General features: G+C 43.2%; 6 protein-coding genes, 1 long non-coding RNA gene and 4 other non-coding genes across 21 annotated transcripts; 6 read left to right on the top strand and 5 right to left on the bottom strand.

Moving 5' to 3' along the window:
• Positions 1-344: 344 nt before the first annotated feature.
• Positions 345-39,445, top strand: LOC143183725 (uncharacterized). The gene is made up of 3 exons (XM_076385407.1): positions 345-539; positions 35,668-35,870; positions 37,905-39,445. The coding sequence occupies exons 1-3, from the start codon at positions 437-439 to the stop codon at positions 39,438-39,440; spliced, it is 1,842 nt and encodes a 613-aa protein (XP_076241522.1). The 5' UTR covers positions 345-436; the 3' UTR covers positions 39,441-39,445.
• Positions 30,701-31,290, top strand: LOC143184143 (uncharacterized). The gene is made up of 4 exons (XM_076386177.1): positions 30,701-30,746; positions 30,827-30,952; positions 31,027-31,163; positions 31,271-31,290. The coding sequence occupies exons 1-4, from the start codon at positions 30,701-30,703 to the stop codon at positions 31,274-31,276; spliced, it is 315 nt and encodes a 104-aa protein (XP_076242292.1). The 3' UTR covers positions 31,277-31,290.
• Positions 39,446-46,609: 7,164 nt separating the features above from the next.
• On the top strand, positions 46,610-68,848 carry LOC143183991 (NAD kinase). 7 transcript variants are annotated; one of them, XM_076385898.1, is made up of 10 exons: positions 46,610-46,650; positions 46,815-47,072; positions 48,871-48,924; positions 61,809-61,892; positions 64,342-64,471; positions 64,796-64,921; positions 64,996-65,167; positions 65,976-66,328; positions 66,994-67,076; positions 67,597-68,848. In XM_076385898.1, the coding sequence occupies exons 2-10, from the start codon at positions 46,960-46,962 to the stop codon at positions 67,787-67,789; spliced, it is 1,308 nt and encodes a 435-aa protein (XP_076242013.1). In that variant the 5' UTR covers positions 46,610-46,650; positions 46,815-46,959; the 3' UTR covers positions 67,790-68,848. The 7 variants fall into 7 exon arrangements, with proteins under 7 accessions (XP_076242013.1, XP_076242014.1, XP_076242012.1 ...); XM_076385899.1 differs by lacking the exon at positions 48,871-48,924; XM_076385897.1 differs by lacking the exons at positions 46,610-46,650; positions 46,815-47,072; positions 48,871-48,924; positions 66,994-67,076 and adding exons at positions 56,502-56,847; positions 67,134-67,216.
• Trnag-ucc (transfer RNA glycine (anticodon UCC)) lies at positions 47,603-47,674 on the top strand. The gene has a single exon. It is a non-coding gene; the product is annotated as a tRNA-Gly (tRNA).
• Positions 51,342-51,412, bottom strand: Trnag-ccc (transfer RNA glycine (anticodon CCC)). Its single transcript has one exon. It is a non-coding gene; the product is annotated as a tRNA-Gly (tRNA).
• Positions 51,825-51,896, bottom strand: Trnag-ucc (transfer RNA glycine (anticodon UCC)). The gene has a single exon. It is a non-coding gene; the product is annotated as a tRNA-Gly (tRNA).
• Trnae-cuc (transfer RNA glutamic acid (anticodon CUC)) lies at positions 57,191-57,262 on the top strand. Its single transcript has one exon. It is a non-coding gene; the product is annotated as a tRNA-Glu (tRNA).
• LOC143183697 (uncharacterized) lies at positions 58,773-59,643 on the bottom strand. The gene is made up of 2 exons (XR_013002641.1): positions 59,468-59,643; positions 58,773-59,293 (listed from the first exon to the last, which is right to left on the bottom strand). It is a non-coding gene; the product is annotated as an uncharacterized LOC143183697 (long non-coding RNA).
• Positions 68,849-70,450: 1,602 nt separating the features above from the next.
• On the bottom strand, positions 70,451-77,167 carry LOC143183986 (uncharacterized). 3 transcript variants are annotated; one of them, XM_076385883.1, is made up of 6 exons: positions 75,474-77,167; positions 75,170-75,196; positions 72,011-72,132; positions 71,699-71,938; positions 71,235-71,471; positions 70,451-70,590 (listed from the first exon to the last, which is right to left on the bottom strand). In XM_076385883.1, the coding sequence occupies exons 1-6, from the start codon at positions 76,973-76,975 to the stop codon at positions 70,496-70,498; spliced, it is 2,223 nt and encodes a 740-aa protein (XP_076241998.1). In that variant the 5' UTR covers positions 76,976-77,167; the 3' UTR covers positions 70,451-70,495. The 3 variants fall into 3 exon arrangements, with proteins under 3 accessions (XP_076241998.1, XP_076241999.1, XP_076242000.1); XM_076385885.1 differs by having other exon boundaries at positions 70,452-70,590; positions 71,239-71,471; XM_076385884.1 differs by lacking the exon at positions 75,170-75,196.
• Positions 77,168-86,337: 9,170 nt separating this feature from the next.
• Positions 86,338-90,624, top strand: Cnt2 (Concentrative nucleoside transporter 2). Of its 3 annotated transcripts, XM_076385889.1 has the most exons (13): positions 86,914-87,157; positions 87,382-87,441; positions 87,764-87,807; positions 87,891-87,932; positions 88,008-88,182; positions 88,263-88,428; positions 88,721-88,915; positions 88,996-89,157; positions 89,231-89,324; positions 89,402-89,561; positions 89,627-89,795; positions 89,995-90,334; positions 90,406-90,624. In XM_076385889.1, exons 3-13 carry the CDS (start codon positions 87,765-87,767, stop codon positions 90,501-90,503), a joined length of 1,644 nt encoding a protein of 547 aa, XP_076242004.1. In that variant the 5' UTR covers positions 86,914-87,157; positions 87,382-87,441; position 87,764; the 3' UTR covers positions 90,504-90,624. The 3 variants fall into 3 exon arrangements, with proteins under 3 accessions (XP_076242003.1, XP_076242004.1, XP_076242002.1); XM_076385888.1 differs by lacking the exon at positions 86,914-87,157 and adding an exon at positions 86,338-86,433 and having other exon boundaries at positions 87,764-87,932; XM_076385887.1 differs by having other exon boundaries at positions 87,764-87,932.
• LOC143183993 (ceramide-1-phosphate transfer protein) lies at positions 90,620-92,295 on the bottom strand. The gene is made up of 5 exons (XM_076385902.1): positions 92,225-92,295; positions 91,974-92,111; positions 91,458-91,666; positions 91,207-91,382; positions 90,620-91,134 (listed from the first exon to the last, which is right to left on the bottom strand). The coding sequence occupies exons 2-5, from the start codon at positions 92,099-92,101 to the stop codon at positions 91,012-91,014; spliced, it is 636 nt and encodes a 211-aa protein (XP_076242017.1). The 5' UTR covers positions 92,102-92,111; positions 92,225-92,295; the 3' UTR covers positions 90,620-91,011.
• Positions 92,296-105,778: the final 13,483 nt, after the last annotated feature.

Here is a 105,778-nt window from a genome sequence, read left to right as displayed (position 1 = left end):
AGCGTTATCAAGGGTGCTGCTGGATGAGGGGCAGCTCCGCTGAATGAAAGGGAAGAGGAAGAGCCCCAGAGAGCTGGTGTCGGACGTTTCGACGCCGTGATAAGGTCAGGCTCGCGTGTGCCGCGCGCCAGCGACGCGATAACGCCCAAACAGTGAGCTAGAAACGGGCCTGGCGCCTTGTTCCTCGTCGCAGCGACGCCTTGGTCAATAAAACGACTGTCGGACGAGGCGAGATCGGCAGCTGCCTTGTTCGCGTTCATCGTTGGGCCCCTTTGATTTTCGAGCAAGTGGGCGGAGGAGAAAACAGTGAGTCGAGAAGAATCGTTTCTGGGAGCAAAAGGGAGAGAGAGAGTTTCGATGTGGGATCGGTGAAAAGGGTCGATCGAGGACGATGACTCGGATGTACTGATCGACGGCTGGAGGATTCGTCGAGGGGATGATGATGGCACCGCAGATCGTGGGTGTTCTGCTGAAGAAACCAGGACAGCAGAGCCACCCACGTTTCCCACCGCTGGACCCGCAAGAAACGAAAATACGAGGTGAGTGTTGATTCTCTTTCATCGAGGCTGTTTGGCCTTTGTACGCTGGCGTCTATCTTATCGTGCCGAGACTCGTTTGTCTCGCGGTTAATTGGTAGCCGAGGATGTCCTGTGAGATAAATCGGGGAATTTCGCGAATTTAATGAAGATTTGGCGAGGGGTTTCGATAAATTGAAAGAAGCAAGGAGTAAATTGCAGAAGTAGGGGTACTTGATATTGATAGGTATGTTTACTGCAATGCCAGTTCTGGAACTGCTGATTGCTCTACTAATTATATCCTTTGCTGTGTACTATACTTTCTATTTCGATCAAATGGAATTACTGATATACTATACTATACTACTATAGTATATTACTATAGATAGAAATATAGTATTTACTAACTTCAATTCTTATAATTACGTTTAAAGTAATGGAACTTCAAATGTTTGCACTTGGAAGCATTTTAAATAAATCCATAGATACTTGTTTGTCTTAATTCTGTAAAAATAATTAATGAGTTGTAACGCTGAAACAGGTACTTTAATAATCATATACTACAACATTCTATTATAATTTATACTAGAGACTTCCTCTTAAATTTCAAACATTTCTGCACTTGAAACTTATCGTAGTCGAAGTACTGATAGTAAACAGTTTCAAAACAGCAAACTGGCGCAATTCTTGTCACGTAAGACCGTGGATTGGAAACTCGTCTCAGAGAGAAATTTCTACTGGGAAATCAGTTGCTTCCCGGATGGCAGAATCACGAGAAGTCTCTGTAAACGTAAACGAACCATTCACCGGTCTCCTGGCAGACCTGGCCCGCTCCTAGTTAACATTATCGATGTTATGATTCATTAGGTCATGTTATTACAACATCCATCTTATCAGGTCGTAACGCGAGGCGGTCGTTTGCAACGAAAGTGAGTGTTGGAGCGGCTTCTATGAAACGAGAGTATCGTTCCCTCTATCAGACGAATCGATTGTCTGAATAATTCTGCGCCAAAAGTGTTACGTTCCATTGATTAACGGCTTATCAGTTCGTGATTTACTCGTACTTGCCGAGGAAAGTAGATATCGATACTCGTGGAGATATCGTATAATTTGCTAATATAACACGGAATAGGCGCTTAATCGTCGACAATGACGTAGGTCGTGACTTAAATGCCAATTCTCTATTTAAGGGTTGCGAAAACGTGGGCGAAGGGTGGCAGAAGGGTGGCAGAAGGGTAACGCGAAGGTATCTGCTTTAACATGGGTGAATTGTTGTTCTGTTTTATTGACTCGTAAAGTGATACGCAAATAAAGGTATTTCTGGCGTTTTGGAGTGTGTTTCCATGGAAAATTTTAATAAAAAATTCTCATTCTGTGTATGGAGAAATGCTAACCTTGTAATGCTGAAATATTACTCTGTTTAAAAAAAAATATTGTCATTCGCACTGATTGCAAGTCTGGTTTAATGCTCGGTTATTATTTTAATAGAAAATTTCTAAATAACTTGTTAGCATTTACATACTCATTTCACTATCTATTGAAAATTTCAAAAATACATTCCATGCAAAGTAGCGTCCTTTAACTATGAGTCAGACTGGTCTCACAAACTACAGTTTTAAATATTTAACAGAAAGGTTGAACAGCCTTGTAAAAATTACCAATTCATTGACTTCTTTAAATATATTTAATGCCATACGTAGGTACCTACTAATCTTAATAAACGCTAAACTTTCTATTTATTAGCCCGATTGATATTTCTCTCATTAACGAAGATTGCTCATCTTGAATCTCCATCTCACATAATTATCTTCAGCCCTCGTAAACGCTACGAAATAATTTCACTATAATTTAGAAGACCCTGACGTGCACCGTTCTCTGCGCACGTGATCCTAATACAAATCCACTCGCATTCAGAAACAGCACGTCAGTAACCATGTCAATAACCATCTATTAATACCGAGCTGACCCACGAAACACCACAAAACAAGAGTCCAAGTATCGAACCCAGTAACCAAAGTATTTCGACCGAAATAGCGCAAAGGTGTCGCAGGGCTAGAGAAAAGATAATCCATCGTCTGCGTTCGACTGAAAAAGGTCTGTCACGAAATTCCTGCGGTTCCCTGGGCGACTGGTGTGTGGTCTGCTTTTTCCGCGACGCTCGGCGCACGGAAACTCGCTACCTCTCCGTTTCGATCGGCAATTCGTGCTCCGTAATCCGGTATCTGGGCTACCGTGGTAACGGGATACTTTTACGCGGTTATCCACGCTGGGGAACATGAAAACGGGGCTGTCTAGCGCGGCCTACGAACCAGCTCGTTCCTTTTTCCAACGCCTTCGAAGGTCCGCGATCGTAATGTCAGGGTTGACGACATCGTGGGGAAGTTTCACCACGAAAACTCTTGTCTTAACCGCCTTCGAAAATCGACTTTACGACTGTCCCCCGCATTCCACGCTCTGAATCATCGCTGCCGCACGAATTTCTGAAAACCTGATATTGAATTCCTGCAGTGCAGTGGTTCTTAATTAGCTTTCTTTCGAGGATCCCTGTGACACGTTCCAGGCACCATGGGGTGACGGTAATACACAGTGTTTATTACGAGCGAAACTTTCATCGAAGAAGGTGGAATAAAATTGAAATTAAGGATTTATTATCGTTTTAATCCCTTATCCGTTTTTCTCTGATCAGCTTTTAAGTGATTTTTGGAAGAGAATTGAAGTACTGAAGTGTAGAAGAGCAGCAGGTGTTTGAATTCTGTACAATTTCAAATTAGATAAAATGAGAGTTCCACTTGTGGTAGATACTGTAGAATCATTAATAGATTCTAGATACTTGTTCCAAAGTATAGATAAAGTGCTTGGGCTACTTTTAATAAAAATCTAATTATGCTTTGCAGATACAATTTCTCTGGTTATTACTTAATAACTTCCTCAACTCAATTTTAATGAATAATACAACCTTGCGAATGTAGCTTCCCATATCTCTCAAATAACTTAATTTTAACAATCTTATTCGTATGATGATTAAAGCTGAAGATAAACTAAATTTAACTCGATTATTCGCTTCAACATATTTCACATTTTTTGCCCCTAAGAACTGAAATTTATCTTGAAGGGGATCTAGTCACCCCGCCTTAAGAACCACTGTCCTGAAACCTTCCACTGCAACAGGGAAATAAACAGTGAAACTCTGCGAAGTTTCCTTCAACGTTTATCGTAGTTATTTCTCGCGAAACTGCGCCTCAGTTCATTCCCATTTCTTCCAACTAGAATTATTATTTGCACAGCGATGACAAATGACGGTGTTTGCGACGTTTTATCTAATCTATAACTCGGTACTTCTGCTCTGAGACGAATTATACCGAAAAATGTTGAATAATTATTTTCGGGAACTGAGATAGAGGATTCTGTCGGCGCATCAAAGGTTGAAGGTCCAGATTGGCCAGTCTGAATCGACTCTAAGGCGAGGAAAGTATCTTAGACGGTTAATTGTCACTGACAAGTGGAGTAACTGAATTCCAGCGTTTACGGCAGGTCAAGAAACAGTAAAAGGAAAGCAGGTGAGCCTATTAGCTGTGCTGCTTTTGATGCCTCTGCTGAATTTCTACCTGCGTGCACGATTATCGACCCTTTCTCTTCTAACGGAGATCTCATCGAACCTGCTCGATTTTCCAATTTTCCATTCGACATTCCACGAAAGTTTCTTCTGAACAAGAAATTCCTTCTCCTGCTCGGGAACCTTTAAGCGCTTTTCTTCGTCAATGTTCACGCACTGTGAACCCTACAATGCTGTTAGAAAGAATTCTATATCCCAAAACGATAAGATTGCGCGTCGTGTTCTATCCTCGTCCCAGCTCTTATTATCGAACCGTATCTCCAAGAAATTTCCATCGCAAGGTCAGTATTTCCACAATGTGCAACTAGAAACCATTCACGTGTATTGCAAGTGCATTGAAAGCGTTACGCTTTATAACACCAAGAAAAGCGTTGAAATTAAAATCTTCTGACTTTCACAGCGCAACAGCTTCCCAGGTAGTTTCCACGAGAGCTTGACGCTGCTCCGATTTTTCCCTTGACGCAGTAAATTCGACAGTTAATCGTGCAGAAACAGTTAATCGAAGGGAAAGTCTTCTTATACGAGATCGTTTCGCTAATTTTCCGTGATTCCTTTGAATATCGTTTCATTTCGAGGTGAGCCTGGTTCCAGGGGGACCTCGAAGAGAGGAAGGGGACCCGCTGTGTTTCACCTCTGAAACAGTTTCTTTCTTTTTCTCGAGAACTCCCCTCTCTAGTCGGAATTTTTCGCGAAACGCGAGTCGAGCTCGGAGGAGTATAAAGGAGCTTTTTGTGCACGTAGGGGCGCGCCGTCCCTAAGTAGCCAATGGGGCCCCCTTAAAGGACCCCAAAGCAACACGCACGAGCGTCCGCAAATGGTGACACACGTTTCACACTTGAACATCCACATGCAGGGAACTGGATCTCTCGAGGTGTTGGCTACGTTGACTCGGTCTGTTTCTGCCTGAAACGCTCCTGTAAATAAATTCTCGCGCGAAATATCCTCGACGAGGCGGTCGAGGCGAAATAAATTTGCGACCGAACGCCGCAGCCTTGAACGATAACAGATCGACTGAACAGAGACACAGTCAGTGTTGCCATGTGATTCGAGGTTTCATGAATATTGAATTTTAGGGGCGTGTACGCTGGTAGGTTAGATCTGAATTTGAATTAATGGTACTGAAAAGTAATGGAAGCAAATAATACGACAAATATAAAAAAGAATAAGTCTGAAGAGAAGAAAAATTGAAAACTTTAATTTTCTTCAAAGCAGAGGATAAATGCATAGCTTGGAATGAAATTCCAATTTGAAAGTTCAATATTCAAGAGCATAATACATATTCTGAGATGAAAAACCCGCTGATTACTCCGTGTGACACTCTGAAGGCTATTGAATTTTCATTTCAGGATAAATAAAAGAAGTCTATTCGAAGAAGGACGATTGATGTATCGTTCCTCTTTCTCCCTGAACCAAATGGAAATTCGTAGGTCTTGGAGTCGACCGTTTTGCATCGTGATGCCCGTTGTGTCGCGAGGACGGCAACGAGCCATTGAAATTTAGGTCACAGCGTCGAATTAAGCACGGTTCACAAGTGCTATTGACGAAAACCCGCCGCGACCGGGGATTAAGATGTATACACGAAGATATAATGTTGTATTCCCCCCGCTCTATTCGGTCGAGTTTCTTCGACTGTCCGCGGAATCCTTTCACAATTGAGAATCCTCATGAGAAGTTTGCCCTCTCGTGGCAGTAAGTAATCCTGTAAGCGGTGCTCGACGAAGAAAAGGTAGAATCTGCCAACTTGTTGATATTCGAAAGCGATACTTGGACCTAAAGTCTATTTCATACAACGGGTTCTAGCCTGGTGATCGCCAAATGGGATGCTTTGCTTCTTGAAATATCAAGATAACATAGTGGTAATGCTATTAGGAATATTTTAGAAAAATTATGACACGTATTAAACCTTTACATTTGAGAATATTTTAGAGAATCAATATTGTATTGAGCTTGTTTAAAACACATCAACAAACATGTAAAATGTGTACACTTTTGCGAGTGGGTGACTGTAAGTTTATATTGACAGTAGCGTGCAACGAGAACTAGCCAAATATTGCCAACACCTACACCTGTAGTGAATGTTAAATATTTGCAGACAAGGGTTCTCTAGTCGGCTCTTGAACAAGCAGCATCGATTAAGTCAATCCACGTTGATCGGAAGCGATTCCCAAAAACGGCACGATCGCCAGAAATGGTCTCATCGTCCCTAAATGACATAATGATCTCTGATTAAGATGCCATTCGTGTCTGCGTCGCGTCTGTCAAAAAAGACACGTTTGGAAGGGAGTTTAACTAGTCATAAAGAAATAGAGAACGAAAGTTAGAATATTTTGTAGCGAAGAAGAATGAAAAATGGAAATAGGCTTATTAGGGAACTATTGTGGAGAGGGGACTGTTTTGAAGGAAAAATAAGAGACTGACGAGGTGTTAGGCGAGAGAAGATCGAATGCAAGTGGTGAGGAACGACATCGTGACTTGAGGCTCGTCGATCGAATCGAATCTCGGCCACGGAAGACGCGCGGCCGTTCTGCCTTTCACTAAATGCTCGACCGTCTTCTTTTACACGTATTCGGGATTCAAATGGTCGACCCAGTCGTGCCATTTACCATTCTAGGCTCTCTGTATCAACGAGCCAACTCGCTGTTCGTCGTACATACATACGTGGGTAGCCAAGCACGAGGAAGCTACGGAATTAAGCCTTCTTCACGCGCGACAACTCGATACCAATGGTGTCATTAACGTGTTTGTTGACACTAGTTGTGCTCGATACCTATTTGCCCATTAATACATTGTGGACTACTGTTCGACACCATTCCAGTTCTGCTTCCTGAGAAGTGTCTCTCAACCATTTGAATTTTTCAATTCTAAAACTTCCCAATTTTCAATTTTTCAAATTAAAATTTAAAAATATTCAAACTCTTAAATTTTCAAATTTAAAAATTTCCCTATTCAAAATTTTTAAATCTTCAAACTTTCAAATTTTTAAATTTTCAAATTTCCAGGTAAAAATGTTTAAATATTCAAATTCTCCAATTTTCAAATTTTTCAGGAAGTATTCAAATAATAAAATTTTCAGGCCTAATTTTTAAATTTTTGTTGAGAAACATTGTACTCTATATTGAAACCAATAAGAAAACCTTCTAACATAAAAGTTTCAAAGTTAGTGAGTGTTTCACTATCAGTTTCTTCACTCATATGTTAAATATTTGATTTTCTTCGCTCACTTACAAAATAATGTATTTGAAGAGGAACTGAGTTTAGTGTAAAGGTGGTTTAACACTTGCACAGATTGAAGACGCATGTTTAAGGAAATGGGGCCAGACGGAATGGAACGATTCCTCTTCTGGCTTCCTTCGTAGGTGAACAGGTGCTGCAGAAGGACGTAGGCGCCGTTACAGTGGGCGATTTCAATAATTCACTTTCATTGGTTGAAGCCTACGTAAAGGAACTCGAAGTGTAACCACTTTTGGAGGTGAACTGGATTAACAGAGTGATCTTGAGAGTGAATCATTGAAAAATTCAGACTGAAGAAGGAGGGACTGGAGATAGTCTCTCACAGAGACCTTCCCTATGCATCTACATACATAACCCTTTGACGCCATATGCCTAACACTCTGCAGTAGTTGAACGCCCTAGCATCTTCCAAAATGGACCACGAGTCTCAAAGCAATGGTGTCAGCCTTAAGGCTCGCACAAAAGCTCAATGTGCCACTCGATGACACTGCTTATCTTTTACCATCAAACAGGGCAAACTAGGCCGAGGAAGATAAAGAAGAAGCTTTGCAATCACAGGAAAATAATTAAAACACCAGGTGTGGCAAGGTTATCGCTTGATCTCCTTCGAACGCTCTGCCCCACGGTCCTCTTAGTCACCAAGTAATTATTTTCGATAAGTAACGATCTACCGATAAAGTTTGAACAATTAATCAGGAAGTGGATGTCGCTTTCAAAGCAGGAAGTCACGACTTCTTGAATTTCCCACGTAAAGGACACAGTAACAGGAAGAAAATTATTTATTTGATGAAATGCCACTGGCCGAGCAGCGATCCAGGAACCTATCGATCGCTCGTGCATTACTTCGGTGAAATCCTGATGATGAAAGCTCTCCACGTTCCCCTTTTTTACTTCTTTATCGATCTCTCGCTGCATCGATATCACAATTAACTCGATGAGAGAATTTAACAATATTCACTTTCTAATTCCAGAAGAGGCGAGGCTCAAGTTGCCTCGTCATCGACGGGAATTGGCCATTGAAATCCATCAAGATATTACAGATTCGTTCACGTTTTTAATTAATGAAATTCACAAAATTAGACACCGAAAGTCGACGAAATTTTAGATAGAGTCAACATTAAATTTGAAACGCATAAAGATAGATCGAACCTGCAACCGCGGCAAAGGCTATCGACGCCGACTCAGCGAGTCGTTCGTCGAGCGGCTATTAGTTATTTGCGACGTGGCGTTATCTAAATGGATTTTGCATAAAGTTCATTTACGCGCCGCGGTCGAACACGAGTGTGCACGCGAACAGAAATAATAGCACAATGAAACGCAGAACCGAGTACTATCTCGTTGTTCCGTGCTCCTTATCAGCGCCTTGAATGATAAAGCATCCGGAATTATTTGGCGTTCAACGAACCGTTGGACCAAGTTTTATCCAGCGACTCTATGGGAAGGAAGTCAGAATGATTTCGAAAGAAATCGTAGAGGAATTAACACTTTAGCTGCTATTTACGAGTGAGTAGTAATTTTTTGACGCGAGGAAAAATAATATTAAGTTATTAATAGATTCTCTGGAAAACGATACTGACTTTTTAAACAGGAATTCAATTCCCTCAGATTAGAACTACCACCCTAATTTATTTCGTAATGTTTTACAATATGATTCCTTTTTTCCTCATCTGACTCAGAGCTTAATCTTCTGTCTGATAAGAAACAGTGATTAATTATTTTTATCTACAAATTTAGCTGTACTTTCCGACGAGCCTGAGTGATGATGCACAATGTTACTTAACTCTCTGTAATAGCATGTAACCTCAAGAGTTACATACCTGTAGGCATATGTATTTACGAAATCTTAACTTCCACACTCATTAAAAATTCGTTACACACAAGTATGTACACGAACCTTACATAGTATTATTTCTCCTGACTGTATAGAGAAATCTTCCTTTATATCTAGATATAACAAAGTATAAGTATCTAGAAACTAGAGTTTCTGTTGCTAATTTTATGTAATCTGTTGCATAATTGTACACCTATAAATAAAGAAAAAAATCTCGTTATCAAGGGCTGAAAACAGGGTTACTGTGCAAAGTGCAGTCGCTGCGTGCTAGCGAAAATACTGTGCCTTTTCATTTCGAAATGAAAGCACTCTGAAGAATTACGCTCTGGTTGGCTCGGAAACGTGGATCTTCCTTTTCATTCTATCACCAGGACATTTTCTCCGATAGCATCGACGAGCCGACCCCTTTAAGCCGGATTTCTACGAGAGTGTCGCACGTAGAACCGGGTTCTGGCCGCCTGGATTCGCAACCAGTCCTCGCGAGAGAAAAGCGCGGTCGTGAAAATGTCGTGAGCGCCGATCCACGCGATCCAGGATCCACGATCGTGCTCGTTCGCCTCTGGCCTACCTCCTCTACCATCGAATCGCGTTTCTTTTGCTGAAATACGCGATCGAACGCGTTCCTTCGACCGATCGAGTTATACTTTCACTATTAATGCTGTTTCGTGACGCCAGTTTTCTCTATCCCTCTTGTATTGTTATGTAATTTTGGAATTATGCCGCGACCACTGTTATATGCGGGCATGTGGAGCGAAATTGTGGGGCAAAAAGGAAACAGTAATTTCAGAGGCTTTGTAGTAATTAAATGCTACCTTCTAAAGGATAGTCTTTGTGAATTCACTTTATATAATCGAGAAATTTATTATAGATAAGAGTATACACTAAGAGATGACTTAATAGATTTTTTTTTTAATATCTCGTCCTATTTTCTTGCACCTAAATTTATTTACTTATTAATCCACACATCTATTGTAAGAGTAGGTATATTTTGGACCCTGTCAGGTTTTTCACCTTTTCAATTCTGGCATATCGAAGTACTCCCTTTTAACTACCAAGTGACAGCTAAAAGAGAGAATTGAAAAAATAGACTTATTTATATTAATTCTAAATTCCTGCTGCATGATTTGAAATATCTTGAAAAGCCACATGTCTAACATTTCTCGCTGCATTGCGCCCAATTATTCTCCAGCGTCAAGAAAGGAATTCTTCGGGGAACGAAAACTTAACGACGTCGAATGGTCTCTTTCTCCCCTTTTCGTAGTTACGTAACCGCCTAGCTATGCTCCTATCAGGGCGATTTCGTAGTGTCCGAGTCGAGTTGCATTAGCAAAGTGGGTTCCCCCCTGAACAGTTGGAAGGAAGGAATTCTTCGAGCGAGAAGCTTGTTATTTAAGTTTTATCGAAATCGGCCGAATGTAGGATAACGACTGAATTTCACCAGCCCCGATTCTTTATTCCAACCGGCTGGGATATCATATTTTACTGTAATCAGTTTTGCCTGGAACAGGGAGAAGAGGGAAAAGGACGACCGCGAAGAACTTTCTAAAAATGATTTGCATGAGGCAAAAATATCTCACGAGACTCGCTACACCGCCGAGAGGAATGTAGGAGTAGATTCGTGGAACTCTGATTCAGAGGTAGCAAAAATGAAGAGAGATTCATCGTTCTGCTAGCGAAAGATATAAACGAGTTTCTGGTATCCATCGACGTAGAGCAGTGATCAGGAAGTAAGGAAGTCGTTTCAGGTCGAAGCCAGAAAAATTGATCGCATCGTTGAGCGCTGGTGGAGGAGTATACAATTAGTGAAGTTAATTTAACAATAGGAAATAGCCAGGAGGGAACAAACTGATTGTTAAGAGTGATTGTGTAATTATTTTACAAAACATTCAGGATATTATCTCTAGTCAAGTAAAATCGTACTTGTTCCTTTTCTACTCCCTGTTTACTTCTTGTTAGTCACGAAGCGTGTAATAAAGTAATTAAATTTAGGTAGAAATATTGATCAGAAGTGCATACTTATTTAGTTCTAAAACTGAATGAAATGTGATCCATAAAGGCGATTTAACGCGACATTAAAATTCAAACGAATCTAATTAATGAAGATATCAGCTGCCACATTACGATTATAATAACATTACAAAGATAGCTAATGGAAACTTCTGAAGATCGAAAAGCGCTGTAAAAGCATAAAAAGAAAAACTAAAGGTAGCCTTATTTCAAAGTAAAATTTCGATCGAACACAGCGTGAAGGCCAGTATTAAAGAATACATAATACCCCGCATACACTTAAGCCCAAGTATTCATCGAGCCCCAAGTGCTCAGTTCCATAAGCCTCGAACCACAAAAACCGAATTTCTGAAAGCAAAAATGAGCTGAGAGGAACCTTAGCAGCCACTCGGTGGTACTTTCAAGATCATTCTTCAAGATCACGAATCGCCGAAAGGATTTCTTCGCCGAAGTGACCAAATGGCCACTTCTGTCTGCGAAACGTCACGCCGAAGTATCAAAGTCTGGCTGTGTTTTCTTCAGGGCGTTGAAGGCACTCCAGCCCTCGTTTCGCGCGTTTTTCCCGCGGCCGAGGCATCCGTAGAATTTTTTGCCCGCGCACGTGTTTCGCCGCGGCTCTCTCGTCCACAAATTAATTAGCGACAGCCGTCGAGAGGATTCGACGGAGAGGGGGAGGAGACAGTCGGTCTCAAGTGGGTGTAATTAGACGCCCTCGCGGCTGTGTCGCGCGGCGAGAAGACGAAGAGGAGAAAAGAAAGCTCGTCGCGATGAACGATGGCCACGGCTGAAAGAGAAAGCAACGCGTTTGAATAGAAAACCGCGGTATCTCGTTAAAATCCGACTGGTTTCGCGTTTTCTGGTAAATCCAAGATAGGATAATCGTATAATAAAAAAACGAAAGCAGGGAGTGGTGTTCCTGGCAGACTTGAACTCGTGACAGGGTGGCAGTCGTCTTGAATAATATAAACGTTTGCATTTATGGTCAAAAGGTTAGAATTATTTTATGAGCGATCCAAAGAATTAAAGTTCAGTTAAAGGAATTAAAGAAAATTTACGATATCCTAAAATGTATAATCATGGTAAGTGGTTTCAAAGTTTGGATCAGTGGTGTGTAGATACATGTAATAGTAATTGGGGATATAATTGTAGAGCTATTAATCTATTACTGAGTCATTTGTTCAGTAGAAGTGCCTTCACTGTACATAAAATTGTTCAGGGTGGGGCACGTAATTGGAACAGCTCTAATGACTCTGTAAATAATGATTTCAGCGAAAATTGGTTCAAGCGAAACATAGATGGAAGAGATTTGTGAAAGCTCATCTCACAATGAATTTCCAGACTAAAAAAACCTATTTCCTCTATTACGTGTTTATGATCAAATAATTCTTCTGTTTTTAATTCAATCAAAAACCATAGCTAGCAAAGAGAATTAAGTGTACTCCAATTATATGCACGAATATGAACCTGTCTGTCCCCCCACAGCGTCCCATAAACTAATTTCCAAGCAGTTCCTAAATCCCCAAGTAATTTCCTGCATCACGAAATTGGGATCAGCCAAAGAAGCACAGGTCTCGTCCACTATCGAAGCTACTTTCTCAATCCCGCCTCGCGTAGCTTCCCAACCGGACTGTACTCCATCAAGCCTGGACAGTAGCGCAGCTAACATCCATTAATTCCTTTCTCTGCTTTCGTTTGAAGAAGCTCCTAGTCTAGACTTTCTCGCCTAGCGACGGATGCCTCATTGAGCCAGAGTCGCAACAGGAGGACGACGCTTTCTTTATCAATACAGAAAGAACGCAAGTGGCGAGTAATCCCTCTCTGACTGTACTCGAGGCCGGGGACGTGATAGCGCAGACAGTGTCCATTAATTTCCCGCTGTAGTCTCCGGGGCTTTCTCGTCGAGCAGCCAATAACTCATCGAACCCGAGCGAAGCTCGCAGCCGAGAAATGCGTCGCGATTAATAACGTTTAACGCGCTCCTCCGGCGGATTTCTGTCCTCCTCGAGCAGGCTGTACCTCGTCAAGATTGGGTTAACTATGTAGATGGGAAACATGTTGCATACCGGGGCGTCGGTTCAATAATGATAGAGTAAACGCGATAACGGGAACAGGACGGACAGAGGCGAGTGGATGTGACCAGGGTCGCTGTGTATCGCGTAGATGGCCTCTCTCGAAACAGCTGATGGGAATAATATGCGTGCGTGGTGGACAGGAAATGGCCCTCTCCCTTCCTGTCCATGCGACTGCACGCGCTCGCCGACAGTGATAAACCAGGGCGATGGGGAACGAAGAGGATGGGTTACGAAATTCGTGCGGGCCTGGGCAGAGACGAGCATCTGGCCGAGGGGATTCGTTCAAAATTGGACGAGCAAAGTGGTGTTGACGAACGGATCCATAGAGGATAAATGTCTGCTGGAAGGAGGAAAGGGATATTGTCTTGGAATAATACTTTGACCGCTTAGCTGTTATTGTACCAAGGCAGGATCGCACAGAATTCAAATGTAGATTTTAAATAATTGTGTGAGAAGGTTTGAAAATGTGTAAATTAAAGATTTGAGGATTCGAAATTTGAAAGAGTTGAAGAATTAAAAAGGAAGTAATGAAAATAGTACTGAGATTCCCTATTGAGTCTATTTTTTAAAATAAAATGTAGAATTACTTCAAGTGAAGAAATTTTGCTTGGCTCTGACACGATGAAAGCCACTCTCACATAAATTAGTTCTAGAAATGTGACCCTCATTAAAAGCTGGTCGTAAGTCTACATAATAAGGAAATACTACTTCTTTATGGTTTCACATTGACCTCTATAAAATAAACCAAAAGAATACCACAGAAGGCTATCATCCAGAATTTAGGTTTCATCGTTCAACAACATCAAGACATCCGCTAAACCCCACAGACGACTCCAAAAATATTAACATCGAATTACTCTCCCGTTAAAGCGTAAATGACAAATAACAGCGATCCACGAATCCCTGGTAGAAGGAAACATAGAGGGAGGGTCGAGAAAAGTGAAAAATTGAAGGCGTCTTTGTCCCCTTTGGAACTTCGATGACAGTCTGTTTCCAAACGCATCGACCTATGAAGCTCAACAGGCACGCTGGAGCCGGATCAATGGAAAAATCAGCGACGAGTCAGCGAACAGCTGACTGGCGCGTTTCACGTGGCGAGGCAAGAAACAAGGACAGAACTTACGTGTCCGCTGACTGGGAGTTTAAAGCCAGAGAAAACGGTGGGTCGACGAAGAGGGAACGAGCCAGCAGCGACTCCGAAGATGAAGGAGTACGCATCGAGGGGACAGATGATGAGACAGAGACTGAAGCCTGTTTGAGAGAGACGAAGGGAGATCAATGGAAAGGGATACCGAAGATCATGAGGAGAGACGCTTGATGGATAGAGGCACGTGGTCGTTCGGATAGAGAAGGATGGAGACAGATCAGGGCGTTGCACCGCTTGCTGTGACCCAGTGTTCCTTTGCCTCGGTTGCTTCATGGTTACCGTATTGCTTTGTATAGTGAGTCCTCCCTTTGCTTATGATTAAGAATTTGGCGAAGGATAGTCAAAGATTTCGCCTTCACGCGGAGACTTTTCTGAGGACAGATCATTTCGTTGGTACTGCAATCTCTCGACTAGGGAAACTAAACTTAGAAACTTTCAAATTTTCAAGTACTCTAGTAGTTCAGAGTTAACGTAGTCAGCTTGACAAACTTTTCTAAGTGGAATAGACTGAATAAAAAGTCAGTGTTACAGTTGAGTAGTCTTCTTCATTATATATCAATCTAGGAGTGTCTCTACGTCCCTAGGACTTTATAAAACACTTCCATTTCTTCATTGAACTACCCCTATTCCGCTCTATCCAATATACATAATAGCAGAAAGAACGTACACGTTCAATATCACTCAATACCCAAACAAAAAGAAAAGCAAGCAAACTAAAGGATGCAATCTCTTCGAGCACAGAGGATCGGAAGAAACAATAACGACAGGCAATCGGCTGGAAGAACCCGTGCAAGTGATTTGTATTCATAGGTTTGTGGTTACCGTGGCGACAGATCGCGATACAGGTAGCTCGGGTATCATTTTCTTTCGTTTGGTCGATAACGTTCTGAAGGACGTCACGACTAGCTGAATGCTCGAGGGCTCGAGGGATCCATTTGAAACGAAATATCAATTAATTAGTTAGACTTGGAGCACTCGCTGCCAGAACTGGAGCATTTCGATCGGAGGAAAAAGCAATTAATCCACTCAGGCTAGAACTGGTTGCTGCCTCGAAGTGCGTCTTCGAGGCGTTACTCGGGCGTGAAAATAAACCGTGTAGCGCTCATCGCGAGTGCATAGAGGATGAAAGAACAGCAATAGACAAGAAACGCCTGGTAACAATGCGCACGTTGATAATTGCAATTTCTATGAATAGATCTGTTCTGTATAGTACAGCCCATTCTATAGACGGACTATGATTAATGACACGTTCGCTGACCGACGAGGTGGATAATGAATTGAAACGTTTTTTCGTCTATTTCCATACAGGATCCCCCGTCTGATTCGCGGGCCGAGCGCACGTGCTTGTTATTTCAGCAAGGCTGCGCTCGAATTTGCTGCCACATTTTTTTGTGGGTTAACTAGACAGGCATTCCGCTATGTCGAAAGATAAGTAGAACGACGGGGCCCATGCAACATGGCGAAGTTGCAATTCCGAGCGTTACACGACCGTGGCACGTTCTTTCCGCCTTGTCTGCCTTATTTTTCCCTTTTGCAGATTACTCGTTAATACCGTAACCGATCATCTTCTTCCTTAATTAACGATGGAAGATTATATAGCTCCTACACGACATTGTAGAGACTAGCTTAAGCTGCAATATGATGGGAGTAGAGGATTTGAGTTCTTCAGAACTAAAGAGAAGAAGACTTAAGGATTTTATAAGACAATTACATATATTTCGAATTACCACTAGCTAAGCAAGACTAAAACAGAATATCAAGAAACAGTATTCTCTTAAACAACATACTTCATCAAAATTCCATGATTTTAATCACTAGGAGTAGTTCCAGTATTACCAAGAAACTTCTTCCTCCTTTCAATTAAAAGGAAGTTACTCTAAAGTCCATAACAACAATGTATACACTTCTCATAAATGAGTAATTAATTTCTCAGGTCATATAACAAAGGATTAAAAGTTAAATGAACTCTCCCTGAAGCCACTCTTTCCACGAATCTCGTCGACCAATTTCTCCCAGAGTGGCAGGCATTTCCTCGAAGTGCTGTTTGCACAAACTCTGGTAGTTGAAACAGAAATTGCTTGGAATCGTCGGGTCGTGTAAAACGAAAGGGAGGAGGGTGAAGGAGTGCACGTGGAAGTGACCGACGGTTACAACGATCGGGCGAGTTAGAGTTTCTAGTCGGATGGACACGCTCGAAGGGATCTAGGCGAACTTACGGGAGCCATGGCGCAGCGTAATTGTTGGCCTGGGCGCGTTGGATCGACGTGATTGCACGATTGCATGCCGCTTTCCTTTTGCACGTTACGCCCCTGGTTTTGTCGCAACGCTCCGCGGCTGTTATATCTCTGGCTACGCGCTCTATCGCGACTCGGATTTCAATTTCTTCTCGGGCGGTATTTTGGGTACAATAATCGTCTCGATCCTTTGTGCCCTTTGTCGAGAGCCGCCGTGGAAGGGTTCTGTTAACCCTCGAGCGATAATCCCTGGTGACGCGTCGGCAAAGAAATTGTTGGAGACTCGATACAGTCGAGATCATTAGGGTGAAATTACACTATCGTCTCGACGCAAAGTAGAGTCGATTCAATTCGACGCCGTTCTGATTAATATCTTGGTCAGTGGTATGCCTTGGGCCATAGTTGACGTCTGGGTCAGTTACGGAGCGAATTATTGTAAGGAACGATAGCGGTTGAGTTTTGAGTTTTAATGATCAAGAAACGCTCAAGGGGAGATCGAAAAGCGAGGGAGAAACGTTGCCCTCGACGGACACGTCGATTCTCACACATCTTCCCAGACATCCTGGTGGTGACGTCAAGTCGTCTGCAGGAACTGCACAAGTGACACGAGCTCACACGTGGACTGTGCAGCGGATTTTTCCCCGGGAAGATAGAATAGACCAGTTCTGTATGCAATTCTGGTTTCGGAAAAGAAGGATGGTAGTTACTATGGAGAGTTACATTGACAGTGGACAGGTATAAGGGCAGGCACTCTGAATGCAAGAGCTTCTTAAGCATTCCTAAAAATTGTAATAAAATTTGAAAGGGAAGCTGCTGCTTGGGTGCTTCATTCCTGTTACTTGATGCTTAGGGGACTTGTAGGCTATTAATAATGCTGGGAGTAATACAGAAGCGAACCCAGTACATGAACAGTACTCCTATTATATAACGTAAGTATAATAATAGTCCACATATTACTGATTGTACTCAGGACCCTAACGGAAAAGCAATTCATCAATCCATCACTAATCCCTTCAGGGTCTTCCATTGAGTTTAGCGAACACGGTGACGTCAGCGGAGATAGAAAATTAAATGGCCTAAAAGTTTAACTCCAAGTTAGACACTACCTGAGGCTAAACACAAATTATCAACTAAAAGTTATATCTTGAGTCTCCACTTTGCATCGGTCAAACTTTGACCTAAGACTTAAAGTGATTAAAATCAAGTAAACAGTAACTACCTTCTCCACAGAAAAATACCTTTTTAGTCATCACAATTAAAACGCTGCAGATATCACCAGCTTCTGTCACCAAGTTGCCACTACACATTGGACTGAAAGTTATCAGAAAACATGCTGCAGTTTCCCCTCTGGCAGAGCAAAAGGAAACTGAGAAGTCACCGTGGGCGTGCATAGATTTGCCCTTCAGGGGAAGGCTACAGCAAAGTTCCTATTCGCTGTGGGATCAAAGAGGACAGGAAGAAAAGGGTTGACACGACCCTGTCGAATCATCGAAACGAGGCGCCCGCTCGTTGGGCGAAATTTAAGCAACAGCTGGCGACATACCGGCTCGTCACGTGACGATTATTATAGGGGCACCGTGTAGTTTGGATTACGAAATGCACGGGGTCGATTCATACACACGTACCGCGATACGTTGGAAAAAGGTTTCTTTCACTTTTTTCTCCTCGACGAAAATATTAGACAAGATCCGGGTTATCTAGTGTTACGACAGCTGTACCTTGCTTCTTTTGGATGGCAGCCAGTGTTGATCCGAGTCAGCTGAAGATCAGGGAGATCATGCTAATGGACCTGACAGAGGGTGGTAGAGGACACTGACTAAGAACAATAACGAAAACAGTAAATTAAAGTATAGGGAAATTAGGAAACTGCAACTAATTTTGCAACATGCTATTTAAAATTACAATTCTGTTCAATTTATCTACCATAGGAAACAAAAAAAATTGAATTTTCTTCCTTATTGTAGGTCCTTAATTCTACTCCAAATTATAAGGATATGTTCTAGAAGAATATTTCTGTAGAATAATTCTCAAAAAATAATTATTTAAGACCAAAATCATTGTATAGACCCCGAACAATTTTTTTCTATATTTCTTTCAATCTTCTTCGATTAATCGAATTATACCCATCCAAACAAGAAGTGTCACAGATAAAAAGCCAGCCGGCTTTTCACGCTTTCACAGAGCGGATTAAATCCAAGTCCCATCATCCGATTGTCGCGTTCGAGGATTCCCTCGAATGGACAGCCAATTTGTAGGGGCTTATTTTCCATCGTCAGGGTGTAACGGTCGCGATAGGTTGCACCCCTCGGGGTCAATTAAGCGTCCTCGAGCTCCTGGGTATAATACCTGCATCGTGTTACACCCCACATGGAAGCCGTCGGTGAGAAACGGTGGCGGTGCAACGAAGGTCTCCGACGAATAATTGGATTTAGCGACAGGGTCCGTAAAACGACGAAATTTTCCTGGGTGAAATCTCGAAGAGAAAACGATTCCAGTTTACAGGGAAAAAAGCTTTGCTATCAACGCGGCGCTAGAATGTCTCCGTTTACCCCAACGATTAATCTTGAAAGGAAAAGAGTTACGAAGTCGTGGCAGCCTCCGCGAGGGGTTGGCCCCGTATCAGGGGTCGAAATCGACGTAATGGCAACCCTTTAACCAGATGGTCGTCACGAAAAATCCGACGACAATGTTATCTCGATCTACTCTCTTTGTGGCTTCATGCTGGAGGAATTGAGTCGTTGGGGACGCTATCTGCGAGGGGTAGATCGTGTCGATAAAAGAGGAGCTCGATTCTTTCGTTCCCTTTCTTCTAACAATTCACTTTGACAATTTAGTAGAAGTCTGTGTCCCGAGACGTACAGCAGTCAAGGAGAGCACGAAATATTTGACACGTCGACGAAAGGACAGGAAGGAAGCTTCCGTTCGGAAGGATCGAACGATCCACCACTGTGCGGTTTCTCGATCGGGCGAGGAGGGAGCGCACAATGAAAGGATAACAAATTAGTCGTCATTTCGGGTTGTCGGGTGAAGAGGATTGCGGCACAAAGCGGTGGTTTGGCTTTCAAGGAAAAGCAAACAACAGCGGGCTACCCCTCTCCCGTGACTATTCCTCGGCCACGGGAGTGGTAATAGCGAAGAATATTTCGGCCAGCGATTCTGGGGTGAAAAAGTAGGGTACGCAGGAGAAGGAGGAACCGGTCTTCCTCGACGGCGCCTTTCGCTCCTTGCGATTCTCTTCTCGTCCTTGGCTCTAATTCCATTTCCATCAGGCTTCGCGCCGATGTTTACACAGCGCCGCAGAGTCCTGCGTGTCCTCGCCCAGGAAGGGCGGCCGTTCTCGGCGAAATGACTGAGCGAAACGCAGGAGGGGGAGAGAGCGGAACGTAGAAAGGGTTGGAAAAACGAGTCGGGTTCCTGCGTCGATCAGGGTCCACGGCTTCCTTCCTAACTCCTCGCGCGCACGTAGAAGGAGACGGTCGACAGAAAATCATAATCACCGACAAAAGGCCTCGATGGCACCATGGCGTGCAACCACATGTAGACAAGGCGAGCTCTCGCACCCCTTTCTCACGCGACACCTCATCGCGCGTTGCGAGGATCCATCTTCTTCGCTGGACCCCGACAGTCTACCGAAGGGTACCCAGATTGCTCGATCAAAGATTTTGCTGATCTTGTCAGCCGAGGGCTTCTTTCTCTTACTGGAAATTTAGAAGCGAGAGAATCGTCTGCAGGATTTTTGCTTTAGTCTTTTTTATAGGGTCTTTTTGTTCAGAGGGGGGCAGAACGTGTAATATATTCGAAAGGGGGTTGATACTACAATATATGTATCATACCTAAAAATAAACTGAAAAAAAAATTGATTTTTGCGTAGGAAACTTAATTTTGGAGGAAACTGAACTTAAGGATTCGTCTATTATGTACGCATGTGGTTACTTTTCTACAGAGGAAGATCGTTACAAACTATTGCTAGGAACTTCAAATCTTTTCAACTTTTAATTACGGTGTTACGCGAAGGAAACTATGTACGCAGAAAGTAGTGTTATTCTACCAGATAATTCTGAATAAAAGAGACTATGAATACTTGATACTCTGTTAATCGAGGTTCTGCTGCATTTATCAAATGAATCTTTAAACATCTCATGAAAAAGCTTTTTTGCTTTTTATTAGTTCCTTTTTGCACGTAGAATCATCCCTACCCGGTGATATATATGCACGCCGCATCCTGCCACACCCTGCATATCGCAACGTAGCGTTAAATGTATCACATACATATAGATACATTCTTTATAGCTAGCTTTAAAAATTGCTTAGAATTTTTTCGAACTTCTTTCTTCTTTTCACTAAAAATCTTTTGGAGTACACTTAGTCCAGGTATTGTGACATTTTGAATGCTTTATTAGCCTCGTCCCAAATGTCCAGAGATTTAACTTCTCGGAAAATTCGCGTTCTCCACGTGTCGCCTCGCACTGCGCAGCAAAATGGTCCCCTACTAACGCGTGCAATTGTGATGCAAATTTCGATCACACGCATCCACGGACCGCCCCGAGCAGCGATATTTTTGCCACTTTATTACTGTAATTTCGTAACGGTACACCAGGGGCGTCCTAGTTGGCCCGTACGTGTGATTCCGAGGAATTCGACTCGAATTGCAACCCTTGAACGGGGGTTACCTCGTGATTTATGAGAGCTGGCATCGATTGTACGCAACTATGTGGCTACCCCTTTAACGCCGCTTTCGTCACTCCCTCCGGGTGTGTTCGATCTCCCCCAGAGGGGAAGAGAAAGAGGATCGAGCGTGGAACAAGCGATTCTACGGGTTACTTCCGTCTCCGGTATGCAAGTTTGTTTTAGGGAGGCGGTCGTTCCTCTTGGGAACGCTTGACGACTTACTTTGCAGAAAACGCCTGCTTTCTGCAATCTTTTGACACATTTGCATCGCGAATCGTACTGTTTTCGACAGTCATCAAATGTAGTATAGTGTAGACTTTCTGTTTCTGGGATTCTGACATGAAAAAAAATAAAATCTTGAATAGGGAAATAAATATTCTATATCTATAGCTATATTTTATAGACCATGCGAGTATTTTCAACAATTTTTAATTAAGATATCTTTAGATACTATGTTAGCTCATTCGCCTAATACTCTTTCTAACCATTCCTTTAATCCATTAATGTAAGCGTCGTGTTAGAAATGTATACTAATCTATCATGACGACCTTTATAGCGTCGTATAGTTTCTCTGGTGATGAGAAAGGGAGTGGCAAAACCCCAAAGTGCCTGCGAGTCCTCTTCTGTAGGAGGAGGACGAGGAGGAACCTATAGATAGGGCTGTTCTATGTCGTTCCTAATTTACTTAAAATAATTTACACCTCGCAAAAGTATTACATCTATAAATGTGTCTAAAACAAATTAATACCTATAATTGAAATTTAGAATTGGCCCTACATGTTACTAACTACATACAGTCGGTCAAATTGACTCCTTACACATGTGCAGTAGTACTGCAAGACATTTCTTGACCCACCATTCAGCACAATAGTATACTCACTTCATTCATAAGAGCACAATTATTCAAATTTCGCGTCAGATTAAGTCGTCCCGCTCAACATACACTTTCGAACGTCCAGCGAAAAAGTGGACCCCTAATATTCTCAAGCCTCTAGCCTGCAATTAAATCGTTTGCCCGGGAAGTTGAATCGATCCCACCGTCAGCCGCTTGCAACCGTTGCTTTAATGATCGCGGTAATAACCTCTAAACCGACGATACGTATGCAAAGAGAAAGAGGGAGGGAGCAAGAGAGAGTCGGACAGAGTCGGAGAGAGGGAGAAGCGAGACGTTGCACAGTGCGAAAGTCAGTTAATTTTAACCCCGCTGCGAGGCTGTAGCGGCCCGCTGTTTGTATGGAAATTTACCGGTCGGAAAATGACCGTGTCGAAAGGCTCGTAGAACGGGGGCTTCTTCGTTCTGTGGACGCGTTCTCGCTTTGCTTTCTTCCCAGCAATTTACTCGCGCAAATTATTAGAACAACCGATCGCGTCGATGGAGTTTAGAAAGGGTGACCGCTGAAGGGGTTGCGACAGATTTTCGAAGGAAAGCACTTTTGTTTCCCCTTGACCCGCTTAGTCGAGTTCTCATAGTATTTTTGGAGGAAGGGGTCCAGCGAGCTATTCAGAGCCTCTACTGAGCTATATACGATTTTATGTCTCCAAGGGGTGGGTAAGACGATGGCAGTAGTTTCGCTGTGTGTGGGTGGTCTCAAACACTAGAATCTATATATGGGCTTTAATTGTACCAGTCACAATTATACAATAGGTATATTAAAAATATTAAAATATGTGACAAAATAGCAAGATAATATTAGCTATATTTTTAATTTCTTTTTAATAGAATTGTGGCACAGGAAATAAGTAATAAATTCAATTCTTTAAAATTTTTTACTCGCGATTGGAGCATTTGCATAATTACTGGAACAGTTATCGTTGCTTCCTCTAATTTCGAATCCACTCAGTTTCCCACCCAAAGTTTACTGCAGAAATATTATCTGTCTCATATCGCTGCGTTTCGAGGCCAAAACGTTTCGTGTGTTCTCCGAAACATTACACAGACTGCAATTTAAGGGTAACTCCTCCATACCATCATTAACGTTCCCAACTATGAGAAGAATAACCTACTACTTCCTTAATTAGAGCCAAATAACCGCGACTTGTTGCATAACTGACGACGTTCGGCGCGCCACGTTTCAAAGCACAAGTTCATATTCTCACAGCATAAGCCATAAGGCAGCCGGAGGATCCAAGGAACGTGTAACAATGGATCCACGAGTCCTTGATCGATCGAGAAAGGTTGGCTCAAAGAACAGGCCACGTGGATCGCAAAAACGGAGACCTCGCATTCAGAAGGAAAAATCGACGGGTCGAAAAGTTTCGAATTACTTGCCCGCATGTTCCACACCCCCATAGTCGACGTGCAACCCCGCGGTGTCCCATGCCGCGTGGTTGAATGTCTTAATGACGCAGTTGGGACCGCAACAGAGGCGTGTATCGACATTGGAAAATGGATCACTCTCTTTCATCCAGACTGACAAAGGTTCTGCAACGTTGCGTCGTTGGGCAAACTGTGGTTTGGTAGCCTTTCTCGCCTTTGACGATGATTCAGCGCGAGAAAATTGGACAGATGTCAGCGGCCTGATGTCTCAGTCACGACGTTGAAGAGTGAAATCACGAAGACGACGCGCAAAATAGAAAGGGAGACCGATGGGGTCATTTTGTGAAAACGCAACTTAGCATCTATTTGCATAAAGATTGAGTGAGCTCAGTGACGTAGGTCGGATCGCAGTAGAGGCGTTGTCGGCATTGGAAAATGGATCATTCGCATTCTTCCGGACTGACAAAGGTTCCGCAACGCTGCATAGTCGGTCAGATTGCGGTTCGGAAGCGTTTTGGCCTTCGACGGTGATTCAGCGCAAGAAAATTGGGTAGACGTCAATGGTCCGATCTCTTCGTTATGACGATGCAGAGCGAAATGAAACGTTAGCGAATTGGAGATACGCTTTGTAAAGTATAATTTGACGTTTATGAAGGCTTCATTTTAAATCTACAGAGTTAGATATACCATGAATACTTCTATTGAAACATTGAACCTCAGCTAGAGTGGTATCAGTATTATAATACAATATCAAAAGATCACTGAGAATCCATTACAGAAAATGATGAATAGCCATAAATAGAAAGCTGATCAGTTTTTCACACATTAATCTCTGCTAACTTGGCCTTATTCCAATCGAAGTTAGAAAACAATTACAGAACTTGGAATTACAATCTAGCCAAAAAGAATTGTAGGATTCCATTCAAAAGACAAGTGCATGACACTTTGCCATTGCTAAATAGTTAAAGATTTTCGTCTACAATTTTTTTCGGACTCCTCTTAGACCAAAGCTACAGTCCAACCCAGTTATACTAACCTCATCCTGTAGATACACTGGCTCTATCTACAACTATTAATCAATGTTCAACGGTACTCTAAATTATGAATATATTGCCCTATCGAGCAAATGAAATACAGCAGAGTTCACAAGGGTGCCAAAATCGCGTGACACTTCAGGAAGCGGTCTCGCGACAGATGTCCACTGTTCTAACGAAAGCTTGTCCACAGATACAGTAAAAATTGCAGCAAAATTTCGCGGCAGCTGGTCGGCCGAGGTCCTGCCCCGCACGTGAGCCAGCCAGGACCTTTGTGCCATTGTTTCGTCGGCATAATGCACTTGAATTGTGCGCGAACAGCAGAGGAACGGGAAGAAAAAAGGAGCGAATCGGCTCGGTCGCACGATCGATCGGGAGGAAAAGAAAAGCCCTCTCGACTCGAGGTCGAGAGCCTCGAGGAGAGTGCTTCGCGCGTTCCTGCGACCCGGGAAACTTGAATCTGAAAGAAAAAGCGTAGGAACGACTTGACAGATGTCGTCTGCGCCGGTGTCTCGCTTTGAGGGAAACCACCGTGTGCGTCAGCCCTTGAAAAACGGCGTGCCTTATAAACAATAACAAACAGGGCGTGTACCACCCTTCTGAAACCACGTTTCCTGGTTGCTAGAAGGAGAAATATATTCAGTCCGTTATCGATCAAATAACGAACCTCTAAGTGCACCGGTGAGAGTCCTTCACGGGAAACAATGAAGTTTCCACAAGAAAGGAGCAGTCTAATGGCGATCGAATGGCGTCTGGGTGTGCCTGACGTTGAAAATCCTGCGAAATGGTTCTTTCGGGACCCTAGGGATGGTTCTTGATAATTTCTAAGGTAAACAGAAGCATTGTCCTGCCCCGTGTGTCTTTTGTCATCGATGGGGATGCTGGTCTCTTTGTGATCTGAGATCGTCGATCATCTCTACACGCGCGAGGATAAATGTCCCTCCAACCGTTGTGCCTTTCTGTCACAAATTTCACGAATCACTCGTGCACGTTCGCTAATTCGAGGATGCAGCCAGTCATCCTTGCACGATCTATTAAGATCGTGTTACTGGACTTGGATCGATTTTGAAGAAACTACACGTTCCCGTCTTGTTCGAAATTTGCTCGAAGGACAGCGCAATCGATGACCTTCCGTCTCCTATTTCTCCCCTTCTAGGGACGTTTTGTTCGCGCCACGAATCCTCCTTTCTTACCGCCACGTCATTTTCCTCGCTTTCAAACGGCGTTTCTGAATCCCCGACACGTTCCCTGACGCAGAAGGGTAAGTGAATGTTTACCGTGACTCATCTATCTATTCATGGCCCTCCTTTCTTCGGAACGCGATAAAAATTCACGGTATAAATAGATAAGGGTAATTAATCGCGTCTAAGTTGCGCCGGCTCGCCTTCGATTTCCCAGTAAATCGTCTTCGCGATTGCGGAGAATTCAGTTTTTGATTCATCTTAGGTGAACAGGGATTTCAATAGCGCTCTGTGAGCAGCGCCAGAAAATTGAGAATTAGTCTTTTGCAGACAGACCATTTTTAACCCCTTGAGGAACGCGAATTTTTAACCTCTATAAAAACGTGAAGTTACTTGATGGGACACAGAAAATTCTGTTGTGGAAATTGGAATCCAGAATTTAAAAGAAACAGTTTGAAAAATTAGACAATTAAAATATTTGAATATCTAAACATGTGAAAATTGAAAGTTTCAAATATTTGAATATTTGAAAATTTGAAGATTTAAAAATTTGAACATTTGAAAATTTAAAAATTTGAATATTTTTAAATTTTTAAATTTTTAAATTTTAAATCTTCAAATTTTCAAATTTTAAAATTTGAATATTTAAGAATACCACTATAGAGACAGTAGTCATCCTTCTAAGCAGAGTTCCAATGGAACTTCCACATAATAGAATAACACTGTAGAACAGCATTCGTTCGCAAAAACTTAATACTGTAAAGCAATCCAAAGACTGTTTCCTCAAACAGTCGTGTGAGCAACGTGTGAAAGTTTCGATTGTATGCAGGAATAGAGCAACCCGTTGGAAGGAAGAAGAATATCAACGAGCTGATACTGTTCCTGGGGAAAATGCACGTTTCCCACGATGCTAATCCCTTTGATGGGTTTCCCGGTTCGTTTGCGAGGAAATTTCGCGTTCAATTAGCCAAGTTTCGCGCAGCTCGAGGCACCAGCTCAAAAGAAGGGGGAACATGTGAGGAAACACGTGTCGCTGTTCCATGAATGCTTCCTCTGTCTTCTAGTGTCCGTTACTCACGCCTTCTTCTCCAGCTTTCTTTTTCCTTTTCCCCCCGTATCCCTCCTCGCTTGGATATCTCCGCGACGCCCACGACTGCATCGCCTCCCGGACAAAGTACGAGCAGGAAAAAATGAAGCGCGAGATCAAAGCGCGCGGACGATGCGCTCGAGAATTCGAAACGGTGTTCCGGGAGCGCGATAATTGCGTTACGTTCAGCTGCTGATAGAAAATCACGGGGCAACTGGAGAAGTCTGTGAGAAGAATGTCGAGGAATATTCTAATTTTATACTGTTACACGTGTGACACACTGGTATTAGTCTCTGGAGCGAAACGGGCGTGGGAGATGCAGGTACCTACAGCAAGTTGCATAGGATGGCATGTTATTAAGTACCACGTAACGGAATTTTGTTAAGGAAGCTCCTTTTTAGTTACTTCAAAGACTGTTAAGATCTTTGAATAAAACTAGATTAAGAAGCATAGAATTCTGTATAAAAGTAGTAAATATTGGAGGAAAAATTCATCTTCGATGCCAAACTTCCCTTAATGCATGTAAGTGTTTTCGAATGCACGAATATATTCTATAATATAAATTTGATACAGCCTACAAAAATAGAATCGAAATTGTGAAGAACTCAATACGACTCTTACTTTTCTAAAGGCAAGTTCCCAACTGGACAAGATAGATTAACTGTCAGAGCACCTTCACCATGGTTTATTTAAAACAAAACATTCGCGCTGGCTCTTGAAGCACAAAGTAGGACGATCAGATACGTCCAGAACGCACAGTTTTACGCGGAATACTTGTTTAATGTTCGATAGGTTTACTGCAACTTCTCCCTGTCGATTGTCACCGCTGATTGTTCCTCTTTGCCTTTATTGTCGAGTCCCGTCAAGCTTCCCAACAATGGCCTTTGTCATTGGACGAACAATCCTCGTGTGTTTGTCGAGCAGTTTTCCGGTTGGGAAACACTTCGCGAATCGATCGATGAAAAAAAAGTATGTAGGTAATAATAGACCCTCGAGGGAGACGAGAGAAAAGTCAAGAAAGCGAGGTTTTATCGCGAGAACATGCGCCATGGACCAGGATTGTGCAAAGTATCGCCCAAGAGCGAAGAAATGAATGAAATATGTATATACAGGGTCGCGCAGATAGGGGATGAAAAGCGGGATGATAATAAATGACTCGATGCCAGAGGACGAACGCTCGACTCGTATGCGAAGATTGATGACCGTGAAGAAGGGGATGCTCGGCCAGTTCTCGGCGCCCTTTTTTCTTTGCATACGCTTTAATCCCCCAAATCACGGCTAGAGGATTACTTTCCTCACCTGCCGATAGGGGATAAAAACTAGCGCCTCAAGTTTGTCGCGGATTGCTACGAAACGCGTCTTCGAATAATTACGCATTTTTATTAATGAATTCCCCAGCCTGTCCTCCTGGACACAATTACCATATTTATATTTTCGGAATCCAGGAACGTTGCTTCGCCAATAAACTCAGCTAACACAGCCTGCTTGGACAGCTCCTTTCACAGCCCCACGATTTATTCCTAAACACGGATTCGCTTTAGCCCACAGTAGGCTAGGTCGACGTGACCCGTGAAAATCGCAGGAAACTGGAAGAAATTGCGTCGTGGAAGCAAAAGGACCACCCCTCGGGTGGGGAAGAGGAAGAAACGATGTTTCCAGACGATCAGATTCTCTAAGAACCCCCCTCTTTTTGACTTTCTCCTCAGCCTATTGTGAAACGGGACTATGAAAAGTCGACTACCACCGTTGGCGACTGGCTGTGTGCGGTGTGGTCGAATTGACGAGCTCACAAATGGAGAGGAAAGTCCTAATAGTCCTGGCGAAAAAAAAACAGGCATTCGTTACGGGATGGGAGGCGTCGTTACGCGTCGAGAGGGTTCAGGATCGTCGAGGTGGCTGGATTTCCACGGCACGAACCGCGCTGCAAACACACAGGAAAAAAACATTCCCTCGTAAGCGTTCCTAACGGGTTCCCCGTGTAATTACTACTAACGAACCGTTTGTTTCGCCCGACGAGACGCGCTGCGAATCGCAGGTGTGCCTGGTGCCTCGAGGAACCCGGCGCCAAACCATGGGTCGGCACAATGCGTGCAAACTGTCGCTACTGTTGGCTTTGTGATACCCTGCGTCAAGGTTTCTGGGCTTTGAGTACTGCGCGTCGACGACGAGCTGGAAACGTTGGAAACTTTCCTCGAAACGCTCGACTCTTTTACGAATGGTAGCTTTAATGTGGATTTTAATGAGAAGTATATCATAATTATTTTTACCTTTTCATATATACACAACAGATATATGTATTTTATTAATACAGTAATTCCTCCATTAAGAAAAGACTCGTATAGTCTCCATTATTAGACCACAGTTCTAGTTTCACTCATAGACCTATTGTACTGTTATCATTAATACACCTGATTATTATCTCGAATAACAGAGGATGCAGACAATAATGATCCTGCTAATCAGGGTTCTATTGTAATAATATCTGCCTAAAATTGTAATGTCAATGGTAAATAGCAATTATATAAGGAAATTAATTAAAATACAAATACCACCTAACAGGACTCTCATATTTCACCAGTGCATGAAATCCAACTTTAATTAAATTTTTCGCATATTTGTGGTTTCCCCTTTACCTACACTAACACTGCCCACAGGTATTATCATCACTATCAGTGATATCAATAGTATGAACTACGTAGAAACAAAATACAGACAGAGTTGAAACGTGAGACTGGACTTCTCGTCAGATCGAAGATGTACTTCCATTGTTCTGAGGATGTTGGATAAGACGGTACTGTGACTTAGTTCTACTTAGTGCAACAGAAATGACGGTGTAACAGTGCACGCTAACGGTGACCGTTTTTCCATTAGGGTTCCTTTGTGTTTTATCTTCGGTCCGCAGGCTCGACTCGCATGACGACTGCCAATGCGCGGTCCCACCTCCGCTTCCTGGTTCCTCGTGGAGCTTCCGGTCTCGTGACAGACCGTCCTGGTCCACCGCTCGTTCCGTGTCCCGACACGTTACGAGTTTGTCACTTTCACGTCGCATTTCACCATGGGACGCGGTACTGATTTCCTTCCTAGTGCGCTGCCGCGTTCGCGCCTGACTCGAGTCGGTTGAAGAGGAAAGATTTTCCTTAATTTGGTAGCTGATTCATGAGATATTCAACAGTTGAAGTTCATTGCCTATGCATCTATGCTAGAAACGTTCAAGCAGCGAGAGGACAACACTCACAATGAGTTTTATCAGAATTCCACTTTGTTCATTTGGTTACTCTATGTTTTTGTGCTTTGAATGATAGACGCCATTGGAAAATCGTTCCCAGGGGAATCTGAGAATGAAGGAAAACGAGATAAGAAAAAGTAAGAAGCAACGATACGAGTGAGTTCAACCTCCTCTGTTGTGAATGATTCCGTTGAGAATGTTACATGAGAATAAACCTTTACTTTTACCAATTCACTACTCCGACTTATTACTCGCGTCGGTGCTCGAGCGGAAAGATCCTTTTGCCATTTAAAATCGTCTTGAGGTGAATTAATTGCTTGCATTCTAGTATCGAACTATCTTGATGAAACTAAATGAAGTTAATTAAACCTCGGGCTCGCAAACGCTAAGAAATGTAAATCGTTATCCTGTACATGGCACGTTCGAAGAAAATAACGAAGACGTCCTTTCCATCTTGAGCTCCCAATCTGGACCCCAACCCAGGACAAAGAGCGATGATGCACGAGGAAAAAACGAGGCGAGGAGGTAGATAGAGGCTGGGGCTGCGTGGAAAATCGAGGGTGTTCCCAGCTGATGATTCCAGTGAATAAATAATTCATGGTGCTCGCAAGGACACTGCGGCGAGAAAAACGGCTGACGCGGGGTCCTGTTTGACCAGGATGACGTGCTCGGGACTGACAGGAGGCAGAAGAGCGTGAAGGAACGAGGTGAAAAATGGAACAGGATTTTCGGTGTTGACCGAGGCAACGGAAAGCGGAAGCTCTTTTCCCTTCGGCCGTGATCATCGTGGGATCGATGGGGGATTTTCTCAAACACATTGCTACGATGAAGGTTGCGACCTTCTTCAAGGTCCCCATTGGATTTTTCCAATCGATACGCTTATTATAGAGCTGAATATCGTTAATGACGAGTACTTGTTGCAGACGACTGCATCAAGTCTTATCTGATGTGGAAGTATGGCACTAGTCATTTGACTGAATTTATTATTCACACTCCATATGGCTGTACCTACCTACAACACTTTACTCCAAATGTTATGAGAAGTAACTTACAGGATTTGGTAATTTGGAATATCTTATATTTCGTGCATTGAATTATTTCTTATGAGATTACAGAAACCTCGCTATGCTATTTTTGTTATAATTATTAATAGCATTGTGGTTTCAGGGTTGAAAAGTCTTCGTCTGTGAGGGAAACGTTGATTTTTTAAAAATATACGGACGAATTTAGAGTTGGCAGTGCGTTAGAATGGGAACGGGTTAACGGTATCGATTTCAGACCAGACTGAGCGAAAGAGTCACCCGGTATACGTGACAGCCGTGCGTTATCCTAGGATCTGAGGAAATAAACGGTTTCCTGAGTGAAACGTGCCACTGCTGCGTGTGGGCCAGCCACGGGGGCCAGATAAAACATGCGCCGAGGCGCATTTAAGCTTCTTCCACGCCGATGGTTGAAGCTTCTCTGCGCGTTCATAAATATTCATGAACTTCCGTAATAAAAATTCGTGAATGGATAAAGGGATTGTCCTTGGATGGATGTCTGGGAGGAAGAACGCCTGGTTACGTTCACCTTTACGTTTGTATACACGAGACTTCTTTTCGATACCTGCTTCAAAGTAGTTCGAACTCCGTTTAAACTAATTTAGAAATTAAATAGATGTATTTATTAGAACGAAAGTACACTCAATAGATACTTGCTGAAAGCCTATTAATTTTCACTATAACCTGTATTTAAATAACAAATTAACGCTTATACAATTAAATTGAACAAGACTTGTCGAGTTAATTACGATTAAGTCAATATTAACAATTATTATCTCTTAGTAACTTCTTGTAAGTTGATTTTGAATATTTTGTGATGTCAGTAAAGGAACGGTTATACAAATGAACGTTTGCTTAAATCCAATTACTGGGAAATAATTTCAGTCACTTAAACTGAAAATTATAGGCGTAGATGATTGAGGATAATAATTTCCATTTAATTCGTTGTAATATCATGACTATCGTAAATTTATTATAGTTACGACATAGGTACGTTGGTACGTACTTAAAGGACACCTAATACCTACTTACGTAATTTTATCGTGAGTTTATACAGTAAAGAGGCGTCAATAAACCATTTCGTATCGAGGACTCCGCGTTTCAGAAAATAAGGTCACATGCTTGTGTCACGTATTGCTGGTTCGAGCTCTCGAGACGAGGAACTTTCAGATCGGCAGGATGCGGGTTTAGAGAGGATCGCTTTATTTATGGGGCGTTCACACGAACGCCTCGCGTACGACTTCTCGAACTTAATGGGCTGTGAGAGAGCGATGCCTTCGGGATTCTTTAACTTCGAACACGTTTTGTGCCATCGAGATCCTAGCGTTGAATGGGAGTATGCAATCTCTTCGGGTCCACGAGCCCAAAGAAACTAGTCTCCTCGGGCAGAAAATACGATTTGCCGACTTACACCCCAAACAGATGTTTGGTCACCATAAAAGCATTATAGAAGTCTACTGTGTCTTCGATAATACCACCCTTAGACATCACTTTGTTGATGCTATGAAAGTTGAGGTTGCCATCGATGCAAATGAAGGAACAATCAGGCATTAATGTAACCACTGATAGAATCTTTAACACTTCTATGCACCCATCTCCAGAATATTTACAGAAACTTCATTTCAAATGGTCAATATGCTCTGTTTAACACGCTGACCACCGATAGGATGAAATTACGCTTTTTACAGATAATTGCTGCTCAGTCGGCAGGGGAAATTTAGGTTCTAGAAGATTAAAGTTAATGGTCAGATAAAAAGTTCCTTTCGTGGTTATTTGTGAATGTAACTGTACAGAGTACTCAGTGAAATAAGAAAACGTATATAAAGAAAATAGGACAGAACATAAACAACTCGTAAAAAACAAAATCAAACAAGTTATGCCCATTAGCATATTTTACGATGTACTTACGATGTACTTTCATAGGGGTCAACGTTTCAATCGTTAAGAATGGTTAACGAATGCCTATTGTTTAATGCAGAATTTTTTAGTACTTTCATAAAGTATACACTTTGGTGTTAAACGTTCATTAAATAATTTTTAAATAAGAAAGATTTGTGCCAAGCCATATTGCTTTGTAACGCGAAGGAAAGGAATTCATTTTAATTGCTAAACCAAGCATTAAAAATTTAGAAGCAACCTACAGAAAGCAACCTGAACATCCCAGGCAATAAAATATGTTTATCCTTGTGCCAGTACTGTAATTGCCATCGCTATTAACGCAGCCGCCAAAAAAATTGGAGTCCACGCTTGTTTCGCCATAGTGATGATTCACACGTTTCGTAATCCTTTCTGTGGAAAATCTCACGGATCGTCAATCGTAATTGCCGACGACGAATGAATCGACCTTGAAACCCATCGTGATTCACCATCGCAAAAATGCTACTTTGCCAAGTGGTTTGGAGCCACCTAATGTAAGACAGACGAAAAAATTTGCTCCACAAAGGGAGGCGTTAATTAATGAGGACAGCTTTCATTTTTCATTCGGTTTGCATGAGAGAAACACGATGAACTATTTCTCTCCTGGCGACAATTAGCGCTGAAATTCGCGACACTTTCGCGATAATGGGAGTTGGCGAGACGAAAGATAAAGACTCGAAAGGATACCGTAGAGTCTGTCGTGGGCTGTCACACGTTCATCACGATCGACTTGGTAAACTCGCGTGTCACCACGGTATTTTCACGCAGATAACTCATGCAAGCGTGTGCCAACTTCCAGAGGTCTGGGGATCGTCGAACCGAGGCGAACAAGCTCGAGAAGAATTTATATAACCATTTTTAATTCGCAGTCTCTCGAGTCTGGAGACCGGTCCTTGCATCTGGGAGCAGATACAAAACAGTAGAAGGAAAAGACCAATTGCCTATTTAATAGAAATAAATTTCTCCTGAAATTGAAGCTAAATAGATAGGTGTGGTACAGGAAGATATTGAATATATGTATAAACAGAGTAGAACACAAAGCTGGCGCCAGGTCGATAAAATATTTTGCGCATGACAGAATTACCTATAATACATTATTCATTTTTTCTATCACTTGTACTTTGCGAGATCTCAGGCTCCTCTTCTAATAAAATTATAGAGAACAAGTAGATAGCTATCCAACCTCCACAAGAACATCTATAGTTGACAGCGAACTATAGCAATTTCAGTAAAACAGCAGGATATCGGTTCTTCCATCGACGTTACCCCTTTTGCCACCTCTAGGGCTCCAAATTAACACGAACCAGGAAAAAATATGTTAGCTCGTTCCCGGGTGGCTACTGCAGCGCCAATTGTTCGAAGTCTGAAGCACCAACACCCTGCTGTTTTACTGGTATCTCTATAATCTCCCCATCCACAACCCTTTCCCAAACGCTCAATACTCCAGAAATTGATACTCATCGACTATCACATTTCTCGCCTCATTTCACCTAAGAAACCCCGACAGTACTTAAAAGGTTGCCATTGAAAGTGTCCCAGCGCTATCTTTAGGCGGCTCGATCGATGCGAGTATGGAAATGATCGCGGCTATTCGCAGGCCATCAGCTGGTTTCCACGGAAACCAGGTGGGGGCGTGTGTCGTAGGTCGTTCCTCGTCCATCTGCGTGGACGAACGCTTTGTATGAGCATGGGTGAAGGACCTCTAGGCGGTAGCTCCACGCCAATTTACTCGTATCCAAGCTAGGCACGCCAGGAATCCGGTCGATCGCGTCCTTTCGATGGCCGTGTTCCAGCTACGCGAACGTCCTTCGAGCCTTTGATAAGGAATTCCTCGAGGCTGAGGTTAATGGACGTTAACGGCGGCTGGTTCCACTCGCTTTGTACGCTCGCTGACTCCCTGGCTCGTGTTTGATATAACAGCCGAGATAGAGGTTGCGCAACAGGCCTGAGGGTGTTGACGATTGTAATCGGGTTCCAGCGAGGAAGGCATCGAAGTTTCTTTCCCTGAATGAGTTTCGCTCGTGGGGCAGCAAGATCGAAGTTGCTATCGAGAGGATCAGTGTGGGACTGAAAAACATCGACGAGAGCTATTCCTATGGGGATCTCCGCGGCTATTTCTATCATCAGAGTTAAAATAGTTACAAATGCCCGACGACCGCGTGGGCGTGTTTAGGTGACTTTTTCAGAAGTAATTACTCGGGGAAAGTGAGAGGGATTGAAGGAAGACCACGGGGACGACCATGGATAGGAGTCCATCCTACGCGGCTCGTTTGAGTGACGTCAATCCCGCGATCACCCTAGACATTATTCGCTTTCGTTCACTGAGATAGGAAATTCCCAAGGCGTATTACTAAACTTGCTATTGAATGGAGGACATTCGAACGTAACTGAGGGAAATGTCACTGGATACGGTGAATCGCGGTCGAACGATCACGCAGACGCAAATAGAATACGCATGGCTGATGGGGGTGACGTTTAATTAAATATGACGGGAGGGTAAAGGTCATTGGGCATATCCTCAATTATTGCTGGAGGAACGATCCATAATCAACGAATTGCTAGGGCTGATTGATCCTCATTAGACCCCCAATTTTTTGTTTGTTCCAGGCGAGCTGTACGTCGAGGACCTAGCTGAGAGGCGAATCGTGTCCATCAGGATGGGATGGCTCTGGGTCGAGGGTACCCCGATGAGGCTACCGCTTAGGGCGTTGAACCTGCGTCAGGCAGCACCCAGTCTCTGTCAACCTCACGCACTAGCCCTTGGGTTCACGCTGAGCAACTCACAGGACCACGCTCTCGCCACTTTCTGGGTGAGTCTCTGTTTCGAGCTCGATCATATCGGCTGGGTCCATAATCAAGCCAATTTAGTTTGTTAAGTAGGTCATTTCTAAATTGGAAGAATTATCTGGGTATAGTAATAGATATTTGAAAAGAGGTTTATTCTGATCTTGATTGAGGTTTGAGATTTAAAAAATCTGAGTAGTTTAGCATACAAGTTTTTCCTAGACTCTCAGTTTTTGCTTTTCCTGAAAAAAGTACTTTATTGAGTTGTGTCACTTTCGAAGCCTACATGTACGATATAGGATCTCTCATTTACAACACCTACGTATTGTACTCGAGAACGACTGACTTAATTTGTTTTATCCACAAGTGCTACTTGAGATTGCAACTGTGTCTACTGCTTTCGTATGAGATGTATAATAGTTACACTTTCGCGACGACTTGGCTCGTCTTCCTCAGTTAACGGTCTAACACTTTACCAACCGCTTTCACGTGTGCTCATTATTGTAACTTAGAAATTTATCTTTACCTCTCGTACCGCTTATCAGATAGAATTACAGATTGGGTTACAATCCTATCTGTAAAACAGATCATCCATTTTCTACGACGCGAATGGCTTTAAAGTCCATTACATTCTGACAATAAAGATAAAATTTATTCCACGTTGTATTGCAAACGAGGAACTCCAGCAGAGAAAAGTTCACGCAATCATATTCTGATCTACTCTCGACAGGGACATAAAGTCAATCACAATTGGAAAAGCGTAGGAAGTCGAAAATACTAGAGGGATACGGGGGAGAGAATAATTCGTTGCAACACGCGATGTAATTGCATGTAAATGGCTTTTATCTGTGGCACGATCCGTTTCCTTGCCCGCAAACACTTTCTCGCGTCTAAGAGCTCCCATTTTGCTGAACGCCACAATTTCTAATTACGGTCTGCCCGCGTCGCCATTCGATTTCTACCTCGTTATACAATCTCTCAACCATATTTAAGCTCTATAGACTATTCTCAAGCCCTGCAAGCTTCACCAAAAATCCCAGTCCCTCTGTCATCATCGTCAGCTTGCACACAAATCTACAGCAATGTATCTACTCTGTTTTTCGTCCCAACTGTTCAGACCAAAGTTCGAGACTCACTGTGAACTCGATTAGACGATAATACAACAATGTAAAGGCGAAGAGCTCGCAAGATTACGTAACCCGCGTTCGTCCGCAGCACGGAAGGTAATAAGGTCAGTAGGCAAGGTCAAAATCCGCGGTCTCGCCGATAAACGAACGCGTGGGAGATGCCAGCGCCATTCTCCCATGACCCGCCATTGTCAAGGAGTCCCACCATCCTCCTTTTCCTGGCGAACGAGTTCCTTCGGCATCGTTGGCTTAGTCACTCAAAGGACGTTCGTGCGATCGGCTCGTAGCATCTCGATCGAACGAACACTGAATCGCTTTAGCCGAGTCTCGTTCCCAGAGAGGGGACACCCAAGGACGAAAGAGTTATTTCTGTGATATCAGTGGCGCTTGTTCGTTCAGCAAAAGACTTCTCTTATCGCGGGGAATATCGGCCTTATATGGACGTTCTGAGACTCGCATCATCTCGAGACTTTGAATTTGCGTCTCGAAACCGTGAGAAAGATCTTGGAGGATGTCAATTTCACGCAAATTACAATTCCTTGTCTTGGATATAATCTTGACCTTCAGCTCTTCGCTCCTCGATTTCTTTTTATGGGGATACATAAAAGTCTGAATCCTTCCTCCCACGTCCAATGTAGGAAAGATTCAGTAGGGCAGATAAAGGATGCTTGGAAAAAATGTGGGACGAGTTCAGGACTTCTCTTCTCGTTTCTTTTGATTTTAGTTCTATGTTTCTACATTTACACTTACAGAAACTCAAAAAAGAATTGACGCATGTAGACTAACATAAATCATAAGATACATGTCGAAACATTTATTTTTATTTAATCCTATTTTATAAATTAGAAACTCAAATTATTCCCACTTGAAACTCCACGTCTGACTTTCATCAGTCACAAATCTTCTAACTTAAAAATATTTTTCTCTATCCAGGCGGACACAGAACCGATCTACTGGTCGTGGGTCAGAGCGATCGCAGCAGAGCTGGTGAGACAAACCCCCTTTCGAGCCCAACGTTGCCTGAACTTCCTAGAGATCCTGACGATCTGCCCCAGAGGGCCAGTCCCTCTGCCAGACAGTCCTACAGAGTCCAGAAGACGCTCCAGAAGCGAGTTGCGCTGCTGGCCAAGTGATTCTCCAACAGAGAAGGACCCCAGAGGTGGCACAATGTTAGAAGACTCAAGAAGAAGAGCTAGGAGCGAGTTGCGCGGTTGGTCCAGCAGTAACTCGAGCGACGAGGACCTTCTCGGCGAGTTTCGCAGCATACCAGCGATAATAACGAAGGATCAATCGGTGACCAGGACCTGGGGCTGCAGCGAAAGCAGCGAAGGCAGCGACGACAGTCTTCCCTGGGGCGGTGTATGTCGCTCTAGCGTGGATTCAGTGGACTCCACGGTATCCCTTCCCGAGCCAGAGACCAGGGAACAAAGAATCCAGAGGTATAAAGAAGCCAGAAGGCGCGAGAACGAGGCTAGAAGCAGAAGAGTCCTAGAGGAGGACGCTAGAAGACGAAAGGCAAGAGCTGAAGAAAATAACAACGATATTCTGAAAACGTACGGCTCCAGCAGGTCAAGGAGTAGGATCTACGCTGGAAACGACAACGACGACTTTCGTCTGACGAAGAAGGAGGACGTCGTTCCAGAGATACCGAAACTCTTGAACGTCGTCAGCAGGCTACCGCCAGTGAAGCCAAGTGAATCGTCTACAGTGAGGTTCGAGGACGATCATCGTAACGAGGATGATAAGAGGAACAACAACAGCCCCAAGAATGGTAACGCGAGTCCTGGAATACTCAGAACGGACATCAGCGAAAGAAGAAGCCGAGCCAGGGAGAGAAGGAGCGTTCGTGAGAAGGGGGGTCAGCTGCTCCAAGCGCAGCAGTTACCCAGCACCACAGTAGAGACGCTTCAGGAACGCAAGGAACGCTTGGCCCAGTTGTCGTCAAGGATTCCAGTACCTAGACAACTATCGCAGCCTTTGACCAAAGCTCCAGAGATCTGCAACACGACAGTCCTGCCGAGGTCGTCGACATCCCTCTCTGTGTTAACTGAGCCTCCATGCGAGGAAGACGTAGCTAGACTCCTGGAGCGTTGTCAGAGGGTGGACCATTACGTGCCAGTGCGAGAAAAGTTGACGTTGTTCGAGTCCCTGTCGAGGCTAGGTGGAAGACTAGCCAGGAGCACAGAGGACCTCGGTCGAACGTCCTCGAAACCGAGTCCCAGAGGGAAGCAGCGCGCTAGGTCTCTTCATGATCTCAACAGAGGAGCGAGAGCTGTCCCTGTGAGGGAGATGTGTCGGTTCTTCGAAGGCGACGTCGAGCAGGAACACAAGTCCACGCCCCTTGCCAAGTCGAGATTCAGCGACCCTGTGACGCCCACGAGAATCACGTGGAAGGAGTCGATAAGTTCTAAGGGCAGCGAAGCGCCCTGCGTCAGGTCGTCGACGAGAAAGAAACACTACTTCAAGTAGTCGCGATGTCTCGAGAGCTATCCTTCCCTCGTGGATCATTGTGGAGTAATTTGATCTAGGTTTAAGGCCTAGTCTCCTGAGAAATCGCCATGCACTATGAAGCAACACTTTCAGACACACGCGACGAAGTGCGACGCGCCAGGATGCCACGAGGAAGTATCAGATATTGGGACATCGACTTAGATTATCTCTCGATCTCGTAGTATCGCTAGATCACACGCTAGCTCGAGCGTCGAACGATCAACGTTTGTCGAGCAATTTAGGCTTGAATTTCCGCTCTCTTGGCCACGATGAATCGTCACACTCGTGTCGGGAGAAAGTCGCTGCCCGGAGCAGCTAATTTTTTGCTCGCCGAGATTCGAACTGTGCTCGATTCTCGTCGCGACTCGAGCCCCGATCGATCGTTGAATATTCCTCGGCGACACGAGCCCCGACGAGGCTCACGTAGCCAGGAGACCGCGGGATCGAAGGACTGAAATGCCGAGAATGGTTTTCTTCTTGAATGTTTGCATGTGAACGTCCATTATTTATTACGTTTGCCCTGGTTCTATGTAGAAAATAGCCCGGAGCTTCCCGCCTCGACGGGAGGTGAATCTGTAAACGTGATCCGACATCACGGATAAGGAGTGTGTTGGATCGAGAGACGGAGCAGAGGAGAGAGAGGGAGAAAGAGAAAAAGAGAGAAGGGGAATCGGAGAAACCGGTAATTTCCATTCACCGAGTGATCGCCTCGGCGCTGAACACCTGTCGAATGCAAGTCGACGAATGCTCGAACGTCTTGACCCTTCCATTTTCAGTTCATTGATCGCGTTTTCGGTTGTCAGTCGACGTACTAATTTCCGTTCTCTGTGTAATCGATAAAGCCCAAAGAAACGTGGAGATAAACGGAGGGCCGAAGAGTGGAGAGATGCAAGCCTGTCGAGGTAAATTTGGCAGACCTTGAAGACTCAACTGAATGAAGCGAAAATTGAGGCTCATGTCGGAGTTTATTTGTGTAATTATGTTTCCAGTTTCGTCGTGTCAAGGCTCGACGACACGAAATCGACTAGAACTTGCATCACTTCGTTGCGAAATATATCCAAATCGTCTTAATTTCGTCCAAAGAAAATGGCTAAATGGTCCTAGTTTTATTTTTTCTTCTTGCCACGATTGCAATTGTATATAGCTTAGTTGGAAAATGGTGCAACGCTACTGACAGTCGATTTTCGAACATCCGCTTCGTGTGACGCGTGGACTAGGCATCGACTTCCGGTCGTCTCCAATCGAGACGATAATTTCCGTTCGTGTTTCTCCCTAACTCTCTCGTGGTTCTTTTTCTCTTCGGGTTTGATCGGGTCACACGAGAGGTCCTTGAACCGCCTATCTCGTAACGTCTTGGTTGTTTGTAGGAATTAATCGCGAAAAATAAATTACGATGAACGAAGGTCAGTTTAACGATGAAATCTGAGGAGACGTGTGATTTTCGAAACGATCACGTGTTACGTAAACGAAAATTTTAGTTGTTGTTAACGTTTGAGAGGAATTAGTGCTCTAATCAACGAAGTGCCAAAAACGTTAAGTTTCTTGCGAGGAGAAAATGGAATGAAAGTGTATAAAAAAAAATTGATAGATTTGTACATATTTGTTTTCCTCTAGGACACATTAATCGAACGAATAATTTTCCTTTTCGTGTATCGCTTGAGATCACGGAAAAGCGATCCAGAAACGCTTTTCCGCGATCCGCCCGACGGTTATTTATTACGCGTGTTTAGAATGCGTTATCGATATAGTCACGTTCCGTTGATTCTGTAAGGATCGATTTCTTAATAGCGTAATTACCACGACCCTGTACAGAAAGTTGAATTAGTTTAGACGAAGTCGCTCTCGCCAATCAAAGATTAACCCTTTATTTTCGTATTCTCAAAGGGATCTATATATATACACATGTATACAAATATATATATATATATATATATATACACATATATATAGAAAGACATCGCGTGACAGTGTACGACTTGCGATTCAGTGTGCTTTTGTGTATACATCGTACACTAGCGGAAGTAGAATGGGAAATAACGTACGACTAACGGGAAAAGTTATTTAAACGGCGGAACGATCGAGCCTTGCCGATTGCCTCATACCGAATGAGCAAAATTTCTAGTTTTTCAACTAGCTAATTTGAAGAAAGCATATTATCCATAAAAAAAATTATTCGAGATACTCTAAATGATATAATTAAAAAAAAAAGTTTCAATTCCTCTGATACCACTTTCCTGAAATACATTTAAAAAAAAAAAAGTAATACTAAGGTAAAACAGGATATCGAGAAAAAAGGTTTCTAAAGTGGAAACAGTAAACGTGTCCCAACAGCCAAGGCTCGATCGCGACGTCGATGCAAGCCGACGACCGTACACAGGGGGGAGTTCGAAGAACAACCCCTTGCACTGGGGCCACCTTATCTCGCCGGCTTCAGCTGCCCCAGCGAAGGAGGGACGCGCTCACGGTCGCTTGTCTGTAAAAATGAGGTAATTCCGAGTGGTCCGACGGGCGAACGTGAGAAGCGTACGGCCGAGCGCAAGGAGGCTCGCGAGCGAAAAAATGGAAAAACTCGTTGTTCTGCGGAAACCCTGTAAAACCGGTCGATCGCCAAAGAGGTCCTCTAGTCCCTCGTCGGAGAAATCCGAAAAGGCTGCCCCCTGGCCCTGCGTAACCCAACCCCCTGATAATCCCTGCAATACACGTATTATATACGAGATCTATCGTTCGACGTGGACACGTCCACGTGTGCTCGTGCCGCGTATCCATTTTCTGTCCTCTGCGTAATATAGTCGAGATTTGTATTTACGTTTGTTGTAATAAAAGGGACGAATAATGGCCGTTACATAAAAGTGATTGTCGTTAGAAAGTCAGAGGCCTTGGCCACTTTGCGCTCCCCCTATTCCCGGCCTCACGGCTCTTTTATTCCTTCCACACTTACGCCCACGAGATTTTCCTTTTTTCTCCGCTAAGCCGCGATCTGATCGCGACGAGGCACGCGCTGCTCGCGCTGCTAATTAGCGCGCGTTTTCGTAAGATCGCGAGCGAAGATTACCCGGCCGCGCGATGAACTTTAGAAAAGGAGAGGCTTGTGCAACGACGCAGCACCGTGAAATTATTGTACCGGGAGTGTTATCCCCCTTTCGCGGAGTCCCTGTGAAAGTGGAATAACAGAGGGGGATCGACGGCGCTTCCCTCAACCCTGGCTGTCGTCAGCCTGTCCCGATTTCTGGAATTTATGCTCCATCGGTGTCTGGGAACCTTGACCAACGCCGAGATTGAGGGAATCCCGATGGACAGCCGTTTTTATGGTCGAGGTAAAAAGCGTCCTTTGAAAAGAATTCGTGTCCAGTCGGTGGACCTCGATGCTCTTGAACGATGCAGCTTCGCTCTCGTTTATTTGACCAGTCGCAGACTTGTTCTTGCGTTCACAGGACCGCCCACTTAACGTTTCCACTGTAATTTTCTACTCGCGAGCGTGCAGATTCTAGGTGGAATCGACGAGAAGATCAGGCGGTAATTTATACGCTGGCTTTAATGAAGTCAAACGCGTCGATAAATTAACGGGGTATCGTTAGTCGATGCCACGGATTCAATAGGATCTTGGAAAAAACTGAACAGCCAGCTGGTAAACTGTGACACCGTGAACATTAATTTCAGGAAGAGCTGAAATATTGCTGAGGTAGGTATGTAGAAACAGAAGATTTAGAGTGGAGCGAGGATGACTTAATTAGATGTGTGTGGTTTAGGTAATTTAGTGGAGTATCGTGTAGAATTATATTGTAATTATATAGGGGAAACTTTTGGAAATTTGATTGAGAAAACATTGTAACAAGTATGAGTTTGAAAATTTCCATATAGATTGAGCTTCATCTAGAGAGACAAATTTGAAATTTATTCTGGAATTTAGTTAGCTAGTATTGCATAACAACTGAGATATGTAAGGTTTCTTTAGTGCATGCGCCCGCGTATAACTTCCATGATTAGGATCATGAGGCTTATCTAAACGAGGTAGGTACTCTTAAAGACACTATCAATCTAGATAAGCGTAACTATAAAACTTTATAACGTGTAAGTTTAGTATGACAATAGTCACACGTGTTTAGATTAATTCTAGGTTGCCTATTCAGTAGCCCAAAAATGTTAAAAAAGTAACAAAAAACGCTGTATTGGATGAAATATAGACATTGTAGACTAGTGTAGACCATTGAATGCACAGTCAATCTACAGAATAATTAAGGTAGAAGGGACACAGGCGAGTAGTCAATGAGGCTTAACGCGTGCAGGATGAATGACAGAAGTATCGCGATCACCGTAGAAACAAGTATTTATTATAATTCACGTTTCTAGAATCAGATTGCAATCAGGTCTCGATGCATATGCATGTGGGCTGCGTAAGGCACACCTGTGTCTAGAATGCAATTTGTTTCCTTGGTGTGGTGGTTAGACGACCATGATATTCTGTATCAGTTTCTCTTTTTCTGAATAACAAAATTGGTGCGGTGGGACTCTCATTACGATAAGAAATTTTTGCTGAAGTTGATAGCTCTATTTCTTTGGACAAGTTAATTACATGGACATCAGGAACAAGAAATTTTTATCTCGATGTCTTGCATCTTTTCGATTACTAAGTCGTGAAAGCTTCTAAAGCAATTATAATATAAATTACTTGTTTCACCCATTTACATTGGATAGTGAAAAGAGACCGACCTGCCAATTGCAAGATACCTACCCCATTAATCATTTGAAATATCTCCCACAGAAATAAATGCTCAAACCTCAGAAAATTACGGAATAATGTTTCATTTCACATAAACATTCATGTTTTTTATTGCTTATCCGTGTATAAAACGAAATTAAATTAATTTTTACACTCTGGTTTCTTAATTACATGAATTACATGAACGAAATGGTATGAGAAGTGGAATGTACTAGTACAAGTCAAAAATCAATTAAGATGTATTTTTGTACACATATCAGTATATTTAGATCTACTTTCACTAAAACAACGCATCCGCGATACCTGCTCATTTCCTATTCCAGCAAATTGATGCAAATGGATAGATTACAATCACGACCACACCCAAAGGAATATATTTTTAACACAGACCTACAAACGCAGGTTCATTTCAAAATTCTTTTATATCACATTATGCAATAATAAAGAACGCAGCACCTCCAAGTATGCTCAAACTCAAAGAAAACGTGGGAGGAATGGAGATGCAACGATAATTCAAACAAACGAGCATTGTTATTTATAGTCATAAACCTTCATAAAGAGCCTCAAATTCACATGACTGCAACCACCATTCCAAGTAAATACATACTACGTACCTCTATCTCGCAATAAAAAGTAGTAAATTTTCAATCTCTAATTACTGATGACTTCAGACGTGAAAATCCGATGAAAAAATCAGGGTCATCGCCCTGTCCACGAGACTCCATATCAACTAACAAAATTTGTTCGTCAATGCGGCATTGCAGCAGCGTTCTCCCAACGTCGATAGAATACGGCCAGTGTAGAGTACATAGTCGTGTAAAAAGAGCCAACGCGAACCAAAGTCGACCGTCGATTACATACGTGCTGGGCTTCGTGTGTCCCGTGCACGGTTTCGCGGCGGGTGCATAAGAAACGCGAGTAATCGAGTGACTGGCCTTGATAATACCGGCCACGCTGAGCGATTCGACGCGAAACAGGTACACGTACGCGGCCAGTGGATATACACGTCGCTGATCTATCGATTGATAGCTCAGCTGGCTTTTAAAGTGCACTGCACCGAAGTCCCCTATCGCGGCGACGCTGTTTACCCGCAATTTATCTGATCTCCAGCCAGAGAACCGGTACCTTGAAAACAGTCATCGGGAGCGAGAAGTCTCTGCGGCTGAGCCGCGGCTAGATAGAAGCCTGGACGCTTTGGAAAGTTGCCCCGCGACTGAAAAATAGGGGAAACTTCCGACGGAGTTGTTTTAGCTGAAAGTAAAATGGTTCCTCGGCTCTCGTCCAACCGATCGTTAATGAGTCGCCGTAGCGACGAGTTTCCTCTTGGTTCCAGTCTCGGTGCTGGCGTGTCTCGCGTCTGTAAATCAGACAAATGGTGGATCCTCTTGATAGTAATGCCATTTATAGTTATTAGCAGTGGCTGCAGCCATTAAAGGGCTGTTCATTTTCTAAGATGGGAATGGAAACTGAAAGATCGTAGGAGCGATAGAAATCTTGAAAAGACGAGTTTTCTGCGAACTTGAGACACGTGGACACGAGGCGGGACACTTTGAATGCTTTTGAGCTGCTCTTGCTCCATCTATCGTTCACTGGCAATGTAGCAGCTTGACGTTTTACCTATGGAGTTGCTGGCAAAGTCGCAGACGAGTATGTAGGATAGACTGGACAGTTTGTGGAGTTTCGTGTCTCATTTTCTGAAGTACCGACTTCCTGAGAAACCACTGGTTCTCGAGCGGTGGATATGGGAAACAGATTGGGTTTTCGTCAGTGACTTGGTAATGCCAGTAAAGAGGAAATACACAAAAATGGTAATGGGACTCTAGGGTCGCAAAAGTGTAGACCAGAAAAAGCATTGATTGTGCAGTCTACCCTGTGTATCCATTTCTCCGTCTGTGACAAAGTGTTTAAAGAACTACATGGCAACGTCATCTGCCTCAAGACTCACGAAGGCGTTCAAAGATCGTGAAGTGAACCTTCAACTTGCGACCCAAAGTCGAAGCGTGATTATCCCCACTCGTTTACTATCGCAATACAAAACACCTATTAAATCCATCTCATGAACGCAAGTAATTGGACTTCTATCCTGCATAAAAAAAGAACTCCATAAGAAACAATCATGACTAAGTACCTTGCTAAAGTCCGATAGCATTCCCATAACAGCTTTCGACTGAACAAATAATCAAGTAACAGCTGCCTGGACCAAGGGAAACCCTCTGCTCGTTACATCGCCACAACAATATTATTCATCAGCTCCGATTGACATTAATAGAACGTATCATAAGGTGCAAACGACGCATCAGGGCAGGCACAGTGGGTGATAAGGAGCCCGTCCACGCGGCAGTCGCAGACAGCGTAACGAGCGGGAAGTGTAAAGGCCATTCAAAAGTGGAGTACCATGGCTTCAATAATATCCCGAAAGAGCACACCGCCTAGGACCTCGGCCGACGATAATAGAACAGTTCTATTCGCACGGTCAGTATTTACACGACAATATTATTCGCGGCGTGCGAGGGGCGGGCTCTGCAAAGAGGAAGAGAGAAAGCGAGAGAGTCCCATTAGAGGAGCAACACGAATATCCGTGAGGCGCGACACCGGTGTGAGGTTAAGTCGAGCCACTGCTCGCTCGGTGTTTTCAGTACGCGACGAGACATCTCTCGGTGTGGTTCTCGCAACTGCTTCTTCGCTCCTCGGCATCCCGTTGCGTCGGGCTCCGTTCAGCCTTAGAACAGTGCACGCAATAACCGTGAGACGAGCGAGGGCAAAGGGCGAGCGAGGCACAGGATGAACGAGAGGGACCTCCAATTGGCGAAGGCGATGGTGGACCTCGAGCTGGACGAGTCCACGCCGAAAAAAACGGCCGTCTCGAGGATGCAGGATAAACAGCAGACCTTCAGGTGAGGCTGCCACCGCGGTGTTTTCGTTGACTGACCTTTGACGCGGCTGATATCGGCGCCGCACGGGCTGCCAGGTCGATAACGCGGTGTCACCTTGACGAGCGGCTATCGATCGTCACGTTGCTTCCGTGCCGATCCACGATCCACGGGACGATCGATCGGATCGTGTTCGACCGCGTGTCGCTCTTTGAATCCCAAAGACCCTGCGTAGCGCGCGACGTCATCCCGACGTTACGTGCTTACGAAGCGAGCGTCGACGGTATCGAGCTCAATCGCTAATAAAGAAACGGTAATCAAATAAATAAATTGGCGTGGGACTGTGCCCGTGTCGCCAAGTCTCTCGTAAAAAATAAACGAGCATCTATCGATCGCCCGTGTCGTCGCGGTAGCTGCGGTTGGCATTACATCCGCGAATATCAAAGAAATTTCCTTGAAGTGGATTCGCGTAAAAGTCAAGGACAGTCTGGCGGTCTTATATCGATTCGACATGTGCACTAGGTTATGAGGCTCTCGTGCGGATGTTCTCAAGTGCGATGGTGGTGTAATGGTGAGCATAGTTGCCTTCCAAGCAGTTGATCCGGGTTCGATTCCCGGCCATCGCACACGTGTTTTTTTATTTCTTTTTGCCTTCTACCTAGATGTTTGATCAATTTTGTGGTAGGATAGGTATTTTTGAGCGACGAGAATTTTTTTCGGGTTTAACGGTAAAAATGAACGGGTTCAAGGATTCGTACAAAATTTGTGTACCTATACTAGAGATCGGCAGGAACAGTAAGAGGCCGATTCATTGGCCTCGTTCTGTTTATTGTATTGTAACTGTTAGATCGAATCCCTTCACCGAGATGATTTGGGGGATCTAGGCCAAGGCCAACTGCGAACCTTGCCGATCTTGTTGGTAACAATACTCTCCCTTTTAGAATAGTCAAGTAATGGATGTACAAGATGATTCAGGAGAAGGGATCGGGTGGTTTTTCTATGAACAATGGTACAGAGAAAGAAACTGTTTTGTAAGGCCTTTCGTCTTGAATTGCCATGTACATCGGTATATATGTAGAAAGAGTATTTTATATTGGCCTTCAAAAACTTGAAATGTTTCACTGCAAACGCTATTAAACGATAGAGAAGAGTTAATCGCACGTGGAGCCTTTCACTAAATTGCCACAGGGTCTTATTTTAGCTCCTAACAAGAAGTGACACGACCGAAAGGCTTCCAATAATGAAGCCAAGGATATTTTCTTTAATGACTATATGACTATAAAGCCAGTGCATCTCTGTATTGTGTTTACCAGTCGTTGCACGGCCGATTTTCTTAATAATCGTGTAAATAGTATGACTGTGCTTGTACAAAAATTGTTTTGCTTTGTTTTGATGATATACAGGGTGTTTCAGAATTCTGTGTGTCTGGTTTTAAGTGGCTAATAGTACTCACAAAACTGAATGATTCTTATTCAATAGGTCAACAAACTAATTATTTTGCGAACTAAACTTCATCGAAATTACAAATACACTTTACTGCTTGCAGAACTGAATTATTTTGAATACTGCAAATAACTTAAAATTGAGTAACTTTAGAACTAAAATAAATCTAAAACCACTAGTCTATTTTAAATGAAGTTTCATACTCAAAACTCAAATATTTCTTCAACGACTACTTGACCTATAACTCTGTTATTCCTTTGTGCAAGTTCTATTAGTCAATGAAACCTTGATCTACAGTTCTAAAACAGCCAGTAGGATCATACCATGAAATCGATGTATTATTCACTGATGTGTAACATTCTCTCTTTTTCTCTTGAAGCATCGCGCGGTGCGAGTTAACGGTCGATCACATCGAGGCGGTGGAGCCGCGAAGGTAACACAGTTTTCTACTTACTTAGCCTGTGCCCCTGCAAGTGGTGCCACCAGCATGCCCACAAGTCCCAAGTTGTGTTCGTCTTGCACCGAATGTCCTTCGTGGACATGCTTTTCGACCGAGGTGTGCTTATATCTGTGACACTTGGACTTTTCGCCCGTGACGACTGCACAGTCTCATTCTTCCTTGTCCGACAGCGACAAAGGAAGATGGGCCCCCCCTAGGCATGCACGCACACCTCGACGAAGGGACCCAATGCTTGTGTTTCGTTGATTTCTGTGTCCAGCACTGTCATTGCATGTATTTCGTTCCACACCAGCACGGCAGCCAGACACGCTTTGTAATGTCCTAGATTAGTCCAGTAGCCGACGTAGTCCCCTTTTTGGGCCAACGTTTGTGACGTCCCTCGTGAATGCATATCCAAGCGCCTGACATAGCGGGTATACCACCGATCGTTAAGTATTCTGCACTGTCACGGAGTTTTTCATAACTTCGACCAGCCCATACATGTTAAAAAAGAAACTAGCTTTCGATCGGGTGTGTTGTAAATTAACCTTGAGCCTTAGAAGGAACTTTCTCGCGCGTCGCGATGCAATTGAAACGGAGGGACAACTGCACGGCACGCGTCCAGCATACGGGCTCCCAGGTGCTGATCAATGAGTGGGTCGTTTCGGCGTTAACTAGAAAAGTTGATGCAACTCGAGTCTTTGTTGGCTAACACCTGTGACCAGGATTGCACTCTACCCAGTACTCATGGGGATAAATTTATATCGAATACTTCGGTACTTCCATTTAGTAGCTACCTGTATGGGATTTTTTGGTAAGCACTGAGTTGGAGTAACAGTTACTACCAGACAACTCATTCATAATGCAGCAGTGTAACATAAGAAGTAATATAGCGTCACATGTCACATGTCTACATTTCTAAGTGTATCATCATTGTTAAAATTACGATGTCATTGATGTCATTGATGTCATTGATGTCATTGATGCCAGTATGCAACAGCTTTCGCTCCTCTTTAGAGCCTCAAGGCGACTGAAGAAAACTGATGGTATCGAATAAGTTTGTTTGACTTCTAATAATAATCATACGATGTTAACGTCCTTAAGAGTCAGCAATTACAACAGCTCAGTTAGTCACGTGTCCAGTTCTGCAGAGTTTATCTGTAGGAACGATAGTTACGATGGTTTGTCATTTCACTATCAAACGTGTTAACTGCTAGACATCGTGTGACAGATAGCCTTAACTCCGTTTTATCAGAATATGGGTACTGCTTGTTTAGGGTCGTCGTTCTAGCGAGATCTTTGATCCTGCGAACGTGACCGTGCGCAACACGATTGAGTCCCTACTTTCCTGAAGACACAAGGCCAATGTGATATCAAGAGCAGTAGCTGGTAGATTTTGCTGAGAGCACGTGTTCACTTTATTTACTTTTCGTAGTCGGAACATTGCGTTGACACTCAAATAAATAAAAATCGTTGATCTGAAATATCTGATATCATATGTGGAATTGATATCATTTGATATAAAGCACTTATACGTGCTATCATATTTTGAACCTATTCGTTAAGATAATTGGGATTGCATTGTAAACCCTGGTGATTTCATTACACTCAATTCGGGACTGATTTCAGTAATGAAAATATTCTTGCAAGTATTGAGGACGAAAGTTCTGCGATTAATTGAAGCTTGTTTTGAATCTGTATCACGTGTTTTCGTACGAGAAATTGAGATAACCGAACAGATTAATTGGAAAGTACTAATACAAGTACAATTGTGCAAATACGAGGATTTAAAATCCAGTGATCGATCAGAAATCACGAGTAACGCACGCGAGTGATCTGTTCTTGTCTTCATAGTGGCTGGGTTATCGCTAAGGTTCTCTCTTATCATTGGATATTTCTGTTTTTCTTCCTTCCCCGACAATGCACCGAGGATAGATTCCGAGTGCACGTTGGTTGAGGCATTCCAGTATAGTGATACACGTTATATAGTGATGCAACGTGGTTTGAGTATCCTCAGTAGGGCGGTTTTGCTCCACAGAAATTCGAGCTTCAATAAAATCATCAGGTAGAGTATACGTCTATTCGGCACAATTTTATCGAAGGTTGTTGAGAGGTTCAACAAGAAAACTTTATGTAATCGACTGTCAAGTCTATCATGATAACGAAGATCGAAGTCATCGTGAGTAATCACAGATAATAATATAACATTACGAAATCGAGAAAACATGTTTCAAAGATTGAATTTGATGAAATTCTTATGCCATAAACATTGAATGATGTATTCATAATTTCGATATTCTTATTTTTCATTGAGTTAGAATCAATTTAATTTTATTTAAATATTTCGTAATCTAGAATTATCGAATATTTTTGGTAATGGAAAAATTTGTTACAATATGAAAAAAAAAGATTGCACTGCCCGGGAATCGAACCCGGGTCGCAAGAATGGGAATCCTGCATGATACCACTACACCAGCAGTGCTACTTGCGAAAAGTACGTTATGTTCGGAAAGATAAGCTCCTCGTAATTGTTAATTAATCGTTTGTATTTTACATGAAAATGATTCAATTTTCTAAAATCCTACTCATATTAATATCAAAAACTCAAATATTTATCGCATAGAAAGTGAAACTTGAATATCATAAATTAGAGTAGATAAAAGAAATTTAGTTTTTAAATTCATAGTATGTTAAATATTCGAAATAGGTATCACAAAAGAAGAAAAATAATTTATTTTTCTTGCACGTAGCACTGCTTAATATGTTGTGAAATCAATTCTTATTCAAATTTATTTTTGTTATTATTATACTTACAACAATTCAGTGTTTATACTACATTTTTTGCAACCAATTTTGGATTAAAAAATTCTAAAGAAGTGGGGAAAAAAGAAATGTGCGATGGCCGGGAATCGAACCCGGATCAACTGCTTGGAAGGCAACTATGCTGACCATTACACCACCATCGCACTTGATACCTTTCCCATTTTGCGATTCGGAGCAGTTCTAAATGGCATATTATTTCATGATTTCGATCAATTGTATTCATTACTCCAATAACATAATCTTCCCCTATCAATTATTTCGTTATCAACACAGTCTTATAAAAAAATCAGTCACTGATCCTAAATTATGATGACGTTAGCGATAGAGCTTTTTTAGTCGACTCCAGAGCACTGGTTCTGGCGTTATTTCGATTCCAAAGGTTTTACGGTTGTCAGAACAAAGGAAGACCCTGACAATGAACACGTGACTGCAAAGACTGTATTTTTAGTCATGGCTAACAATTCGGGACCTTTCGTAGTGGTAGTCGTCAAAGGGGACTTGGGAAACCCTCAGTGAGGGTTTTTAGAAGATGACCGTGAAACAGGCTAGGGTTTCTTCATGCATAAAAGCTTTGAGCTTTTATTTGTCTCAAAATCGGTTTTCGAAAAATATAGCCTCCCTCTTTGTTACATGTTTTGCTGATAAATGTGAGATAAAATTCCTAGAAAGATTACACTTATGGTGTACATTCAGTATGATAAAGCGCTACATACTTAATGACACGTAACTAGTGATAAGAAGCACAAAGGAAAATATGAAGTAACATTAATGTTTTTGTACTCATTGATTTGTACCTATTCTGGGTGCACTTCGCGTACAAAGGGCATGACTTAAGTGTCAGATGCTAATTTTGATGAAGCTTTCCAAGATTGCAGAATATTCAAAAATATTCAGTAGATACTTTTTATTCATACACGTTAAACAGAGAACGAACATTCCTAAGTAGGTTTTTTCTACGTATCTTTCCTCGAAGATTTCTACACAGCTGGACATTTGGTCATAAAAATAGGCCTTGACCAGGTCCTAACATGCAATTATGCAAAGTGTGCAGTTGCCCAAACATCTCGACTCTCGATGATACTAAACTACATTTTAACGAGTAGGAATGTTATCAGTACCTGTATAATGCTAACAAGTAGTACAACTTAACTGTAAAAATAATTATGTTTAGGCATAAGGATGAAATTAAATAACATTTAAAGATTTATTAGAGATCTATTAAGAAAAAATATTGCTAGTAGAACACTATGGGCCATACTGCCTGCAACTTTATGCACTCCCTCTTATGCATCTTCTCAAAAATCAGCAGGGGTATCCTATTACGAGAACATGTTCAGAGCGCGTGTTGCTAATCTTTCACGCTCGACTGTCTTCGCGAGAAAGTACACAAACGCCAGAATTCTTGGACGACTTGTGAAGAGAGTGAGCGTCAAAGTATGTACATACACGTATACGTAATCTAAAACCTAAACTCTCACGCGTACACAACATTACCTTATGACCCTCGTTAATCTAATCGCTCATCGGCCATCGCAACTTGTTAACCAAGAAAACACAATTACCAAGCTCATAGATATCATTTATGACTATCATGAACTCCGAGCAATGTCCATTCTCATCGAATAGACTCGCTCCTACAAGGACCTGGAATCTCGTCAGCCGCAATGTCGTCCTTAAACAAGTTTTATCTTTCTCTATGCGGAAAAGTTATTTGATTCCTCAGAATACGCCAAAGCTTGCCACTGCGCTCGCTTCCTTTTCATAGAAAGCGTACGCAGAAGAAATAATAGATAATTCGAAGTCTTGATACATCCAACCCGAGCCATATCGCCCATAGAACTCAAGGATTCGAGCAAAGGTCTCGACCCAGAATTCCCCACGCAGCTTCTGTCCCACAGTACGTTATCTACGTACATCTATCACGAGAAAAAACGTTGCGTTCATGATTGCACGGGCCTGGCGCGGCGCCTGTTTCACCGCGGGACATTTCGGTTTGCTCCTCGACCCTATCGGTTTTGCAACGCGGTGCCGGCGGCCGCAATAAATTTTGATCACTTTCATACCATAATTGCATTACGTGCAACTGGTTTACAGTTATGCCTTACGACCAGCTTGTTATATATCCTTCTCGCAGAACGTATCGCGCACTGTTCATTATGCAATCGGGGAGGCGTCGAGCGCTCGCGCGCCACTCGGATTTGCGAGGAATAATTCTGCTCCGATGGAGGAACTACAGCGGGAGGCCGCCGAAACCGTTTGACGCGCTCCGCGTGCGTGTAGGCCTCGAGAAAACTTGCGTTGGGACACGATGTCGTCAACCGGAAGTCGACCCCAGCTTCTTATCAAGATGTAGCCTCGATGAAAGGATCGAGAGAAAGAGTCAAGACGAAAAGCAGCGCCGCAGAGCATCGGACAAGAGGCTTTGCGTAAAGTGTACGACCTCCTCTGTTGCCTATTTGTTCTCATTTAAAAATGAGAGAAACGAGGAAACAGGAGTCTAATGAGAAAGCGCGAACGTTGATAATACAAAGGGATTGCCAAGAATGAGTTGAAAGCGAAGAATATTTTGTAACACAAAGAAATGAACAGTTGAAATGGGTCAAGCTCGAGTCTAGGCTCGCGCATCGGACGCGCCGCTGGCGCAGCTGTAAGGCCTCCTTGCAAATGAACCAGTTAATCGTTCATTCGCCTTTCATTGTCGCTTTCACCGATTAGAGGACAGCTCCACTCGAGCTGAGGACTTCCGGCAACCTTCCGTGGAAACAACCTTCGCTCTTAAACGACCAGTTGTAGCTGACATGAAAGATCGCGAGAAGAATGAAAGTAATGGAAGATTTTGAAGGTCACCAATCAAGTTAAATTTAAAACAATATACATATCTACATACTTATGCTAGTTATTTGGTGCAATAGTGACATATCTGATTTACAGGAAATTTAATATTATTGAGTTAACATCTTTCAGTGTAAGAACCGTTCTTTATATAAATAATATCTCAAGAACGATAATTTTATGAATGATGTCATTGTCACAAAAAATGGGCACTATGTAGTACACTTATCTATGAATTACCCTTGAAGAAAATGGATACACAAGAAAATCTTTATATCTGCACAGTTTTCTGAGATACCTATCATTAAATGATATTCGAAATATGTATGAAGACCCGACACATTCTACGTCTGTTCATGTGCTTCATTAATACGACAGCCCATCGTGATATCGTATCTACTATGTGCTAAAGGTGTTCTGATTTGCCTTCAACCCTAAGTTTTGAACATCTTATACCCAAAGAAGAATCATGTCGATGGTTTCGGTCAAACGCCTCAGCGGTAGCTTCCTCGACACTTTTTTTTATCAGCGAATATTAAGATTGCGCGGTGCAAGGTGGTGGGGAGCGGTGCGAGTTAGAAAGCCCTAAGTGCCTTTCAGAGGCTGCAGCCGGTAAAGTCGCTCCTCAGTGAACTCCGAGCGGTCGTCGATCGCGGTGCTCTCCGTCACCGTTGCGCCGTGTTCATTCACCGAACGGGGATTCCGGTTCCCGAGGCCTCGTTTCTAAACGCGTTCTCGCGTTTCTCGCGATCGATTTCTCGCCGAAACGCGCCCTGTTCGCGAACAGTGGCGATAAATCGGAGCAGAGCCCGTATCGATATCGCAGCGACCAGAAACGCCACGAGACGCTCGCATAAACGCTCTTTCTGTCGCGATAATTTACGCGGCTAACTAGAATTCCGTCCTTGTAAGTATACTTTCTCTTTTTCAAAATAGTTCAGCATAATTTCGCGGCCTGATCCACGCGCAGTTTTCTTATCGATGTAATTAAGAGTAACGACTATGTTAACTACGTCTCATGAAAAGTATCGCGAAAAAAAAATTCAGGACACGTCATTTCCATCTTAAATTGTTCTCAGAACTGGGCGATTTAAAATTCTAATTGGGTTTCTTGCGGAATTCTTGCTTGACTTTAATTTAATGGTCGATTAAAGATCGATTGTAAGGAAAATTGGTGGTAATATTCCAGCGTTTGTGAATATTTTCGTGAAAATTGAATCGTGACAGGAATGCAGCAGATCGAAGAGAACGAATGATAAAGGGAAGCGAGTGTGATAATAAATTGCCAATTACGCTGTCCATTCCGGAGAGAAATTCTTCAAGTCTGCGTGAGAAGTAGGTCACAAACACGCGTTAAAAACAAATAAAGTTAACACGAATCGGTCGCCCTGTGGGCAATTTTGTCAATTCAATTGCATTCTGTATAACTACCATATACCTGCATACCATCATTCGTGATTTTAATCAATACTAAAACCGAGTAACTACTTCGTTCCCATGGTTCCCATAGACCTGAAACGGCGCAATAACACGAATTTATGAGCGACAAGCAAGAATTACGCCAACGTTTTCTAACTACGCACTATTTCTTACAACCATGTAATTCGTGTCGAACAAAATCGTTTTCCCTTTTTCTGCCGTCCGCTATTGGAACGGAACATTCAATCAACAGGTCACCGCGAGCTAGAAATCGTCGGATCCTCCTAGCGTGAAGTAAAAACGAAAGCGCGCGTCTCGTAAGGCGTTTGAAAGTGGCGCGCAAAAATCACGTGTTACATGGGCCAGCTGATTAAGATTACGAGCAACGTGTCGGGCCATACCGACCAAGGTTCTAGAATACCGTATTCGTGTGGACCGTTAGAAAACTACACAAGCTTGAACAATATTTACTAAAGGAACATTTGAAAGTAATCGAAAATGTGCGTGTTGTTAAGAATTCGTCGCGTCGGACACGTGTTGCGCCGTGGGATCTCGTAACTGTAAAACCACGTGGAAAAGGAACACCGAAAACGCGAGGCACGATGAACGTGTCGACGCGACGCGGGTGAACAGAATTTTCTGGAAAAGAGATGATTAACGGATAATGGAAATGGTGAGAGACAAACCGAGACGAAGAAGCGTGAGCGAAATGCTCGACTGGAGGTGCATCGCCAGGGACAAAGGGAGCAACGGTGTGGAGGATGCCTGCCTGGACGTACCCTTCCTCGAGGATTACGAGAAGGACCCGGAAATGCGCCGTCGGAAACGTTCCGGTACTTGGCCGTGAGTAATGACTGCAACATTTTCTAAAGCGGAAGAAAAATATTGGTAATGCGTTCTTGAAAGCTATGGATAAAAAAGCAACTATTAATAATGATTATGGTTTATCTAACGTCTATTTATAACATACAAAGTGACAAAACTGATAGTGCTTATGTATTTAGAAATGGAGTATAATTACACAGTACTAGCATAAAATATTTAAATTCGCTCGTGTTGTTAAAGAGAAGGGAAGTAATATTGATATGCTTGACAGCTGATAATAAGCACTTAAAGGTAATTATTATTATTTTAGTAATAAGCGTTACTCCGTTTCTTGTTAGCACTACAAAACACTTGCATCAAGTCCGGTATGGTCTAGTGGCTAGGATACCTGGCTCTCACCCAGGAGGCTCGGGTTCGATTCCCGGTACCGGAATATTTTTTTCCATTCGGTTAATTAATTTTGTTTATAAATTTGCTGCCACATCTGCACAGAACACATAAAATAGCCACTATCGCTATTATTTATAAATAATACTAATAATTTACAACATTATAATCGGATGAACTCTTCAGAAGAAACGTGTAACCGAAGTAGCCACGTAATAGTGATTCATTTGCAGTGAAATGAAAAGTCGAACGGAGCAAAGCTATAGCAAATCCGCGGTCGTTCAATTTCGCAATTAAACTGGAACCGCGTAATCCGATTCCAATTCGTGCGAAACTCGAGCAAAGTTGTTTGCTTGCTCAACATTCCTACTTTATATTTCAGGACACAATTATGTCCCACAAAAAGTAATATGTAATTCGTATTCGTTTCCGATGCACTACATTGAGGGCAACGTACTCTAACGAACACGCGTCAAGGGATGTCAAAATTTCTAAGCCTTCTTGAAAGTCTGCCCAAGTACTTCATAAATATCTATACAGTTGCAAACACTGATTGCGCATGTAATTTGTTATCCAATTTGTTTCCCGTTAGTTTCTCATCATTGTCACGTCAACAGGCGAAGTTGCGTAAAGGAAGTTAAATAAAATCAGTAGAAAATAGACGTTAGTCTCGCACGCGGCTGAATTGATTGGTCGACCGTGTCGGAGCATGCGTGTAGTGCGCAGGGCGTCGGGACGCCAGCGTCGAACTGTCCATGGCAACTGCGAGATCATTTTGTGAATCTTCAGTATCATAACCCGCCTCTATCTCGATCGTTGCTCCGTCCTCCGACCACTATTTTCCCCTAGACGCTCCAATCCATCCCTCCTGGCGATCGATGCACACGGATGAAGCTGAATTAAGGTAGGCCACGTGTTGGTTCGCCGAGCTCAAGCGGTTAACCTAAATCTTCCACAACGTTTCGCTGTGATGTCGAGCCGCAACGCGTGTTCAAACAGTGCCCAGTTTTACATAACGTATTGTTGAAGTGCTAGGTGTGCAGTGATTTATTTATGAAAGCACATACAACAGGATATTCAGAAAATTTACAATGTCAGTATGCATACGCTGTCTCGAGGGGATAACCACTTGGTGTTAGAGAAGTTACATTTTGATTTACTACTGACTCACGTCGACTATGATAACATGGCAATAAGTACAGTTACGAAGGAAAATATTTGCAACATGTTTCTACAATCCCTATAAGCCGAGACATAAATTTTGAGTCGTGACCCGAGGAATCACGCATCTACCAAAAAAGTGCCATTTTTGGTTTTAGATGATGACCCAAAAAATACATAGTGACCTCGTTACGAGTAAATGACGTTTGCATCGATGGTAAACATCGTTCACCACAGTGGATATCGCGCATCAATGTTTACTTGTACGTGTGCTAAGAGCCGGTACCTGCTCGAATCACGAATCGGCTCGGTGGGAGCGTTTTTTGTTGCTTCTTTCTTCGAGAGCGAGAACGCGTTCACCTTTCGCCGTACACATTCCATTTGACTCGGCTTTTGCTCCGCAGCGACGATGCCAGATGAGCCATGGGCTCCCGTAGGCTTCGCACATGGCGCCCCATTTACTACGTCTGATGGAATTTCAGAAATTCACGTCGATGCAATCGATTACCGAACCGGACGTATGCACGCCGACCGTTTTCTCCTTTCCAGATTCAGAGGTAACCGTCGACAGGTACTGGAAATGAAAATCCACCACGGTTTTGTAAGATGCCAGTCCACTGGAATCTGGTTCACTGATTAGGGGCGTGTGACTTCTGATCGAGAATGATTTTTCACGGAAAATTGGTCGTATCTTCTCGTCGAATCTTCCCATGTCTTTTTCAGTGTTTCCCAATCAATCGAGAGAAAGTCCTCCGCCAGTGAAACCAGATGAAAAAGTTACCTAACGAATTTGGAAAGATCGTCAAAGTGTTTTGTGGCAGTCTATCATCGTCTTCGTAAATGTTTCTCTAACTTTCCTTCCTTTTCCCTCTCACTATTGATGGTACAGGAGTAGTGGCAATTTTTAACAAAGTTTCTGCAAAGAAATACACGGGGATAACAATCATGCTGGGAGATTTATTGCACGATAACATGCGATATAATCAGCTGTTATTATATAATACATATGTTGCTGTTAGTATCGACAAGAACCGTGGACTTTACGGTGTACCGACGGTTCCGTAGGAAGAATCCCATAATTGTTTGCTACCTCCGATGCGATCGTCATTCTGCGTGCAGCCACCTTGCGATTCGGTCCTTTCTAGAGGCCACTTGAGGTAAAATGCTTGCTAGGATGCCTCCTGTCTGTTGAGGAGCGTACGACGTGTTTTCGTCACGAATATCGTAAATAAAAAGTGAGGTGAAAGTTTGGTGCGTGGAAAAGTGAGTTTGTTCGGGAATCGTCGAAGAATCCAGGAGGAACAAGCGGCTAATTGTGCGCCACAGACACTGAAAGGGATCGCGTGTTGCTCCGCCGCGAGATTAACATGAATAATACATAAATGATGCTCGTTGCTCGCGCATTCTTTCGAGTGGGATTACCAACGTGGAGTTCAAGGTTAACAAATTGACGCTTTGAAATCTTCCATCGTCATTGAACGTGATCCACTTCCTGCAAGACAATTCTGAACGCACGAGGAATCCTTCGCGTGCTCTGAGATCCTCATCACTTCCACTGTAGATGTATATCGCTGTCACTCTCATTAAAAAGGATCTGATTAGAGTATATCTAACATATCCATCGACAGAAAAAGAGACAATCCTCTGAGCAAACTCTGATTGGAAGCTGTAGCTCTCGAGAAAAGGATCGTCTGCTTTTAAAACAGAATCCTAGAATTTCATAGCGACTAGGCTGGCCGAAGGACACTGATAATTTCACGTAAATTAACCTTCGGACATTTATGATTAGAGTCCCCTAGAAAAATCATTTTGCAACGACTCGAGGATCTTCGTATCTTCATCGGATAAAAGCTTGATTGCAGGGTAACATTTTTATGTAACATCAGATTGCAGAGTCGACGAGTATCGCGAGTAAATAACGTCCACGCAAAGGGAACTGTTATCATTGTATAGTCGAAGTGATTCAGTGATACCGTCACGTCGTGCAAATTGTCTGGCTTTATTTACAATTCGATTGGTAAAGTCGAGTGTGGGAACTCCGTCGGTAATAATCGATTCGAAACGAATCCTTAATCAGAATCGTTGCTCTGTTACGTAACTCTGTGTCGAAGTTGGGTGCAATTACCGTAGCTGTGCCTTGGATTCAGCGGAATCTCTAGCCAGGCGAATGGCTGTCGAGGAATTCGCTTTTTATCGGGTCGGTCAGAAAATGACGGACCAAGTGTCGCCTTTGCTGGACATTCGAGGCAACGGCCACCTCGATGTCAATTTCGATACCGTCGATCCCTTGGGGAATGGATCGATCGGCTCGTCGATGGAAAATATTCCACGGAACAGAGTGCTCAGGTAGACGTTTTTGCTTCCTTGGAATGAAAACAGAGACATTGCACACGATCCACGCGAGTATATACGCATGTGTACTGTCTACAGCGATAGCTCGTTCTCGTGCGTGGCGAAGATATGCAACAGTCTCTTCTACGTTTATTACGCAACAATCTTGGTTGCGCGTTATCAGCGGCTGATGGTCTCGTCAGTCATATAGATAGAGAAATAATCGAATGATTATAACAATTGCTCGTGAAAGAATCTCAGCGAGTGGTTTTCGACTTTGACGGCCATTCGGGTGATCGTCGATTTCCATTAAGCTATTGACACTTCGTCTCTTGTTTAACGCATCTTGCGTCACGCGTCACACTGAAAGCACATAGGCGCGCTATGCACGTGAACAGATTCGCATGCGCGCCAGTTTATCATTAAATGTAGTATATCGAATTCCACTGTTCACGTTTGTATAGTGAGCGACGAGTGACGTTTTCAAACGTATTTAATTCGTGCAAGAAGTTACACTGTTCAACGTCATCCGAATAATTTAGCGTCGTTAATATAAAAGTTGATTTATCTTTTCTCGAAAAGAGCAACTTTCACGTTGGCACTTTGGTCTACTAATTACATGTCATTTTCTTGAATATTTTTACACTTCCACTTTATCGATGTCTTTTTGGACACTAACATATAGTAGGTATGTGTTATTTTATATGTAAATACACACTTAGGTCGACCAACACTCATATCGAGAAAACAATGACTGTGTAGATTTTCATGGTCCAAAATCATTCAACTATCCTTCGATCACTTTGTGCACACAGTACGTAATTGCTTGCACAGTATATTGCAAATTAGCATGTTCGTTTGCTATTACTCGCGCCAGTACATTGTTTATCTCTGTTCGTTGACTATGGTATCGCGAATCTTTCTTCGTCACTTCCGTGTGGAAATGTAAGGAGCAGACGTAGGAAGATAGTGATAAAAAAAAAGAGCTCAAGGGTAAACCAAGATCAAGCCAAAAGCATACTCGTTTCCATACTTCCATGCTGAGAAATTTCTTGATAATTTCACGACAACAACTCTAATCGTTTTCCGTTTATTTACAGGAGAACGAGAAGTCTGAACGCGCCTAGTCCCATCCAACAATTCGGACCATGCGGGCGCATTATGAAGAATTCTGCGATGGTCATGTAAGTAGGACCTTTATTTCCCAGCTGTTTCGTAAGTGGAAACACTTTTCGCTATGGTGCGTGTATCCGTTGCACCGATATTACTAGAAAGTTACGCTTGGTCATTACGGTCTCTTACGAGTCGTACCTATCCAATTAGACGAGTGCTTAGCGTTTATGGTAGCCCGACAAAGCGAAGGAAAGTATGTTATTCTGTATAAAAGAACGCGAAAAAGTGAGTAGGTTGCTGGTAGGTATCGTGTCTCGACCCAATTATCCGTGACAATGACTTCTTTGGCAGACCAAAACGCGATCACATTTGTCAGTGCAAATTAGAAAGCGACCTTATAAATCTCTTGAATTTAAAAAATTATATCAGATTTAAACGTACAATATTTCCTTTGCAAAATTCATTACAATTCAATAACATTTTTCAAAATTTTTATTACTATTGCAGAAATGCATTAAAAAAAAAAAAACAAACGGTTTTTTGAGCTGTATTTCTTCGAGGTTTTAAAATTGTTTCGTGTGTCTTTCTTGCAATTAGTACCGCTATTATGTTACAAATAGTGCTTCTATTTATACATATCTGTAAATTTAACGTTTTGCACATTTCTTCATAAATTCCTGTATTCACGTGAACAATACTGCTATACTGATTATCTATCCACGCACATTACTATAGTCACATAACTTTCAAGATTAGAAAAAAACGGCTTATTTTTATCACGTTCACATTAAGTGATAACACCATTAACAAAATATTTCAAAAATGGTTCAAATGCAAATGTTTTACTCCCTATGTCGATGCGATCCCATAAATTACTTGTGATAATGTCAATTATAGTTAAACTCGTAATAAAGCACGAGCAGCTTGTAATTGCACAAGATCACTAGATTTATGTGAATATGTACTTATTGTAGGGATCATCTGATACAATTATAATTGAAGTATGTATATTAATTGCTGACGATATCAACTGGAAATCGCATTATTCAGTAGTTACTCAGCAGTTATGTTTCCGTGAAGAGTAGTAACTGCGTGTGAGAGCTTAGAGAAATGACTTAATTCCGATTTTCATTTGCAAACAATTGTCTTCGCATACTGATTAGTGGATCTATGTACCTCGCATTATTATGATACAAAGTAGACTAATGATGAATCATTGGAAAAAAGGATAACTTCGATAGAGTTCTAGATGTAGAAGACCTAGAAGTAAGAAGTACCAAACACGTTCTACCACCTAATCTTCACTCCATTCAATTTAATTTGTATACTTCACCTAGGAGTCTTGAAGTTTCCTAATGAAATTACAGAATTTGTTATTATAAGATATTACAGAAGACATAATACGTCCCAAATTAGGAAGTATTTTTTATTATGTATACAGTCGATAATTTGATCTGATAATACAGTCATAAGGCGCAATTTGGTCGACGAACACCTATCAGGGATTAAATAAATGCACGTACATCACTAAACGCGTATCATTCGCATAAAAAACGAATCGCGTGGCGATTCCTCGTGTGCATATGAGCGCGTTCGCGCTTGCGCGTCGTCCGATTGTTTACCGTTAAAAAACGTACCGCCGTGTTCGGTCCACGTTCAGTTCGAGCGCGACTCTCAATCCGGTACCACGTCATGGTTGGAACTGTCAGGTGGGATTTTCTTTTTATTATCATCAATGATTGTTGTTCTTTCATACACTAAACTTTATATATTAATACAAAATTTTCGTCCGATAAATTCCTTCAATCGTTAAAAACCATCCGATTGTGTCCCATTGTTCGAGAGAAACGGAAGTCAGCGTTCCGCTTGAGGTACCACAACCGTGACCAATAATCCCCATAATAAGGTGTAATAAACTCGTTCCAGAACCTTTGAGCCAAATATTGCATGTTCATCAAAATAGGTTTTCAAGTAATTTACATCCTCCATTGTTGGTCGCACATTTCCTTCAACACTGAAACTGTTCTCACCAAAGTAATTAAAGAATGACCCTTTGACATCGTTAACCTTCCAGCGATCGTAATACGTTAATAAGACCTCTCGGTGGGCACCGCCGCGTGAAATGGGTCGCATGTCGTCCATTGAAATCTACTAAGTTTTTATATTAATATTAACTAGCCGAATCGATGAAGACTGATTTGAAAGTCACATACAACCCTTCGCCACAGAACTATGAATAATAAGTTCCGTCGATTGTCGATCGCTTAGGTATTGAGAAACTTCTCAGTTCGTCCTTGGGCGCGAAGTACTTCTGTTAATCGAAGCGTAAGATGGTTTTTTTCATTAATATTAATTATTTTGCTGCTCTGCACATGCGGTTAACGGTGATGCTGGGTTTCCTTGTCGTTTGACATCTCGAGTGTCGTTAAAAAGATGCATATGTATTACGAGGAATATCCATATTTGCCGCGAATTTTAATAGGATATCATTAAACTGACTCCCTGTTTGTTTTATTGCAGGACTATACAGGACCCAGCCTCGCAGAGGTTGACGTGGTACAAACAGCCGCTCACTGTCCTGGTCATCAAAAAAGTCCGTGATTCGTCGGTATTGCCACCGTTTGTCCAACTAGTTACATGGCTAATAGAAGTAAGCGTCACTGCTGGCTGATACTTATACTTTAAATTAATATGTATAAAAAGTATACGTTCAGAAAAAATCGATGAACTTTTCCTCCGTTTCCAAGAAATCGCTTTTTATCCTTTAACTTGGTAAAAAGTAAATCCTGCATATTTAGGTATTATTTCTTTATTTACAATTACAAATCAATTTCATAATAATTTATAACCTTAGAATCACTTTTTATTTTAGTTTTGCATGATTTAGCATTACGTTGCACTTTCTTGCCTCGTCATTGGCGAGCAATTTGGAGACTTATATAGCTGCACGTATTGACTTTGTAAACTTTTATAGGAAAAACGGATGGTAGTTTTCGTCGAGGCGTCTGTGTTGGAAGATCCAGCCCTGGCTAGGGACCCCCGATTTCAGGGGGTTCGAGACAGGTTGCAGACTTTCAGGGATGGAACAGACGATCTACAGGTAACTTCTTTAATTTTTATAATTCGTAGTGTTACATAAATCGTATTGGATCACCGATGTGTTTTTATTTTAAGGATCGTATCGACTTCATCGTCTGTTTGGGTGGCGATGGAACCCTCCTCTACGCAAGTTTGCTATTTCAACAATCAGTGCCGCCAGTTATGGCGTTCCATCTGGGGTCCCTAGGATTCCTCACGCCGTTCGAGTTTGACAATTTCCAGGAACAAGTAACGAACGTACTGGAAGGTGAGTAACAATACTTCCACTTTCAACATCTTCGTATTACTTTATTTACGGTAGAAATAATCGACTGAGTATCAGCGTCCTTCGCAGCTCTAATTCTTTTTCCTCTTCGGTACGATAAAACACGATAATTCTGCGCGACGCTAAGCGATGCAACGCATTATGCGACAGTTGCCTTCAACGAGTCCTAAATGCAACTAAACGGCAATAGTAATTCCTATTTGCATTTACCCTTCATTATTAGCATTAAAATAGTCGGAGTAAAACTAATGGAGAGTTCGAACGTCGCGGATAAAAAACTAAGATTATGCCATTAAAATAAATATGCATAAACATTTCTTTAACGTGAATGTCATTTTACTTCATAGCAAAAAATAATGCGTTGTCGTTATTCTTGACATTATAACGATTAATCGTTAAGTCGATGTCTTCCTTCCAACTATAAACTCAAACCGCACCACGATTCCTGATAATCTAGCGCGTCGGTTCAAAACTTCATTTCTCTATCGTTCGTTTATCAGACACATTAGTATCTTCAGTTGCTCAACTTTTTTCCGTTAATTATCGTGCAAATAGAAAGGCAACACGATCTTGAGTTTTTCGCGATAAAGAGCGAGTGAGTCAAATGAAATACACCAATAAAAAAGCAAACGAGTGACAAACCGCGTAATTCTACTTTCGTAAACTTTAGTGATAATACGTATTACTGGATAAAGAAAAAATCGAGAAAACCGCGAATACTGGTCGATATCCCAGGAAGATGTGTTAAAAACGAAGCTGCAAATCTGACGAACGTTCGCCTCGTCTTTAGGTCACGCGGCCTTGACCCTGAGGAGTCGACTGAGATGTATCATCATGCGGAAAGGAGAGGAAGGCAAACCGGCCAAGCCGCCGACGAATCTTCTGGTGCTGAACGAGGTCGTGGTTGATCGGGGTCCGTCTCCGTATCTCTCAAACATCGACCTCTTCATCGACGGCAAACACGTGACCAGCGTGCAGGGCGATGGGCTGATCGTGAGCACTCCAACAGGGTCCACCGCGTACGCTGTCGCGGCTGGAGCGAGCATGATTCATCCTTCAGTACCTGCCATCATGATCACACCGATCTGTCCTCACTCCTTGTCCTTCAGACCGATCGTTGTCCCGGCTGGCGTGGAATTGAAGGTACTTTTCAAAATTCCTTCCTCTCTTGCGGGAGCTGATTTTGAAGCTAACTAGGAAGTATCAACCCTCAGCTGCTAGGCTAATAATATAGAAAATGATTTATAGTAGTGCTCAGAAAATTCGCAATTTTTCAATCTCTTCATTTCTGTAAATCGTGGACATTTTTCTTACTAAAGAAAAAGTCTAATTGGTATGAATATTGTAACTCCATTTTGTCAGCTGAAGATTAATGCTTACTCGAGATAATTTCTCATAATTATTGGCTATGAAAAGCCGCAATCTTGGGATCGGGTTTTCAAGCGATCGATTGTTCACCGAGTCCTTGCAAAAGTTTTCGATCGATGAGGCACGTTACACGCGTTAGCGCGAGACAGTATTTCCGTGTGGGTCAGGTGAGACTTATCACGGTGACATCAGGATCGCAAGTCTCTTGGCCCATAGAAGGAAACTTGGTACCGGTGGATGTCGCCCGCATTCCCAGACCATGTGTTGCCTCGGGCTGTCTCGAAAAATTTCGACCCGTTTTGAAAGAACGCGATGAGCCGTGCCTCTTGACTCGACTTAGAAACAGTTTTATATCGCTAATTAGGTAATCGACGCTGACCCCGCAGGTAGACACGTTCCTCTACCGAGAATTAATCGAAACTCGTTACTTTCTACCGCAGATCTCTGTCTCGCCCGATAGCAGGAACACCTCGTGGGTGTCCTTCGATGGTAGAAATAGACAGGAACTCTTCCACGGCGACAGGTAAAAATCATCTGTAATAATCTATCTAATCGTTTGCGTTTCTCGCGATTATTCCAGATAATGGCAAACAGCGAGGCCCGCAGCACAGCTTACGTCTCCTTCGACGGTCGCAATCAGCAAGAGCTACGCGTCGGGGACAGGTCTGTCCTGTTATTTCGTAAAAGACTTTCGTCCACTCTTTCTATTTTCATCGCGACGCCACGATGCCGCAATACTTGCGACACGTTCATTTCTTCGAATATCCGTTTCTCTTCCTTCTCGTGCCCATTTTGCTTCTGCATTTCGACTCAGCCACGTTTACTGTGTCCACGTTTCTTTATCACAGTAATTAATCTTCACTAGCTATCAAATATCAATGGGGACTCATTTTCTTGCCAGACTATTCTCGCCCAGAAACGAGACGTTGGCTGTACTGCAAGGTGACGGTACTTCTCATCCGTTCCATTTGTTTGTCATGAATTCTTTTCACAAATTCAGATGCCTAGATCGTTGAAATCATTGGCCCAATAATTCTTTTCAGCTTGAGGGTGACCACGTCCATATACCCAGTACCTAGCATCTGCGCTGCCGACCAAATAACCGACTGGTTCGATTCTTTGGCGGAGTGTCTACACTGGAACGTCCGTAAAAAGCAGAAGCATCTGGACGAGCTGAGCGACCTGACCCACTCGTCTAGCAACGACACGCTGGACTCCCTCGACCGCGACAGCTAGGCTAGACTGACGAGTCATGGCAGACTTGCTCGAAATCGCGTTGTCAGATGAGATTCCAAAGGATGTCAGTGCCTTTCGACGATTTCGGGGTCTGATCGGAAAGTCAGTGACTCGTTGAAATATCCAGCACATAATGTTTTTGAATGCGTATATCAAGTCGGATCACTGTGTTCGTTTTGTTGAGAGAATAGGCGGGATTGAGCTCGTTGGACAATCATTGGAAAAGGGTGAACAAACTCGTACATGTCGTCCAGGCACAATATAGTGACTAGATTCGCGATACTAATTCTCGTCAACAGTGTAACTTTATCAGTCGATTGCACGAGGAACTCAAGAGATGGGCAAGAAGTCTTTGTCGATAGATGAACTACGTTGGAAGAATACTTGCTGTTTCAAGAGATGGCCCAATACGAATTCGGTGCATCGAAAAGCACAATGGATTGTTTACTTGGAACTGAAGCTGATTTCGTAGCTAATGCATAATTGTACAGCTCTTGAACTATGTTTGATGTTAGCTCTGAACGAGTTTTCACTTCTTTTATCGAACTCAACGATATCAGGATATAATTTTTTATTTGTATTTCGAGGAGAAACCTTTTTTAATTAAAAAGTAAATAAATGCAACGCTTAAAAGTACACAAATAAAGAAGGAGTACAAATAACTGAAGCGTCGAAAAATTGGTTAACAGAATATTCTGTCTAAAGAAATTGGATCTCCTGGGAAATACGTAAAACGACAATTTAAATATCGTAATTCGATGAGTAATCGTGACAATAACTATTTCAAGAAATTATGTACAAACATCGAGCCAAGCAGTTGTACATATTTATTATATTACACACACGCGTTTTTGATGCATTTGGAATAATTAATATCGTAGAACGATTTACTGATTGCAATAAACAAAGCACACGGGTTCAATTCGACTATTAAACAAAATCGTTGTCTATCAGTTATACAGGCAACTAAAATGGTCTGATTCTTGATCATTCTGTCGTAAATGTTGAATGTAGTTTTCTATAAATGTGCATTTTTAATAAAACCACTTTTGTACATAGTTCAGTGTCCATTGTGTTAATGGTAATTAATACAGTAACTAAAAAATTATCTTAAGCGAGTGATAAGAAATAGAAAATTTTGTGAAATGAAATAAGGCAAAATAATTAAATGCAGAACGCATTAAACAATATAAGTCTTGACATATAAAAGTAAAATCAAGTTGGGGAAAGAAAAATTTAATGAATATGAATTATGGCAAGATATTGACAATAACAAAATTGTTATTGGTGGAGTAATAAATGCATGTGTGTGCGATATAGTATAAAAAGATCAGTGGAAAAATACAAAAAGAGTGAGATTGTTGTCGTATAACAAATAGCAAAATAATCTTAAATGGATGACATAGCATGTTACAGAGAATTATACTTATCTTCCATACACTTCATAATCGCATCGCACTCACAAAGGAAAAGGCTCAAACTTTAGTGCACTTAATACACAAGAGCATTATAAGTTTCGACGTCAATGCATTTATTTCTTCGCAACCAGACAATTAAATATACATTATATACAAGGATCTCATAAAAACTGTAAGAACCTGTTGTCTCTCTCATTAACAGACAACATTATACAATAGTAAGTAGCAAAAGTTTTTGGGTGGACCGGCAAAGTATGAATCAAGCACAAAGAGAAGCTTCTATGCTCCCATAGTAATAGTAACGCACAAAACGTCAAATTAAAACATAGACTACTGTCTGCGATTCCACCCAGAAATATGATAATGACGGAGGTCAGCAAGGCTACCAGTTCCTTAATCGTTATTAAACATGTAACATAAATATCTACCCCTAAGCTTTTACATTTGGTTACATCAGTCATGGGCGTGACGTGTGCACGCACGTACAAATGCCTGGCGTACGTGCGTAGACAGGTCGACGGACATAATCTAAACAATTTATCGGCCTATCGACACAACATCGCTGGTATTTACATTAATGTTAATTCGTTTAACATTTAAGTTAAATGTTAGCCGGAAAATGGCGCGTGAACCGGTTTGGCCGCGCGCCGTCCGTGTAACACCAAGAGAAACGACACGGTATAATAAAAGATACGACTTACCTACTAACTCTCTTAAATAACGACGCGGCTCGTCCTTAAGTTAAAGATAAAAAGCAGTCTATGGAAGGATTTCTTACTGGGATCGTGCGTAATTTTCACTTTGCAACCACCTCGACGACCGTTACGCACCGTTCGCGCGTTCAACTCGTCCCGAAAGTAATTGAAACCATGGGGGCGCGATTGTCTCTATTGTTTTACGACGTATCCGAAAGATAGAAAATCACCAGAATCTAATTTACAATTTTTGCACACCACGATAGAAAATTTACTTTAATGTCAATTACCTGTTCGATGAACTTAATTATTCACGAATAAAGTAATAAAATGGGATTTTCTACGATTTTACGACTAATTCAGGAAAAGTTACTGCAATCAGCGCGTGGCGTGACGCGTCTCATTGAGTATACCTAGATATTCTCTAAAGATGCGTTTCGTGGTCTAGATTCATTCGCAATTCTTCGAGTGGCGGCGGGAAGAATATAATAGTTGACATCGCTCTTGACAAGTGTTTGCTTTCCCTCGCCGTGGATTTTTCGCGCTCATAACGATCGTCCTTTTTCTTCGACGGTGCTATTCCTTCTTCTGTTTTAATGCCTACAATTTACATACGTCTCCGTTTTGCCGTTTACGATGCGAAGGTAACGAGTACAGGCTCTGACGAAAAGTGCAGGAACGCGCTGGTCTGTAAAAGAAATGAAGACATCACTGTAAGTTTTCATGCATGTTAAGAATGTTAAAAAAAAAATACTTGCAACCACTTCAAACTTCAAACTGTTTAGAAATTTATCTGGATGTGTAAATTAAGTTTAGGTTTGGTACCATAGTTGTAAAGGAAATTGGAATTTTTGGGACTGGTTCAAAATTATGGGGAAATGGCGAGAAAACCACGCAGCTATGCTAATACAATATACAGGTCCTTAAAAATCGCGAAAAATCTCGAAGGTTTAAATTCTTCAAAAATTGATCTAGTAGTACAAATTGAATTTACCTTGATACAATGATTTTTAAGGAAATTAGAATTTTTAAAAGTGTTTTAACATTACGTGGAAATCGCAAAAAAATCAAGCAAGATCGACAAGAAAATATCAAAGGTATTTTAAAATCATGAAAAATTTTAAAGGATCAATTATACGTAAAATTTTGTATACTAAATTTCGTGAGCTAAATAGTTCACATCTGCATTTCGAAAACCTTGCATATCAGTTGCAACTACCTATTGCAACTAAATGTATTATGTCACACGTTGTTAAAGTTCACGCAATGATGCACAGGCAAACAATCCAAAATCGTCACACCTGAGTTAGTATTGTTAGAGCACACACTCACATGCCTTCTGATCCGAGTCTTGCTCCGTGCAGGACGGCTGCTGAATATAAAGGGCCGGTTTCAATGGTCGGCCATCTTGGTCCTCCACTTGGACCACTAGCCCGTGATTGCTGCCATTTCCATGAGCATTTCTGGGATTTGGTCTCCAAAATCTGAGTCCCTGCCTAACATCCAAAGCTAAGTGGGTACCATCTGATGTCAGTGGCGTCACCACCGAATCCATAAGACGTTTCTTCGCTAAAAATAAAAAATCAGTGTTATGAATCTTGAATAAGATTCTCGAAGTACAGTAGAATCTCGATTTACTGGATCTGAATTATTTGCAATCTTTTTTTATTCAGATTTATGCCTACTCAGTGTAATAAGATAATAAGAGTACAGTGGAACATTGATTAAAATTTTCACTATGATTTAATAGTAGTTTATTGAAAATAATAAACTGTAGTTTAGAGTCGAATACTTACATCGATGCTTCTTCAGGGATTTCGTGTAATAATAGACTGATATTCTGATCTTTTTCTCATCCTCCTCTTCGTCTTCGAAAGTACTGCTCATAGAAGAAGTCAAATTCTCTTGAGGCAATTTGTAAAGTCGCAATTTCGCGGCGACCACATGGTCACCAGAAGTCAGGTTTAGTTGAAAATGCATGTTCATGGAGTATGGGTCTGCCCAGGCGTCTTGGTCCGTATTCCTCGGGATCTGACCTAAGAAAAAGAATAACAATTGTAATATGACATCACCTCATTCAAAAATTTCATAATAATTAATTTACTAACAAGTTGGTGAAAACATGGTGAGCCTTTCCCGCTGAACCTGATTAGCGTTGCTGTTGTTGCTGAATCTTCCAGTCAGAGCCAGGACCCGTGATTTGATATCCTCGATTGCTTTTTCACCCTGACTGCACAGATAATAAGATTTCGTGAGACTGTAGTACTAATGCTCAAGAAAGAAATGAAAAACCATGACAATTAAACTTTCGATGCAAGTGTGGAAATAAATGCATGAAGAGGAAGAATGGATGAGTTGAATAAGCAGTTAAAAAAGTTTAATAGAGACAGTAGGAGCACTGCTAAAGTTTCCCTATCGTGACGTAGAAATTTTCACCTCGAGGATGCATGCAAGTTCTTCCGGGTAGCAAGACAGGCCAGCGGATGGTGGTCAGTGACCTACAGAGCCAATGGTATGGGTCAGAGATATTTATTATACGTTCTAGACGTCGACTAGACAGTCGACGCAGCCATTGGTACCCCGATCATCTAGTCAAGAACCATTAACGCTTCCAGACTGTGCCATGAATCTTGAGTCTCCCGAACGAATCGCTCCCTTGACTGGTAACGTCCCACGAAAGGGTTCTTAACATCGTTTCAGATATTCTGACCAACCAGAAATAGAAATCTATGGGCCATTGAAATCTCCACAAATTTCTACTGTACATATCCGTTTCGCCAAATGGATCAACGTCAATCGGCGAAAATCCTCAAATTTTGGAAGTTTATCAAGGATCAGGTGAGACTACAGGATTGCGTAACAAAGGAGACGCTGAGTCTGAGGAGAAAGAAAAAAGAGGAACATCTTTTCTCGACGTCACTGGCAAGGATTGCTGCGCTGAACGCCCACTCGGAGATTTGAGCGCAGCCAATGGGCGCGTCAACGACCTCGTTGCTGCCCCGAAGAAACAACCAAGAAACTCTTTTTCTAAACAATGGGACAGACAGGATGTCTAGGAGGAGAGTTCCCAGATGTCGACGTCAAGGAGAACGCGGAGAGATTTCGGTGACCCTAGCCAATAGCTTGTCCCACTTTTTTCCCCCGACTTGAGCAGGTCGGACATGGGGCGAGCGAGGGACACCACCGACGAAATCTCGCCACGAAATCTCAAGCAGTTCGTATTCGATTCTAGGCATGCTCGTTAATCTAGCCGCGTCCAAGTCACGCATTCTACACCGTCTCGTTGAGTACGTGTCACGTCTGTCTGCTGTCTGGGAAAGGGAAGGACTCGGGTGTCTGGAGGCCGTTGCATCATGAGAATGAATCCAGTGATCCTTCCTGAGTACCGTATTAAGAAAATTGCCTATGTTACCGGCGGTTTTGTAACAACCTTTCTGGCGAACGCATTGCACCGAGGGGACTCGAGATGATTCACTCGACCCTCCTGGGAATCGAATTTTCGAATTTTCCACGAATAGCTTCTTCATTGATGGAAAGCTTTCAAGCAAAATGAAGAAAAGAATTCGCTGACAGCGGGTACCAAGCGGTATGGTAACACTCTGTTACCATCTATCATTTAAGAAGCAAGAAATAAGGAATTTTCTGTCGCCCATGGGGGGCTAAAAAATTCTCACAGGTGAAAACTGAGGATGAAAAAAGCTCGGGCACGATGGTTACCGCGAAATGACGGAGCAGTCTGATTGGTGATCGCCGAAAAATGCACGTTGCATTGTCTGGCGGTGAAGTGAGGAGCTGCTGGTGAAAACTTCCTCCTCTCTCTTCGTCGTGCGGCTCGCGCCGTCTTCGTTCGCATAGGAAGAGAGACGCATAGACAAGGTCAGCGCATTAAATTGAAATGTGTTACATAACCTCGTAAGAGAGCAGTCCTAACTGCAGTCTGACTAGACACCCGGTGATTACGAGGGTGCTCAACCCAACCGGACAAACGACTCGACCCAACGGCGCTCTCTCGATCCTCGTCCACCGCGGGAAATGTCTGGAGGCCTTAGAACCACTTTCCCCCGTCCACCTTCCTTTAATCACGGGGCCCTCTGCAATCCTCGATGCAAGCTTAATGGACATCATTGTCGTTGAACAACACGTGTATCCCTTGAGAAGCAACGACTGGCTCTTGTTCTGTCGGAGCTGTCGAAATCGAGGGGACAGGAGACATGAGCGACCCAGAATTCAAGAGGAAAGAAAAATTGATAGAGTAGTGGTTCTGTCGTACATGACGAGGACCTCCTGTAGAAGCGACCGAGAAGCGGAGGGAACGGCGAGCACACCGGAGGATTCTCGAGGAGGCTACGCCAGTGCCGACACGAATGCATTTACGCGTCTAGACTTAATAAAATAAAAGAAACGCCTTCGCACCCGCGCGAAGAGGGGCCGAGAGGTGGAGGAGAAGGAGAGCGATTTAAAAACATAGCTAGGGACCACGGCGGAATTTCCACCGTGCGTCCTTCCTGGCTGCGCTCTGTCCTCGAGCATGCCTTTCGAAATGATCATACGTCCTGCCCTTGCTTCAATTGCTGTTGTTTGCCCTCAAGAATTTAGAAGCCCCATCTAGCGACTCAATAGCGACGAAATTATGCGCGAAGCTGCGACAAGAATCTACCGATTCTTCGTCCGATAATTTTCTCATCCGAGCCACGCGTGGATTGTACCTTTCTAATCCTGGGAAAAGGTTCAGTGAGGCCCAGGAAAAACGAGGAGAATCGCGGGAGAAGCGAACGGTCAGCCTGAGGCGCGGAATTTCAGTGGCGCTTCACGGTTCTCCGTTTCGTCACGATATTTTTACGGGCCATCGAGATATTTTTACGTGGCGGGGGCAATGATTCGCCGAGAACGTCTATGTCGTGTCAAGTGTATTCGCGTGCACACCAGTCGCGCGGCTGGAAAACCGTTCGCGTTTTTCTCGTCGCAATAACCGGGTTGGAAGACGGGAGAAAGAGAGAGGGGACTCTGTTACCTTTTTCATGCAGACACAACACACCGTGTAAGAGAAAAGGTTTCATTGTTATCGCGGCAAATCGCGACCCATGCAACACGAGCAATGAGATAACTGCGATGAGAATGTATTTTTAGATTATGCAAGCCAAGCCAGAAAGAAAGCGGCCGACTGGCCGTCGGCGGAGCAAGAATTCGACAAAAATTCTGCGTCTGTTTCAGCGGCACACTGTGTCCCTTACCCAAAGCGATCATAGTGCCGTCGAGGGGAGGCTTACCTGTCGAAGGTTGAGGTTAGGTTTCCTCTAAAAGACATAAAAAGCACATTTTGTAGAGACCAAAGTGTGGCGTTCGCCGTATCGCAAAGCGTGACACAGGATGAACGATACTTAATGTGGCATGATTCTACTGTGCATGGAGAACAGTTTCTTCGCACTGACTGAAGTCTATGCCGATGTTCTACTTCAGACACGATTTCACTTTTTATTTATTACTAGTTCAAGAAGATAGTTTTCAATAATCAACAGAACCATCGGCAGAGTCTCCAGATAGAACCCGAAACCAAGCAATCAATTTACTTACTCTCGTCGATGCATTAGAGCCACTTGCTGATATGCCGACAGATTAACTAAAGGAAGACTGTCAGCAGATATGTTGTTGTTGGCCATGAAGAGCTTGACAGAGTCAGGCATTTCGTTCTGGTACTCCAACGTGTCGTTCTCGCTGTCCTCCGTGTTCCAATCGTGCCGAGAACCATGTCTAGAATCTTCATAATCTGACGTCTCGTTTTCTTCAGTATTTTCGTAACCCAGGGAGTCCACGAATTCAGGAATCACCCTATAAACGTCATCCTCGACCCATTCGAGTCCTTCATATTCACTGACCTTCTTGTTACCGCTAGGCTTATCCTCGGTTTTTGGTACCGCTTCTTCATTTGAACTAGTGGTATGGACCACATTCGTCTTTTCTTCAGTAACTAAAGCTTCATCAGGTCTCAGTGTTCCTATTGTGCTAGTGGGACTTTCCGTCGATGATGATGTAACATCAACGTAGACGTGGTTCTTCGGGAAACTGACCTTAACGTTGTTGGAACTGCCTAGCTGATGGACTATAGGAAGCGGCAGAGAAGTAAGAGGAACAGAAGCCACGGTTGTCGATGGTGAGACATGAAAGGAGCTACCAGTGTTCCTCGAAGTGGTGTGCTTCAATGTTGTGGAGAGATGGTGCCTCGACGTCTTCGGGCGATATTTGTTGGTTTCGTCGGAGCCAGAACTAGAGTCGAACTCGGAGTCGTCGTAGCGGATCTTGAAGACCACGTGAGACGTCATTGCCTCGTCGAAATCTCGGCGCAGATTCTTGGAGGAGTCCTGCTCCCTTGAAGCCTTGGTGGTCTCCTCGTAATCCAAAGCGGCAGACTCGGACCAAGGCTGCTGGAATTCTGGACTGGAGGGCAAATTCTCGTAATCGAGGACCGCCTGTCGATTGTAGGCGTCGAAGTCGAAGTCCTTGTACGAGGGCCTGTCGGTGTGCCGGTTCTTTTTACCTCCGTTCCTCGTGTCCTCGTAATCGGGGTTCTTCGGGGAGGAACGATCCATGGAATTCTTGTCCCAGTACCTAGTTTTCTTCCCCACTGTCTCCCCATAAAACGCTTTCGTCCAAGACTTCATACTGTCCTTCTTCCTTAGCTCCTCGTCCTTCTTTTTGCTGAGCTCCCTCTCGCGAATCGCCAGAACCTCCTCCAGACTATAATTGAAGCTCTTCAGCAGCAGCATGTCACCCGTGCTAAGGTCGCCAGTAATTATCTTCAAAATAGCTTTCTCCAGCATCTTCTCCATCCGCTTGTGACTGTAGGGAACTCCATTTGTTTCTTTCACTTCTTCCATGTTCAGGACCCTCCTGTTCTTCTCCCTCACCGAGGGAACCGAGTTCGCCTCGTCCCTGGACCCGTAGCTCTTCACATGCTCCACTTGGTCCCTCTTCTTCTTGTCGTCCGAAAGATGGACACCGTGATGGTGATGGTGACACCAGACACTGCTTATAGTCGAGGTTGCCAACAGCAACACGAACAACCTGGCGAGACCCATCGCGATAGACGTAGAGTTCTCGTTACTCTTTACAACTGTCTCTGAAAACTTACACCACCTCGAGTTCTATCAACGTTCCTGGAACAACGAACGATGTCACTCTCTTCGTCGAACGTGTATCAAGCACTGTTATCGATGAACCGTGTTCTCCATTATTTCCGTCGAACGTCTCAAACGTCTTTGTGAAAAAGTCGCGAGTCGGCGGGAAGTATACGCAAAAAGGGTTCGGAGATCGGGGCAGGGTTGTCCTCAGCTGATCGGCCGAAAACCGCGTGCTCCTCGGCGGTTGACCCAGAAGGGAACTGGCAGAGGTTCGCGGAAGACGAAAGGCTGTCCCCGTAGTCGGCGAGCAAGTGTTAACAAACTGGACCGCGATCCGTCGGCGGACTAGCCTAATCGCATCAGGAAGCCGCGATATATATGTAAGTAGGAAAGATTCGTGGCATGCGTGTGCACGGGCTGAGCAGTAAGTCTCAACTGAGCGGAGCTGGCCTGCTCACAGACATAATTCTGTCTACTCACTAATTCCGAGACAACCACGAAGCCGCGAGAGAGGAGACGCGCCGGTGTTACTACGATCACTCCTTTTTTCTTTTCCTCTCTTCCTTCTTCACTCCTCCTTCTCCCTTTCTCTTTCCCTCGGATCCGTCGTCGGCTACGCTCGCTCCACCCGCCGTCGCGCGCGCGTAATCCCTTTCCCTCGCTCGCCGAAATCCCGCGGACGACTGCCTTTTCTCTCTCTCTGTCCGCGACGCTTTATCGTTCGCCCCGTTCCTCTTCTTCCTCTTCTTCTTCTTCTTCTTCTTCTTCTTCTTCTTCTGCTTCTTCTTCTTCTTCTTCCTGCTGCTGGTCGGTCTTCGGTCGCTTTTTCGCGCCGCAATATATCGTAGGTCGATCTGCCGCCGGTTCTCTCGAACGCCGCGTGCCTGTTCGCCTCCTCGCAGCGTTCGCCTCGTGCTTCCGGCGAACACAGCACCACGCGTGCACCGTGCGCTCGCTCCTGCCTCTTCTCGCGCTCTCTCCTCCTCTCTCTATCTCTCTCCCCCTTCTCTCTCCACCTCTGTCCTTTCCCGTGATTCTCGTCTGCGGTGCAGCCCCGGCAATTCCTTCGATTACTCACCGCACAGAATTTACCTTCTTTCTCCTCCCCTTCCTCGCTCCCTGTCTTCCTTCCCCGGTTTTTCTGCGATGCGCCGCGACAACGCGCGCTCCCAGCCAGACCGGCGCTCCTCCGCGAAGCCTAGCCCTCTACGATGATCTTTATCTACCACGTCTGACAGTCTGCACGACGATACTTATCGGTGATCCTTTCACGATCGAGCAGTCCTTTCACCGAGACAAACGGTCCGTCAACTTCGTGCTTGCCACAGTGTTACGTTTCGATTCTTCCAGATTCGGCTCGCACGTTTCGCTACATCCTGGCTAGTCTGCCTAGCTATGTCTGCGCATCTGGAAGAAAGTGAACGGGTTCCTCGCGCGTGTCGTCGGGTCGAAAGGCTCGAGCTGACCGGGATTCACGGCTGGACTCGCGGGACAGCGGCGCGGAACGACGGTGGAAACGAAAAGGCGCGAGGAGGCGAGAAATGAGCGAGCAGGCACCTTGTATTCGGCTGCTCGTTTCAGGGGCAGCCACATACGACTTTATAGGGTGTCTCCCTCTCCGCCGTCTAGACGAATCGAAAGATATGATCTTTGAATCATAATGTATCGCTTTTAATAAATGCAGCCTCTCCGCGTGCGTGCGTGAAAATACGATGCGTGGCAACGCACGTCGACGACGGGGGCCCAAAAAGAAGAACGGGAACGAGGAACGGGGGAAAAAGGGGACGGAGGAAGGCGAGGGCAAGACCGCCGGGGAAAAAAATATGCTCGGTCGAAAAATCAAATTGGCACGGCGCGCGTCACGTGAAAATCCCCCTACCGTGAACTTTTTTTTCTCGCCCGTCTCGTGGAGGAGAATTTTTTTGGTTTACTTATGCACATCTCTTTGCAACTTCTGCCCGAGGAGGCTGCGGATTGTCTCGTTGCATACGCGATCGAGTTGCACTGTTGTAGTTTGAGTTCGGTTTTGTTCGAGTTTGGACTTTTATTGAATTCTTCTTCTGTTTTCTTCTAACAATAGTGGTATTAAAAATTGTATAAAGTGAACTGCATCAGATATTAGATTTAATCTTTTCATCGATAATTCGTGTATAAAAACTCTGAACTTGCATCATTCTTTCACTAGATAAGGAATGTATGTATTTGGAAGAAAAGAAAAGGAAAGGATTTTGGAGAATTTTGCTGATCAGTTAATTAGAATATAAAAAGGAAAAGCTACAATGTTTTTCTTGTTCAATTTTCCACCTTCAAACGCACACGTATCTTAAATCGAACTCCAACACGAACTACTTTCATTTTCGTTGTGAATGTAAGATTTCTACACATTCATCTTCTATAATATTAATTAATTCTTGTTAAATGCAAAAGAATGTAGAATACTAGTACACAATCGTAAAAACTCAAAATCCTTTAATACGAGATCGTACCGAATATCATTGTCAGGTCTTTTAGTGGCTCAAGGTTAACAAAATTCAACCAACACCTAGAACGTTTTGAGCTTTCATCCTTACTTTTCTCGTTGCAAAAGCATTATTTTCGTTCTGTTTACAAAGCTGATGCAATTTGGATTAATTTTCCGTCGAAATGAGTGAAATAGAAATTGATCCGACTATGTGAGAGTGAATCTACATTTCCAGGTCGGACCTGACGTAAATTGCCATGACGCAGCCGAATCTTAAAATTGGGTTAAGGGATTCGGTTCTCTGAACCTGTCTACTCTGCCCGGCCGTCTAACGGTGGACAGACGTTGGCCATTCGAGCGTCTGCCGTCTAAAATAAATCATTCCTGATAGACGATAATGCGTTACAGCTAGATTTACCGGAAGCACTCGACGTCTAGAATTCTTCCACCATGGGCGCGTACGCAAGTAGCTCGGGACTCGAGGACTCAATTAACAATATTTCTCTCCTTAAATGACTACATCTTAAGAATTTGCAAATGTCAAATAATGGCCTTTACTAATGTACAAATAAAAATTGTTAAAGTTATAAAAAACCATGCTATTCTGAAAAATATTCTAACTATTTTGATAGTACTATTGTTAAATTAAATTTCTTTTTTCTATCTTCTAAGCAGTCTATAATTGACACAGGCTTTTCATTTTCGTTCCATTGAAGATTACAAATTACAATTCACACAGTATTACTCTAAAATTAGCTTCTTATAATCTAAGATTGTCATATCGAACAGGAGTAAAGAGTCTCAAGCGAAGAAAGTGCATCTCCTACGACAGATCTTTCCAGAGCCCAATCATCATGCGCCAGGGTCATCCCATAGGCAATCGTGGCGCGATAAACAAATCCATGAAGTACGAGAGGGCCCACTTTACTCCACCCCCGAGTCGTTGCAAGTCGCCCCGAGCCGATGCGTTTGGAACACACGGACTGCATCCCGATACACAGACACGATCCTGACTGAGTGTGTCTGTCCACTCGTGCACAGCGTTCCCGTGCGTTCCCAGCGTTGGGGACCCACATCAGAAGACACACGCGTGTACGCAGACACGTGCATGCATTTAAAATACATAGGTACATAAAAAAAGAGGAAGATAGAGCGTAGAGGAGCGAGAGAGAGAGGGAGCTCTGGCAAGAGGAGAGTCGTGTCGAATCTCCGACGATGCAACACAGCCTGTTTGACGTCATCTCCGAATCCTCCGTCGCGATTCGGACGTACGGACAGACAATCTGGCGTCTAGACGTACCAAAATAAATAACCCGCGGGGCCTTGCCTCGCCATCAAACTGTTGTTTGCACTCGTAACACTCCGTCCGTCGTCCTTGTCGGGCCCCCCGTTCCTTGGCCAGGGATACGAGGAACGGAACAGAACTAGCTCGGAACGCGCGCGCTGAAACGAGCCGACTATCAATCTGGAGCGGCGGATTAATTTGATTTCGAGCCCAACCTGGCGCAGTGACATCGCGTGCGTCCTTCTAACTGATATGGTTAATTCTCGATATCGATCCCTTAGAATTTTAGATACCTCAGATATCTTGGATATCTTAGAGAATGTTAAGGAAATAGTGCCTCTTTGCAGTGATGAATAACGATCTACGGTAATTCATGAAGAAATTTAGAAAATTCGTGAATGAAAATGTCTTCCTCGTAGAAAACTACTTGCCAGGTCTGAGTGGAGACGTGGCCCAGAGAAAGTTGTCGCGATGGTACCTCTACTGTGGTGAAACAGAAAGTACCAAGGTGTTTCGTCGAATTAGGAAACCAGGAAAGTCGATTGTTCCCAGGTCACGTGGATGACGACACCCGTAGGCTGGATATCAAACAGCCAGCAACAGGTTCGATGACTTTCTCCGAGCGAGAGGATTTCGGGCCAGTTCCCGATTTTTTTTCGATGTTTCCTCGTGTCCAGGTGATGTCAAACGACCAAACACGATTTGGTCCGAGAGTTTACGCGCCCGCCCACGATCGACGAATTGCGTTCGTCATTTTTTCTCCGTTCGATCGGGATATCGTTCAAACGGAGAAAAAACGCGTCGCGCGGGGGAACGAGACGAGAGAAAGGGGGAGAAGGAAGAAGACGAGGGAACACGCCGACGCAGCCGTCTCGGCCAACGGGGGAGAAGCCAGCGTGAAGACGCAGAAAAGGAGGAGAAAAAATGGAAATGGTGCAATTTGCATGGCTCGGACACATCTCTCCCTCCCCCACCTCGGCCAGAGGCAGACGGCAATCGAGATAAGGCGTACCTGGAATCCGGCAGGAGAGACACTCGGTCCGCCTTCTCGATCTTCTCTCCGCTCGCTTCCACGAAGCGAAATTTGAATTTCGGATCATATTGCGCAATCGCACCCACGCATAGGTGCACTCGTTTCGATCGTTCCCGATCGTTTGAAATCGAAAACACGCGTAGAGCGTCTGGGCACCCTTCTTATATTCCTGCATTTTTTGCCCTCGACTTCACTCGACTTCACTCGACCCGATAAAATATTCCCCGACACGGGCGTACATGGACGTTGGGATCCGTCTAGACGATCTGTAACAGAATCGCTAGATCAGATCTTTCTGTTTTAATTCCTGGTAAAAGAGAGGAAACTAAGTGGCTGTAACCATAGAGCTCCTGAAAGGTTGATAAAGGAAACGGGGAGATAATACGGATCGTTTACTCTCCATGTCGATTCAACGTGTTCAAGGTAGATACGTATCTTGGCCACTGCGATTTCGGAAGACGAGCATCAGCTCACAGATAAAAGAGACATCGGAACTGACGCAGAGATGATAGAACGCGCGGAATCCGATTCCTCCAGCTTCGACAGGCCAGTCGCGTGCTGCGACGGAAGACGATGGATCAAATGCGCCACATTCCAACGATTCCGCATTGACGGAGGCAAGAGGAATAGTACCGAGATAATTCTAAATGCATACGATCCCTCATCGGCGAACGAATGGAGCAATCGGCGATCGGTAGCTTAACGGTGAACATGAAACCAATTAAAAATGCATTAGACCGTGATTTAAATTAAAGTGACCCGTCATAAATTCTTCTCGGGCTTATGCTCCAATGCATATTACGCGGTATCGATTTATCTACCGATCAAGTGGAATCCTTTCGTGTACAGTTAGACAAGAGCGACGGAGTCCCACTTAGAAATGCATTAAATTGCCGGCCGCGTGATTTAAACGAAAGCAGCCACGCCATAAATTCTTCAGAACTTTCGTCGGCGAGGCCGATCGTGCTCGCGCGATTTCCAATCCTTCGCGTACATACGCTTGGTCGCGTTTCATAAGATTCCCTTTTTAGATACGCGCAGAATCCACGTGCCGTGCACGTCCGTGGATCGAGAAACACGAGGGAACAGGAAGAGGCGCGGAGCACCGCGTCTGCGAGGCGCTCTTCAATTTTCTTCGGCTCCTCCTGTGTCCAGAGGAGCGGAGCCGCGCCGTAACTGACCATCTGGTTTACTGTTTCCACCACGGCCAGCAAACTACGCACTTCCGCGTGTTGAATTCCTCTGTGGGAATCCACAGCATTCGCTTGGATCAGATACGATACTTTCGGCTGAACTGGATCCATAGATCTCAAGATCTGCCGAGCCGCTAATCAACGGTGCTGTCGACGGTTTCTTATCGTCGCTAAGGAAATCGCATATTTGTTAGAAGAGAGCGTGGACGTAATTTAAGCCATCGAATGATGGAACCAATTGACATTGTGCAAATATGGCTAACGTTGTTATAGTAGGATTTTGCATACTAAAATGAAGCATTAAGACCATGAAAGTGGTCTAAGTAAAAAGTTTTGAAAAGTTTCATTTATCACTTATTTTATAATATAGGTAAATCAATGCGATACCAAATAAGTGATAGACTTAATTTATTTAGACTTTTAACATAGACTACTTTCATAATTACCAGATTAGTATACATTTTTAAAATTGTTGAGTATTTTCTATTCTTTCGTTTGAAAATTAACTGTAATGTTACACACTTTTTCTATCTAATACAGTGGCAGATAAAAAGTTTTAAAAAATATCGATAAGTACTATCACAAATGTAGTAGCCATCAATTAATGCTATTATCACTCCAATACAGTTTCCATTAAGCAAGTGTATATCAATTCTGATCTCGATAATCAATTAAACTCATTTTTCTAACATTTGTGAGTCCCTTGGCAGCTTCGTCCAAATTATCCTTGACGATTTTCAGTCGACGTGTCGAAGGTAACGACGCCGTTGTTTATCCACAAGTTACGCTCTTCAGATTTCGCTATTCTCATCGACTTTGGCGTCTGCCAGAGACCTAAAACTGGCTTGCCTAACTTCCACTACGTAGAGCAGGAAAATAGAAGAGGTGTGCAGAATTACCAAGGCCGTGGTCTGTTCGACGAGACGGATCAGAACGAAAAATGTAAATTGCGTCTTTGTTGGCAAGACGTACGTCAATCGTTCGTTTGACGCAGCACGCGAGTATATATATGTAGACGCGCTTCCACAATAATAGAATGAGTAGATAAATAAATGAATGAAATATCGATGTGATTTAGCTAACCGAGAAACGTAAATTACCCGCTGCGTTTTTGGAAATCGCTTACGCCGAAACGTCGAAAGCTTTGCCTTCTAAAACAACCTTAGCCTTTATCACTACAGTGAGTAGACGTGATCATTATCTGTTTTATCACAGATATCGGTACAATTATCGCTATAGTTCGTTAGATTAAAGGAAAGTGAATGTTTAAAGTTCTCTTATCAAAGTTGCGATTAAAGTGCTATAATGAGCTAGAAATTCTTCATTGTTTCGAATCGAAGAACGACTTAATTCCCGTCATTCACGTTCACCACTATTTCAGCCGATCTATCATTGCCTAGATCAGAAGGAGTAAGTGTGTGATTCGCTGTCTAAGCACTGTCTGGCAAATCAAATTCCGTGCAGTTGGGGCGTCAGATAGCTCGTATGAAAACGCGAGGGGCCCTGTTTCCTACAAAAATTTGTACGTGACTCGAGACGGAACTGCTCTGGTCGCGTCTCGAAGAGATAAGCACGGCATCATCTTCCCAATCCACCTCGCGCTCGGCGCACAGTCGAATGAATTCGACTTGCTTGCCTTTGGTTTACTGAATTTCTTTTTCTTCGTCGTCGCTGTCTGTCGTCGTCGAAGAAACAGATCGACGACAGATTATATAATCCTGTCTGGATGTTTTTAGTCATATTTCTCATGAAGAAGATCGTCATGGGATTAATCTTCGAGGACTTCATTCTCGGAAGACCTTCGTTCAATCCACGTGCACCTAAAAAACCCGTTTCGCCCATTGTTCGCGCGACTACACGTGCAGGTAAACAAGACACTTCGTATAATTTAATTAAAACACGAATTAAAGATGCAACAAATGATCAGACGTTTAGGAACGATAATATTGTATCTTCGTTTTTTTTTGATAAATATTATTATCATAGTAAGTCTTTATTTAACAAGGTTTATATTATTCATGGTGTCAACTATTCAGCATCTTCATTTTTGTAGGAAAAATGTAGTAGTGTATAAACATAGTAGATGATAATGAATAGGAAATTGAAAAGTTAATCATGAAATGGGTGCTTCAACTTTACATTACGCTCTTCAATTATTAAAACGATGTGAGTGTGCCCAAAGAGAATTGATATAATTGATAAATTTGCGTGACGAAATGTATCTAAAATACACATAAACTCTTCTGTGTACATAAAACTTACAATCCCTGGCTCAATCCTGATTGAGTCAGTTTCTCGTCGAAATCTTCTCGTATCCTCTTATATAACAGTCTACTCAATAAACATAATAAATATAGATATTAAATACTTCAATGAATACTAGTGATAGCACTTTCGTCCGTATGAGTTTTTAACGCGACACTTTTACCCTGAAGTAGATAATAGCAGTTGATAACGCGGACCTGTTATCAACTTCTTTATCACCCGAAACATGGAAATGCTCATGAACAGGAAAAAACTATTCGAAACTTTCCATATTCCCCTAAAATTATTCTGCCTTGCCCTCTTCTCTCTATTACTCTAAAAGCACGCTTCCACCTTGGCTACTCTCTCTTCGTCGATCATTAAGTAATCGCGAGCCTCGCGACAAGGCTACATTTCCCACCGCGCAGTAGTCGCGTGGAACGCAACAGCTGCGGAGGACAATTATTTCTTTTTTTACCATCCAGGATACGCGTCTCGCGATTTCCTCGAGGCGGTCATTACACGGAACCCGCTCGTTTTGCCCCGACGGGCAATTCCTTTTCGTCCCGATCGCGATCAGATAACCCGACGGTTTGCGGGCCCGGTTTTCCGGTTCAGCCTCTCCAGTTTCCACGTTCCGGTCGGTTCCGTTCACTCCGCGATTAACGAGCCGAACGCGGGTTCGGCTCGGTCGTGGCGAGCCGGACGCGATGAAAGAATTCTGATGGGCCAGCGGCGAGGAGCAGATATCGGTGTCCAGGCATGGCGTGCTGTTCAACCTGTTAAATTGCATTTCGCGTTCAGCTCCGCCGCGGCCCGTTACGACGACGCGTCGTCACGTGACCGCGCACGTACGCCTGCGAGAAACGGCCAACCAGCCAAGAATTTTTCGTCCCGAACTCTCTTGCCCGCCGCTAGAAACCACGTCGAAATCCACGGTTCGTTACGAATGCAGGGCCCGTAGGGCTCGGATGAGCGTCGTCCGTGTCCCTTTAGAGACGCCCAAACTATGCTCCTTCAAATACCAAGTGTCCAGGTTCGATGACTTGCCGGCCAGAGGAGTTCCAGGGGAGAAGAATGCGCTCGTCGAATATTCCCTCGGGGCCCACTTTGGTAGCACGATTACGTATCGAAGATTCGCGTGCCCCGTTTCGGCAACTCGCGATAAGCGAATGGGCGCGATTTGTCGTCTTATCTGAGGTGAGATGGTAATGCCACAGGCAATTGGGTACCGTTTAGCCATTGTACTTTATGCAATAGAGGGCTTCCGTGACGGAACGAAGTCAATTGAAAAATGTTGTACTCGAAGTTCATTGATGTATCGGCATGGGGTTCCCCTACTTCCTTTATCCTCGGAGTCGAATCGTAATGATCGACTCCGATTTTCACTCGTTGAAACGGCTTATCTGTGTGCACGCAACGCGACCGCCGCGCGATATCAGCGTAACGAGCCTTCATCGATAGTAATAGTGTTTTCCTCTTGCCTCGAGGCGGGTCGGCAGACAGGGACACCGGTGGAACCCTGACACGTGTCACGAGGCTTATTTCGCCGGGCGGAACGCGGTCGAGGCTCGAAATCGCGAGGATCTCGCGAGATATGGGGTGTTCCATATCTCGGGCAGTGGCTGTTTCAGAGTACAATTCGAGTCTCGGAATCCGGTCAACGTTTTAGCTGGCGTTCTTAGTCTTATCAGCGTTATCTGTCATCTACACGAACAGTTGTCATTTCGTCCACGAAACACATGCTTGTATATTACACACGGTTTTGTAGGAATAATTATTATTCCTTTTCCTCGGTCGCGGTGATTGTATTGGCTGATTTCACGTCAGTGTCGAGGAACGTTTGACGGAGGGAACACGTTTTCGCGGTTTCGCCGCTCCGCAACAGGGGAATATGCCTGGAAACGTGAATCGAGCGTTCGAGGTACATATTTCGTGTTCTCGCGATTCTTCTCGCTGATTCTTTTTGTAATATCGTTCCTTTATTCACTTCTTGCGCGATCTTTTTTCCTGCAACGCTGTTCAACTTTCACTTGTGATTATGGCGCGGTGAAGAAAATGTGTTTTCTAGGAATATCTTGGTTTCTATCGAGACCTCTGAAAGAAAAGCAATCGATCGCTTTTAATAAAATTCTATTATCTTTGTAGGACAGCGAGCTGGGCATGCTAGAAGCTGGTCGTCATAATGAAGAATCGATGAAAGACAAGGTATGTTAACGTGTTTAAGATTCTTTGTGCTGGTAATTGTCGTGGAATGTGACTACTTCTTGAAATCGATAGGCTGGTTACTCAATGTAATTGTCGGTGTCAAGCACGTTTTTCTGTTAATATACGCTCTGTTAATGCTATCGATTTAAGCATCGTATTGGACTGTGGAGTAAAAGGCAAACAAAGCTCTTTAATTCCATCGCCTTTCCGTGTGATGCTTACTTCCGCGTAATACATTCACAAAGAACACTATTCTTATCTTCTGAGATCTAGATCAACGCATCTTCTGTTCACTGACATCGTTATTTTTTTATACTCGTAGAATGAAACATATACCAACAAACCAGCTGGTTATATGGCATCAAGGTACAACAAAATGAACAATTTTTTGTCGAAACATCAAAAGATATGGAAAGTTCTTTTTCTAATCACCTTGAACCTCGTGATAGTGATTTACCTTGTCTTCGCCACCTTATACTGGGAAAAGTACAGTAGGTTAACATAATTTCATTTCGCGTATCTCGAGGAGAACATTCCATGTTCCGTACAATGTTCATTTTCTTCAGATTACGAAAACGGATGCGACTGGTGCGATGGGTATGGCATGCTAATTCTTTTATTTGCGTTTGGATATGGTGGAGTGCTTTATTATTACGCTATAAGACGTTTCTTCAGAAGAACCTTGAGTTCATGTATTCAACCACTCCGAGAGCATATCCAGAGTTTCCAGAGAAGAAGAAGGTAAGATATAAATAAAGGATCATCGATTATCTCAGTTGCATCTACTGACTGCAGACCACTATTCTTTCAATTTTTCGCAGAAGTTGTGGCACAGTACTAAAAGCACTACTCTACATATGCATATTCGCTGCTATTATTGTTTTCCTCGTTTTCGACACTGCCTCATCTCGGGAGAGACTGGTGAGCGCCATCGGCGTCGTCGTCTTGTTAGGCTTCGGATGGGTATTCTCGAAACACCCCGGCAATGTAAGTATGTAAATCGGTGACAGAATGTTCTTAATCGTCCTTTGAACTTGTACCTTATCACCGTGGTCGCTGATTTTATGTTTAAAATATTGGGTCGCGGCTGAGATTGTCTGAGAATTTTTGAATATCAAATTCCAAGGGGGATTTTAAATTTCAAGCAGTCCATCGATGCCGAATACTATGGCAATACATTCTGTTGAAATGAATATTTCACCGATGAATCTTCGTGGCGGCCCAATACTTGTGGAATGCGAGCGAACGATCGATGTCCGATACTTTCGAATTCATCTAGGTTAAATGGAGGCCCGTCTTGACCGGGCTGATCCTGCAATTCCTCTTCGGTCTTCTAACGATTCGATGGCCAGTTGGTCGAGCCATTTTCGAGTGCATCTCCAACAAAGTCGCGACCTTCCTGGAGTTCGCGAAGAAGGGATCGAGCTTTATCTTCTCCAATAATTTGGTCGAAGAAGGGGTCTTCGCATTTTCTGTTAGTCTACGTTTCTCTTGATCGTTCAAAGTGAAATAGTTAAACGATTAAAATTGTTAACTAAATATGGTGTCTTTCAGGCGCTGCCAGTAATCTTCTACTTTAGCTTCATTATCGAAATTCTCTACTATTTAGGTGTGATGCAGGCCGTTATCCTGAATATAGGAGGCTTTCTGCAGACGTTAATGGGGACGACTATTTGCGAGTCAGTCAACTGTGCTGGAAACATCTTCATCGGAATGGTCAGAGCATTAGATAATGTATCTTGTCATTATAAGTGTATTTTAGACATTACAGTCCGTTGTCAATTTTTAGACAGAATCTCCGTTGCTAATCAAGCCTTATCTGAATAAACTGACTGGCTCAGAGCTGCACGCTATCATGTGCTCGGGTTTTGCCACTGTATCAGGTGGAGTATACGATAATTGATGGCGAGTTTAAATTGATTCTTTCTATCTGATCGATTTTAATCGGTGCCATATTTAGGAACTGTGTTGGCCGCTTATATCGGGTTTGGTGCAAATCCAGCAAACTTGGTAACAGCGACCTTGATGGCAGCACCAGCAGCACTTTGCTACTCTAAGCTATTTTATCCAGAAACTGAAAAACCTATGCTCACTACTGAGGACATTGTACTAGAGAGATCGTGAGTATTAGTAAATGTCACATTATCAAATTGCACATGCAAATTGAAACTGGTAATGTCCTTAGGAAGGACTCTAACATATTGGATGCTGCCTGTAAGGGCGCGACGGCAGCAATTCCAATAGTTTTGAGCATAGTTGCTAATATAGTTGCATTTATATCGTTTATTGCGTTATTAAATGCACTCCTTGGCTGGATAGGAATCCTGGTTGGTTTCAATGATTTAAGTTTTGAAGTAAGTAGAAAAGTAATCTATGATCTACAATGGAACTTTATTCGAATACATCAATGGACATAATAGTCTAGACTAGAGCGGACATTCTCTCGTGAAATAATTGAAAATAATACCAAAATAGGAGAGCAGTTTGTTCCAACAAAATTTCTACAATATCTACCAAAATCTATTTCTGCCTAACGTTTTGTCATTCTTCTAGTACATACTATCAAAAGTGTTCATGCCCGTAAGTTGGATCATTGGAGTACCTTGGTCGCAATGTGAGGATGTCGGGACTCTGATCGGTCTGAAGACCGTTGTAAATGAATTTGTCGCCTATCAAAAATTAGGCGAGCTCAAATCTCAAGGCAGAATCTGGGGTAGAAGCGAAGCGATTGCTACGTTTGCAATTTGTGGGTTTGGGAATCCTAGTTCTATTGGAATTACGCTCAGCGTAATGTCCTCATTGGCTTCTGAGAAGAAAAAAGAGATAACTGGAGCTGTAGGGAGAGCTTTCGTGGCAGGTTGCGCAGTTTGCCTTCTGACTGCTAGCGTCGCTGGTAAGACGCGAGTTGTACGGCAGTCGTTACAGTTCCGAGCTGCTTTACTGACAGAGCAACGTTCTTTTCAGGACTCTTGATAACCGATGACGCCTTCGGTAACATAACTAATACCATGGCAGTTGTGAACGCGAGCATTGCAACCACAGCTGCAACAATCATTAGTTAATCCACTAAACGGCCTTCGACTCCCCCAGGCACCCTCAATTTTCTTTAGCTCGATGGACGCCATGCTTCATTTGTATGTTGTGTAAATAGGTAGGATAAAAGAAATGACAATTGTCACTAAGTACATTGATATTATTATTATTATTATACAATACTGTTTTGTAAAAAAAAGCACCGAATTAATCAATAATGCGCGTTGTATCGCTAGGCGACTCGATTTCGCGCGAATCATAAAAAAACACGTGCTAGACTCATAAGAAAGGAATAATTATAACCTAATGTAAACAGTAAGAGAACTTAAAAGATAATGCAATTTGTACAATTAAATATAAATACGAATCTGTATAGAATAAGTAAAGGTGTGTTATAAAAACGACAATCAGATTATTTGTCGTATGGAATTGTATATCACATCTTGAGCGTGGAATATTTACGTTGCATATTTCTTCCGAGTAGCGAAAAGAAACAGGTGCAGTGGTATTTCATTCCATTGATTCCTAATTCTACTTTTATGGCAAACTGTGAAGTTGATGGGTCTCGTATAGATTGTGAGTACGGTTGAACACATCAGCTGTCACTTCTAACATTTTCGGCAAGACATCGACGTTTTTTTGAACGTGTGCTCCACAAACCTGAGATAAAGATATTATAATTAAGACATACTGTTGTAAGTCTCACTTGCCTCATAAGGCAAGGACACTTACCTTCTTTAACAAAAATTCTCTAGTGGGCATTGTGTACATGGCAACCACTGCTGCTTTTCTGATCACCCATGGATGATGTTTGGCTAGTGTCTTATTGTAAGCATCCTGGCAACAACTGGATGTCTTTTCTGTATCCGATAGTTCACTTAATTGCCTCAGGAATTCTCTAATAAAATCTGGAAATTCAAAAACTGTTAATATTAAGGTATATAATATTGCACAGGCTTGTTCTTTTGAAGACACCACAATACCTAAACCCCTGTGAAGTCTTAACAGGGTTCGTGCTCCATTTGTGTAATCCCCTTTGTCTAGAATGTTATTCTCTTTCTCATATATTATCATAGACTTGACTGTAGTATAGTTCTGGTCATCTTTGCTTACTAATTCAACTAATATCTCAATTTTTTGCTTCAAGTCAGAGGACACGAAGCTAAAAACACTGCCCATCAATTGGAAGAATCTGTGTGCACACATTACATATTAATCTATGCATTATTCTTTTGTATGACATTTACACAAAGGAAGACAGATGCTAGACAATGACTGTATGTATTTGCAAAATTTTATTAACAAAATGTGTTACATATGTAGAAGTATTGTATGCATATTAGAGTTACGTAAGGAAGTCTTGATGTTAAAGCATTTGAAATTTGTAACTTATGGTTTGAAACAAGTATCTGTAATCAACTTTGACCAGATTATGTATGTATATTAGTGTGTTGTTGTTTTTAGGTTATGTTCAATAAAAGAAAACACTGTTGCCTTACTTGTACAGTTCATTGTAGGCATCCAAGTAAGCTTTGAGATCAATATCATCATCTTGGACGAGGGCACGGTCGAAATGATCGTGTACGAGCCTCAAATCGAAGAAAGTTAATTCCATACCCTCCGCCATTTCCGTAACTCTGTACCGAAGGCAGTCATTAACAACAGTGAACTTACATATTGCCACGCAGGTATAACAAGCCACGTTATCTGGTCAAAGGTACCATTCTTATCTATGTAAGCATTTGATTACCTGATCTTTAATCGATGATTAAAGGTACAAAGTAGTCAAATTGATCAGTTTGCATTTAATGGTCTCTAAAAATCAATGACATTTTATGTAGATCTGTACTCGAACAGACAGTATTATATTTAGCTATCAATACTGATAAGCTTTTGTCGTGTTTCAATGCTTCGATTAGTAAAGATTTGGAAATTATGAGATGTTAATTAGGATAGGTGATGGGATTTATTTACGAGATACATATCAACTTTTTGATCTTCATCAGCTTGTTTTCATATGACAAATTCATGTATTTTTTCACGTTATATATTTCGTCTCTGAGATGTCTTCAGCATTATTATTCTTATATTTAATAATAAATTGATTTGTAATTATAGTCGTTATATAAAGAAAATTAATCATGGTTACAGATAGCTGTTGTAGTTACATGAGGTACATTTAATTCCAAGTGGGAATTGACATCGAGCGCTACCATAATGGGTGTGTAAAGTAAGCTAAATGTGAAACATTTCTGCTATCAACGTGAAAAACAACAGGCTGGATAATCATCGTTGAGTTCCACGAGATATTTTTATAAAGGTGATTTGATAAAACGTGTAATATTTTGAGTGAAGAACTTAGAATCGTGTAATCCATCGACGTTAGTTCCTTCAGAGGCTTCAAAGTTCCTCCACTTGTAGCGCCACAATCATCCCTCTTTGTTCTCTCACTGCCACTTTAATTTAATTTAGAACAAATGATCATTCATCGGTTTAAATTTGTCTTTTGCCTACACGCACTCATTAATTAAAGCAATCAAATATTAATTATGTGCATAACTGCATATTTATTCGAGGTGAAGACAGTAAATACGTATAAACTGTTTGAATATTGCAACACAAGTTATGCGTTTGATTCTTGAGCAAATACTTATGAATAATTCTCCATTTTTTAATACTATAGTTATTTACATAATACATAAAAAATTTACATTATACCTTGTGTTGACTAATAAGCAGTATTACTCACATAATAATCTTCAATGTTGATAGATAACTCAAAAAAGCACAATAAAATTATCGTTCAAGCATTTAGCTGACGAACATAATTAAACGATAGATATAAAAATTATTATTTGCATAAAAAATGTGAAACATTATAAAATTGTTGAGCATCAGCTTTGCGCAACGACCCATTACGTTATCGGCGACGCAGAGAACAAAGAGTTTGAAAAATCTCGCTGACACACAGATGTATGTTGGTAACTGGTGTCCCTGGGGGCGTTAAATAATTCACCGCAGCTGGGACTGAGGGTTAGGTAAGAGGCGAAGGTTGTGGGAGGGCGAAGGAGGCGAAGGTTGAAGGGCCGATCAAATATTCAGGCGTACTTCAACGCGCGATGGAGCTAAGCAGCGTCGAGTACAGAAACGTAACCGAGAAAAGAAGAAACTGCGAAGTCAAGTCCAACTATCCGACACTATTTCCGTCAAAAATATTCTCGTGCCACATAAGGAAAGCCTAGCAGAAGCTAAGAACAGTTGTCTTCCAACAGGGAAGCTCGAAATATTCAGCCTCCCACTTTCCCAGTCTTTTTTTACGATGGTTACCCATATTCGGTCAAGTGATCTCAGGAGGGCCAACTTGAACGACCAATCACGCTGAGGCGCATAAAAATACGCCACTGGGGTGCTGTAATATCGCCCGTCGAAGCTTGTCGATAGCGATTTCGCCTATCGTCTTGATGGTTGCCCACGGTGTTCCACGAATTCGCTCAGCTTCAGCGCTTTTTCCTTTTTATTGCTCGTCTTCGGGGTCTCCAAGTGGGCATAAATTCGCAGGACCTTGGGCTCCCGTTATATCCTCGATTTTGTTCGTTTAGCGTTAGCACCATCGATCACACGGCGTTCATTGACAGTCAGTTAACCCCTCACCCTTTACTTGCAAGGCAATTACACCGTTATTTACTCTTTCGTCCCATTCAGATCGGCACCCCTTGAAAGAAAGCTGATCCTGGGAAGGCGACTCCAGGAAAGTTCGGCTCGAAGGGCCCCAGAAAGAATTGGTCAACGAGGCGTGCTTCTCTCCTAATCATCATTCTAATTATCTCTGGTAACCCAATCCACTGTTCGCGTCGCGCCTTGGCTTCCTGCCTCGATTCCCTTCCCAAACTTCTCGATTCTCTCGTCTCGTTCCGCACCCTGCCCTGCAAATTTTCTACCCTCCCGACACGACTGTCTTCTTCTCACGCCGATCGCTGTCCTTTCTCCCTCGCTGGCTCGTTCTCATCCCCACGTCTCCGTGTTGCTTCCTTCTATCGGTCGGTCCCGTGACGCGTCTCCTCTCTTTTCTTTCGAGTCGAAGTCTAACTGCGGGATTGCCGACGACCGCCCATCTAAGTTTAACAATTAACGGCCGACTGGGGAAAAATAAATTAATTGCGAACTACCGCCGTGCGTCAGGAACACGCGGCCTAGCCTGAAATGTCGGATAGAGTTCCTCGAATCTTGTTAGAGATTCAACTGACGGTATAGTTAAGTGTTACGTTTCTGTAATTGGGCGCGACGCATTTGCAGATGGTTTCTTTTCGATGGTTAACACAGGTTTTGATATGTGAGTCTTTGGAGTGAGAATTTGGTGTTTGAGAAGAGGGTACAGGAGATTTTTGGGTGAAAATATTTCTTGAAGAAGAATACGATATATAAAGTGTAAGATTGTGTTACCGAGGTCTGCCACTGTTAATGGATAAAGGGGTAGGATTATTATTAGGATAGTAAGTATTATTATTTAGCATTTAGGAGGAGGAAGTAGAAGTTTAGGTGATATTATTAAGAAATGGGGCTAGGAGAAGGGACTGGATACACACAATCCCTGGGGCGTGGGTCAGGGAAGGAGGTCGAGGCTGTCTGGGGTCCGCGGAGTTTAGAGAGAAGGGTAGAGATACTTATTTAAGAAACTCTAGGAGAAATGTGTTTTTCACGTGTCGCAGAAGCAGTTGAGGAAGTTCACACATAGAATGGAGCAAATTGTTACTATAAATTATTATTCAGTACCAAGATACGTAAATAGACCTTGCTTTTCTTAATAATAAGAGCACAATAGAACTGATTGTGAAAGAAGAACTTGAATCCCTTTTTAACGATAGTCTAAGGAAATTCAGAAAATTGAATAACATGGGCTACTTTATTTTCGAATTTGATCCTAAACCAAGTATTAATAGAGGTCCTACTACAATCGAATCAAGTTGAGGAGTTTCCCTTCACCAGATCATAAACAATCATCTATTGAATGTTTTGGGAAACGTTTTATCAAAAAAAGAGGGAGCGGGAAGAAACGCGAGGCTACGGTGACTGAGCGCGATGACAGCCACCCTTACGAATCCTTCCTCCCCTCAGACTCGTCCTTTTGTCCCGGTCGTCAAGGCTGACGGCAAGTGCAAGCATCGGGGACGAGGTATTTGTCATACGTCGATAGACGTCACGATTGACACACTCGCTCTCTCTCTCGGCGAGTGTGAAGCGGAAGTGGCGTTTGGGGTGGCGGCGATTGAAGGGTTTGAAGGGAAAGACAGATAAATATTTGAGGAATTTGTCGTCGCGGAGAACGCCAGCATCGGGAGACCTATCGCATGTTTACCAGCCTTATAACAAAGGATTTCAGTCAATCCCTGTATGCAGAATGCATGGGGAAGCCAGGGCGTTGGGACGAGGCAAGGGTGATGATGTAATTGTCGTGAGAAGACACGATCTTCCCTCAAAAGTCTACTGTACACAGTTGGATCAAGAAGTCAATCGGAAAGGTGGAGACAAGAGAGGACTTCTTCTTCGAGTGTACCATAATACCATAGAGTCTACCGTAATATTTTAACTATTGTACAGGATGCTGCCTGAAGGTGAAAAAAATTGAAGGAGTGACTCTGGACGTTAAAACGAAAAACAAGAATAATGAGGTTTTGTTTCCGAGTAAATGGTTGACAAATGCACATCTAAAATGTGCGTGAAATATGTATGTCTGACTTCACTTACTTTACTGAGTTATTCTACTGACATCACTGCGTCTGACTTAATTAACCAGTAGTAGAATAAGTTCCAAATCAGACACATTTCACGCCGTCTTCAGGCGTTCTTAAAACAATTAATAACTCTGAAACCAACCCCCGAACACAATTTTTTTATTCTTAATTATTCTGAGCATTTTCGAAGAAAATGTGCTAGGTATCTGATCAATAGATCTTTATCGAATAGTATCACACTTTTACTGCAAGATTTTCATCTAATACTTTCCATTCATGATTTAGCCAATCATAAAAAATTCTAATCATAAAAAAAAGATCAACATAACGTATTTCTACTATATCCGCACATTAAAAATTTATTCTAAATTCTGAAATCATAGAAACTAAAGTTCAGTCCTGTTTTGAGCATCGATCGAAGCTAGTTACACGAAAAAAAGACTTTGTGTATGCGTCCATCTACTCGAAGGGACGAAACAGAGCAACACTCGAGTTCGAACGTTGATGGAGCTGCGGACAGGAGCAAGAGGGTGCGCGTGTGCGGGTGTGACGAACAGAGCGCGAAAAGCCCAGGTAGTCGCGGCGAAACGAGCCCCGGGAAGTTCATTAATGGATTAAGAGTGCTGGGATCGATACGATTAGCGGGTTGGCGAGCAGTGCGCGTTTGTGACGCGCGCGCGACACGCCGCCGAAACTTAACCGATCAATTTCGAAGCGGCGTCGAGCGGCGAGAGGAGACTTGATTTATGGAAAACACGGGGAAGTCTCGCGATGCAGCGGCTCTGACATTATCGAGAGATAAATAAATCTGGATTACTAAGGATTCCCTTCGTCGAAGACATACGGGGGCCGAGAAGCAGTGTAAACGGTTTATATGAGCGCATCGAAACAGGAGGAAAAAAAGGAATGGGTGAAGTGATCTGTCAAAGTCGACTGAACGCTGGCAGAAATACGAACGGAGCACCGAAGAGGCTTCGTTTCGAACAAGTTTATCGGTGTCTAACAAAATCTCCATGGCCAGCGACGGAAGAATCCCGCCAGATGAAATCTGAGTTATGACAATCGTTGTTTAGAGGGGTTGCGAACGCCCAAGAATTTACTGCGCGTAATTCGGCCGGAACCGACGGTGATCCTGCATTGAATCTACTGACTAGAGCTAGCAACACTTCCTATTGATCCCACGGATTGATATGAGCGTCGTGTAGCGTGCGGCCCTTTAGTCCTCGTATGGGGGTTGAATTTTAAAACTACCCCCTAGAGAGATGCTGGCGCGGCCCGTCTTTTTGAATCAGACTGCTACACGCGGTCCTGGTGTTACGTAAAGAAGTACAAACCCCAAGGGACCACGCGTCGATACCTATTTCCGACAAGAATTGACAAGATGACGTTCAACGATAGGCACATCTACTCTTCTTGGTTACCAGTCGGGGTGGTGTAACGGTGAAGTGATATTACTGTAATTAGTTAATGCATTACTGACCTATATCACTTGTGGATCACCTATGGAGTAGGTTAGAGCATGTAGATAGAGAAGGTTTAAACGTGTTGAAGTGGATTCGAAAGACTCATATGTAGAGGCTCAAAATGTCTTAAAGATAATCATACGGAATTCACTGAATAAGGTTGCAGACAATCCAGGTACCATAGCTTAAAAATTCTTTTCTCTTACACTGTGAATTCCCATACAGAACTATTAGCAATATGAACATCTGTGCACATTAAAGTTACAAACACTAGCTAGTGCCTAAACTGATTTCAGAAACAAGTTTCTGCAATTCTAACTGGTTCCAAGTCGTAAGCTTGTAGCGAGATAAACCTGTAAGCTCTGCAGCGATAAGGTTTAAAAACACAGCTCTCAAGCATATCATAAAATTAATCATGAACCTCCAATAAAGAGACACCACACGCTTCGTTTCTTCCACGCAGAAACTTCTTCAGGAAGAAAACGATGGATAGGTACCATCAGATGGAAGGACACGGGTTTCTTTTAAAACATCGCAATATTAGAACGCGCAGAACCCATCGAGCCAGGGTGAATATTAAATCTGGCCTAAAGCTCGGAATCTTTCAAATGTACCGACATCCTCTCAGCCAGCGGCTGTGCTCATTTGCTTCGAGGGTGGTAGTCGGTCGTCGTTGCTTGGTGACCTCGTAGATTAAAGACGAGCGGCAAGTACGACGGTCCCAGGCGACCCTTTATGTTGAGCCACGTTTCTACGGTGCTTGAACTATATAGGAGAATAGAAGGTGGAAGTCGGGGGTGGAGAGGAGGAAAGGGGGACGGAGATGGGAAGGCGACGGGTGGATGGTAGGAAGCAAGGTGGTAAGACTCACGGCAGGATGGCGGTTGGTTGGAGGTTTCAAGGTGGAGCCCGGGCTGCTGTCGTGGCTCTAATAAGCTACCACCCCGACCACGTTCCACCTTACGACCCTTACATCCCTTTAGGGGCACACGGGCCAGCCCTGCAATTTGATAAACTGTCACGAAGACCGTGCTATCCGACGCTGGACGGAACGCTGTCTCCGTTCTTTGGCTATCGAGTTTCTTTCCGAACCCTATCTTAAGAAGAATGTAATTGCCTTGAAATTGACTGTGTGACCACCGCTAATGTCTGGTAGTGAAGGCGAGTGGAGAAGGGAACCTGAGAAATGGGATCTGTAAAATTAAGTGGACATAGCTGGTGGAAAAAAATCTATTTTTATTTTAATATTATTATTAAAGATTCTATTGCACTGTATATTCTGTGACAGTATTTATCAAGGTTAATTTATGATATGGAGGAGCCTGTAACAAAAGCGATCCTCGATTTCTTTCAGAAAAGCAAAAAATACTCTAACATCTTTAATTCTTCTCTTAGTATTATAGATTAACATTTTTTAAAACACAATATTTATCATAATAAAAACATGATATAGGTTCTACTGTCTTGGTAGATCTTATTTCTACTATGCGTTCTAAAAAAATTTTTAAATTTGGAGAGGTTAGTTAAAAAAAGAACACCAGATAATAAAAAGAGGACCTCGAAGAGTGTTCAAACATCCCGCCTGGCTTCACTGCCACGCTCCTGAGCATTCTCGAAACAGGACTGACTCAGAGCGCTGTCTTCCCATTTCCATGCAAATCGTTGGCCCCATAATTCGGGCACGCGGCATCTGGCGAAAAAAAGATTGCAGCGGTAGTTAGTTCCGGACTGAAGGTTACATCTGATGAAGCCACCGTCTCCCCGAAAACGCTGGGAGTTTTTTCATCGTGGAACCCTGGTACTCAGAGACGAAGGGAACCGTGTCTGGGAACAATTTCATTATCAGCGATGGCTTCCACTGTGGACCGCGCGGTGTATCGATATTCACAGCTGGACCGAACTGTACTCGATGAAGCGAAAGGGCAGCTGCGCCAGGAGGACCTTGAAGGCTGCCAGTAAACCCTGGCCTCTTGGGAAATGATACCACTTTGCAAGGAGCGAATGGAAATGACCCTGGGATCGCCTACAGCTCGGTTTTCTCTTGGGTCGTTCTTGGTCAGACACGATGACGATGGGCGAGGGATAGGACGACGGAACTGCCCTGATTAAGGGGCGGTCGCGTTCTTGTGTTTCCCTTGCTCCGTGGCTCTCCACACGCGGTGTTTCGATTCTTTGTAATTGCAGGGAGAATTGCTCTCTAATTTTGATCAAACTGCCCTTAAGAGTCCCTTCGAACCTCCAAATTGATGTCACTGAGATCCTGTGGTTGTTGTAATGTACAGTGTCCAGAAGAGTGATGGGGATTTTGTAGAGAGATGCTTTTACATATTTTGATTCCTTGTAATTAAATTCCTGTCCAATTTCGGCTAAGTTACTCTCAAGAATCCCTTAACTCAAAATCGTTAAATTGATGTCATTGAGATACCTATTCTGGTTGCTGCAATGCAGAGTATCTACAAGAGTAATGGGAATTTTGTAGGAGTGTTCAATGAGTTTCAGTGTCCTTCCGTGGAGATTTATTGAGATGAAAAACTCATCAAAGACTCCACCGATTCGTGGAATACCAGAACGCTCGGTATGCTCGAGGCCTTCGCGTAACCTGGGAAATCGGAGGTTGCTCAGAGACGGTGGGAAAGTTAGGTAGAGTTGGACAGAGGATGGGGTGTGCACCCCTCGTGTGACGAGTCGTTTCTTGACACTAACGGACCCTCGTCTCTGCAGCTCGCGTCCAAGACGACATTACCGTCGTCTACGAGACGTTTTCATCGTGGATCATCCTGAGGTGCTTGTCTCGCTGTGAGAAACTCGCGTTTATAATCACCTTGGGTGCTTTCTACAAACGTTTCTGTAACATGGTTCCACAAACCCTTCCTGGAGCTCAGTTTTTCTTGAATCTTGAAGCTCAGCGTGAAAACAGTCTTCGAGGTCAATAGGGAGTATGTAAAAGTGGATAGTAGAACATGATTAGTTAAAGTGGATGATAGAATTGGATTCACGAAACCAAGGGTTTCGAATAAGAAAACTGTGCTTTCGTCGCGCGGATTCCGTCGGCAAAACGTTCTTTTAATTATCCTAAGTAAGGTTTTTCGTAGACGTATCCTCGAAGATCGCGCTGGTCATAATATTTAATCACTACTCGTTTCTTCAACCCCTCTGCAAGAAGTTTCTGCCTCGAGAAGTGGAAATAAATCGTCCGTCTCATACAAATTCTCTCCTTAGTATTTGGTATTTCCTTAATCAAAGAGCAGTATTTGCCTTCGCACTTCTCAAAATATACAAAATTTGATTCTTCTGGGTGAGTATCAACTGAATTGATGCCTTCCATCAATCCAACATTAAAAGTAACGGAATATCTAGCTCGACAATAGATTCTCTGCAGCTGAGGAGCCTCGAACCCTTCCGATCTTAAAGATTACGAAACAAACAAGAGCGCGAAGCCGGCAAATGGGGTGACGATGTCGGGGGAGAACAGAGCTATCCCCTTAGAGTTCGACCCTGCGGACGGTTTTGCGAGAGACAACGATTTTCTGTGATAAGTCGGGGGGAAATTGATTACTCTGCGAAAGTTCTGTCCAGGGAAGTCACGCGAAATATTTTGACAAATTTCAATACTTTTATACACTATTTCTAGCAAACATTATGTATACTCGTTTTGACGATTAGGGTTACCATGTCCTCAAGAATATTTCTTAAAAAATTTTCATCGTTAACATAGAATTATCGAGAACGACAGCTTCACTAGGAAGATCGTCGTTGCACACTTTTTTATCGAGCCCCCAGACAGCGGCTCATAAAGGAAAAGCCATCTGCAGCCCCAACCCGCGAAGAACCATCCGTATCCGACTCCGTTACAACCCCGAGCCCTCCCACCCTTTGGTAACTTACCGTGACCTCATCCCACGACCCTTCCACGGAGGTTGGGGCGTAGAACGAAACGCGGTGGGGTGGCGTTTCATTTTTTGACACCCGGTGTATTTGATTCCACCCTTGTAATAAACCCCAGGGGTTGCCAGCCGTAGGTCCCTTGTCTCCCTACATGTCATATCGACACCTCACCCCAAGGGGTAGGTGACTGCTAGGTAATTTGCTTTCTTATTTTCTCTCCGCGACCAGTCGCGTCCTCCTTCCTTCTTCCTTCCTTTTCCCTCGCGCCCTTTGCCAGCAGCGTCGTCTCAGTCGCAACCCCTATCGAAAAATGAGCGTCCCACCACCCCGCGGCATTTTCCTTCGGCAATTTTCTTCTTCTGGGGACGCATAGACCGTCCATCTTCGCAGGGAGGTATCGGGGCGAAATCTCGCGAGTAACTGGAGTGGATGTGGCAAACAGGTGGAGTGCGGTTAATAGGTTTGCTTCGACCCTGTTTCCTGTTCCTGTCGATAGGAATTTCCTCCGCGCGATGTTCCTTTGACTTGTTTGTATTCCTTACATCGGATGGGAGAATGGTATTTGCATTCTAGTAAGAACTAGAAACTAGTTCTACAATCCAAATTCTAGCTTAATTTGCCAGTTGAGTTAGCCAAACGCTCGAGTTGCTTTAACCTACTGAAATATGTGTAACACACATGAAATTCGATTTTGGGTCCAGAACCTTTTTTCCTGAATCGTGACATGTGAATTTCTATGATTTACAGAGATTTTCATTCTATGAAACATTCTCTTGAATATGCACAGAATTTTATTTTATAATATAGGCCCACGATAGTTAACGAAATGAAGATCAAAGTAAGTAGAATATACTTTTAAGTCAGACACCAACGAGTAGCTACATAAATGCTAAATGTGAATATCTGAAAAGTCTAGCAAAAAGTCCCATCTCTCAATAAAACAGTTACCATAAGTATGTGCACAAGCCGTAAGACACAGAGGATCGTTGTCGTCGCTCGTACGGGCTGTTTCACGAGAAACATCGGTAATTAGAGGCAGCGGGGTCTCGTAGAAACGCGATGGCCGCTGGTGCCTTCCGAGAAGCCCCGATTACGCGTCTGGCTGCTAATCTGATTTCAGCTGTCTCCAGACCAACAACTCCTCGGCGCTACTCCTTTGGTTTCTCTCGACAATCTTGTTACGTAGGATCGACGCAGGCTTGGAAACGCGGAATCTCGTGCCGATGATGCTTATACAAGATCCTCTGGCTGGCCGTCTTAGCCCCTTCTAGTCTGGGGACTTCTTTGTGACTCAGCATTGAAGATGATTATTGAGGACACCTTGTCGTCCGACTATTTTTTTTGTCTCGTCTAGCCTTACTTTAATCGGGGTACTTTATCTTATTCTCAGACAGAAGACTTAGAAATGGTAATGTTAAGCAGAAGTGTTTTCCAAGGTAAAGGGAAAATGGAAATAGTGCTGGACATGTTTTTAGATAGATAGGACAGATAGGAATTTATGAATTGATATTCTTCAGTATACGTCTGTGTAAGTTAATACTTCTCAATTATCATTGAACAGGTACTTATATTGATATTTGAGAACTTGATCTGACTTTATAGTTAGGATAAATATCAGCAATATAAAAATAGAATATTTATAAAATAGGAGCAGAATAGCCAAGGAAACTCTCGTTATAATAATATCGATCATACTCAGATGAAAAATGAGAAAGAAAAGATCGTCTTTATTGCATAGGTGCTTAAAATCAACTTAAAAACAATATCTAAAGTATGAGATTCAGCGTTCACAGCTGTCGGGAAATCGAACCCCAGTGTTTTAATGTCCCAATTTCCCAGCTCAACGTTCTCAAAAAATACTTTCAATTCTCTCAACATAAAGCCTCCAGACGCATTTATTACCCCAGCGTCCAGGCAATTGAAGCGAACTTAAAGATCCTCTGAGGAATTCCAGGACATTCCTACCCACCAAACACGACCAGTCGAAAGTTTCCACGGTTAACAGATCCATTCCCGCTCGGCTGCAAAAAGGTTTCAGTTGGCCGAGGTTCGCCCCGCGAGACTGTGATCGGTCCACGAGCGTCGTGTCGTCAGCGCAACCCTTTTAGAAGCGGTGCAAAGCCACCGTTGTCCCCTACCGCCACCCCCGAGGTCGGGGGCGCGCGACGTCTGCTTGAGGGTGGCGGTAGGGGACAAAACTCACCCTAAGAAGCCTTTAAGAACGCCAAGGCGGCAGCACCGTTGGTGGGGTATAAAAGTAGCCGCATGCGCAAACCCGTGAAAAACTGCGACCCGCCTACGGCGCCGCCTCTACCGTCTCCGTCCCCTTTCCACCCCCGCGGCTGCCCTCTCACCTACGGACCCCCCGCAGTCCCCCCAAGACGCGGTCGTCTTGGAGGACGAGCTGCGGCCTTTTTCGACAATTGGCCCCGGCTAACATGTGCTAACCGTGTGTGATTACCTCCGGTCCTGCTACGCAACCCCCAATCCACCGCCTCCTCCAGAGCCACCCCCGCCCGTCCCGAGGCTCCTCGCGCCCGCGAAAATCAAAGTGTCGCGACACGCGGTCACGGTTTCGCGAGGAAGTCGCTCGTGCTCTCGTTGGACGTCGGATATCGAGGCACGTCGTGAACCTTCGGGATGGAGTCTGGTGAGAAAGTGAGAGGATCCTCCGGTGAACGAAGGGTTAGGTAGCCTCGACTTCAGTGCGAGCCTTCGATCAGGATCGATTCCTCAGTTCGTATCAATTTTCCTATTCTTTTTCCTTCGACGAGAATCGTGGGTGTTTTCGACGGTTTCGTTCGTTTCGCCTTTTTTTTTTTTTTTTTTTTTTTTTTAACAGCTGGGTGGGTGGAGAACGTGTGCACCAATTATTTCTTGTCGAACGGCACCGGGGACAACGACGGGCGTTGATCTAATTGGTCGCCAGTAGGTAATTGTTCGGCCCCGATAATTGGGCCAATTAATTTGTACGGAAAAGTGCGTCGATAATCGTCCAGCATTCACCACCGCGATACCGATTATGTGGACCGTGTCGGATGCGGGTTATGGAATATCGTTACCGTCGAAAGGGTGTCCGACAAGCCGGGGAAAAAAGCAGAAAGAACGGGCGGCGGGTGATCGCGATTCGACCCGGTCACGTAATCGAATATATTTTTCTTTTAATTGAAAAATATCGTCGCTTCGCGCTTCGGGCCCGGTAATTTTATGGCGACAGGATTTAATTACACGAAATCACGAATGGAACCGGACGATATAATTAAATACCTGTTTTTCCGTGGAAAACTGACGCGGACGGAATGCCTGGCTCGTTTTTATCGAAACATTCGAACTCGCCCCGCTATCCCGGGATATTCGATTCTGTTTTTTCACTCGTGTCGCTGTTGGTGGGATTTCGAAATTCTCTGGACACAGCCGACGGGTTATCTTAAAATTCCGTCCCTTCTTTTTTCGGTGTTAAAAGATGCGGAGGCCGCAGTGAAATTTTATCGATGCTTCATGGAAAATCCTCTTTAAAGAGCAGAATGACCCTCGGTGTTGTGGTAAATTTTATTCTTTGATATTCTCGATGTGCAAACTGTAATAAACGCGAGCAAATAATTTCACTTCCCTTCTCTTCCTCCGCTGAATAAATAACGTTGGCAGAACTATTGCGTTCCTTTCAGTCGAACACGTATATGGGATGAATGTGTTGCAGTATGTCGAAAACGGGGGCGGAAAAATGAAGGAACACAGAAAAAAAGGCGATGTATCGCTCGAGGGTCCGATGTATGACGAAATGCATCTCGGGAACGCGATATTTAGGGACGCGGAGGCGTTGCATTGTTACCCATAGGGGTGCAGGATTATATGGGGTGGCTTCTCCCGTTCAGGGATCCTTGTAACTTAGTACAGATACGTCATGATCGATAGTCTTCTCTCGTCTGTCGACAGAGAAACGCGTGGCGGCTCTTATTTTATTCGCGAAGCCGAACGTTTGCATCAAACTCGAGGCCCACTGGGCATCGAAAATTGTTTCTAGTGTTCTAAGTTCTATTCTATGAAGGTCTACGATTCTAGAATGTTCAGCTTCTCAGGTTCTTAAAATTTTTATTTTTTACCATCACGAATTTCTGAAAGTTTTCGATTCGTAGTTTGCTACATGTTCAGATCTTCGAGTCAAAAATCCTTCAAAGTACTTGATCCCCAAACCTCTTTTTTCAGGGTAACTAGTACTAGAGATATAGA

The sequence above is a fragment of the Calliopsis andreniformis genome, chromosome 9 (assembly GCF_051401765.1).
Source record: "Calliopsis andreniformis isolate RMS-2024a chromosome 9, iyCalAndr_principal, whole genome shotgun sequence".
Lineage (NCBI taxonomy): Eukaryota > Metazoa > Arthropoda > Insecta > Hymenoptera > Andrenidae > Calliopsis > Calliopsis andreniformis.
Note: the sequence above shows the minus strand (reverse complement) of the source record. Positions and strands in the feature narration are given on the sequence as shown.

Coding starts and splice junctions, on each gene's coding strand:
- LOC143183725 (XM_076385407.1), top strand. CDS start 437: ATGATGATGGCACCGCAGATCGTGGGTGTTCTGCTGAAGAAACCAGGA. Junction 540..35,667: donor GCAAGAAACGAAAATACGAG/GTGAGTGTTGAT, acceptor TGTTTGTTCCAG/GCGAGCTGTACGTCGAGGAC. Junction 35,871..37,904: donor ACGCTCTCGCCACTTTCTGG/GTGAGTCTCTGT, acceptor TTCTCTATCCAG/GCGGACACAGAACCGATCTA.
- LOC143184143 (XM_076386177.1), top strand. CDS start 30,701: ATGGTGCTCGCAAGGACACTGCGGCGAGAAAAACGGCTGACGCGGG. Junction 30,747..30,826: donor AGAAAAACGGCTGACGCGGG/GTCCTGTTTGAC, acceptor AAAATGGAACAG/GATTTTCGGTGTTGACCGAG. Junction 30,953..31,026: donor AGGTTGCGACCTTCTTCAAG/GTCCCCATTGGA, acceptor TACTTGTTGCAG/ACGACTGCATCAAGTCTTAT.
- LOC143183991 (XM_076385897.1), top strand. CDS start 56,669: ATGGAAATGGTGAGAGACAAACCGAGACGAAGAAGCGTGAGCGAAATG. Junction 64,922..64,995: donor ATGGAACAGACGATCTACAG/GTAACTTCTTTA, acceptor TTTTATTTTAAG/GATCGTATCGACTTCATCGT. Junction 67,217..67,596: donor GAGCTACGCGTCGGGGACAG/GTCTGTCCTGTT, acceptor AATTCTTTTCAG/CTTGAGGGTGACCACGTCCA.
- LOC143183986 (XM_076385883.1), bottom strand. CDS start 76,975: ATGGGTCTCGCCAGGTTGTTCGTGTTGCTGTTGGCAACCTCGACTATA. Junction 75,197..75,473: donor GCTCTAATGCATCGACGAGA/GTAAGTAAATTG, acceptor TATGTCTTTTAG/AGGAAACCTAACCTCAACCT. Junction 70,591..71,234: donor AGACTCGGATCAGAAGGCAT/GTGAGTGTGTGC, acceptor TTTCTTTTACAG/ACCAGCGCGTTCCTGCACTT.
- Cnt2 (XM_076385887.1), top strand. CDS start 87,128: ATGCCTGGAAACGTGAATCGAGCGTTCGAG. Junction 88,916..88,995: donor AAGGGGTCTTCGCATTTTCT/GTTAGTCTACGT, acceptor GGTGTCTTTCAG/GCGCTGCCAGTAATCTTCTA. Junction 89,796..89,994: donor TCAATGATTTAAGTTTTGAA/GTAAGTAGAAAA, acceptor TCATTCTTCTAG/TACATACTATCAAAAGTGTT.
- LOC143183993 (XM_076385902.1), bottom strand. CDS start 92,101: ATGGCGGAGGGTATGGAATTAACTTTCTTCGATTTGAGGCTCGTACAC. Junction 91,667..91,973: donor GCCTACAATGAACTGTACAA/GTAAGGCAACAG, acceptor GTGTGCACACAG/ATTCTTCCAATTGATGGGCA. Junction 91,383..91,457: donor AAGACTTCACAGGGGTTTAG/GTATTGTGGTGT, acceptor TTGAATTTCCAG/ATTTTATTAGAGAATTCCTG.